Genomic DNA, 144179 nt, shown 5'->3' with positions numbered 1-144179 from the left:
CAATTTTCAACCACTTTAAATTTTCTCTTCGCTAAACACTATCTGTATATCTGTATTTTCAAAATAATATTAGTTGTCAAATACCGTATTAGCTTGTACTTTATTATGCAATTGGGCCCTGGTGTATGTTTTTAGTGCAGTAAGTTTGACTTACCTATAGTTAATAACTAGCGTCTCCCCCGAGGCCCTGGCTCGCTTGGACGTCAGCGCTGCCAGCAGGGTCTCCTGCTTGACGCGCAGTAGCGAGGATATCAGCGACACCACTTCGGGGTTCCGTACCCCCACAGCCTCGTCGTGGTGATAGGATTTGCGCTGTGGCTGGAACTCCACGTTACCTGCAAATAGGAACAAAATATAATACACTTATAATAACAAAGAATTTCTATGTCTAATTACATACAACACATAGTGAACTATGAATATAACACTTTGTATAACGTTGAAAACGTATATATCCAAGATTTAGAACATACAATAATGACCGATAATAATAATACTAGATCTTTTCAGTTGAGGTCACAGTTCTAACCTACCCAACCTACTTTTCTGGCAGCAGTTTGTTTCTGTTAGGGTCGCTGTTCTAAGCTAACTTAACCTAATTTACTGGCAGGAAAAAGAGAGATACTCCATAAAATTTTATCGGAGTCAGTCATCATGCTTATTATATGACATGATATTTTTCTAGTGATGTCTAAAATAAAAGGAATAGAGTCTATTTTTGCTAAACATGAGTTAAAAGTTGACACATTTCTAGTTTGTTTTCAGTTACTTTAGAGCAAATTTAACGGTAGTACTATATGCTAAATCTTATAAGACAGTAACGTTGCATGTCATTCCAACTGTGAACTATATTATTCAGCTAGTTCATTGCCAACTTCGCTAATTACCTGTTTACTAATTTTTTCATATGATTAAATTCATACTTATTTACCTACAAATGCTTGTGCACATCTAGATCAAGGAAATGCGCGGGTTCAATAAACCGATTTATTTTTAACTAGCTTTTGCCCGCGGCTTCGCCCGCGTGGAATTCGTTAATCGCGCGCTGTTCCCTCGGGAACTGTGCATTTTTCCGGGATAAAAGTAGCCTATGCCACTCTCTGGCCTATAAACTATCTCTATGCCAAAAATCACGTCGATTCGTCGCTCGATTTAGACGTGAGAGACGGACAAACATACAGACAAACAAACACACACACACACACACACACATACTTTCGCATATATAATATTAGTATGGATTCCAATACTTTGACCCGATTGTAGATATCAATATCACGAAATATGTACCAGCTGACAGATGTAATTAAATCCCTCGAAACAAACGCTTATCGATACGGCTATCTAGCCTTATCACAAGATAATTATGTAGTGTAGAGATAAAGACTAAATTTGGCTAACAATGCCTCAATCCCAAATTAAGTAGTTACAAATCCACTCAGTTCTGTAATCCATTGATTTCTGGACTGCACAGAAGGCATTTGTTTAATTCTCCTTCTTGTTTATTATTTATTTGGTACCTTAACGATTAAATATTTTTTCACAAACATCCAAGGAAATGTCGTCCTTATCTTCGTGACCATAGAACGTCAAGTACGTCTTTGTATAGCACTTATTGAAGATTCATTCTAATTTGAAATTAGAGGGAGTAATGGAATTTCATACAACATTGCCGGCCATGGCCAGCAAAGAGATTGTCTTTTGTTTCAGTGTGTTTTTATTGCTTTTAACGAGTATCTATGGCATACAGCCAATTAAAAAAAAACATAGTTCGCGTATGTGTACTTGTACTTGTGTACTTTTTAATTTCTTATTTGACTAGATTATTTGATTAGATTAAACTCAATATAATAAACAAAGATTAACATTTATTGTTAATAATGTATTAAAATAACCAATTACTAAGGTATATAAAATCATCACAAGATTTGGTGGCTAAAACATTAACCCGAACAGCTTACAAAAATAGTTTTAGGGGCTGTTGCACCATCCATTGATTAGTGTTAACTGACGGTTAAATGTGATGCCGTCAGTTCATCATCAAGTGACATGGTATTATTTCCTTGGATTTATTTGAGAAAAGCACTATACGAGCCTCGTCCGCGAACAGGGATTGTCGGCCTCGTATCTCTAGATCTCTATAACTACTCGACCGGCAATCCCCTATTTCGCGGTCTCTGCAGTAATGTACTATTATTTTTTTACTTACCTAATAATAGCACCGCCGATAGTACCGCAAATAATCTCCTTTGCTTGTCCATAGTGAAGCCAACCATTTCCATGGACTGCTTGAGTCTCGAGAACTCATATTGTTCGTCGACTCCGGGCACCTCGCTGCAGCCCGTCCGCGACAGATAGTTGTACTTGTCCACGCTCAACAGATGCAACTGTTCCTTCTCTTGCTCGGATGCACCGGCCAACAGGTAATAAAACACATGATAGTTCCTTTCGTTTCGCCCTTGGCTGCAGATCCTTGACTTCTCCAAAAGGTATTTCTGTACGACAGCACCATGGACCATGCCGTTTTCTTTATAGTTCACCTGTATGAATTTGCCGAAACGACTGGAGTTGTTGTTATGCGCGGTTTTGGCGTTACCAAACGCTTCGAGCACGGGTCCCGCACTGAGGATGGTCTGCTCGACGCCGCTGCCATGGGAGCCCTTCTGGCTCAGGGCAGTTAGATGATGCAGCAGGAAGTTCGTGCTCTCTGTCTTCCCGGAGCCGCTCTCTCCGCTGATCACGATGCACTGGTTGGTGCGCTCGCGGAGCATGCAGTGGTAAGCCGCGTCCGCGACGGCGAATATGTGCGGCGGAAGACTCGAACCTATCCTCTTATTCTGATACAATTTCACGTACTTTGGATTGTAAATAGGATAGAATTTGAACGGATTGAGAGCTATTAGTATAGAACCGACGTATGTGTATATATAGCCGGCAGCGAACCTCGCTCTCAAGTTGTCGAGGAGCGTCTGTTCGTTGAGCTCTGGCAGCTGGCACAGGTCAGGGTATTCGCGGTCTTTCGGCTGGTACAGAAACCTCTGGAAGTAGTCTTTTATCAGTTGAGGGTCCACTGAGAAGTTCTCCATCCATGGCTCGTCTGGAATTTTTTCCCGCAAGTAAAACCTAAAAATAAACAAATCACATGTAAAGCAATTGCATGATACGCAAGTGTGAGAGACAAGCTTACAAATATCGATTTACTTCTGAGTCATATGAGCGGGATGAAATCTAAACATTAGGGTATTTTTGCGATGTATTTTTAGAGTTGATGTTAGTGGCTGACTTTCGGTTTGACAGGCAGGAAGGAATTGCGTTATCGAGCCGCGGCCGCCGGCAGGATGCGTGAATCACCCCGAGCGGGACATTATCCTCAATCACTGTTCAACTTCTTCGTTGAAAAACATTTAAAGCCAAATGCACTACTTTTAAATACAATGGCACTTGACAATTAATACGGACCATTAAGATGTCGCGTTCCCCTACCGTACTATCACTTTCGTCCGCACATGGAGAGATATTAATTACTATAATTAACAAGATGAGTGTGAATCATACCTAGACATTGTTGAGATCGTTCGCGTATAAATAGTATCGCGGCGTAAGTGGTCAATCATACGTATTGTCAACAGAACTGTGCAGTTGATGCAAAAATATATAACCAAGGTCTCGCATAAGCTGCAAGTGCGTAGAGCTGTAGCACTACGATTAATTACATTCCATTAATGTTTGTTAGAACTGTAATTATTATAAAACGCTACTAAATACTGACTACTGTAGGTAGGGGGAAAATATTGCACACGCTGAGAACTGTGTGCTAACTTCAGGACAATGTCCAACATAATAAATACTAGTAGTAAATAACTACTATTTCCCCAATTCACAGTTACATATTTGGACATGACATTTTATTAGTATTAGACTGTTGAGTGTAGACGAAAATGTTTCGGTGTGTTTCGGTTTGTTTTTCTATCGGATCATGGTGAAATCTAAAAAATATTTTTATAATGAAAAAGACTAAAAACACCGAGTATACCCATAAAAAGTTACGGTAAAGCTGTAAATGCCTAGTATAGCGCGAAGATACAACATTTGACAATATTAAATCAAGTTTTTCATATGACTGAGTCACTGTTTATGGCATATCGCAATTACCTTTCAAGTATCATTATATATTGTAAGAAATATCAAGGTTACCAATTATCAAGTAGAGGTAAGCTACTTGCATTATTTACCCTTTCCAAGTTATGTTAAAAATTAAAGAATAGTTCAAAACATCATATTAAATTAACTCCAAACGTTAACAACCTAAACATCCTTAACATTAAATTAAAAATTTGCTACTTCCTTATCCTTTCTTAGTATTTGTATTGTAATAACATTAACTCCAGTAGAAAAACTCATACCTACTAAACACAAAATAAATTTGTTACTTATCAGATATTTATTATATGTTCAAAACTTAACTATCATGGTGAAAGTAGACATTCATCGATTTACGTTTAAATAAAATTCAAAAGTCAATAAGTCAGTGCCCTAATATGCCACAGGGAAAACATACATAAGTGTCATCTCCCTTCCAACAAAAAAATAATACAAACCGTTTTTTCAGTGCTTTGATAACCTATGCAGCCAGCAAAGGGCTTTCTTCACACATCAGGATTTGTTTAGAGAAAAAAGAAAATATGTATTCTATTGAATGAAGTTACAATAACATAGCACATTACCTACTATACTATTACTTATTATGTATTTAAGTATATATCTATATAATTATATTTATCCGTTGCTTAGTACCCATAACACAAGCTTTGCTAAGCTTACTTTGGGACTAGGTCAATTGGTGTGAATTGTCCCGTGATATTTATTTTATTACCTGTAGTACTGTCCAGAGGTGTTGTTAGGCCACAGCAGCATGACTGCGACCGGCGACTCGTTAGCGCCCAACCGCCGCTCTTTGCACTCGCCGCTGACCATGTCTCCCACCACCTAAATAATTTAATGGTAATCATCACAGTAATCCTAGCTACCCAGTGGTGTGCATTGGGTCAATTCCAGGGTATGCAGTGCTAACCTAACTGGGTTTAGGAACATATTCATTTATTTTCATAACACACAAGAAACTGTGTTTAAAACCGTTCTGAGCCTTATCTTTTTATATGCAATGTTAGTATCTCTTCAAGTGCCAGCCTTGCTAATCAACATGTTTAGCATAACAGATGACACCCACAATCCATTTGTCGCAGAGTTATTGTTTAAGGTCATCTTGTTGACTTATATTCCAACCCACAGGTGTAAATCAGAGGAATGCATCTCAGAATTTAATGTGAGTCAGTTAAATACTACTTTACTATGCACAGCTGTATGACCAACACTACAGACATGTTCATTAGATATGACTAAGAGAAAAAAAAATCGTTTGTCATTAATTTCCTGTCACTCCTTAATAACATGTTATCTGCCAATAGTTAAAACTATTTGTTTTTGCATGGAGAGTATATTTTTTTTTATAAACAACAAAAAAATCTAGAACAGAATAGAATGGTAAATTATTTTATTAGTTTTTGAAAGATAGATCAATTTATAAAACTACTAGCTTTTGCCCGCGGCTTCGCCCGCGTGGAATTCGGTTATCGCGCGCTGTTCCCTTGGGAACTGTGCATTTTTCTGGGATAAAAAGCAACCTATGTCACTCTCTGGCCCATAAACTATCTCCATGCCAAAAATCACGTCAATCCGACGCTCCGTTTCAACGTGAAAGACGGACAAAGATACAAAAATACAAACACACACACTTTCGCATTTATAATATTAGAATGGATAAAAAAGCCTTTTAGCATCCTAAAAGCATTTAAGTATAATAAGATGAATATATTGTTAAACATACCTCTGCCAGCTCATAAGGTCCTCCTGAACCATTGTTGAGGTTTAGTTTGTCAGCTATGCAACAAACTATTTCATCGGAGCTGGTTTGTTTGGACGCTTCCACTGATAATGCTTCATATTGTGCTGAGAGTGCACCCACAAACACCTAAACAATAGTGTTACATTATTAACATTAAAAATATATTAAATTATTAAAACAGTCAAAACCAATTACAGCAGCAGCACTAGTTATAAATAGAGATAGGCCGAATATTCGGTATTCAGCATATTCGGCAGGTTTACCAAATATTTGTATTCGGCTGAATCACTGAATGTTCGGCAATGTGGTACTCGAACTTTTTACTGCATTGAGCCATGTATGAGGTGAGCATTAAATGTGTTATTTTTATGAGGTACAGTGAGTATTTGTTTTAGTTGGCATGGTAGCTTCATGTCCAATAACAGCAGATAATAACATAACCCTCCTTCGGGCAGTCGGGTAAAAAAGGTGGTTATTAATTAGAAACAAAAATTAAGTAGTATGTAGCTGTTTTGAGATTAAGCTAAAGTGATCTTTATTATGAAATAATAAGTTAATATAATCAATTGATCTTTATTGTGAGAAATTAAGCAAGTTTTTTTGTTTCAATCAAGAGTTGCATGATTAAATTGCAACATTAAACAAAAAATAATCATATTTTTTGTTTCTTCTTAGGCATCAATTATACCGAATAATTGGTTCGGTAAAAGTTTTACCAAACATTTGGCCGAACACTCATACTTGGTGCAACCCATGTTCGACCCATCTCTAGTTATAACAACATATTGGATGTAACAATCAAGAAAAAACTCCCACCATGATTTTTATATATTATTACCAATACCAAAATAATGCTGATTATAATGAATGATCAACTGTGTGTTTAACAATCAAATATTCCCTTTAATGTCCTTATTAATAGTTTTGAGTGTATTTCAAAAGCTCTAAGTGTTGTGCACACTTGTGAGTACCATTTTTATTAAACAGTAGGTTGTCAAGCAACACTTCTTGCACATATTAGTGAGCAGTTACAGTAACTGAGTTACTGATATGAAAATTAGGTAAGTCGTTCTTCTAAGCTTGCCAATTCTATGCATTCCTAAATATCACAGGAGGGGTCCTCCTAAGTTTTTACATTTATGTAAAGACTAGCGACCTGCGACTATCTGCGAAGAATTTCTTTATCACTATCCTCTGGGAATCAGTTCAGTGGTTTAAGTGTGAACAAGTAACAGACCCAGTTACTTTCTTTAGTAAGATTGTTGATATACAAATACAATAACATTTCAGATGTTTCATTCAACTATCCAGCTGCAGCAGTTGGTAATTATTTTATGAAAATTAACTTTGTAAGCAATCAGGGCCCAATTGCATTACAAATTACAAGCAAATAGTATTAGTGAATTTCAATACAAAATCGCTAATACTATTGGCTTGTAATTTGTTCTGTAATTGAGCCCCGATTTTAACCCGTCGAGCGATTTGGGGGTGCAAAAAGCGCCTAGCGAAATTTGTCCGGAACGGCGATGGACACACTCACTGAGTGCACTAGCGCATTTTCGGACAGCTTTCGTTAGGCAGACATGTGTGTGCCTAAATCGTTCGACGGGTTAAATATTGTTTCATTAAACATTATGTCAGCCAGGGTCGCATTTAAGGCAAGGCATCCGAGTCTGGGCTATGGCCCCCAAAATAGAGGTTAGAAAATAAACAAATTTTGACCGTTCAGCAACTTTTTTTTCTCAGTCTTCGCTCCTTAGACACTTCAACCCCTTCGTTGCCCCAAGGCCTCCAGACCCTGTCCAGGCCTGATCCCAGCTGTGGACTAGAACCTTCAATCAAGCTATTCTGCTTTTCCTTGTATATTGATAGAGGAAATAGCAAGGATTGTATTTCAAAAAAGCCTTTCCAATTGGAACTTGTTCACATATTTTTGGGTAATGTGTCTGACTCTACGTACTGTATTATTGAATAAGACCATAACTTTGTAACTAGCTGTCGCCTGCAAGCATGTTTTTTTAGTTATTCAAGCTAACCTCAGAGCTTAAATAATATTAATTATTTTTGCATTATTATTATTATGATGGTACTCAGAAGTTTAACAGCTAAGCTTGACATAATCATAATTCATGAATTATTGAATACCACTATAATTTTATCTACAATTAAAAGATTAAAATATGCTTTATTGTATTTTATCACTAATAGATCAGGTGTTAAAGATAAAATTAAGTTTCAGGCCAACATATAACTTATTGAAATAGCTTTGAGCCAAGGCAGCAGAATAATGTATAATTGTAACCAGTACTTTCGTTTTATGAAGCATGTAGGTATCAAAAGTTTATCTGTGCTTTTTAAGCATCCTGTACTTGGTAGCCTTGAAAATGTCATGTCACTGACCTGCACAATGTATCTGTGATTTTCTGTATGAGCCATCCTGTGGCATCCTTCTACTCCTCGCGGCTTGAATGTAGAGGCAAATCCATAATCCTCATTTTGCACTGCCACTGTACACTTGTTGATCACATACAAACATGTGAATGGTCATTGCAGAGTACTGTGCAACTGTTACTAATTATTATAAACCACTTCACTATGCAGTTGCAAAACACGGGCCAATTGTAGAGGAATCTGAAAGTGTTTGAGTTTTGTTCAAAGAATATCGCCGAAAACCGAGCTCGTTGCACCTGACCCGCCGAGAGCTGAACTCAACCGTGACAGGTCCACACAATGTCATATCCCGACACCCAGCGGAAACTTTCGGTACCAGCTCTTCTTCTTTATTATCCTAGTGTCTTTCTACACGTAGTATGCTCAAATCCTTGGAACACAAAGAAGAGAAATCTAGGATTTGGGTCACATGCTGATAATTAGTCTTTCGGATTACTCTTGTGTATAATCCTCAGTTCAGTTCGCTGTCCTGTTCAGACTGCCGATTTATCAACTGGTAAGCTCAAGCGATTGCTAATAAAAAAATCCATTACAGATAAAAATAACACAATATAAAACTGCAGCGAAATCGGTGTCTCCAACAACCTGTTATTTGTCAAATACGACTTTAGTTAACACACCACGTAATCGCACCAGTTGTACTGCAATTTTCGTAGCAATAAAAATGCTTTTCACTTCTGTAAAAGCTTGAGATGACATTTAATATTAAAACTTCAAGTTGGAGTAATTGTTTTCTTAGAGAAATCTAAACTACAGAACCACCATTTTTATTTTTGTCTGGTAGAATTGAATCGTGTATTTATCCGGATTGTCTGAATGTTCATTTACAACGTATGAGAGTTGATGCATTACACTGCCATTCTCCATTTGGTAGCATTATACCACAGATATTTATAGAACTCGGCATAGACCACGTAACAGTTAGAAACATTTATTTATTTTCTAGTTGTGCGTTTATCTGTGGATTATATTTATGCTTATATTGGTGCACATGGTGTTACATTATTTATTTGAGTTTTAAGTTTAAATAATTTACTAGCATAGTCCATTGCATATGCGTACATCTAGGCTTATTATTATTCTCTAGCAGAAGTCAAATTATTGAAGCTCTACTATATGTTACAAATCAACTATGTATATTATATTTATATTAAAACTTTTAACAGTGTGAGAGATGCTTAATATTTTTTGACGGTTTGTAAGGACAATATGACAGACTATATAACGACAAAGGGTATTATTACCTATAGAGAAATATAACGATGTCGTTCTGTTGTCGTTTTGGAACTTTTACACTAGACATGTATTTTTTTTGCATCCTCCAGTTCGTCTGCGCATTTTTCACCACATTTCACATCTGGACTCTGACCCTCCGCTTCCCGGCAAATAATAAAGATCTGAGCCACATTCTAGTTGACCAGTTGAAGGGGTAGAGTTGGCCACGACGAGTAGAAGTGAATTATTTTATTACACACACCTAGAAAAATAACTGATTGCACAAAAGAAGAATGAATGAAATTGAGTAAATGTCAAAATCCTGCTGTCATTACACGACTGTTCTGCAGGGCTACTACGAAATTCGAAACTCGAAGTTCGTATCGTACGGTCCCTCTCGCTCTCGTATTAAATAGTATAAGTGTCAGAGGGACCGCACGACACGAACTTCGAGTTTCGTGGTAGTCCTGCTGGTGTGCGTGTCTTCAACTCTGGTGGCACTACCTATGTCTGTTCTAGGTAACTACGAGTACCTACTTACAAACGTTGATATTTATGCTGAGATTAGAATAGAGCGTGGAATTCGGATATCGCGCGCTCTTCCCTCGGGAACTGTGCATTTTTGCGGGATAAAAAGTAGCCTATGTCACTCTCTAGTGCAAAATCACGTCGATCCGTCGCTCCGTTTCGACGTGAAAGACGGTCGCATTTATTCAGCAGTACGCGTCTCAAAACTATCATCGCATCAAATTTTATCACGATGGGTTCAGTACTTTAAGCGTGAAAGCGTAGTGTAACAAATAAACAAACAAACATGAATAACTAATCGTTCCCCGCGACTTTGTCTGCGCACCAGCGGGAACTCATTGGCGTATCTAGGGTTATTTTCCAGGGGGGGCTTGGCGTGAATTTTTGTGTGAAGATATCAGTATTTTAGAATTTCGAATCGTAGTCCAACATCCTGGGGTGCAATGTGGGCACTAGACCATACTGGGGTGGGCACGGACCACCCGCCCCCCCTCTATATACGCTTATGTGGGAGCTAACAAATTTTCCGGGATAAAAATTATCCTATATCTTATCAGGGTCTTGAGCTATCTTCTTACCAAATTTCATCATGATCGGCTGAGTTCCTACATTATTTATTTATTTACATAGATACTCTAAGCGTAATAAATAACTATAGTAGGTAGAACCCACTTAATACGATAATGTTTAATACGATTTCCCGGTTAAGACGCTTTTTTTTTTGTAGGTCCCCTCAAAATCGTCTAAAGCGGGTTCTACTGTATTCCTTATTCTGTGGTAATGTAATAGTGTAAGGAACAAACAAAGTACCTACTGGGTTTAAGCAATCACCGCCGCCCATGGACACCCGCAACACGAGGAGTATTACAGGTGCGTTGCTGGACATTTGGAATAACACTTGCGCTACTTTTTATCCCGATATTCCCACGGGATTGGGATAAAATCTTTAAATCTTAACCGCCGTTTAGTCATATAATTTAGCACGGTTGTCTTTAGTGCAACGTCAATGAATAAATACTACGATATAAATTTGGGAGTTCCCACAGGCATTTCATTCAACTGCTACTTACGCCTGCGATGCCGCGGGTAGCACTAGTAGTAAAATAAAAGAGAAGAACTATATGAGCGTGAGAATATGTTGTGTTTTGTCACTTGTGAATGAAGCGGAAGGGACGTTAGTAGATAATGTTGGTAATTGATTGATTGCGGCAAGTTTCTTCGCCGCCCGTCGTCGGGTCACCGAGAAGATATTGCTTGACTTTATTGCCTTTAAATCCAGATCAAAACAACTTTTCAATGTTCTTATCGTTTATGTTACAGACAAAACTTAGTAAAATACTTAGTAGCTACTTATACTAAATAAACTTTATTGAGCAACTCTATGACTTTGAGGATTCAGGTGCATTGCCCTTTGATAGAGGTAATTATTGTACATGGCACCTTTATGTTATCTTATTAGTCTTATTATATAAATAATGATATTTTGGAAATTATCTATCAATGCTCCGGCGCACGCACGCTGCTCTATCTTTGTACGTGAGGAATTATCTTGTTCATTTCGGCATTAAGTATATATTAATCAGACACATCTATAGCTACTTAATTAACAGTTAACTTTGTATAAGTACTATATGACCTTGATTTCGACACCTGCAACCAAAAAATTAAATAGTACAAAATAAATTAAATATTTTTAACACGCAGTGCAATGTAGTTTGGCAACTTTCATAGTTTATTTTAACTGCATCTCGACTTCTATGCAGTGTAATTACGAAAAATCGATGGAATTTAAATAGGTATAGCGTTTCCGAACAATTTTGTACATTTTTTGTACAACGATCTCGTAGCGCCAAAATTTGAGAGGAAAATAATTATAGTACATTGTGTCTTAAGGGCGGTAAATAAGGAATTACGAACGAGAGTCTATTAGAAGCCCGAAGTCGAAGACTGAGGGCTTTAATGAGTCGATGTTCGTAATTCTAGTACCGCCCGTGCGACATACAATGTTTTTCATCACATTTGCAAGTAAAATTTTATATTTGTAAAAGAAAAAATATAATTGTTCCAAATATTGGCGATACCTTAGGCTGTGCTCTTGGCAACGTCGCCCTCTACCTCTCTCGGCATGCGCCGCAACGTGCGTGTGGATGTGGTCCATGTAGTCCTGCATCAGCGCGCGCAGCGCCATCAGTACGGGCACTGACTCATGCGACCGACCTTGGGCTTCATGACAAGAAAATGTGTACGCGCAATGACTCATTTACCGACCACGGGTTTCATGACAAGCACATTAAGGTCGAGGGTTTTATTTGGGGGGTTGCAACCAAGGTAGCCTGCATGTTACGACACTGTTTACGAGCAAGTGTGATGAAAAATATATAATGGCCAATCACTGTAAAATGCTGCTCAGTGCCATCGTTTCGCGCCCGCGCGAAATATTTTAAAGGTCCATATCCTAGGAGATTCTTTAGATCACACGAGTCTTCTCGCCCGGTACCCGTAGGATGCGGGTCTTCTGGCGGTGGTGGCGGCAGCGGCAGCGGCGGCGGCGGCGGCGGCGCGGCGCGCGTGCACGCGGCCGTGCTTGGTGAGGTGGTCGGAGCGAGCGAAGCGCTTGCTGCACTCGGCGCAGCGGTAGGGCTTGTCCCCCGAGTGGCTGCGTCGGTGGCGTGCCAGCTCGTCGGAGCGCGCGAACCGCCACGCACAGCCGCCCCACGTGCAGCGGTAGGGCTTCTCCCCGCTGTGCCGGCGCAGGTGAGCGCGCACGTGCGACGCCTTCGCGTACACCTTGCCGCACTCCTCCACCGGACACCGGAACACTCCTAGCGCGGCACAAAATTGAGGCTCGCCCCACGATTGGACCTTCTCAGCCTTCGTTTCCACCTTTTCGTCTGATGGGCTTTTCGGCTGCAGCGCTTCGTAGCTCGGGTCTATCGATTCCAAATCGATACCGAGAACTGAGAGCTTCCCCAGAGCCGCGTCGTCGCTGCTGTCCATAGTTTCACTTCCCGAGTGAGGCGCGTCATTGGAACGGTCGCTGCTCAAGGCAGCTTCCGTAAGAAACTCATCGAAATCGAAAGTATTGTCCAGATCAGCGAAATCGAATAGTACTGGCGATCGAGATTGACTCGTATCGTCCGCGTACCTCTCGCTGCCACTGCTGACGAACGCATCACAATTAATGTCCAGATCACTAAACTGCCAGTCTTCGACATCTAGGTTGAGGTTGGTGGGCAGCTCGAAATTAATAAGACTCTCCGCCGGCGAGTACTCGAACAGCAGTTCATCACTGAGGAGGGCATCCTCGCAGAGGGAACCGCTGCCTTCGAGGAACATGGTGATCCTGAAGATAAAATATAAACAATATACTTAACAGGTTTGTGATGACTTAAAGTTTAGAAAATAAGGTATTTACTTACGCTTGCATGCGTGGGTTCCAGCTGTGTTTTAAAGTATCTTCTCGACTGGGTTGTGAGGAGAGCGACACGAGCGGCAGACAGCCGGCTGTGGAGCGGCCGAGAACGGAGTGAGCGCGGCGGACGCGATAACGGCGATCGGCGATTATCGGCCGGCGGATCCGCATGTCCGCAGCGCCCGCTAGTCCATACAGATTAGGCAGTAGGTATCACTCCACTAGACGCAGCGTGGTGGTACATCGTTAATTATTTGTTTGTAAACAGTAATCAAATCATAGTCGTTTCTCACCAATGCTTACGTAGAAGTTTAATTTCAGTAAGTATATTACGAGTAAGTTTGATGAGCGAAAACACTTGCCGCTTTTGTCTCTGCTACAGATAAAATCATAAATAATAATACTAAGTAGCTTATTTATTAGACTTTTATAGGAATTCTGTTTCTTTTGTCTACTTTTGGCAAGTATAGTCTAGCAAGAAGTTCTTGAACCACCTTACGGTTCAATGTGAGTTGTACTTGTACGGCTATTAAACGTACCTACATTGATGGCAATTAATTTTTTCTTAGAAAGTTAACAAAGTCTGAATTTTAGTTTATTAATTAAATTAATGTGGTAATTTTGCAGGTGGTAGGACCTTGTGCAAGGTCCGCCCGGATTGCTACCACCATCTTGCTCGCTAATCCTGCCATGAAGCAGCAGTGCTTGCACTGTTGTGTTTCGGCGTGGAGAGTAAGACAGCCGGTGAAATTACTGGCACTTGAGGTATCCCATCTTAGGCCTCTAGGTTGGCAGCGCATCTGCTATCCTCCTGGTGTTGCAGGTGTCTATGGGCGGTGGTGATCTCTTACCATCAGGAGACCCACTTGCTCGTTAGCCATCCATAGGAATAATTAAAAAAATAATGTTACTGTTTCTCGTGTACAATAAAGAGTGTTTTGTATTGTATTGTATTGTCATGGTTAAGTTACGAAATACGTATTTCGTACGCACGTACGTTACTTTAACCTCCCTTAAATAAAAGCTTGGCTGCCGGTAACACACTGTATATTCAGAAAATATCTATACAACTTTATGCCACTAAACATAAGGTCTATGTACTTATAAGTACATATTTTGACGCTATGGCTGTATAGATATTTATGCCTTTGACTGTACAAGTCAATATGGCAAACATAACACACTTAGGTATTGTTTTTATTCTAACGTACCTAATTACCTAGAAACTGTTTTAAAAAATGGTCAACTTAAAATAGTAGGTGCTGTTTGGATATACATTACAATATTTATTGGTAAAATTTGAATGAAACTCTAATCTAAGTCGATGTTTATTTATAGGTTTACACAAAGATGTTTTTTTTTTATGATAAAGCATCGAAGTACTTTATACCCTTACGTATTTGTAAACAATCCATTGCAGAGCAGACTTATGAGTATAATTGAAATTGTAAAATTCCATGCAATTTACTCGGTACAAGTGACATTATTTAGAGATAACAAATAGAAAAATATCAATTATGAGAGCGTTTTAATAAACAACATGGCGGATCATTCACTTTTCTCAATGTGTTGTTATCAATGTATTGTTTTGTTGACTGACCTATGTGACAGTTCCTTTACCTCGTCAACTAGCTTAACATTGTATCTACGTATATACTAAGTACCCCCTCGTATGCAGGAACTTAAAAAATACCTGCTACGTTCAAGTACTTATAATTTGTTTTCATACGCACAAATTTGGCTAATATAAAAAGATAACTTGGCGCGGATTCGCGTCTAAGCACACCAGTAACAGAGGTCAAAATATTTGGTTATATTAGTCTGTTTAAGCCTAGTGAGTTTCACAGTAGTTCTTTCGTCCATAATAATACAAGCACGCTTGGATTTTGAGTTTTTAGTGCCCAACACTATAGACAGGTTATGACTCTATCGCGGTGTCTCGTGATAGCTGTAAGTAGTTAAGTATAACAATCTTTTAATTTTGTATTGAGTTTTATTCAAAGTTATTTTTGCAAAAGTCCACTAAGGATATCCGCTTCCATTGGCATTGCACGAGGTTCGCGGAGATAACATTCTTTCCGACGTTCCATCGCTGCGTAAAACCCGGGCACAGAATAATGCAGTATTTAATCTACACACAACACTTATATTTTTTAAAAACACAACAACAACACTTTTATATGCATTCGTACAACATATACCTAACTACCGCTGTCCGTCGCTATAATTTAATCTACACACAAGTCGCTGATATGCAGTCGTGCAACATATAATTAAGGGGTCTATATCGACGGGTCGAAAATTAATAGTGATAAATGTAATGTTTGTCATAATGTAATTTTTGACATAGCACCTCTTTTTTTTCTCTGAAACCATTTATGTTTCAAAATTGTTTAAACAAACCTAGCCTAACCTATAGAGTTCTACAGGTGACCATTTAAAAATTTGTGAAAAATATACGGTTTCAACAGTAATTATGACAATAATGTTATTATAACAATAATTATGACAATCATTACATTATGACTTATAAAATAATGGCAGTCGAAATGATCTCATAATTACGTCTGTCCGTCGTTCGTCCGTCGCAATAGGACGTCCCACGATTTTCATTTATGTAGTGCCATTCGAAAGTGGTGAAAAATTTTAACTATGAATTTCAAATACAAATAGAGTAGGTAGCAGAAAGTTACAGCTATAAATGATCTTTAAAACCAGTTGAAAAAATATTCGAGCTGTAGTTTTTCGGAAGTAACTAACCTACACAGTGTTTTACCACTTTCGAATGGCATTTTTGCAGGCGTATTTTTGAAGGCGGGCGCGCATGGCTAAGAGCTTATCGGTGCGCTGCAGACAAGTTGCGATTACATATTGTTTTATACTGTGACCAAAACGGAGCGGCTGCCTGAAGCGTGATTCACTGCATATGTGACGTCACAGGCAGAATTAATATTACTTAGAATAGCGGAGAACGGGAAAGCCAATACGTAAAAGTGTTGTCTTGTGACGTAAAAGTGGGAGCTTGAATTAAACGTTAATGTTTTAATTACCTATTGATTGCTAGATTACCCTGAATCTAAGTGTTTATATCATAAGTTTTTTGTACTGCTTTATGGTGTGCAATAAAGAATATTTGTATTGTATTGTATTGTAGATTAACCATTAAAAAGAATAATATTACCGTTTCTCCAGAATAATAGGTACAGCATCGATTATCGATTTACGTTATTTACTTAAAACGTCGAATTACATTTTATAACGATTAATAAGTATTAAGAATACGGGTTTGTCAAAAGTTTTCATGCAATAAAAATTCGGGTAAAAGTAATTCGGTCAAAAATTAGGTTGTAAATAGACATCATAATATTTACTACGACCTTAGTTTGCAATTTAAAGTGAGTCCATTGCTATAAAAACGCAAAGGATAATATGTAAAATCGAAGAAGCTGAATCCCAGGGTGCGACCATTTCATAATCATTCCGCTGTGACTTCTTTGGCAGATATGGAATGTCAATATGACCTACGACTAAGTGGCCTAAAAGTTCCACCCTGGTTCGCCATTCAGTGTATTTTACTGTAAGTATGTACCTACGTAAAAAGTTTCCATAACCTCCACCTCTGATACTGATAGTTAGGTACAAGTATGATTCATAATGAAATAGTAGATTGTACATCGAGAGCATAAAACGAGCCATTTTACCCGAGACGTTCATATAGCCAGCCGAGCCGGTAAGTACGGCGGCGAGGCTGGATAGACACGTCGAGGGGAAAATGGGTTTAACGCTCGAGTTTTACACTCTGCTTTTCACTTCGATTGAGAGGAAATGAAATAGCAACAGTGGAAGCAATTCTTCACTTACTAGGTACCTTTTCTTTTTCATGTATTTGTTATATAAATATACATGTTTAATTTTATTGGTTTATATTTTGATTGATTTGATTGGTTTTTAGTTTTATATAAAAAAAATATAGAAACTTTTTTTTGCTTGTGGTTGTTGACAGCGGATTACCTTGGTCTTAGACGAAGATTTTACTTTATGCACTAGAGCATAAAAAGTCATTTTATGTCGCCTAGATCCAGCATCAACACGAACTTTACGAGCATGACGAGTGAAAAAATAAATAAATCAATAAGGGGCTGTTTCATCATCCATTGATTAGTGTTAACTGGCGGTTAGGTGTGATGCCATCTCTATTTGTTTTGTTCGAATAGACGGTGACGCCATCACATTTAACCGTCGGTTAACGCTAATCAATGGATGGTGAAACAGCCCCTAAATCAATTTTTATCAACAATGTAATGGAATGAGATTACTCTTGCGTCAATCGGCACTGCGCGGGCAGTTGTTGTTTTATGTCCATGTGGTATGTATCATTTCTATGAACTTGTTTTTATTTTTTATGATAAAACTAGCTTTTGCCCGTGGCTTGGTCCGCTTGGAATTTCGGTTGTCGCGCGCTGTTCCCTGGGGAACTGTGCATTTTTCCGGGATAAAAAGTAGCCTATATATCACTCTCTGGCCCATAAACTATCCGTCGCTCCGTTTCGACGTGAAAGACGGACAAACATACAAACACACACACTTTATATTATTAAGTATGGATATCAAAATAGAGTAAATTGTATAGATTAAAAGAACACGTTTACGCGCTAGCTATAAATAACGTCACATTATCTAACCCAAGAACAAAATAGGATCGTCAGGGTGTAGCTGAAGGGTGGATCTTTATCCTAGGTGCACTCTACCTGCATGGGTACGCTTCACTGAAGAACTGCACTGCTAAAGTGGCCGATTTTTTTTTTAGTTGACAGATTGTCTTGGTAATTTAAATGGGAAAATTGTGGTAATATGTGCTTTTTATTTATTATTTTATATACTTTCATTTAACTTGTCGAATTTGTTTGTTTATTAGTTTGTACCTAAGAGTAATTTGAAAATTTGCAAGTCATTTTTCGACCTCTTACTTACTGCAATTGCAGTATGTATCTGATTTAGCTGAAATTTCCCATACTTATGTATGTAAATCCAGTGACAATTTAATAGTCTAGTAGTGAAATTGTCATGGTCGAGACAGGATCGTCTCCGCAGGAGGGAACTCTTCATTAGTTAACTGGCACAGCTAGGACGGGGGGGGATAAGGATAGCTCAAGCGCCTCCCCCAAAAGCGTCTGAGTTCTTCTATGTAAGCTTTTAAGTTAACTTTGCTCAAAGACCCGGCTATACGTAGCGACAATTGGCGCAAAACAACCCTCAGTGCGGTCAAGCCTCAATCCTCAATCTCCCAATTCGCCGCTGTGATAACATAACGAAATGAAATGAAATAAGTACTTAGTTTATTCTGATAGAAAAAGAGTCATTTCATATGCAGCAGCACATCTCTGGTGGAAAAACAACACACGAAAGCGGGTTACTCACGTAAAAATCCGTAATCGGCGCGCGCGCAATCGCGGCGGCGCCGGTGGCTGGCACCGCCGGCATCTGCCGCGTATCGCGACGGATTTATTGCCGTTTCAATGTCCACGCGAATTGTGTTACACTGCCAGATTGCTTTAAATTTGAGACTGTATTTTGAAATATAACTATTTCTAAAAGCTTTTATTTAACTTGCAATGCCTGTAAGTGTGTAAGTAGAATGTACCTAAGTGTGTATACATATCTGCGTTGTCTTCAAAAAATCTAAAAATAAGATTGACTTATGGAATGTGGTACTTAATTTATTTATTGTATTCATCTAACAAAAGCTCTTACAGTTAACACAAAGCCAATGATAGGGCACGAGTAGGTATATGGCATATATACCTATATTAATAGTTTTTTTTTAAATACTGTACCTATTCTTGGCAGACGAAGTTGCGGGCAAAAACTGATAAGATATAAATAGAATAGTTAGGTAGGTACGATCTCGATTACTTGGAATCGGGCCTTAATGTGTTTACGCGCAACAGTTAATCAGTCTAAAAACCCAAATAATGAGTGATTTTTCTTTACATTTATATATTTTGTTCAAATAAATTTTATATCTTTTCACAAATCTATATACTTACATAAATTAATTCCTATTTCTCTTGGTCCCACGATAACTTGAGAACAACTTACCGATTAGTTACATCGATCTATCTAAAAAGTTTTCTAATACTTTGTGAAGGTGGTAGGACCTTGTGCAAGGTCCGCCCGGATTGCTACCACCATCTTGCTCGCTAATCCTGCCGTGAAGCAGCAGTGCTTGCACTGTTGTGTTTCGGCGTGGAGAGTAAGACAGCCGGTGAAATTACTGGCACTTGAGGTATCCCATCTTAGGCCTCTAGGTTGGCAACGCATCTGCAATACCCCTGGTGTTGCAGATGTTTATGGGCGGTGGTGATCTCTTACCATCAGGAGACCCACTTGCTCGTTTGCCATCCAGTCAAATAAAAAAAAACTTTTCTAATGTAAATTACAACCACTAGAATATACATATTATGAAGCGCAGGTTTTTTTATGCAGCGTTAATGAAATTCTAATTTTTGGGAATACCCATGGACATTTTTGCGAAATACCGGAATTAAAAGCTGTTTGATATTTTCGTCGTGTTTGTTTACTTCAGCGTAGACAAAACAATACCTACGTCATAATCATTCTTTAGTAGATACCAGACCAATCATTTTGTGCATTAATTAAACTAAATAAACGTCCCAAATAAGGACCTGTTGTAGACGCGACTGATTGACTTTTAATTAATTGTAAGACCTAAATTGAAAATACAAACTGAAATATAGATGCACAGAAAAAACACCAGTGACCATCAGTGGTGTAGAGGTATAGCACGCGGTACGGATTACCGAGGACCTGGGTTCGATTCCCAGTGATGGTCTTATTTTTCTGTTTTTTCTGTGCATCTATATTTCAGTTTGTATTTTCAATTTAGGTTTTACGGGATGACCGTAAAAGTAAAAATTTGGAATTGAAATAAAAAATACAAAAAGATTCCAAAAAACCAATCTTAATTTAATTGTAAGACCTGAAATAAATAAAATACCTAAATATTAATTAATGTATTTTTTCATTCATTCAAGTATGGATTTTTTCTAATTAATTTTTGATAGACCTTGGCTAATTAAGGTCCGGCTACCTGCTATGTGTAACTTATTGATAATTTTCTTATATGAGGTATCTACCTGTAAAAACATCGATAGCTAATCGATACTTTTAAACGAGCAATTATTTTATATTTATAAATATATTTTGGGGATCTCGAAAACGGCTCCAACGATTTCGATGAAATTTGGTATGTATGTACTTAGGGGTTTTCGGGGATGAAAAATCGATTTAACTTGGTCTTATCTCTGGGAAAACGATTGTTACCGAGTTTTAGCCCGAGCAAAGCTCGGTCGCCCAGGTACTAACATTAATATGTGATGCCTGCGTAGGAAGGAAGTTTGCTGTGATATCTATTAAGTACGAGATACTTACCTACGTGAGTTGTGTAAAGTGTCCGTTTATGATATCGAAATAATACCTTTTAACTAATTGTCTTTAATGAAAACAAATTAATTTATTTTTTTATTTTTTTCCGTCTGTTTGTTTGTTCCGGGTGATTTCTGTTAAGTTTGAACCGATTTTAACGGGACTCACATTGGCTGGTAGGGTTGCTGATGTTAACAGGAGCAACATAGAAAAAAAAACCGACCAAGATTGTGTCGGACACGCCCAGGATAGGGTTCCGTAGCCATTACGAAAAATCAAGCTATTTTTCTAAGGATTTCGTATTGTGTACGGAATCTTCCAAGTTTAGGTATGTTTCATACCTTAGGCTGCTATTTACTCTTAAACTACTAATAATTAAGTCTCAAGCAATCTTAGCCGCTATAATGTTCCTAGTAAATTTGATATGTTTACTACCATTCTGTTTTTTTCAAATTTTTCCAGTCTCAATTTTTAATGAAAATTTGCACTTTAAAGTTAAATATTTCGCAAACAGATCACTAAATAGAAAATCATCTTAGCAATCCCCCAATGGTTTTAAAAGACCTATCCAACGATAAACCCCACATTATAGGGGTAAGTCGAGAAAAAAAATCACCCCTACTTTACTTTTATGGGAGGTAAGTACCATAAAAAATATGTTTATTTTTTTATTTTATCACTGTTGGCGCGATTCATATATATTATGCCAAATGACAGCTTTCTAGTACTAACGGTCTCTGAGTTTGCCCGCGGACGGACGGACAGACAGACGAAAAGACATGGCGAAACTATAAGAGTTCCTAGTTGGCTACGGAACCCTAAAAACAAAACCAGGCAGTCAAGATTTTGTTTTTAATTTATTTTTATTTCATAAATTTATGATGATCCTGTTATAAATAGTTTTAAAGTGTTAATATTTGTTATCATTTGGTACCATCCGCCAAATATAATGTTGTCTACCACCTTAAAGATGATAATCGTTTGCATTTCATAAAACAATATGCCAACAGACGTGTCGGTCAACTTGAAAGTTCGACTTTAGCGACATATTCATTTGATAGGAACTTGTTTAAAAATTGGTAGACCACTTTGGCTGATGGTACCTTTCATTTCTTACTATACAGAGAATATTTTTTTTTAATACCTCGTCATATTTTTTTTTGCAAACGCTGTTTTGGATATACCTTTAAGATTACGTCACTACGACCTACTACGACAGTTACTACAACGAATCTAATGAGACCTCGTCTTCAAATTCTAGGCTACAGGGGGTGCCAAATAAAAAGACATACCTACGCACGAAAAACATATCCTCCTTTAGGCAGTCGGGTAAAAAGATGAGCTTCAGTAAATAAAGTTGTCGCATATTTCATCACAAATCCTGATAAAACAATCATTAGTAACACATGGTGGTCACGTGTACAGAAAACCCGTGATAACGCCTAGTGTGGTTTAGCGTCAAATTACATACCAAAAAACCTATGAAATTCTACTAGTATTTATAAATGAGAATGTTTGTGAGTCTGCTTGTTTGTTACCTCACGTCTCAATGAGAAATTTGGTTTACAGTTAGTTTAAGTCCCGGGAAAGGACATTGGATAGTATGTTGTCCGGAAAATTGCATAGTTTCCGCGCCATGGCGATAAACGAATTCTAACGCGGATGGAGTCGCGGGCAACAGCTGGTAATGTATAATAATAGTTTTTTCACTTCTCATGCTCGTAAAGTTCGTGTTTATGCTGTATCTAGGCGACATAAAATGACTTTTTATGCTCTAGTGCATAAAATAAAATCTAAGTCTAATACCAACTCAAGACCAAGGTAATCAGGTGTCAACAGCCACAAACAAAAAAGTTTCTATATACTCGTATTTTTTAAATATTTTTTAATTTATATAAAACTAAAAATCAATTAAATCAATCATAATAAATCAGTAAAATTAAAAGACTGGAATTATTATAATAATGCATAAAAAATAAAAGGTACATAGAAAGTGAATCATTGTTTCCACTGTTGCTATTTCATTTCCTCGCCATCGAAGTGAAAAGCAGAGTGTTAAACTCGAGCATTAAACCCATTTCCCCCCCGACGTGTCTATCCACCCTCGCCGTACCGGCTCGGGTGGCTATATGAACGCCTCGGGTAAAATGGCTCGTTTTATGCTCTTGTTGTACAATCTACTATTGCCTTGCCCGCGACTTCATCTGGGGAGAACTAAATTTTTTGGTGAATCTTCTTACTTCTTTATAAAGATGTCAAGCTATACAAAATAATATAGGTTGCAGCTGTGGGCTGTGGGGCCCAATTTTTACAATTCGATGTTCTTTTAAAATGTTTTCTTTCTCAATATAATTGTATATAAGTAAATGTCTCTGTTTCTTTCTTTCTTTTCATTTCGTATCACGTGGAAATTTCTAAATAAGTCGATAAAAAGCTTGCAGCTGTTGTTTAATAGGTACCTAATATTTAATAATGCCAAATTTCAGTTATATAATACGTGATACAGATCATAGGGTTCACTTTGAAGTCACTTTGTTAAGCTGTGCATTGTGTTAAACAATGTTTACAAAGTATATATAATATGGCTACAAAGGTAGCCATTATTAAAAGCTTGAAGGAGGTGATACGTATGAATATGAATGCGATATAATTACGATTAGGTATTTCATGACCGAGGAAATTAATATTTTATTATTATTTCGTAATATTGAAAGATGGGTACCTACATTAAAAAAATCTCTGTCGTTTCCGGAGTATAATGGCGAAACGATTTGGGGCTTGCATTTTATACGTGTTCTCATGCCTTCCTGTATGTAAAATTTTATACCTTGAGCATGTAGTAGGACCTTGTGCAAGGTCCGCCCGGATTGCTACCACCATCTTGCTCGCTAATCCTGCCGTGAAGCAGCAGTGCTTGCACTGTTGTGTTTCGGCGTGGAGAGTAAGACAGCCGGTGAAATTACTGGCACTTGAGGTATCCCATCTTGGGCCTCTAGGTTGGCAACGCATCTGCAATCCCCTTGGTGCAGTTGCAGGTGTCTATGGGCAGTGGTGATCTCTTACCATCAGGGCCCCATTTCACGAAGCTAAAAGTTACAATTTACAAGCGGTAATCTCTTTTCACCGCATACTGTTAAACAAAGACTACCGCTTGTAAGTTGTAACTTGTAGCTTCGTGAAATAGGACACAGGAGACCCACTTGCTCGTTTGCCTTCAAGTCGAATTAAAAAAAATTGATAAGTACTGTATATGTGCATTTCTATCTACCGTTGTACCCTGAGTATATCTCTCCGATGCTAGATCGTGCTGTAAAAACAGGGTCTTCAGATGTGTCCCCAAAATATTGTATGGATGTGTCCGTTTTGTTACGAATTTTTCTTAATAATTTTCGTTAACAATTTTGGGGACACATTTTGTAGACAAAGTCATAGTGACATCCACGGAGTGACATCACATTGCTTGACAAGGGAATTTATTATGATACCTATACTTCTATACTTACTGTGAGAACGTTCTACGATGGGTAGGACTCAAAGGTTTACTAATGTTTCAGCGAAAAACGTTTGGCAACCTGATTCATTTCGCAACTTTTCATTTCCCAACTGTTTAATATTTGTTCAGGATTTTTATAAAACTAACCTAACCTAACCTAAAGGGTTCTATACGATGGCCCTGAAATTAATCCTGAAATATTTACAGTTTTAGAGTTGCGAAATGAAAAGTTTATTGAATCAGGCGTTACTTTGCGGCTTTGCGGAAATGAAAAGTTGAGAAAAGGCTGTACCCGGGACTCAAATGGTTTGACTAAAGGTTCGACTGTACGTCTATGGGGTATTGTGTAGAAAATATCGAAATCTACGCAGACGAAGTCGCAGGCGAAAGGTAGTGGGTAATAAATGTTATGCCAAGTCCAGCGATCGACGCAGTATGAAGTAATAAAGAAAACAAAAAACTAATTTGCGCATATTTTTTCTTTAATACGAGCATTTTACAACAATATTGAAACGAAATCATCATTTTGAGATCTGCTGCCAACATACACTACGGGCGCTCAACAAATAAACATAAACCGCGCACACTAATCTATATAAACAAGTCGCATAAGTACATACAGGCTTCCCAATATAATCTATACATTACACTAAAGCTATATCACCACTTGCCACTCTACGCTCAGAGAACGTCACTCACAGGCACGTCACTTGATCTAGTTTGTTCGCTCGCTCCAACGTCTGTCACTAATAGATTACTTCGTAGACCGTTGCCTTCTTGTCTCCGGAGCCCGTCACGATGTATTTGTCGTCCGACGAAATGTCACAGCTTAGTACTGATGATGATTCTTTTGACTGTGGACAAAGAACGGGTTTAAAATATTGAAAGAAAGAAAAGAGAGATAGAAAGAAAATGTTTATATTGTACAGTCGCCGTCAGCGATTTCGGAGCTGCCAAGGTGATCAAAAATATCGAAACATGAACTCTAAAGCAGTGTTTCCACCAGTAATGTGCGAGGATGTGTTGCGAGGAATGTGTTTTTCATTAACCAATAGAAACGCTTCATTTACCTCGCCTCGCTCCGCTCAGCTGTTTCCACCAGAGATGTGCTGTGCGATGATGTGTAAATGAAGCGTTTTTATTGCTTAATGTAAAAACACATCCTCCCACATTATTGGTGGAAACGCAGCTTATTACCTTAATAATAGAGTCCATATGCCGATATTTTTGACTACCTTGGCGGTCCCGCAATATCTGATGGTTACTGTACATAACACATCAATCACACCAATAATATTTATGGTATGTACCTACTAATTAAATAAGAGCCTACCCCTGATTCATAAGTAAAAAAATTGTTAAGAAAAACTGATTAAGTGAGTTTAATTTGCGCACCAAAGGTTCCGATCACCTATAAAAAATGAAACGGATCAGTTCTAGGTATCTCTTTATAAATTACAGCTTTACTAACTGACAAATTTATAAAAATCTCATCTTAAAATATTTGCAGTACCTATACATATGTATTTACGTCTATTATCATTCCGAGATTGAGATTTATATGTTTAACGGTGTTAGAGAAAGAACGAAAATAATACGTGTCTTGTGTTGGGATCCCCTTATTTTTACCCGACTGCCCGAAGGAGGGTATATTTTTCTAGCGTATGTATGTATGTATGTGGGTATGTAGGTATGTCCATTTTTTTGGTCCTCGCTGCAGCCTAAACGGCTGGACGGATTTTTGACATATGAAGTATTATTAGATTCTTCATAAATGTCGGAGTGACATAGGCTATAATATAATATTTCAATATGGCGTCTGCGAACAAAAATTTGGCGGAGCAACAAAAAAATATTTTGTATTGTAACAATATGGGTATCAAATGAAAGCTAATAATTAGTCCATTTTATATTATGAGATGATATGATATTTGAGAGTATCTCCGCGGAACCTGAGCAAGGCATATGAGTGTTAGGCTACGAACTATGCGGCTAACCGCGCGATTTTTGCGTGCCGTCCTTCTTCAAATTATCGCTTGAGAAAGGAACGGCGCTCAAATCACACGGTTAGCCTTAATCGTGTGTTCTGGGTGACACTATTTACCAGCACGGATAATACCGACCCGATATTTCGTGTACACGCCCATACAAAATAGTGTCAAACTGACAAGAGTTTCTATGGGCGTGTCACAAAATATCATGTCGGTATTGTACGTCCGGTAAATAGTGTCACCTGCTTGCAGTAAGACCTGGCACATACCTGGAATATGCTAGCACCGTAGGGCGTGCGCCACGCATTAAGCAGATTGTCCTTCCCTGTGGACACGAACCACTTCCCGCAGGACGCGAACCGCAGCGACAGCACGCACGACTCGTGCAGGTGCAGCTGGTACTTGTCCGGCTTCACCGCGTGGAGAACCTCCACGTTGCTGTTCTCCATGCCCACAGCGAGCCACTCTCCTGGAGAATAATGCGCATTTGTTATTTAACAGTTTTCGCACTTCACATTGTACTTATATTGGATATCCATATCATCCTATAGGATGCATAAATAGTAGATACAACAAGAGCATAAAACGATCCATTTTACCCAAGACGTTCATATAGCCACCCGAGCCGGTATGGAGAGGGTGGATAGACACGCCGAGGGGAAAATGGGTTTAATGCTCGAGTTTTACACTCTGCTTTTCACTTCGATGGCGAGGAAACGAAATAGTAGCAGTGGAAACAATTGTTCACTTACTATGTACATTTTATTTTTCATGAATTACTATTTAATTATATCTTTTTCGTTTTATTGGTTTATTTTGATTGATTTTTAATTTTATAGAAATTAAAAATTATGAAAAAAAATATATAAACTTCTTTGTTTGAGGCTGTTGACACCTAATTACCTTGGTTTAGACGAAGATTTTATTTTATGCACTAGTGCATAAAAAGCCATTTTATGTCGCCTAGATCCAGCATAAACACGAACATTACGAGCATGAGAAGTGAAAATGTTTTTTATGCTTCAGTGTATAAAGTAAAATCTTCGTCTAAGATCAACACACTTTAACAGCAACGAACTTTAAAAATTATAATAACTATAAAGTTTTTATTATATTTGTCTACCAAGTTTTTTTATTTTTCCAAGTGGGTCTCCTGATGGTAAGATATCACTACCGCGCATAAACATCTGCAACACCATGGGTATTGCAGATGCGTTGCCAACATAGCTAGAGGCCAAAGTATCTGTGATTTATATTTAAAAAAATATAAAACTAGACAATTCTTAAGGTAATAAGTTATAATAGAAATAGTAATGCAAAAAAAATATTTGCAATCTAAGTGTAAAGCAGAGACTATATCTCATCTCATAATAGTTTTTTATGTGCCATATTTACAGTCACTAGCATTAATATCTGCCACAGTGGAGCGTGCACAAATATTTGACACGTCCTTCCGGCCCTAGAAATAGAGTCGTATCAGATATTTTTTTATGCGCGCTTGTTGTATCAGATATTGGTGTTGGTGACTGTACCTACATAATCCTCTTGTTATATTGTCGGTTTGACTCATTATCAGATTTTGACTGTCAGATTATCATACATAGGTACTAAGATTATAAGACATGTTTTTAATTCTTAAGTTACCTGTAGGGCAGTATCCAAGGGAAAAGATCTGAGAGCTGAAGTCATGTTGCTGTAATTGTCTGCCTTCTCTCAGGTCCCATGATCTGTAACACAAAGTCAAGTTCAATCAACACAAATACTAACTATAACTAACATTAGCTAACCTCTGTCCTTGTCTCTTCTGAACATTAACGAAGTCTTAATTGAACTCTTTGAACTCAATTTCAATGTTGTGTAGCCATGACAGGAAGTATAATTTACTTACTATTGTTTTTGCAGCAGTATAATGCCACAGGCTCATTCAATTGATTAAAGACGATGTTAGTCTCTACTTTTTTTTGAAGCTACAGGCACGCGGATGAATGCCACTGTCACAACCATAGGGATCCGCTTAGACTAAAACCCTTTTTTTCAGACGTGACTGAAAGATGGAGCAATCTCGAATACGATGCACAACGTCGCTCCAAATAAAAAATTGTGCAACGAGCTCATTGTGCAGGTAGGTGTGCCTAATAAACGAGTCAAAGCTTTGAGCAAAATCCTTCCGGATCGCTGCCACCATCTTACTTGCTAATGCTTCCGCCAAACAGCATTGCTTCCGCTGCTGTGTTCCAGCGAAAGTAAGGTAGCCCGAGGTATTGTGAACACATGGAGTATTTTATCTGAGTCGCAGCTGGCAACGCATTCTGCCACTCTTTGGTGATGCCATCACCCGATAAGGGCTCACTTGCCATCAAGGACTTCGTCACATGCCACCGTATTTCACAGAAAAAAAACATGTGTTCCTACACATGGATAGGATTAGAATACAATGTATACATACCGCACAGTGTTATCGAGTCCTCCCGTCCAGAGCTTAGTGCCGTCAGCTGATATGTCGATGCAAGAGGCGCCATCAGTATGTCCCTGGAACTGTCGGACCAGAGTCTGATTGTGGAGGTCCCACACCGCGATATTGCCGTCTGAGCAACAGCTGAAGCACACCTGGAATAAAAAAGTTACACAATCAGTCTAACAAAATCTGAAAGAAGGAAGGAAGATTGGAAACCAGTAGGTTCAATCAAGGTAGTTCATAGGTTTTATTCTAGGATAACCTCAGTGATGACAAATATGGAAACGACTCTAAGACTTGGGTACCTAACTAACGCATCTCTCTCGCAGCTTTGTGGTCGGTATTTTTTGGTCCATTATCCACAGGGGTTATTATCTAACTAAAATTTTCACCCTTCTCCACTAGTTAATCTCATTTCATCACATTTTAAGTTTCCTACAGCCATTGCCATTAGTTTGTGGTTAAGCAGCTATAATTTTTCCCAAATCGGTTTAGTTTTTGTTTAAATAAGAACGGTCTTTAATTGAAGATTTAAGCGCTAATTAATATAGCTGAGTACGACTAAGCTATTAAGTCGAAGCGGTTCTCCAACCACAAACCTTCGCGACCTCACCGCACGAAGATTAAAACAGGCAATTTCCTAGCATTAAGGCATTAACGATCTCGGTTCGCAATTATTTTCATTGAAGTGCCTAGGTACGTGTAAACGTATCGGCACTTAGTATGTGATATGAATATGAGTGTCCGATTAATTAAACGTTAATTAAAATTAAATGTTATAACCGTTAAGTTGGTAGGAATTTTAATTACAATCAGTCATTTTAAATTATGGCCCCAATTCTGGAGTCAGAAAGCCATAATTGGATGTTTCCTTTATATACCGTGTTCACTGTAATAACAGGACTTGAAGACGCATGTTTTAATGATTTCGATGATTTGGTCGATTTGGTAAGGCAGTGTCTAAAGTATAATAATACTTTACTTATGAATGCAATAAACTGCACATCCATACGCTGTTTACCATGCGTAGCAATTTTCTAATCCGGTTATACGGATGCAGACCGCTTCTAACCGAAGCAACTGGAGGTCTATGGGGGAGGCCTATGTCGTGTAGTGGACGTCCTACGGGCCCTACGGCTGATATGATGATGATTAATATAATGACTTCATCGTTAACTTACATCATAAGTTGCAACCTTCAAATGTTTTCCATTTACTTCGTTTTTGTTGCCTACACCTTCAACTTGATGTTTTGAAAGCTGATCATTAAACGTACCTTCGAATCGGGGCTGATGGCTAGAGCATAGCAGGCAGGCGCAGAGGAGGTGAGTTCAGCCTTGATGCGCGGCGTGGGCGACGCCAAATCCCAGATGGAGAGGTTCGACGCCTCACCTCCCACAATCAGCGTGCGGCCGTCCGGGAGGAGTTTCACCGATCTAATATAGTTGTCTCTTTGCTGGAAAAGACAAGTTACTTTGAAAAATTATGACGAAATATGAAAAAAAACATGTGCTTGTGTTGTACTTATGCTCTATACGCTCACTCATGCTAATTTTATAGTACTTCCTTTCAACAGTGCAGAGCAACTGTTTCGGATAGCTCAAGACAGTGTTAAACAGTGTCAGACAGAGTTAAATTTTCAGAGCTAACGGCCAACCTACAGTTATACTGTGGTACTTTAGAAAGAAAAGAAATCTTTCTTTAAATTGAAGAGATTCGATGTAGCGTAACTAAAGTTCCACTTTTAAGCAATTTGTTAAAATATTTTCCAATTTAAAAACCCAAAACCCTTCAAACCGCGACAGTTACCCACTCACCAAGCAGTCGAGCTGGCTGACGGGCGCTTTGCTGGGTTGGCTGATGTCCCAGACCTTCACGCAGCCTTTGCCCCCCGTGTACACGTATTTAGTGGGCGAGGACACGGTGACCGCGCAGACCACCTCGCCGTGCGCGAGCGCCGACACCTGGCGCGCGTGCCGCGGGATCCCCGGGCCCATCAGGGCGTCGGGGGGAAAAGGGACCGGCTGCATCTGGCCCTCCGCTGACACGTGGAATGAGTAGGCTCTGGAAGTGGGAAAATCGTACGTTACTGCCTGCATCAATCATCATTTGATGGAAATATAACCATATTACCGATCCAACCAGTTTTATGTTGCTTACAAGTGGACTGTATAGTTACTAAGGCGAAGTTGGATTTTAAAGTCTTTTAGATATTCTACTATACATATTTTCACATAATTTCGTTAGCTAGTAAGCAGAAGACATCAGAGAGACAAAATATAGTTGTCAAAGAGCACTCACGGCTTGCCGCCAGGTATAGGCGCCAGCGCCGCCGGGCCGATCGGCGGACGTAGGGGCTCGTAGGCCAAAGCGGCGCGGGCAGAGTACCCCGCCAAGCCGTAAGCGTCGTGAGCGCCGTTCCCCAGGTACGGGTACTGAAGCGCCGGCGGCTTCACCGCGGCCTTCAGCGGAGCGCCTGCCGCGCCCGCGCCGCTCGCGCCCGACGTCGGCGTCACCGGCTTAGAGATCGGCGTGCTCGGCTTCTCATCGAGCTTTTTTGCTGACGGCGTTGATGCGTTACTCGACGTACCCGACCTAAAATAGAAAATAAAGAAATCGAAGCGAAAACCAGGACAGAACTACTCAAGTTACAATGAAACTCTAGAAAGTGTGCTAACACCACGTTTGACATAAAAGAAGTTGGCATCGAGATTATCATCGGTTTATCCATCAAAGCGTGTCTGATCTCATTACAGTTATTAGGAGTAACACTAAACATCAGTCGTGTCAGTAATTGATTTAGTGTGAAGAGGGATTAACGTTTGGCTGGTCGACTTGTAAGTACATACGCTGACCCTATTAGAGGCATGTATTGGCACAGTACGGCTTCTTTTAAAAGGATAAAGCTATTATAACGTATTTGTGCTCTACATAAAGCTTAGGCAGAGAAAATGCCGTGAGGTGTAAACTCTAATCTAATGAAACGTTGTAATTATTAACACATACTCAACTCCCCTCCCCTTCCCCCTCCTCGCGCTCCCCCATTAGCCCACTTAGGCCGGCAACGCACCCGCAGTCCTAATAATGCTGTAGGTGTCCATGGGCGGCGGTGATCACTTACCATGAGGTGACCCTCATGCTCGTTTGCCAGCTATTTGACACAAAAAAACATTCGCTTAGAAGATAAAATCATACCTGGGGCTATGTGGCGGGTGCTCCTTTTTTGGTTGTAGTTTGTCCAAGCCGTTTTCTCGCGGAGACGGCGCTCCATTGTGTGGTGAAGTTGGTTCTTCACTTGCGTCGTCGACCACTAGATCCTAGAAATCGTATAATTGATAACCGTTAGCAAAGTTGTCTATAAGAAATTCACGAAAGGCTAAGAGGATGTAGAAGCTTTCACACTTACGTGGCCCATGTCTTTTTCTTCCTTCTTCATTTTCTTGTGGTCAGGTTCAGCTGGACTTCGCGTCCTGTATTTTTCCCTTTCACCGGGTGATATAGAATTCCTCTGTAACAATGAAACAAAACCGTTGTAGAAAATTGTTTTCATTTCAAACAATACGATTGGGTAAACATAATCAAACCGTTTACGGTCGGGCTTACGTAAAGCAATCAATCGATCATTGTTCGCAAATAAATCGGTGTGCAGCGAGGCGAGCGCTAGTCAATATCAATATCAAAACAAGCTGAGGCAGAACAAACTGACCGCATGATTAGCTCTGGGAGTGGTCATTGCCCCCCGCCGCCCCGCCGGTGGGGACAGCGGCCGCAACATTTGGATGAGTGCGCAAATACGGCCTAATGAAATAATCATATACGTGACGAGCGACCCGCTCTGTCTGATCCCGCATGTTGACGTAGCCATATCACGTATAATATTCGCTGGCAGATATCGGAACGTATTCGGATTATCAATATTCGGTCGAGTGCGCGCAGCGTGTTGTGTTAGACAGATGCTATTTCAAGTGTACGCAACCGTGAGTGCGGTCATTCGAGCGAAAAGGCTTACGCTTCCCGACCGTGCGTGTTCGATATGATCACGCTGAGCGCACACACTGCAGGATTCCATAAGGCCCGAGGGAGATGATATCCTCGCCCGAGCTCGGCACGGCGTGCACGGTAGCTATAAATTTAATTTGGCGTGGCAGCTACTATCTAACACACTCACGTTCGTCTTTGTCACACGGCCGGCGTGGCCGTACTCTAATTACTTATGTCGCAACTGGTCATGAATGAGAAACGGGCCGGGTAATCTTCGGCCCTCGGGGAGCGCGGCGCGCCTGGAGGGTGTAACGGGGCCTAATTTTACGAGGCACTAAGTTAGAGGCGAGTGGCAAGCGGCTGTTAATTTGCTCGCCACGCCGACCTGTCGCCGCCCGCTGTGACTTACTGCCGCTCGCATCGCGCCCAGACAATAACACTTTATGTCGGATTCACATCTATTTATCGTCGGCTGAGATAGTTAACATCACAATACACTGACTCTGTTTAATGTTCTGTTGTAACTGTTCAACGTTACTTTCGACTCATTTATTCCCACTCACGAACAGCTTTGTCAGTAAAATGTCGGATGATAGGTGGTACTATTACAGCGCGTATTCGAGCCATAAAGTTGACAGCGGTAGTGCATTATTATATTATTGCTTACAACATTATTAAACTTTGTTGAAGCGAAAACGTATTATTATGCACGGTAAAGGAGCAATCATCGCAATCCTACCCCACTCACTTGCAATGTAAAATATACTATAAAGAAAATATCTCCCCTAGCTAGTATCACTAAAATAAATAAGGTTCGTAGGAGCTCAACCGCACTTAAAGACTAGAGAAACAATAAAATGAGACGAGGAGGCCGTTATATAGGTATTAGTATGTAAGATAAATAACGTGGCTTATGGCGGGCCTGTTATTGGATATTTTGATAGTAGTCGAAATGTAACCAATAAACTTTTATCATTGGCACAAGTCGCGCGGAAGGGGACATAAAACTGCGTTCACACAAGAGGCGGTGTGAGGCGGCCGGCGGGGCAGGACGTGTGTTCGAGCCTTAATTTTACGATCACCCGATCTCCACAGCATTCGATATCGAATTTCAAGTAGGGCTATTTCGAGAACCACAGTGCCGCCGTAATGTGACGTGTCGGATTCGATTGGACGGATTTTATGTCGCCCGTACGAGGAATTCGCTTGAAGGTACGCGTTTGTGGTTAACAGTGGATTAAAAATCCATTGAATTAAGCGGTGTTGAGGCTATGGCGACTATTCGCTTTATATTAAAATAGTTTGTTTACCATTCTAGATTTTTAATGATAGGCAGGCAGCTGAATCATATTTATGAGTATTTTGCAATACGAGTACAGATAAGCCGCTGATCATTAAACGAAATATGCCCAACACACGCATTGTAAATTCATGTCCTTAAAATAGAAAGCTAACAATGTATTGAATAGTCATTTACCCAACCTTTTTCCATTTTCAACAGAAAAGCGGACAGAGCTAATCTTTACTTTATCCGATTACGCGGGTCGACCTCAAGAAAAAGGCAATTGAGTCGGGGACGAGGGTCGCGGGGGCTCCGGCGCTGCGAGCTACAAGCCGCGCGCGACTTATCGGCGGGGGCGGGGGCGGGGCCGGGGGCCGGGGGCGACGTAACGTATAAAGTGGCAACACACAGGCGCGCTGTTAACGCCGCCCGGGCTTATTGTCTGCGGTCACGCGACGAGCCGTTTAGCCGCGCCGCGCCGCCGCCCGGTTAACCGGAAGGGGGGCGGTTAACCGGACGCTCGGGGGCGGAAGCGGGGGAAATAGATAAATAGACCGTCCGCCGCTCGGAAATGTACGGATTGAGTTCGGACTATATTTCAGGCATAATAGTTTTGAAAAGTTACGTGATTTACACGCGACGTTTTCGGCTTTTATCGAAACTACGGCTCTACCAGCTTTATACGACTCCGTTTTATGATACTGTCATCGAAAAGTTTTATTGCGCACCATTTACTTTTAAAGTCCCATTACGTTGTCAATTTACAACTTTGTTCAGCTTGTTGTGCTCGTGACCCTGACGAGGTTCTTGGTGTAATAAAGTTTGGTAAACACGGAAACGGGCTATCGCATTGCTAAAACGACATTGGTGCCCCATGACGATTTTCATTTTGCGAAATTACGACCGACAAGACCTGACTGAATTAAAAACTTAATTGTACAAACGTTCATTCTCTAAAAGAAAACAACCTCTAGGTAAAGTCGTTAATAAATGTCATCCATAGCCCCATCGGAAATGGCTCACAAAAACGTTAGACTCGCACCAAAAAATTAATCGGCCGCGAGCGCGTAAACCGCGGGCCGCTGTGCGACTTTAAAATTAACTTTTACCGGTTCATTCGTATACATAAATAATGGAGGAATTTCTGAATACACATTAAACTCCTATAAAGAATACATTAGCATAAATTTATGGTAGCGACTCGGCGTTTCGAGCGCGTTTTTACGTGACTCGTAAAGTTTATAGTCGCGAGTGGAGGATTGCGTTTACTGCGCGCGCTATCGGTTTATGGCCGACCCCAAATAACCAAATTGCCCGGCGCTCGTTGTCGGGTACCATGCCCGCTCCCGCTTCCGCTCCATTCTCCGCTACCGCTCCGCTCTCCAGCAGTCTGCTCGAGTGAAGTGCCCGGCCATTACGCCGCCACTCTGCGTTACGAGCGCTCTCCGAGGGAACTCCGACTCCGCCATATTCCGCACCACTCACAAATGCAGCTTGGAAACTTGCCCGACAGAACCGATGTTCATTACTGCTTTATTTGCTACCGGTAACTGATTCTTTAAATCTTCTAGTTAGAAAGAAATTTTAATCTTGGTTTTAAAATATTTTATACCTACTTACGTACATTAAAAATAATAATCAGTTAACAAGCAGACGTTGAAGTAAGGCAGATGTATCACACAAAGCAAATTCCGGGAGCGTCGTCGATAAGCAATCTCACCACCCTCGCTCCTCGCTCCATTACAGGAGTAATTAGCACAATTAACAGGAGAAGGCGCGGGGGGCGGCGCGATCGCTTTCACGCACGCAAACAAATGTCACGTGGCACGGCGCCTTAATTAAAACGATAATTGAGTTGACTTGCGAAACTCGTCCGCCATTTCGACATTCCGAGAGAAATTTCACGGAAACTCCCCCCAGGAACTACGAAGCCCTTAAGTGTCGACGACTTTAATTTTGTGTTAGCGTCTACTTTGCGGTCTCGAGGCAAAATTTTAATACGGTGTACACGGCCTCGCTTTGTAAAATTACTTAAATAAATTACCCAGAATCGAGTTTCGTCGCCGCGTCGAGTTGAGAGGTAGCTCGTTTGGAAAATTGGCACCGGTGAAAAACATACAGAGCCGTTTGCCTATCCACTTAGCATTCTGTAGGTACATAGCGTTACTTAATTCTGATATCACTACAAGTAAATAAATGACTACTTAAACTCTTAGAAAATTCACGTCAATATAAATGTTTAACAAATCATGCCCTGACGAATACCTATGGCTTTATTATGGTAATAAAATGTATCGGTAGAATGCGAGTCGTGTTGACAAATGCTCCGGCTCCTTTAATTGTGATCCCTTCGCTTAAATCAGAGAGGGCTCGGGCCCTCCTCGCCCTCACGGATTCCTCGCCGGCAATATGTGCGTCGACACTCCGTCGTCGCGGCTTAATACCGGGGATAAACAATTCGTTCCGTCGCCATATAAGTGATTCCGTTCGGCGACGTAATAGCTAAATTAATTTGCAGGTAAGGTCGCTTGTTGTTCAACCTCTTAAATTATGGCTTTGCATCGGGGACGTGTTACAGACAAGCGAAACGTTCGACGCTTTCGAAAGGGCGTAATGAACTCGTTTCGGAATGTCTACTCGATGCAAATTAATCTGAATTGAATATCTACCTCCCACGCGCGCTCAGATTGGAACACAAGAGTGTTAAAAAGATATGCAAATTTATTTATGAGCCGATCGATACGACTTTTTATGTATGTATTTTAATTTGTTTGTTATCTTGGTTTACGTTTTCGTCGTCCCTAGGTCGTGGCTGTCCCTGGGGCCGGCGCGCGGTCAGCGACGCGCGTCGCCGCGCGTGCGGAGGGTCGCGGCGCGCTTATTTAAATGAGAGCTCCCTCGCCACCCGTCAATAAAACATTAAACACGTAACAAGTTTATGCGCAGCGACAACCCTAGCGGATTCCGCCACTTCGTTAATCCGGGGCGGGGGCAGCCCTAAATTAGGGTCGAGACAAGCCGTAATCCCCCGCTCGGCGCGACGGGGGATTTATATTGTTATTGCTCCGCGTCCGGAATTATACGAGGGTTGAGGGACTAATGAAAGGGGAAATTTAATTCCTAATGATTCTCGTCTTAGCCCGTAACGAGGAAAACTCGAAAAAGGGCTGCGACCCGCTCTCTTTTTTTATGAATAATCGTTTTAAGTGAACCGGAGATTATTCGATTCGATCCCGGTTGTTTGTCGAGTGGTATTTGGAGTGTTTGTTTTTATTGGCCGATCACGAAGACGTTGGCGTGTTTGTAGAGTCGAAAGTTACCTAACCATCAAATTGGATTACAAATTTATTCATGAAACATTTTCGATGCCCGTACACGGCGGTGAGCAGGCGAAGCATATGTAAATGCGTGATAAGCACGGAGGCATCGACGTGCACGGCATGGCGGAGAGGCTGCGGCGGCGACGCGGCGCGCGGCCGCCGACACGACACGACACGACACGACAACCGCAGCGCCCATGCAGCCTCGCTCCACCGCCGGCGCTACGTACTACACGATAACCGCATCCACTGCAGCGCCCTATAATTATCTAAGCATAAACTTAGATATACCGTATACGAAGTAAGTATAAACGCGACAACAGAGTAAAAGATCACCGGAGCGCGGAGCGAGAACTGCAACGGGGCGGGAGACGCGTCCACCGCCCTTCCGCTCATTACGGCGCAACTAATTGAGATAAATTATGAAGACGTGCACCGAGCCGCGAGCTATCGCCCGCCTAACCTGCTAATTACATGCAGCGATTTCAATTACCAGCTCCGGACGTTGCGATTCGTTTTTGTTTTTACTTTATTTAAGTTCACGGCGGTTATAAAATCAATAAAAAAGGTTCGTTTCCTTTTACAGCGCCACAATAATGCGATTAAAAGTCAGCGGTTAGCGTATCGTAAAAGTGTAATGAAGTGAATGCAATAAGTGCTGATGGTGGGTAAGTGGAGGGCAGACAGGAGCCATTATGCATGCGGGGCGCGGCCACACACGTCGGCGGCCGGCCAGGGTTTGCAAAACAATCAATGGCTTCTATGAAACGAATTGAACGGAGAAAGTGTACATTGAAACGTACCTAGCTACTTCTCAACTGATATGAGATGAGCAACTTAAATGACTCACAGCCATTATCCGGGCACTTATTTCAATACAAATTAGGTAGGTACAATACAATGTGTGGCCCAGAACCGGGAATAATATCAAAAACAGAGGCTCTACAGATCACTGGTAATTGAATCATCATGGTCCCACTTAATGAAAATCAAAACTTAACTTTTGTTTTAAAAAAATTAATCGTAAATTCAATGTACGCCATCCTAGAACCCAACACTGACGCCGCCTGTCACGCTACAAATATCAAACATTTTGCTTTACATTGCTTCTTCGAATAAACTTTAAAGTGGAATAAAAATTAAAAAATAATAATAATAAATCTTTATTTCGCATAAGTAAGAATTAGGTACAGACATGTTCATGCTAAGATGAAAAAAGAAAAAGAATAAATTAAAAGTAAAATACTAATGCAAAAAAGGAGTCCACTCAGCACTTGTCGGGTCACTAAAGGTGGCTCGACGCTGATATTACGTGGATCCAGGTTGGCAAAAACGAATTATTTTTAAAAGTCGCTGAAGTAATGTTGTTGAGTTTGACGAGTACGATCTACGTTTTAATTATTTGCCCCTGTTATAGGCCACACACATACTACAACACTACACTTAAAATGTCAAGCAAAAAAAGGATTCGTTTCCACTTAAAAGTCTTAAAGCAGCATATTGCTATTGGCAGCCCTGCGGCCGCGACCGCAACAGAGCATGTGGCCGCGCTGGCTGTGACAACACCTTGCTTTATACTCTTGTACGAGTACAAGTCTATACAGCTAACATGTTGCATGGGTAGCACGAGCAAGAAGCTTTGTGTCTAGGGCGGTGTATTGATATGACTAATAAGTTTGGATTACAACTGCGAACTCAGTAACGAGTAAGTTTAGATACGAGTACAAAGCGCTATCTTATGAATAGTGTTATCGAGGATTCATTCTTCGCCAAATACAGACTCTACCCTACATAATAATTTGTAAGTAAGTAGGTACCTACCTATTATTTTACTAGTAACACTGTGAGCTGAATAAACCACGTGAGTTTTCAGAAATGGTTAAAATATTACGATATTTTTACGTTCTCAGCCGATATGGCTTCGCCATTTTGAAATTGTTCTAAAAACCGAATTGATTGAATTGTCGAAGCTGCTCACAAAATTTCACGACAATTGGTTCATAAAATGCGACTTGTAGAGGCGAACAGCCGGAAAGACACGCGAATGCATCTTTGCCGAAGCTGAAATGGAGCTTAGATGCTTAGCTCGGTCGTTCGGTCAATAAAAAGGCACAATTTAGTTATGTCCTGACGAAATTACGTGACTCCCATTACGTGTTATTAAATGAAAGCCTCATACATTTATAAATAACATAAAACTTTCTCACTAGGTACTTTGGTTTTTTCATTAAACTCTCGACAAAGCCAAAACATAGAGCTCAAATTTTTAATCAAGCCCTTTAACATTCATCAGTTATTAAAAACGTTTGCAGTTAAGCACCGGATCGGAATATTCGGAATGCACAGAATGAGGAACGGTGAGCATTTTGCGAATTTAAATTTTCGTTTTGTTTATGGAACCAGCACCTATAAAATATTGCACTTTCGATACGATCGGCGAATCCAATACGTATTGAATATTTCATTTGAAATATTGAATCTGTGGGAGTGGAAGTGCAGGGACCTAACGACACGGTACGTCTGTTCGGAGACTCCTGAATAGAACGCAAAACAATGACCCTTTGAGATGCAATGCAATTGTAGCAACTGCACCGTGCACTTAGCTCTAAGAATTGTGGCGCAGTAGAGCGGCACGGTAGAGACGCAACGTAGAAACAAATGAATAAATCTGTCAAACTGACTGGTGGATACTGACAGTCAACGATTAGACAGAGTTATTCGTGTTGCATCGCATACAATAGAGTTCCCTCGTACTACTAAAGATCGATTGGCCTAATGTGCACGAGTGGGTGTTAAATAACGTTATATCAATTACACGTCGTTCCCCAGATATTGGAATTTCCGACAATCTGTAAATTGTACGAGCGTGTGTGGGAATAAATAAAATATCAATCATTCTCTCGTCTCGGTCTCATATCGAATATTGTTTATGAAAGAATGAAGGAATGCTTAAGGTACGCATTGAGAAGGAATAGGTTTGAGATATTGAATATTCCATTCCCTCACGTACAGTGCAGCGAGTCAGCGACAGGCTGAGGTATTGTTATAAGAGGGGGTGTAGGGGAGGCGGTTGCGATTCGATCAAGCTTGCATAAATCGATGCGATACGCCCGCGACGAACACAGCCGCTCGCGAGCTTACCGGCACCGCACGATCTACCTTCGTGGAGCTCACTTCTTAACTCGATATAATAATAACGTTATTAACAAACTGCTTTCGTTCAGATCATTTGTAATTGATTTTTTTAGTTATACAGTGTGTTAACGGCAGCCAGGCTTTTTTAAGGGAGGTTAAAGTAACGTATATTTATAATTAAATAACCAAAAATTCAGACTTTGTTAACTTTCTAATAAAATTATAATTGCCAACAATGTACAACAAAGTAAATTAACAAGTAAGAATTAAAGTATCTGTCGGCTGTCATTTAAGCTTACTTGTCAATTTACTTCGCTGTACATTGCTGGCAATTTTTTTTTAGAAAGTTGACAAAGTCTGAATTTTAGTTTATTAATTAAATTAATGTCATGGTTAAGTTAAAGAAATACATTACTTTAACCTCCCTTAAAAAAAGCTGGTAACACACTGTATTCTGCGGTGCTCTTCTGTTTCTCATTATTAATTATAATTAACTTACTCCATCGTAAAAGCTCGTTTAAAATTGAACGTACAAAGCTTAAATAAGCGTAAAATTCCTTAATAGACCTGTTACCAACTAATTAAGGCATTTATTGCCAGGGAAAGTGTTACCGCGTCATGATTTACTCTCCGCTGCATGGTAATTATAAACTTAAGCAAGACGTAAATCCGTGACTATACAGGGATACGGAGATAGATAATCTGTCGGGATGCACCGACGTAATAATCTGTTATTCTGTATCAAGACTGAGGAGTAAGAAGATTAGCGCTGTTCGGCTCGAGCATTAGATGTCTCCGCCCCGCGCCGAGGCGATCACCTCGCTGAGCATAATCCAAATGTATCTGCAACGCTGCTAAATAGATTAATGCGAGCACACAGAACGTACGCGAACTTAGGTTAAACCCGTTCAACCAATATGCTCGTTATGAGATGTCAACGACTTGAAACGTTCGGCGGTAGTTCCGTTTCAATAGTATTTGTATTTTATCGCTAATAGCTAGCTATGTACTCTTAGACCATCAATATCGCTAAACAAACAGCCATATATGTAGGTATGTATGACTCCTTATTGTACATCAAACACATGAAATTAACAAATAAAAAGAGAAACATATTATGTACAAAGTCGAACTTCTCCCTTAAAAGGTTCATTGATTTAGTTCGGTAATTCAGATTTTTACTTCACACTTTTGTGACTAGCTCTGTCGCATACTTACAAGTAGGTATTTCCAAATTAAATTGTGCTATATTTATTAATTAGAACAAGGAAATAAACCGTTAAAAAGGTAACGCAAACAATCTGATGCTCTCACGCGCTCACGCACAAAAAAACGATGTTCTTTTATAATATTAGTAAACGTAAATAGGGAAGTTATCTGCCTCTTTTATCTCACACTTAATTAAGTTTTATAGCTCGCCGGGTGTTGAGAGAGTTTAGTGTTGTTTGGCTGCTCTGCTATTTGTGTGCGGTATTGGTGGCAAAGCTGCCGGCCTTATGCCCTCGGATGCATATGCCACATCGATATCTACGCGAGGCATGCCAAGCTTTATCAGATGGTTTCACTCAATACAAACCGGTACCACAACGAACGTTTATTGCTTTGAATGCTACATTTGATTAATAAGATAAGATAAAAGCAATCTGAAACGCAATGTGAATACAAAAGATCGTCTCGTAAAACAAATGGTAATAAACATCAACGAAAAAAATAAACTCCGATGGTATAAAATACTACGTAAACATTTTAGTAGGTAGGTTCCGATATCAAATGTAAGGAAAAGGCAAAAGAGTAAACTCTGAACTGCCGCGGAGACGACTACCGCGCAATCTGTTTCACTTTACGGCGTCTTAATAATTACAAGTGGCCATTTCTTCCAATTAAGAAAAGTCTGGGGCGATAAATTGCGAGGGTTGTGTCGCGCTGTTCTACCGCGCGTAAACATGACGCGCTAGGGTTGTCACTGGCTACAAATGCGCCTTCTCTGAATTCTGCTTTAATGTTTTAATGAAGGGCGCCGGTCCATATCGCAGCACGGACGTCACATTTACACGCACCGCTGACGCTTTAATTAAAGAAGCGCACCTTCAAACACGCACCGACTGAGGCATGTCGAAGAACAAACGCAAATTTATTCGGACCGGGATTTTTTCATCATCTATTAAATAAAGAAGTCGAGGAGAATGCTAAACAAGGTTGAGCGGCCCTCGCCCTGTGAGTTTTCCACTCGAAGCGGCGCTGGGTGGGGTGGGTGGCACGGGTGTCGCGAGTGGCTTAGATAAGGTGAGGAGGATGAAGAGGCGAGATGCGCGGCGTAATGAACCGGCTCCGAGCAGTTTTTGTGTGGTTCGGGCGTCCAAATTGAATATTAGGCGCGATTTGAGAGCGAATGAACGGGCGGCGGAAATAAATCCGCGGTTATTATGCTACCCAAATGAGATTGTGGAAGGTTCGCCCTGTTAGGCTGGAGGCCGCTGCTCAATTTCACGTCGGTGTAAATTGCCAGACGTAACCATCCTAACCTTGATTATATTGGGAGATTTTAAGGAGTTTCCGCAAGGAGGTATAGCGAGTGAAATTATACGGTTAAATTTAACAAAATTACTTTGGGTCCTGTCATAGCCTACTCAATTACCTAAGTAATTGAAATTAGTACTTGATACAATTGAAGAGTACCTAAGTAAGTAAATTGAGTAGAGCAGAATAAATGTTCACGATTTAACTTGAAATCTTTTAACATTGTTCTAAAAGCTGGCATATTGCAGCGAAGTGTTGTTTTTAAAGAATACAACCGTTTTCAATACAATGTTGCTGCATAAACTGCAAATTTACGTATGGAGAAATCAAACACGGAGCGAGCGGTGTTTGCCAATAAACAGAAGCCGGCTGCAACAGTGTGTCAGCGGCGTGATTCCAGTAAAAACATTCGCCGGCCGAAGGGCGCGGCAGGAGTGTAACCTGACGCCCCCTCGCCGCAGCCAAGACGCGCTCGGTTTATGTAAACTTTATTACGGAGTGCAGTTCCCCCGCCCGGCCCCAGCCACCCTCACTTCAAATTGTAAGGCGCGTCCGTGCATTACTCAGCTCGCCGCCGTTTGCACAGATCGCCGGCTCCGTGCGCTGCGACACCGATCCGGGTCACACCGGGTAACTGCCGCTCTCAACTTCTAAAGTCCACTTTTCCGACTAGCTTACTAAACTTGCTGAGACTTACTATACTAACTAAATCTTCGTATCGTGTATTTTTTTTACAGTTTCATTGTATTCGCGAATGAACGCGGTCGTGGTTAATGGGTCGGCAGTGAAAAATTGTACCGACAGAATGCATTAAGGTTACGAGTTGTTTGTATTTTCACTGAAAACGGAATAGAATTGAAATCGGAACGTCAAAACGAAAGATTTGTGGGACGTTCCGACAGAAGTAGGTTAGGTGAACAAAGACAATGTTATAAAGTAGAGGCACGGATCGATTCGCATGCATTTCGTTTGGAGTTGCGAGTGGTGGCAGCGGTGGTACATCTGTGCGGTGTGCCGCGTTCAACCGAGCACAACAACAGGGGGGGGGGTCCACCCCCACCGTGCCGTGGTAACACGATACCCGACATTCACAACACCTCGCTACGCCACCAAAGCGCGCCAGGACACTTCTATTTGACTCCAACAAACTGTCAAAAGTACCTAAATCTGTTCGAAACATGAAATTCGCTTTGTTTGAGAGATATTAAGTAACAGGATCATTATTAATTGTGATGATTGCACCCACGGTTTAAATTTTTACGAGTTTGTGTTTGTGCGAACCCTAGAGCAGGGTGTGGCGTGTACTTGCACTGCACCACCTACTTATTTCAGTCAGAACCGTGTTATGAAATCAGCGTGTTCGAGCGAAACACTCCACGTTCGCATTCCCAAATGGAAAAAGCGGGAACGCCTGTTGGAAATTTTTCAAAGCAAACTTTTGACGTCGAAATATTTTACAACCCCGGCTAAATTGGTAAAATAAAAAGGTTTGTACTCACATGCCTCTCCTCTGCTGAGCTGATACCTGTAAACAGATAGAATTCCGGTTAAAAATGGGCAGAAAAAAAGACGAGTCATGTCATGGCAAGTATTTCCTCCGGAAGGGTATTTATAAAGTGTTGGAGAGGTGAAATTGAAACGTATTATAAAGCGGATACTTTCCGGGTAGGTATAATCTCGGCGATCCGCGTAGCCGGGTATAAATTGAGGCGGGTCGCAGGTCCGGGTGTAAAGTGCTCTATGAATATTGCAGAGGCTGTCGTCGCGTCACGCATCCCCCAGTAGGGTTGCCACCCACGAAACTCATACTATTAATGCGGTGAACTTTCTAATAGCAATTATTATAATGACACTCATAAAGCTGTTCCTACTGCTAAATTAAAAGGGAATGGAGCTGGTTTGAAACCAGTGGTTTCATGTCTAGTAAATAATATATGATATGACAATGTTGTTTCCCACTTGGATATTGTTTTTATACTCAATAATGTAAGAACTATTTGGATATAAATAGGTAAAGTAAAGTTTAACCCCCTTATTCATAAAACTTAACAAGCCTATGTTAACTAACAAATGCTTTGTCCCTTTCTAACGAATACAAATGTCGAAGTGACAGATAAGGACAAACGAATTTTAGCGGCATTTTAACTAAAATAGGTTTAATTGTCGTTTATGAATAAGGGGGTAAGTCTCGTTACTTTTTGTTGTTTTAAGTATATCACTTAGTTATTTACGAAGTTTCGATAGAAGTTGTCGCAAAATACTCTCGAAGTTGTAGAATGTGCGGTAATGGAGGCCGGTCCCGCCTCACGAACTTGTCAGATGCCTACGGAGCCCTCGGAAGAAAGTTAACCACGATGTAGGGGCACGCTAATATAATTACCAAACCTTTTCCAACCAATACGGTTAGGCCAGATAATGCAATATTATGATCTCGAGAGCTCTAAAGGTACTTCAAAGACGAATGTATTAAAGGTAGCCGTTTCGCATCTTCTTTTGAGATAAAATACGACTTATAATACTATTATAGAATTGTGTTTCTAAGTAACTGCGAGATCTGAACTAACACATTTTGTATTCTTGTAAATCTAAACTGTAGCACTTAACTTCGTTCTCTAATCTCTTCAAAAGCAATAGCCGAGTTAATGTACAAACCAACTTAGAGCGCCCTCGCCAACCTAACCTAATAATTATTTTATTCCTAACTTTACAGTGGGCGCAATAGAACGTACACAGGTTCGTGGGGAATACTAATGCGGCTCGCGCGGAGTCAGGTCACGTGTGGTGCATTGTACCCGGGCACTTCGTCTGCATCGCGACTTGCTTCTCGAATTAGCTCTCGACGAGTACCTATCAATCAACGTGGTGTGTATACATACGAATAAATGTCTATAAAAACGAAAAAGTATAGGTAGGTTCAATTAAAACTGTTCACCTTAATTATGACGGAAATACAAAATTAACTTCATTGACGGTATTACGGTTGAGTTGAAATTTAAAACTACAAAAAATATATTAGAAAGTAAGTATATATTTTTCAGACACTGTTGTATTAAACAACAAAGGTACCTTAGGGACCATGTGTGTCAGGAAATTCAAAAAACCAAATCACTAGTTAGATAGCTTTCTTTTCTTACTCATTAACAATAACTACTAATTTTCAGTGCTGTCTTATTATTCGATGAACGCACTTGTTTTGTTAACTGGACCAGCAACGAGGTCTTTTGCATCGCTGCGGCAATTATATGAAACAACGGAGCACTATGTACGTGCACGTCAAAGGCATTTAATACATCGCCTCAGTTTGTGAGCGAAGCAATTGCCAGCGCAATCCCATTACCATGCACCATACACGTACATTTGTACTGTACTGCAACATAAGGAGTATTAGTGCATGCATCGCTACAATTAATTTAAATGCAATAGCCTCAATTATTGGCCACGGTATCACGAGCTGTGGCAGTTAGCGTCCCGTCTGTCCGTACGTTAGATAATGAATGCGTGCCGCGCACAGACAATTATTATAATACAACTAATCGTGCGTTAATGACTCGTTAATGTTAGATTTTGTAGTTTACAATTGGTTCCATAATAAGGTAAAAATTATAGGTCGTCGGGTATCTTGCTGTCAAATATTTCACAGTAATAAAGCTTTTAGTATTTAGTTAAGAGCGACGACGGCAGCAAGTTAGATACTTATTTATTTTAATCCATGTAATTTAGTGAGCATTAAAACGCGGCGGCTGAGTCGGTTCGCGACCGCATACACTCAAGTCACCCGCAAAATTACGTTACTAATTGACTAAAACACGCGACGCTCACACCAGCAAGGAATAATTAATTGAGCGCGGGTAGGGGGCGGAGGGGGGCACCTGCGCGGTAACTCTTACATCAGTACACCGATAATGGCACAAATTAGCCGGGGAAGTGGCAGGCGGGGGCGCGCGGGGCGGGGGGCGCTAAGCCGGAACATCCCGGAGCGCAGATTACCGCTTGCTTTTGTAATTAACCGGAGCGACGGGCGGCTTCCAAATCCATTTCTGTGTTACATTTTCATTTGCGGCGCGCTCGCCCCGCGTGCCTGGATTATTCGCGCTACAGTAAAACCGCACCTCTGCTCCGCTCCCCATTGTTTGTATGAATAATATTACAACGGAAACTATAGCGACTGCTGCACGCCTAAAGCTTACCGTTGCCATTATTACGGTCGGATCGAAACATGTTTCAAAGCTTCACGACCTCTATTGACTTATTCTATACAAACATTGACAAGTAGCTTCAATTCGGAGAAGTGACTCTTTCATACTCTCAAAGCAATATCGGGCGAGCCATATAGCCGTCAGCGATCCGAAAACACGCAAACAGTGAGTTGAAAAAGCCTCTCGAAGCCGGTAAATATTGAAACAGTAGTGGGATTGGAGACGGCAGCCGCGGCGGGCGCTAATAGTCCCGAGCCCCGCGGCAAACACCGGCCGCGCAAACACCGCGCCTCGCTAACTATACTACAATACGATAATATTATAAGTACATGATCTTTTGACTCGATTGGTGATAATGCAAGTATAATTCGCATTTAGATCAACGGGGTTATTGTGATTTTAAGATGGCAATCCGATAGCCTAAGACACATTTTATTCATCACCAATATCAGTCGAAAGACATCCATTGCTGAACATAGCCCTCCCCTAATGAGTTTCAATAGTAATGAGTTTTTCTCAAAGGAAATTAATTAAATTAGTGCCTGAACTAAATTAAATATAACAGAAAAGCATCTAACAACTAAACCTAAATTGGAAAAAAATACATAAGGCTCCCGCGGCATATAGTAGCAAAGATGCTGGAAGTATTTCCGTGCTGTATAGCAATGCTGGTCCTTTTAAAGATTAGGTCCATATTTCACACTTATCTACAGAGACGTCGCGCCCTTAGTTTTATAACGGGAGATTTTAGTACATATGTTAGTAGATAAAGGGTTAGTAGCATCCAGGAGATGCTACGTAGCTGAATCATAACACTCACAACGAAACTGCATATTATATCCAATACAATGTGAGCCCATAGTCTGGTAAGAAAAAAAAGAAGAAGAAGAGAGTAGAAGTGCTCTAAGGAACTAGTGGATATAAGCAAAGGATTGTTGATCATCTGATGACGTTGCAAAGTTTATGTTTAGAATTGTGTTCTCGTTTATGATTTGAAAATGAAATCTTAAAGAATCGAAACGTGTCAGCATTTAGCTTTGAGTGTTTGTTTAATTTACATGTGTTGATTCAAGTGGAAGTGGGGGAGACAGTGCACACGGTGGCTATCGCATTATGGTAAGAGTAAGTTCAAAGTTGGTAGTTCATCAAGCTTACCATTCCCTTTGTCGTCAGGGCGATGCAGGTCCGGAGGCTTGGCCAGCACGGAGAGGGGGTGGTGGGGCACGCCGAGCCCCAGCAGGCCGGCGGGGGGTAGCGCACCCTGCCCCAGCAGCGGCAGCGGCGGCGCCCCGTGCGTGGGAAGGTGCGCTGCGTGCATCTGCTGAAGCAGCCGCGGGAGGTCTGGTCGTTGTTGCTGCGATAGGATACTTAGGTTAGTTGGTGGATTCAGGCGTTACTTTGCGGAGGTCCATAGGCGTGCAATGGGTCGATTTCAAGGTATGTTGGCCGTTGTTGCTGCGAAACGACGAATCTAAGGTTAGTTGGTGGATTCAGGCGTTACTTTGCGGAACAGGCGTGCATTGGATCAATTTCAAGCTAGGCTTATAATATTATGTTACAGAATATAAAACAATAATGATACAACGTGCTAAATGACAAAATTCAGGGTATTGAGCCATGCAATTGTGTCCGATTCAAATATAGGTATGCCATATATACGATTAAATAAATTTCAGGGTAGGTAGCGCTAGTTTGCACAGCAGAACGTGGCCCCACATCTCCCACAGCAGACGCTGCCTACCGTAGAATAGACCCAATGCACGCCTAGGTCTATATAATGACCAACCCTTTTAATTTGCTTTTCACCTACCGAGCAAGGAAAGAGCAAGGTTAAAAGGTTGCAGGTGATTAAAACTTATGTTATAGTTAAAGTCGCGTACCATAATATAATTTTAAGGGTAGGTATAAAGGTATAATACAATTTTAAGGGTACCTACTAAAATCAAGAAATACAAATTCTATTATTGTTATTTTTGTGTCCGGTAAGATGCAACAAAAAGAGTATAAAATAATTAAATAAGGGCGCAAATGTCTATTGTGTCGTCATAAATAAGGCACTTTTTTCTCTTACTTACTTACTTTCTTTCTCATTTGTTTTCTACTCTACATTATATTTTCGGACTCTATCTAGTACGAACGTACATTGTATTAGATTAGTTTTGAATGCAGCGGCTATTGGTACAATTGGACATTTAACTTTTTTTTTACTAGTATGAGCAGTCACAGATATTAGAAATCTGTTTAAAGAGTATGTAGTAGGTTAGGTAAGTTACTATTACATATAACATTAAAAGGAACTGACAGCAAACTAGGTACATCAAATAAAAATAAATACTTCTTCAGAGGCGGTAGTTGCCGGTTAAGTAGTTCATATTTTTAAATAAGTAATTTAACGTTAACGCTGCATTTAAATTCACGGAAAGAAGGCATTGAATTAAGTAATTTCGTTTGACCCCGGGCGCGGGTGCCAAATTTCGTAGCTAGATATAACATAATGATAGAGCTCTGGCGGCAAATTCATTCCGTAGATCATCTTCCTGAAACCAAATTTATGCATGAGTTTCACTCACAAATTAGCTCTGTGATTAAAGTAAAAATGCATTCTAGTTAGAGGTGCCGACAGTCAAAGTGAATTGATGTGTCACCGCAGAGCGTCGTGCATTTTTAAACGGAGCCGGGCCAAATTAAAAGTCCTCCATGGGCCCCCTGCGAGCCGCGATATTTTAAATTTTAAATGAGAGCTCCGCCGGCGGCGGCGACTGAGCGAAATTGATTACTCCTTCTCCATTATTCCCCTTTTTCCACTTTTCCCGTTTTCCCGCGCTTCCCGTTCCTATCTTGTCTCGTTTAACGTTATTATTATACACTGCGAGCGGTCGGCCGCCCTCTGTTCGCCCGCGCTCGCGTCCGCGCCCGCGCCCGCGTCCGCCGGCCCAACGCGCTCTCCCTCGCTCGACTCGCCAAGCTTTTTCTGGTCGGACGAGCACGTTCTTTTTTAGCGGCCGAAAATTAATTGGATTTTCGCCGAGGGTGGAACATATTTTTTATTGGCCGCTCACGGCTGTGATTTATTGTGTGTCAAAAGGTGGCGAGCGCCACTTAGCTGGAGTGCTTTCCTACAAAAGGGGATTTTTTAATTCGTATTATGTTTTTGATTCACGTTTGGGTCCCCGGGGACTTAGGAAATTAACGTTTTAATCCATTTTAAATACTAACTTCTACTTGATACACGACAAGCGTTCGCTATCAATAAAATGGTTAGCAATGTTCTTTGCTATTTACTGAATCGGTACTCGTATATCGTATCGGAAGTCGGATTAGAGTGGTACTTTAAACCTCAACAGCACTAGGTATAAAATAATAGGTATGTCAACAGCACTTTTAATTGAAACAGGTCACCCATCCAACAAAAGCGCATAATCTCTAATAAAATTCTCAGGTCAGGCATTCACCTAGCTCTATTAGACGTCCGCTGCATCCTAATCAGGCGTGGGCCGCGGTACTGGGTAGGAATTATACAAACAAAGCCGGTAATTACCGCTCGTGACGATCCTGTCGGCACCCGACACTGTCAGTAGCCAGCAATAGACTGGGTAAATTACCCTTCCCATTATGTTTTAGTTAAAATGACTACATACGAGTATTACAGAATACCTAATGTTGATGAACCCTTTTAGTTAATAGAATGACATTAGTCACACGTCAAAGAAACGTAACATAACTAAAGGCCATACGTCGTGCAAGATACCTATCTATAGATACGTGCGCTACTTAAAATAACATACCGATACCCCGTCTAGCTGTAATGATTTAATTCGACATAATTCGTAAATGTTACCTAGCTGTCTTACTACGCGAGCCTTCGTTAACCTTTGTTTTTAATCTAAGGTAGCCGCTTATTTCTATAGATATTTTATAAATATCGCATAACAAAGGGCATTCGGCAAAACATTTCATCGCCGGAGGAGTAGGTATGCCATCATATAATGCCTGAGGGCATTGTTCGTAATGAAACTTCGACGTAATATTAATTGAAATCTGAATGTGTATGTTTAGTACCATAATGTTTATATTATGTTTTGGGGCAAAGACTTGTTGACTAGAAGCGGTTTATTTATATGGTGGTGGGTGGCAGTAGTGCCTCCTTGATTGTTTGTTTGTCATGAATGACAGCGGATTTGTAACTCGCATTATTTTCGCCGCATACTAAGGCGTGATTAATTAATTTGATTAATAACGACGATAGAGCTCGAAGATTAAAACTTGTTCCTCTTAACGACGTTTGCTTATCTTTAACGAACTGTGCTGTTTGTCACTTTATATTACGAACAGAAGTTAGATGAGATTTTTAGCCGCCAAGAGGTGGATTGTGATCATTATATGCTAGATTTCAATCAATGCTTAGTTAGCAAATCTATGCAATTATATCCAAGCATGTGACAGTGAAACCGTAAATTCATAGAATGGCAAAAGGTCACACAAGTCAATAAATTAATAAACAATATGAAGCCTATCAAAACCCACTGCGTCTCTTGAACGAATCAATATGCTATTCAGACGTGAGCGAATATAATGAAAATTCACAAGATCTCTAAGACGTTTTAAATGTGGGTGGGAGGAATGTAGGCCTCGCAGGAATTTGAATTGAACATAAAGTAGAATTTGTGATGAGAAAAATGTTGGGTTGAGCCGCGGTGCGAGCTTCACACCGCATTAGCTGGCTGTGTCTCCTCGGGATTACTCTCCATTTATAAATGGATACCGCCGCGAAAAGCACAGATTTTTGCTTGAAAAATATCTGCCTCGAAAATAACGATGCTTTTAACCTACACAAAAGTGTTATTTTTTAAGCTTTTGCCTATTTTTTGTCTGTCGCTGTGCCTATCAATCTGTTACAAAATAGCAAATACACCGTGTTATAAAAGGAAGGGTCATTTCAGAACTTAGTTGGTTTGAATAATTTCTATTGGTTGGTACATACGTCTTTGTATCTAGAGCATCCTGTTGGATGGATGGACTAATTTGAAGACTTTTTATTAATCATATTAATTATTTTAAGGGTGTATAGGTAAGTACCTACCTCCTAATGATCTTTAAAAACATCGATGGTAAAAGGTTTTATGTTACGACACACGCAATGCAACAATGTTCATCGTTATATTATATTAAATACAAGCTACTTTTTTCAACCTCGTTATTTGTTTACGTCAAACGAGTGCTCAGATGTTAAAATACACGATAACTCCGAAAATAAACGCTAACGAACACATGTTACAAATTAAAAACATGATGTCACGCAATACGTTTCCAACATATCAATAATTGTAAAAGCGACTCATCAGACAATAATGCTTATTGCATTTTTATTGCTTTAACAATTAGTGAGCTAAGTAACGTAAGTGGCCCGGTAATCTGTTTCTATATCATTAATCTACAATTAGTTACGTTTTAATAGAAGCTATCGGGAGACGAGGAAAGTTTCCATTCTAACGCGCTCAAATAATTAAGAGCAGTTAGTTTGTGGTTAGAGCACATTAAAGTGCTATTATCAGCGATTGCTTGGGGCTCGGTCTGCCGGAGACGGATTAAGATATTGCCTAACTGCTTTAAAATAATTGATTGATTGCCTGTATATTTTGCCAATTGACGTCCGGAGTTGTTGGCAATTAAAATATATCGTGGAGATCTGATGGGCTAGACGGTTGTAATTGACTGTTGCAACTCTAGTACCTAGGTGACGCGCGCAATACGCTACATCTGTTGCCGTTATGAGTTATGATGCAATAGCAAATAACAGTAAAATGTATATATTCTTATTTACTTTCACCGATATGACCCATAAATATGAGCTTTTTGGCAGAAGTTCGCATAAAAATCAGACCGTTTTTTTTAAGTTTAAAAAGACAGGCAAACATACAAGGGTCTAATCAAAAGCGGAGGTCTACTTGTGACAATGTGATCGAGGCAATTTCTTATTTTTTTTTTTAATTCTTATAAGGTATAAAGTCGTGATTAAATCTCGGGTGATATTAATTATGAGAGAGAATCTCAAAAGCTTAAAACATAAACATAATACAAACTCAAAACACCATTCTTACCTTATTTTATATCAGTCACTATTTATTTTAAGTCTACTGCGTAATGTATAAAGATTGGTCTTATTCCTATCTACAGATACAACCACTCACTTGAATAAATATAAAATATTCGCAGAGGAATCCTACCCTGTATAAATAATAAAAAACAGGCTATCGCCTAAGAATTAAGGATGACAACATTGATATCGGCGTAACTCAGGTCCGTCCCCATTGTATCGGAGTCGATAACTATCGATATTGGGCCTTAAATCGCTCGCCCGTGAACACAGGGCATAAAACGACGACATAAGCTACAAAGAGGGTAGTTTATTGAGACGGGGTGGCGTGGGGAGGGGGTGCAGCTAACGCACCATTAGACAGGAAACCCCGAGGTGGATCACGCGACGCTATGCCACGCCAACACACATGTTACACTTTCAACATAATTGCTTTTATCACTTACAGTTAAATACAAATAGTGCCTTAAAACGTGAAGGTTCATAGACCGGAAGTAGGAAGTCAACAAGCCAAGTGAGTTTAATGATCAAATTAATCATGTTTGCTTTGCCTGTGTTGATCAAAAACCAATATTTATTTAACTAGTACCTAGGTAATCGATGACAACAGTTTAGTTTTCCTATTCTTATGTCTTATACTAATAGGGTTTGTTCATATTTGTAGAACATTTTACAATAATCATAAGCCATTTTCCTCCGAAACAGAATGAATAAATTCTTGGCCAAAAGAAAAACTCGTGAGCCGGATGAGTCGTAAAACTGATTTCATAATTTCATTGGAAGCGACGACAGGCCGGTCCCTAACTCACTCGCGTTGAAAAACAAGCAGCCGCCTAAGCGACGGGGAAAAAGTTAATGCGGCTCTGCGGAGCTCGGCAGACGACGCACAAGAAATACTGAGAACCTAGTACACGATCCCATGCAATATTTATCACCCGCCCGCGAACGTGCCTCGGAAAAAATGACAAATTCATGTTTCCCCTCTCGCCGCCGCCCCCGCCCCTCGCCCCGATTTATTCCCGTCGTAATTTTTATCAGAGGGCGCGAGAACCGACGTAAACTAGACAGAAATGTTTTCACGACTCGCTTGTTTATAGAGCCATCGACGGGGAAACAGATACGCTCTATTTACACGAGCACTCGTGTTTGCTTACCTATCTCTCCAGATAATGTTGCATAAACGAGACACATAATACACTTGTTTATTCCATGCAATTACTTGTCATAGATATGGATTTTCAATTACAAATAAACGTATCGCCGATCGTGATTAGGTTATTAGTCATAAAGAGCTTTGATACCGGATTCTAGTGGCGTATCTGTGACACGGAGCCGCACGTCGCCGTATCGATCCGCAGAAGTTACGTGAATATTGTTTCAATGTGAACATTTGTGTCATGTATAGGTGAACATGAGAGGGTGCGAGAATCTGGAAGCTATTACCTCCGAGGTCGGGAGCCACCCCTCAAACGCCGGCGACGCGGAATAAAATCAGAACGAGAAATGATGTGCCCGCCGATAACGGAGCGCCGACGGCGCGACCTCTGCTCCGCTGTCTACCCGCACTTATTGTCGCCGTATTCACGCACTCACCTCCGCATTATACCGCGCGTTGTCGCTACCTTACCCCACTCCTAACTCGAGAGCCGCTTTATTTGTTACCCGTTCAACAGAAAATCATCTCTGAAAGACGCTATTACATAAATTAATAACTGTACCTGCAAAATTCATACGAAAAGAATCCTAAATAATTTTAATGAAATACGATTAAAGTCAACGGTAACAAATATAAAAGCACCTAAAGGGAAACAAGAGGATCGTAAACAAAAGCTTTAACAAAAGCAAGACGTTTAAATTTGGAAACGGAGCACTCTGCAAGACGGTAAGTGATTTTAATAGGCAGGCAAACAGAGTCCCCAATTTGAAGAGTATTCCCTCTTCACAAATCGGCGCGCGGTGGAATCGTCGCAAATCAGACGGGGCGGCGGGCGGCCACTCTCCGGGGAGAGCCCCTTTGATCCCTAGCTGACCCAAAAATAAAAAAGGTTCGTAATAAAAAAGGACCGACATACGGAAGGTGGCGCAGCTTTTTTATTTAAATTAGAGTATTTTATAGGGGGGAGACGATATTGCGTTTTGCCGGTATCTTGAAAGCTGTTCAGTAAATCTATAGGTAAATCCTCGAAGTCGGGGGCGTTGAACCTACTGCAAATACTTGGGGGGTCCAAGGCGAGTATATTTTTTCATATTTAAGGTATTTTTAAATGGTAGACGCGGCACAAAAGGCTCTTTTAAATCGAATGTTTCATATCGTTGACTCGTAAAAAGAATTACCTATGGAATTATTTGAGTTATTTGTGATACGGTTTAACATTATTTTGGCCCGTAACTCTGTGAATCAAATGTGCGAATACGTGTAAATAATTCATATAATTGTTGATAAAAGGCCAAAATGTTGCGAGCTACAATGTTACGCAAATCTTTGGCTAATTTAATCTTAAACGCGGTCTATTATGATTTTAAATAGCGCCAAGCAAATTAATGAGTCTGAAGGTTTTGTTTTAGGTTCGTTAAAAAATAACAGGAGATAGATGAGTGGATATAGGTGGTAACATGTCGTATGTGTGCGATCGAGTTGGCTCGGCGCCAGCGGCGGTCTCTCGGCCACAGACGGCGGAGCGTCGAGTGACTTCCACCACTTTATTTTCGCCCTCATTATCTTTAAAGTGATTTATTTCAGTCGTCGTATCTACAAAACTAATAGATAGGTATCTATTTACATTAACACATGCCAAGCGTTAACACATCGCGAGAATAGGTCGCACTAACGACTTGGCACCCGAGCGCGAATGCGCGCGAGCTGGAGTATAATAGATCGGCGATGAAGTCCTCACGATACGCATCCTCTAAAAAGTACAATTAGAGCATCGTGAAATTAGTTAGGACGACAATTTAAAGACAGGTTCTAATTCGCGCCTGGAAAGGTGTGGTTAGCATCTCGTATGTTAATGCTAACAGCGCAGTCATTAGGCAGATATACACGTCCTACCTCGCCCACGCATGTGACAAATGGCTGCTTCACATGTGTAAAGCCGTAAAACATGGCTCGGCATGCACTAATAATTATTCAACGGGGTCATCGCGTCAAGACAAATTAATAGAATAAATTATTATTTTCTTTATAAATTGGTTGGCGTGGTAGTTTGTAGTCATTTTATCAACTCCCGCCTCTGGCTCGTAGCCAACTCGTCTTAGATCGTTTAATTAACGAGCGTCGAACTTTCGACCTGTTGAAAGCGGCGCTTTTGTAACATCAACTTTACGTTGGTGTCGCGGTACCTTTAGCTACCTGTGCTGAAGCATTTATAGCTTTGGCAATGCATGCTCCATTCATTTGGTCTCCTAAGTCGTGTTACTTTTAATAATTAGTAGGTGTATGAGTATGTCATTAGCTGTGTTAGGACAGGCTTGTACGCCACAGCTCATGCGTGCAATCGGTCGCATAACTAAGCAACGAATGGACTGTTTGGACAGATGCCACATACAGCGCAGCGGCCGGCAGCGTCGCTAAACATTCCACACTCGCGTTTACAACCGACCTACTGCTGTGCAAACAAGACACGTGTAGATTTAATCGGTTTCGCATGAAATGCTGTGGGTACCGGTGAATTTGTTGCGGTAACGATGTTAAGCGTAATATAACGTTTTAGGCTCAGCTCAGGGCGTTGATTATACAGTCCATTGCTCACTGCTATTTTTTGCTTTACAAGAATGGCCGGTTGCTTAGTTATACTTCCGTCGATTAAGTTTTCATTGTTTCGTGATCGTTGTTAGATTATATAGAGGTGGAACTATCGATACGTTTGCCAGTTTCAAATGCCAGTATTGAGAGCTGTTTTAACAAGGGCTAACAGTTTCGTTGCCTGGGTCAAAACAGTGTTACTTACCCCAATGATGGCATTGAGTTCTGTCATAGTGACCTGTTTCGCCCGCTCCACCGCTGTGGCCACCTGCTGCTGGTGTTCTTGCGACAGGAACGGTAGAATTTGTGCTATTATCGCATTCAGCCTTTTTGCTATCTCCGTCTGAAAAGTAAATAATTAAAGTTAGTTTAAATGTATGTTCATGATCACCAACCGTAAAGTATTGATGGCAAATGTATCCATGTCCATAGCCTGATTGGCCATTGTTAAGTCGCATCAAATACCGATCGAACAAGCTTCCATGATATTTTTATGATACGACGAATCGTTATTGGGTATTAATTCCGAAATGTTTCCAAGCCAACAATACTATAATACGAAGATCACGCAGTCGAATTTGGAGCCATAAAATAGCTCCGATAACATGAATAAAAACATGACGTCTAAACGGTCCCACCGATTGATTGAGAGCAATTTAAATTCAGTGATCTATTTCTTGGTATAATAACGACATTAACATTCAATAAAAGCTGTCATCGGCTAAATTACTAACCGCTAACTGGACATGTTTTACATACAAATTGTCACACGAAAATGTTTCCACATTCCAAAACGTTATTTAATTGAATTGTTTATTTATGTTATTCCTGCTGCGTCGCTGTTATTATGAATGCGAGTCATTTCTTAAAAGGGTTTTAAACTAAATTAGAATAATTATGGTGATTCTAGTTCGTAACAAAAGCCAGCTCTATATTTGTAGAGAAGAGGCCGTACTTACAACTATGTCGTAACATCTCACCGGTGTCTCGCTCGCTTCATTTTATTCTATGTAAATATGGTATTAAAAGACACAAATTCTAGCATCATCAATGTCGGATTTGTTAAACAGTTAATCGGATAGTAGAATAACAAATACAATTAACACGATAAACAATATGTACGTGGTGGAAATGATAAATAGCGTTTTTGCCGGCCACGTATTGAATGGCTCTGTCCGTTGGGTATTTTACGTTTAAATACACAATAATTTTATTCACAGATCCGCGGTGCATCGAGCACGAATTAACATAATGAGGCTACGGAGTATGATGCGTTTAATATGACCCTTGTAAACACGAAGTCGTCAGCGCGTTTAACATGATGCCGTTTCATATTTTATAACTTTGTTCGAATTACCCGCCATTGTTTCTGATATTAAATTGTTATTGAATACTCGATGTCAGTGTTGTAAAGTATTTATATCATCGGTTTTGCCCATTTTGTAATCCCATACCATAATCGGATTAAGTGTCGCAACCCGGATTAGCAGACGGGTAGATAGGCGTAAATCTTATAATCATTGAGATTATTAATCGTACAAAATATAGGTAGGTAGGTATATTCAATAATCGATATCAACCATGTTTTTATGAAAAATACTTACAACACCCCTGTAAATATTGAAATTTACCCAAACATCTGTTAAATTAAAGATTTCTGAATTATTTTCAAATATTTTGTATATTCAAGAATAAGTACTACCAAATCAACAAGTAACTATAAGAAGATAAATCTGTCAAAACCAAATAAATATTCCATTTTTGGTAGATTAAAATCATGACCAAAATCTTTATCTTTTAGTAAATTTTTGCCACATTCAAACACCAAATCGTAATTTCTATGTCCGTTTCGTAGCACCGAATAGTCCGTACCAGTCGACTGCCGAAGTGTGGTGCAGCAAAGGGCATCGCACGGTGTCGCTGGCGTCGCAGCCGCAAATTGCACTTCAATTCCGCTCCGCTAAATAGCCGGACCGTTTGTAGCTGCGTCTGTGTCACTTGTTCCTCGTAGCACTTGCAGCTTGTGATATAGCTAATGCTTTCAGATGTTTGGATGGATAGCTGGCATAGACATTGGTTTAATGTGGACTACCGTGAGAGTATTTTTAACCCGCGACGCAAAAAGAGAGGTGTTATAAGTTAGACCACTATGTGTGTGTGTGTCTGTCTGCGGCACCATAGCTCTTAAACAGGTGGATCAATTTGAATGCGGTTTTTTTATTTGAAATAAGGGTTTCTAGCGGTGGTTATTGGACATGTTTCATCAAAATCGGTACAGCCGTTTTTGAGATATTGAACTTTGAAGTGACAAAATCGGGGGTTTTCCAACTTTTTGTTGGTTAGGTATTAGCTTGTAAATTTACTTAAATAACCGTGATTCTTAAGGCGACTTTACCATTATTGCCTGATATTAAGTGACAAATTTTGAGGCCTGCAAACGGCTATATTTAGTCATCTAGCTCTTTGAACTTGTTAGAGTACGAGAAAGTGAATTTTCAGGCACTGCGGATCCTATTCATATTGTTTTTTTCTTCTCCTAATGTTCAGTGAATTGAAATTAGTTCATAAGTTTGAAACACGCAGAGTTCCACCATTTATATTAAGTTTATATAAGATATCAGCTCAAAACAAACAATATAAATTTAAGAGTTTTAACAATTCCTATTATAGGTATGTTGGTACTTGTATTACGTACTATTATGCAGATGTTGTATACGGTATACTGAACAATTGTGACTGTGAGTCGCCGCCGCCTGCAAGGCAGCCACAAATGGCGTCGTACAAAGCGCAGCAAGACTCGTTTGCAAATATCTGCAGTTTCGAATGCTGTCGAATAGCTCCGACTCGGTGCTATTGTGCTACACATATGCTACAACTAGTTTTAGCTATGTCTTTGCAGTTGTTCTAGGAAAGGCTATGGTTTGATTGAAATCAGAGAGTTTGCACATTGTTATTAAGTTATTATTTCCATCATCATCATCATATCAGCCTTAGGACGTCCACTGTTGGACATAGGCCTTACTAGGCTTGTTATTATTTTGATTTAGCTAAAATTTCGTCGTCGGCATTAAAAGAAAACCTTGATGTTACGGGGACTTGGAAACACATGTCGCACCTGCAGATGATTTCGAGACACCGATATTTGTAAATTCGCAGGTAAAGGTAACTTTGTATATAAATTTATCTGTAACTTTTATTGCTTTAACTTTATTCAACATAGTGGCAGTTTAAATAATGAGAAAAGAGTCTTAGACGTTCGTAGGACCGCTAGTTCGTCATATAAAGTTAATTTCTACCGGTAGTAAAAATAAAGACACTAACATGGAGGACTATTTATTTATTTAATGACAGTTTATAACCGGTATGCAATTGGATCTGCATTTTACCTTCTGGAATAGCATCTAAACTTATAATTATTTATTATTGAAGCAATAACTGAATAAATTAAATGCCTGTTTCATTTATGTTAAATATTAATTAATTGTTTCGATATAGCTAACGGAATGAAGTCGATACGGAATGAAATACATACATTAGGTAAATGTTTTTTCATGTCGGAGTTAATTATTGTATAATTTATAAGCTACTTAATTTAATTATAAATTAATATAATATATCATATTATATAGCATAAATCAATTCGAATACACATTGCATCGTGTTCTTGCTTCTCAATTGGAGCGTTGTCAGCACAACAATCAACGACTGCCTGATCTCACTAATTGAAATTGATGAGGACAGAAAAAATATGATCACAGGTTAAACTGTCCAGTATTTCCGTATTTAACCAGTGATTGTGACTACCCCAGTATCTACACCTACAAGACAGTAATGTGATTGACTGACAAAAAACACACAGCCTACACTACTAGAACTTGTCAAGCGTCATACCTTAATGTGCGGTTGAGGAGGTAGGTGCATTAGAAGAGACTTTTCAAAATTCTCACCGGATTCAACTAGTAAATTTTTATTCTTCGACTGGAAACGCGATAGCTAAAACGATCATGTTATTTTTAACATAATCATTAGTTTAAATACAAAGGTTGCTCGGCAAGCGACACGGGTACGGCACCGCAGCTCTCGCCCGAATTACCGCAAATTACATTTTCATTCTCGATGACTACGGCAAAGCCTGCACTGACATCGTGTACTGCCTTAATGGGACCTAGGCTTTCCCTCCGAGCGTGAGAAACTGACTTAGCTGGTATAAACGCATAATTCCTTTTCCGTACCGTCTTGGGTTGATATAACGGAGATTGAAAGTAAAGGAGTTTTAGTCGCTTTTGTTTGTAAGGCAAATCGATGTATTGATGGCGATTATTGCAAGATTACGCGATTTACTACTTATAGACAGATGTTTTAAGCTCTGTGCAGTTGTTATGCTTTTGTTTGTTTAGGTTTTTCGTAATCATGTAAAATACTTTCTAAATTATTTACTAGGTATAACTAATTAATATCATAAATAATTCAGAAAAACTTCAGTACTATACGAGCAGTAATAATTATCTTGCAGTCAAGTTACTACATATTTGAAATACATAATTCAAAAGAAAGAATATTATTCTTCTTGAAAACTTAAACATTTCAAAGTAGAATTTATGCTAAGTTGGTCGACCTAATAAATATGCAAAGTGAAATTTATTATAGCCATAATGGCTCGAGTTGGATCATCCGTGATGCGTAGATAATGTGATTGAGAGCACATTTCACGGCTTTGTAGGCGGCTGCGACCGAAACGAGTGTATAATCGCGTAGAGTTCCCATTACATCAGTCGGCACCTACGCGACATTTCAATAAAAACAGAGACCGTACTTCAAATTCCAAATTAAAACATTCTTATACCTTAAGTCGAAAAATCTCGTCCCATTTGTACCGCTACCTTCATAATTATAGGTAGCTAGACCGGCAGCCACGGGCGGCGGAATAAAAGCGGGCGTACAAAAGAGCCGCAAAAATACGTACTTTTGCGAGCTCTCCACAAAAGATATAGTACGGTTTGTCATTAAGGAGTTCATCCCCGCGCGAGAAATAAAAGAGGAACGTTGGGTTTGGGGGCGGGGGTGGTGCGGGGGTGCACTAATGGCTCCGACACTCATCCGCTAATGCCGCGGGTGACTCCTCTTTTTGCACGATTTTCACGTGGTTTAGTCGGTTGAGCTTTTAATCTGGAACTGCATCTTGCCTGCGGTGACGCTCCATTTGTCCCCGCACTACCCTCTATTTCAAGCTCCATATCTAAATTAATCGGAGTCGCTGGCTGCAGAAGCTTTTATGATTAAAACGGAACTCATTTAGGAAATTAAAATGCGCCGGGTACAGTTTACGTACAGCAAGTGTCGTTGTTATCTCGCTACTAAACACTACATAAAGTTATGTGTTGCACTTGTTAGGTACTTATCAAATGACAGATATTAGAAGTGCTCGTCGCTTTTATCTTACAAGTGTAATGCAACGCATGCGGCGACCGCGGCTGACCTAAATGGGGCGCGGCGCGGCGCGGGCGCCACGTGGTGCAATTTATTGTCTTCCCTCCCAGAACGAATGCTCACGCTTTCGCACATGCCGCGGCAATAAGCGGGCGTAAACGCTCAAGCGTCGGGAAATAAATTGTTGGATTGTTTTATGCTTTTACGTAAGGGGCAACGTGACGCCCACGGGTCGGTTGCCGGGAAAGAGACGGGCGGCGAACTCGCGAACTCTTCCGTCCCGACCACTTCACCCGGATAAGTTTTACCGCGATTGTTTTACGAAATTAAACCGGACGCCGCACCCCAGTAAATTGTGGTCTCGTCCTTCATTACGCTCCCAGCTCCGTTTCATAAATTATTTTATGCACGTTATCTTCTCGTAGCGCTCCCGCCAAGTTTCTACACTTTATTAAACAAACCGTTGTAGCCGATCGTAAAGGCCACTATTGTATTATAAGCGAACGATGCGGTCGCTCTTATGGCGCGGCAATAAATAATTCCTCCAGCGAAATAGCAGTCGAGTCGATAAATGGACTATTATTGCAGCAGACAGAGGCCAACATTATCATCGATTCGTATCGCATTCGCCGAGCAATAATTGTTTAAACATAGCCTGTCGCGGTACATTAGTGGCGGAATGGCGGGCATATGGCGGCCATCAATAATGTAAAGCAGATGCCTATTACTACTCGCTGTCCTCGCTCCTCGTTGGATAGCTTTCTAATTGCACCTTATAATATTAATAACGGTTTAGATACTTAGATCATAATACATACCTACTTAACTTACTTAAAAGCTGTTTAAATATTTATTTACGTCCATGGTAAAGTAGTAGAATAAATCCACTACCACGGATAGACAAATAATGTATGAGAAAACACATCAATTTATCACTAGCAAAGTGCTACTGGTAGACAGCATTATAAATTACTTAAAATAATTGGTGTTCGAACGCCTCGATACTTTAAGAACCGGATCGGGCCCAGCGATCGACCGTCGATATTCATTAAAGCAAAGTGTGTAATTATGTAGGACAAGTTTATTCAAAGCAGTCTAGCGAGCGGGTGTAGTAGTGCGGGCATCATTATCTCGGCATCGATATCGAGACCGCGCGATGTCGTCCGTAATCAGGTTGTAATTGCGATCGCGACCGGGGAGCGCACGAGAGAGCCGCCGCTGTCAATCATTACCACACAGTTTCTAGCTATAATAAATTCAATGTGTAAGAGAATGTCATACACCGGCACCCATGTACCTGTTTAGCTTTCAGTCTGTTAACGATTAGGTATGCAAAGAAATAACAACAATACGCATTAAATTATCTACGTAATAGTCGTAATCATAAATTCAAGGCTATAAAATGTCAATAATTGATGAAAGAGGTATAAAGTTTCTATATCGTGTTTCATGCCGCAATTACCGACTTACAACTACTTATCTAGTTTTTTGCGAATATCAAGTAAGTCGTTAAAATGTTGATTGCCTTTTAACACGAACTACTACGCTCTAGTAACTACTGATGACAAATCAGTATTCAAGGATTAAGCTGCGCTTTGTATTTAAAGTAACGAAAATAGTAGCTTGTCACGCGAGCGATCGATTCCATTGAATTGGTTTATGCTATTGTCATTTCATTGTTTCATCAATATGTTGATGTGTTTCTTGCGTGCTTTGAGCAATAAATATGCAGATGGCGCGGGAGGCTGCAGCGAAGAAGTGAAGGCACACACGGGCAGCGGAGCGGCGCGCGGTGCTCGCATGTTGACTCGAATGTTTCTCGCCAAACAAAGAGCCAGCTTCCTAGCTACCCTTGTTTGTTTAGGACCCGCCAAACGTTTATTGCCCATTGTGTATCTTGCTTTTCGCTAAAGCGTAAAGCCTTTTTGACTCGGCACTTTTTACAAGTGCGCTTATACCGGTGTTGATTACTCGATTTTCTAAAAACAAAGCGGTCAGATGTTTGTTCAAGGAAGACGGCGATTTTGCATGAGCAAACGAAATTGTTTTTTAACGGCGCAGACGATCAGCAAACAAATGAATAGGTTGGCCGTAGTCTCGGAGTCGCGGCGCGGTGGGCCAAACCGCACGACGCTTGCGTGAGCATAATAAAGCAACACAAACAAGTTTCTCGATGCACGTGAATTGACCAATTTGTAGACTCTAGACAGTTTCACAAGCGGTTTCTATGCTCAAACCAATCAGCGGCTACAAGAGATTTTTTGCCGGCATTAACGAGCCGCTCGTAATGACTCGCGTTTCCGGCGCTGCGGGCTCCGATCGATTAACACGTGTATTTGTGTACGAACAAGAATACAATAGCGCGCGATAACTACGCTTCATAACTACAAGTTTATTTGTACAGTTATAACGGCAATTAACGCTCCGGATCAAATAAACAAATTCAAACAACTCTGCTCATCACTCTAACTGAGTTCATCGATGTTAATGAAAAGAGTAAAAGTTACTTGTTCAAATCCGGCTCTAGATAACCTGGTGCCACCAATGACCTGATATATTTAAAATCAACAGCGCAATGTGTAACATTAAACTGAAAACTTTTATTTATTGGTGTCTTTTATTTAAAATTGCAGGATGTCAATATGCATGCTGAACTTCCGAAAAATGTTTTTAAAATTCGGCGCTCACGAACATCGAATTAGTGCCGGGTGGACGCGCATCGATTATATTTTTAGTTTCGCAACGACGACTCCGACACGCCATAGTTATTACCGCGCCAGATATCAGACGCTTATTTCGGCCAATAATTCTGCGATAATTTTGAACGAAAATAACAAACTCGCTACAGCTTTTATCTTGTAGCAGTCCACGTGGACTCGTGACGAAGTAATACATAACTTATTTTACGACAGTAAACTAACTATATTATTATAAAGTAAGTAGTTGAACTAAACTGAGTATTTACCTATCAGATAACTTGTACATTATGAATTTATGAAACTTGCAAAAGATTCAAGAGGCAGAAGTGACTAAAGACGGGTAGATAAATGTATACATTTCAGATCATAATGCGTTACCTACTCACATACAACAGGTGTTTTGCATTGTCGAACATAGTGATACCAGCGTCAGTTTAATCAGGATGGACCGTTCCATTATTGTCAGTATCCGCAACTCACCTTCCGCGTTGGTAATTCATCAATGTTACTGTACTAAGCTCCTTAAGTTAGATTTGTTTGTTGATCCCATTGTCAGACTTCAAGAGTAGATATCGTATTATCGTGTTTCATGTCCTGGATAATATTGATTACCTGATTATGATAAATCCAGGCACTAAGTTTTTGGTAGATATCTGTGAGCTGCTATCGGTATTATTTTTGTACGATCGGTAAACCTGTTACAGATAGAGGGTTGCACAAGGTTATAAATATTGGGTTTTTTGTTTGATACGCACTTAACAAAACAGTGTACAATCTATTGTGTTATGAATAATGGCCTTCATCCACTCAACAGTTTGATATACGAGTACTTAGGTACCTAATAAAACACAGTAGATATATTTTTCATATGACACATACAAGTTTTTATTAGTACAGTCTACTAAAAAGATAATGTATCGACTTTTCCTGTTATTATTGCAGTGCAAGTTAGGTGGTAAAAACCACCAATGGTGGTTTTATAGTCCGTTGCATGGAGTTCCTACTAAAGTATTGACATAGTAAGTAGTAAAAGTTTGTGTATCTACAAAAAAACTATAATTTTCTTTGCAATCGCAACTGGACGACTCGACCTTTCCGAAGCTATCTTCAAAAGTGTCCTCGTCACTAGATAAATTACGGAGGTGGATAAGGGTGGGCTACCAGCGCCGTTAAATATGTACTCAGGTGCTGTGGCTGTACGTTCGAACGAAACTGCAATGTCTACGTCCACATAGAAGCTGGTTGTTTACGGAGAACGTTTGCACTGTTTCTGTTTGCTATCTCGTTGTGCTACGGGAACGGCAAATTCTTGCTCCGCCGTGCAGATAACGAATGCGGATTGACGACAGAACAAAATATTGATGTTATGCCATTGCATACAGAGTAAAACAAGATGGATCAATATCTTTCTTTCGTTATATAATAGTTGATGGAGACAACAGAGATAGAGAGAGAAAGAGACAATTAAGAGAGAATAGCAATAAAATAATACCCTATAAAAATCGAGCCGCACATGTTAATAAGTTTTTTTTTGACAAGTAGCTTCAACCAATTATATCACAGGGAAAAAATTTAACGGAAGTTCCAATTAGAAACTTTTGACATAGTATTTAAAAATAATAATAATTTAATTATGTCAAAAATAAAAGAATAATAAAATCAGAAATTTAAATTAGGTATAATCTATTTATAGATACATACTTTGTTTTGCGATTTTGCAACGAATTTAAAATAATGCTTCTATGAATCAATCAGGAATTTCACAATGCAACAAATGCACCCATAAAGCGGAATAACTAGTTATCTGTAGCTTTATTGTGGCTGGTTTGTAGTCAGAGGGGCAGAGCTGTGTTTGCGCAGCCTGTTGGCACACCAATGCTTATTGTGAGGCGAGCCGCGTGTCTGTACGTTAATTTACTACTATAAGCTTTTATATGTAGCTGTATGTTTACGAATACCGCTATCGAAAGTTATACTCAGTTGCACAAAATTTAGCCCACTCTACATACAAAATTACCTATTACTGCATACATTTGACGGCCAGTGTTTTTGCCGCTCAGTATATTTGACTTACCCAACCTTTGATGTGCTTTGGTACTAAATCAGTGCAAAATTTAAGGCTATCTTTAAGATTCAGTTTTTATATTTTTATCTTTATCCGCGTTATTGATATTATTTGAGACAACGGAGGCTGGAATTAAACTTTTTTTTACACTCCATGTTCGACAGGTTAAGTGGTATAGAATTCAAGCTATTTTTTTATCTATTAGGCTGAGATCCAACAAACACCTTTCCGACTGTTAATATCATATACATTTTAATGAATTTGTGTCTCTTTCTCTAACTACCTAGCCTATATACGTCCCAATATTGTCTGAGGTCTTCTCAGATGATGATGATAGGAATTTCTTGGTTCATTCGATCGTTTCATCGCAAATGTTCATACTCTTTACATGACAAGATGAAGTCAAACCTCATAATACATATTTTACTTATCACGAATAAAACCCAATACATTCGTAAATATCAACAGCATTTTACTCACACGTTTCGAACCGTTTTAAGTACAACAATTAAATAAATTCAGATTCAAAGTCGGGGCTTATTTATCCCGGGTCCGACCGCGACCGCAGTGGCGAACCGCACCCGCTGCGGTCTCGCTCTCCCGTCGGCCGCTCCAATATTAGACTTTCGGGTGTATCTCTTTAAATGGAACTAAGCTTTATTTCTACAGTCATGCTCTGAGGAGGAATTGTATTTATCATTGAAATAAAAATTTTTCGACGGCTCGTTTAATCAAATGATAAGGATTTTTTATTTATTAATCAATAAAAAACACAGCATTAGGTACAGTAAAAAACCAATGCGCTGTAAAATTTAGATATGTATGTACCTATACAAAAAAAGGCATAGGTACAAAAAATAAAATAGTCCGCCTTTGTACTTAACACTTTTTTTTGTAATTTTTTGTTTTCCTGTTTGTACAATAAAGAGTATAAACAAACAAACAAAAGTAATTTTTGGATACGATAAGAGACGAACAAGACAACAAATTAAAAACAGTGACTGATCCAAAATAATCACTTAGGTGTATATGAAAAGTAATAATATTATTAAAATATGTAATTAGTTTAAACTTTATGATTACTTTATGAAGCAGCGAAATTAAAGACTAATCAAAACCGAGTACCTAACTACGTCAATTTAAAACGTCGGTAGGTATATGACTCAAAAAAACTCGCTAGAAAGCTCTACTAAAACTAAATTACACTGAAAACTTACATAGGCCGTCATAACTTGGCCAAAGAAATTAATTCAGTGGTCAAAGTGCAAACAAAGGCGGTGTTATAATTAGGCCTGTGAACAACGCAGAGGGCGTAAGTACGTTAAATTCCGACATAGTTACAGCCGAGCGATTCATTTACGCGATGAATTAGTCATTAGCAGGCGCGTGGCTCCGACCCTCGGCCTGACCAACTACCTAACACTGTCCCTCTCACCCGTGTACGAACAACCAAAGGGCAAGCGCGACAGGATGATAATCTCCTGAGTTATAGCCGGTTTTATTTCAACAGTGGTGCAGGCCGTGTTTGTAGGAATAATGACATTTGGCGCCACACGCGAACGCCTTGTAACTGTGTTTGTTATTTAATACATAGTGTATAGTTATATCAGACGTAAACACGAATATTGTTGGTCTGAAATGAGAAGCAAATTTATTAGTGGAGTTGAATTTAACATAAACTCCAAACCACGATTCCGGGATCAAGGTTTCGATCTCTAACCGCGCAGTTCACTGTTATCGACTTTCAAATAAGTATTTTATTTTTGTTTTGACGTACATTTTTATGTAAATACGTAAGTATTCTAAGGTCATTATTATTTGGCAAAGAATTACAAACAATTTAAAACTAAATTGAAGACAAGTTTGTAATTGTATTGCAATAACACAGGACAGAAAATTAAATAAGAGCCACTTTAACTTTGAAAAGCAAGTTTCAAAAGATATTTAAATTTAAAGTTGACGTAATTGCGACAATTAGTAACTTATTTATTTAAAGCCTTGAAAAATTAAATTTTACTAAATGTACACAAGCCTCTCTTGTCATGGTTCGCTGTGTATAGGATAAAAGTACAATCATAAACACCAGGCAAATTATTATTTGTTTACAAAAAGATATCTTCTACAGCACAAAATCTTGACGGGTGTACCTACATACATATAATTTTGATAGATAGATGCGTTATCACTGTATAGGTTGAGTATAAATTCGGTAGTGGCCCCACGTCGCGAGCTTCCGGCGTCGATTGCTATCGCACAGGAAGCACGTGGAGATACCAACACTAAGAAAACGCTCTTCGCGGAAACCGGCGACAACTGCCAAGCAAACACACGCCAAAAAATGCCGAAAAAGGGCAGGGTTCTTTTATAAAATCTTGTGTTAAGCGTGATTAATGAATTGCGTTATGTTGGAGACCAGGTACTTAATTGATGTAGAGAGATATTTGAGCGACTTTTTATTTTTATTTAAATGAGCGTTTCTGTGACAGCTGGCGCTAGTATCGTGATGTTTGACAACTTTGACATTTGTGTCACGTTTGAACCAATCGCAAGCAAGACTCTAACGTCAAACGGACCTCTCGATACTAATGCCATCTAGCGATATTTCGCAGTATATTTTACGACATTGTCCGCTCGCCAAGTACCTATCTTCGACGGGAACCCAGCCTTGAAAAGGACGTATCCAGTGGATTTAACTTTTTGCTGTTAACTTTTTAATTGGAATTATTGATAAAATAATTATTGTACATAGCTATGTGTAATCTCTTGTACAAGATCGTATTTAGTGGCGTATTAGCATTTATCTTCTTCTCTGCAAAAAAAAAATCATATGGCAGGAGCAGAATCCTAGTATTACATACTTAAAATAACGGACTAATATGAATAATACTGAAAAGACTACTCTTAATTGAATGAAGTGAAAAGACGACACACATGATGTACTTTAGTGATAATTAAACTAATCTCTATTAGCTGGCGGTATCCATTTAGTGGTACAGTCCAGCCAAGAGCGGCAAAGCTCAGCTCCATTAGCACTTATCAATGTTAATTGCGTGATCGGAGACGCCCACTCCATTGCGAGCATCGATTGCGCTGCGAATGCATGCTGCAGCTAATGCACACATGTCACGGATGCAATTATTGTACTAGTTATAAACATTTCCTGCGGCCGTTCGCTACACGCATCAAACCCAAGTATTCATTACCAATTACCACTTAAGTGCACAACTTATCAAGTGTTCTGCGGTCTAGTTTAACATTTAACCACGTTAGAGAAAGTTGAGACTAAGTACATAGTTAAGCCGTGGTGGCCGAGTGGTTTGACCTATGGCCTCTCAAGAAGAGGATCGTGGGTTCAAACCCCGGCTCGCACCTCTGAGTTTTTCAAAATTCATGTGCGGAATTACATTTGAAATTTACCACGAGCTTTACGGTGAAGGAAAACATCGTGAGGAAACCTGCACAAACCTGCGAAGAAATTCAATGGTGTGTGTGAAGTTCCCAATCCGCACTGGGCCCGCGTGGGAACTACTGCCCAAGCCCTCTCATTCTGAGGGGAGGCCTGTGCCCTGCAGTGGGACGTATATAGGCTGGGATGATGATGACATAGTTCAGGATGAAGATTTACGACACACAAATTAATTTAAACGTTTCCGATTGCCATTTGATTTAATGATTACTCGTTACTGCCAAATCAGTTGTAATGGATGTCTTACTAATATTTAAAGAGAATTTAATTAATCAATTATAGTTTAATCATACGAATGATCAATAAAAAATCAATTACGTATTGAGGCGAGCGCTCGCTTTTTATTGCCGCGTTCTCAGAATCACGCTCCATTTAAATATATCCGCCACAATGGAATACCGAAGTCGGCAACATTTTCATTAGCAATTCAACTCATACAACAATCCTTGTTACTCATAAAATGCAAGTTTAATTCCGCAATATTTTGAGCAACTGTCAGTTACGAGGGTGTCACCCTTCTCTAGCCGGCAGGGTCGCCACCCCCGTGTTTGTACTAACCCCTTCGCCCTGTTTGCATTGTTTCATTCTATTTGTATAGACTGCGCCGTCCCACCGCCGTACAACTGTTACCGTTTCCATGATATGTAAACGAGATTTAATGATACAATCCGTGCGAACCTTCTGCGTTTAATTTACTGGCGATCGGAGAACAAATGAAGTGCCGATGCCTTATCTTAATCTTTATTTTAACCCTTTGGAAACTTACGCGCTTTGACACTCGATAGTGAAATAACATAATTGTAATTTAATGCTGGCATCGGATAAATTATGAAGTACCTATCTTAGTGGATAAAAAATAGGTAGGTACGAAATAAATCAAAGGTACATATCCTTCGAGTTGTTTTTGTGTCTTGTTGTTGTGTGAATGACCTGACCTGAGACAAGTCGTGAGGATCGTGCTATTTTATGTTATAAAAACACAAACACCATTATTATGTAGCAAACAAAATTCGCAAATTTTATTAGTATGCATGTAAATGAAACGGCGCTTCTTAAAATTCCTACACCGCGCTAGCTGCAGTTTTACGGACTATTACAGTGAATGAAAAATGAGTGAGTCATAGGCGTGCGGAGTACGAGTCGAATAGAAATCGTCTGTTTTAAATGAAAAGTCAAGGAGCGAACAAGGCGTACATTATTCATGAGGGCCGTTTCACGCCCGGCCACCACCGCCTGCCAAGTACGTACAGACTGGCATCAACAAACTGTTTCGAAATCAATATCCGTGTCTCAATCAGTGCAATTAAGGCGGCCCGTGGAGCAGGGGCCGTATTCAATGTAATTAGTTTCGCGCCGTCGCCGGCGGCGAGGGGCGGTAAATAAACGACTAGAATGACGTTAAACGTGCAGAGAGCAAACTACGGGAGCCGCGCCTGCCCCTAATACACAGAATGTCCCTAAATCACGTCTCAATCGTCACGTTTCCGTTAAAATTAAAACAAGATTATGTCCAAATAAAAACCAATGAGAAGATTGTTATCGACGGCTTTAACAAAGAAGAGCCCGAAAGCGAGATAATCAACGTGTATTAGAGATAGCGCACTTTGCGTCGGAGTGAGGTACATGATTGTGTTATTACGACGATTCATTGCGTGATTTGGGCTAGCAATAAAGCTATATTTACCAGTCACGAGTGCTCACGACCACGTTACACGGGAACGCCGTGCACGAACAGCGTTTGTGTAATTTATTCATTCTTTACTGATAAATGTCACGTCGCAAATAACAAATACTAATAGCCATTCGAGAGCACGCTGTATGAGTGAATTTAATAAAGCCACTGGGGCGAAAACGCCCTATTTTTTCACATGGCGCACATCGCTTCCCCTGGCATTATAGGGGCTGAATTTGAAAACACAATTAGACTTAATACAGAGGTGATTGTTGGCGAGCGAGGGTCGCTGGCGAGGGGTTACAGTAAATCCTTTAATTTGGCTCCCCGATCAAATAATAAAGCGGAGGGGCAGCGAGCAGCGAGCGAGCGATATCGCGTTTAGTGGTTTTATTGCAAGCGCCATCTGCCGCGCGAGGCACCCTGTAGATGGAGAGATAATTTCGCTTTTAAAGCGGGGGGGCGACCGAGCGTTCATTGTAAGTTGTTGCGTTCATTTAAACAATTCACAACGCTGTATCAGCCTGTAGATGCAGGAGATAGCGCGCCCATTATGCGGGCCCTTGACGAGTGTCTGCGCCCTGGTGTGGTGCAAGTACTCAACACCGTGGTTATTATACCATTTGACAAGCCACGCCGTGCTACTGCACTCTATCCGCCATCGCCATTGTTCAATTATTTTCTATTAGATAAAAAAAAATCATTAACGTAATGCGTATAAGTAAAGTTTTTACAGGTGTAGGTAGGCTAGTTACCTATGTAGACGTATGTAGGTGACCTGTATGAGACATTGAAACGTTGATAATCATCATATAAAACGGATTAGGTATCACTGATCAAACTTTATTTATTACTATCTAAGCTTATGAGTAATTAGCAGTTGACAAAGCGATTAAATAGGATCGACAAAGCGTGTAACCAAATAAATTCGTATCGTTAAGATAAGGAATGTTCGGAATTAAGATTTTATCGGGTATTAATGCAATTTGAAAATAATGTTTTTATTATCAATAGAGATAAAGGCGAAAAATCGGGTGCGTAGGTATCCATGCTTGTTGACGATAATAGAGTGACAGAAAAACAAACAGGATTAAAGAGGTCGTGGGCGCGGGCGCAGCGGGCGCGTGCGCTTCGTTACGCGGGCCGCACGTGCACTCTTTGTCCGCGGTCCATCCCCTAATGCCACTCCGCCCGCACATGAATAATTTGCAAGGGCGAGGGACCGCTCGTATGGAATCGGAATAACCAGTAAATTATTGAATTATACCGAACCTGACTCCGCGCCGACGGGAGGGAAGATTTATGTTGTTTTTTATGAGCGCTCCCGAACTTATTCTGAAGCGATTTAATATTTCACCGTTTAAGTAGGCAAGATCACATTCGCGTACGTGAGCTGAAATTTGAGGTTATTTTAACTCGGTCCGTTCGTCCCGGAATCAGAATTAGGCACATTCGAGTAACTTTCATGAGCTCGAGGCGAACACAATTGAGTCGGCTCTCAGGATGGTATTTATAAAGTTTATGTTGCTGATATTGTAGCGTAACGAGCGAGTGCCGGTGAGGGGTGGCGGATGTGCGCCGGAGCAATCGCGCACGGGTGGTGGCGCGTATTTTATCGACAAAGCACAACCCTGAGTCCCCTTAACACCTTATAGTCATTGCACTATTGACTGAGTATTTTATCAGCTTGATACTCCATAAGCCTTATCGATTTATTAACAATGCTGATAATAATAAAAAATATAGCACTTATCATGTCATAAGGGTTTGGCTACGATAATCGTTTCCATATAATAATAGGCAAGAAGCCTTATCAAACTTGTTTAAAGAAGTGTCAAACTGGAATAATAATAGTACTGGAGCATTGAACATTTCCTTCTAAATATAAACACAGAAACTGTTGCAATAATCAACACCGTGAAAGTCAGCCGGCATGAATAATTTGTCGAAGTCCACAGAACAATAACTCTCCGTGTCGATACAGCTACACAAAGACGAAACAATCAATTCACGGCGTAAGTAGGTGCGATTCGGCACGGTCGCTGTACGGTCTAGCCCCGCGACTAACAAAAGAAAATCTAAGCAATTAGTCGTCGTCAGAAAGAGCGGAAAACGCGCGTTAGCTGCGGTCACGCCGCGTCACGGAGCGCGGGAACGCGTGCACGCACGCCACTCTGCACTCTAACACCTCCGCGCAGTACCCGCGCCTCCGCACAGCGTTACTCCACGAGGAACATCTGACCGACCTTGAATCGAAAACCCACCAGCTCAGCCATTTACTTCAAACTTTATTGAGAGCTTAATCCGGCACCGTCACGCAATAGCAAACACAAAGCCGAACAAAAAAATGAAAACATTACTTGTTGTGCCATTACGTTCGCTATAAAAGCTTAACAAAGTCGGAGGGGTACGGTTCTTTCTAATTCTCGCTCGACTGAGCGTGTTAAGTGCTAATGTAATAATCCATTACAATGAAGCGCGGCAGTGAACGCTAAATAGCGCATTCGAGCGTTGAGCTGGTGAGGCCATCTGTCCGGGCGCCAACAGTGCGCCCGTCGCCTTCACCCCGACCCTACGACCCTCACTCCCCGACGACAGCGTCGCATACCAACCAACACAGGTCCAACTTCAAACGACTGATACGATCTCGTAATCATATTTAATTGAGCTCCGGCATGACCAAGCAATTCTGATTAGATTAAATAACTAACATATAAATCGGCTATCACCTTACCTGTAAAATCAATAATTGAAAATAAACCAAAAGCACGACGTAACTAACGTGTGAAACGAACGTGATTGTTTCTTATTTGACGTCGAATCTACGTAAATTGGTTTTGGTTCCGTTTCGAGGACGTGTTAAAGTACGGCTATTATTAAAAAGCGGGGTCGAAGCGTGGCGGCCGGCCGAGCGTAAAATCAACAGATTACTGCGGAACCCCCGCGGGTCGCCCCTCGCCGTAAGGAACCCCTGCCGCATATAATATCCAGTCGTTGCGATAGCTATTGTGGCTGCGGTTAGGGTTGTCGACTACAAATATGCAGGATTATTTGTAGTTTGCGCGGCCTTTCGAGTGCAGTTAAGCGGCATAACATGCGCAGACTTGGTAGAAATACAATCATTCAAATTAAACAAATTGCCATAGGTGCCTATTTGAAAAGCGATGGCTATAGAAAAAGATTGGAGCCATACCTACAGTAGAAAATATGAAAGAACACTGATTTGCCTGCTTTGAGGCTTTGAGCGAATATTTAATTCACTATAAATTGAATTGTTTTTCTCTTTTTAAAAACTTTCAATGTCATAATTAATGTTTTCCTTTCCATCTTAATTAAGTAAAAAGTCGCTGTAAATAATTTGATGTGAATCCTATTCAACTGAATAATAGATAGTTTTTAAGAGACATTTAACGTATATCTATTTTTATTATTTTAGCAGCCCTTAACCCACGTCCCTCCTTGTGAATTCTGGCAAGCGCCTCGTAACTCACAGATATATTGTCTCCACTTTAGTCGCGCACATTAGGGGAGCCGCTCTCTCCCCGCAATACTCCATAATAAAATATTGAAATAAACGGCGTCACAACACAAACGCCTAACTGCCAGCTGAGATTGTTGACAAATTATTATTTTTACGTGACATAGTTAAAAGTTCAGGTATCGTCTACAGGCCGTCGTAAAAATTAAATGGAACGAGAAATTCAGTGGAAATGTTTGTTAATTTAAAAACCGAAACGTCAACCTGCGAGCGACCACCCTCTACCAGCGGGGGCGCGCTGTCAAACAACATTTACCCAGCAAACAAGCCCCGCGCTATACTATAACACACTTTTTTACTTTTAAAAAGTTGTTCCCTCGCTTGTATTTTGTGTTTTCTATTCAAGTTATATTTATGTTGGAATAACGCTTGGAACGTAGAAACATTATCGTTACCGTTATTCGAGATTTAGGTATAAATTCATAATTCACTTACCTGTTTGTGCATTTCCACATTGAGGCCGTAAGACATTTCATAGTACTGAAACACAAAAACACGGATTAACAGATTCGATTACAAGTGTTAAAATTGTTAAACGTCCGAACTGTGATACGGAAAGCATTTGGCACAAATAAGCTTCCTCAAATTATAGAAGGCGAGTGACTAAACATCCGCAACGGCTCAGTTTGGACGGCCGCCAGAAGTGTTTCCGACACATAAAAATACTGAGAAAAATTTCCTCCCAAGCGTATTAAAATAAATTGCGAGCGATTTGGCAACACTTAATCGTGATTCATTTCTGAATGGAACGCGCATTTGAGGATTATGGAATGCCAAATACTTTTGTATATACCGATCACACAATTCGCAGACCCATTAGTTATGGTTGAATTTCTTTGTAGTAAAATTGCTAGCGAAAGTATAAAAGGTTTCACGAGGGAAAATGCTCGTGACTATTCACGTGGTACTTATACAGAGTGAGGATGATATTAATCTCCAAATAAATTATGATAGGGCGTAAATGGACTCTCAGCCAAGGGAGCAATATTGATAGCATGCGGGCGGAGGGGACAATCTATTTCACATTGAATGACAAAACAATAATGTGTCTCGATAAACATCTTGTTTCTCCAAATACCCGACTATTTAAGTGGGATGATTTAGACGACTGTATAAAAAGAAACGAAAGAAACATAACTGTCAACTCACCATGACATAATGCCTCTGAATTTCAATTTTTTCACTAGCCAGCTTTTCGCATTCTAATTTTAAACTGGAACAAAATAGAATTATTTTAAAATATTATATACACGAAGAATTTTATTTTCACCGGAAAACAACTTGGCTAATAAATAATTGTTTTTGAATAAATATTACATACACTGTTAGCAAGAGCGCTTGTTATTTTAACAACAAGCACTTGATCAGTGAGTATCTACTTAATAATTAAGATAACAGATGAAGTATGTACTTAACTAACTTTATTTTATTATAGTAATATAAATAGATACAGATTATACCTAGCCTGTTTTTTTTATAAACTTCACAAACACTAAAACAAGAGGCTATAGCAAATTGTAGTCGGGCCATCAAGTTTTGCTTTTAGGTTTAGTTTACACCTTTATGCTCGTTCAAAGCATTTCGACAGATTGAATCATGATCAGGTTGATTTTGTTACTTTTTTAAATTGTTACAAAAAAGAGCTTAGATATTTTTTGTATGACAATAGAACATAAAAACTGATAGTTAACAAAGGGTGTTCTGCAAGCAGGTAGGGATGGCGCCCGAAGACAGGCGGCTTCCCAGATCTTTTTTTCATGTTGTCGTTGGTGCGCATTATTAGGGGTTCCATAAATATTAATTTACTACAAGTAGGAATGATAAGATTTGAGTAATAATTTTCAACAATGAATTAAATTGTTTAGAGCGCCCATCTATTGAAACTTTAAATAAGGATAAGTTTAACTTCGTACATTTTAAACATTCATAAGTCAAGCCAGAGTGCTTAATTATAATAATTAACGTCATTTAGGTCTATCAGCAGATGCTTCGCTAAACGAACAAAGAATTACTTTAATAATCTTGTCAGTTTTTTGCGCGACACTTTAATGGCTTCACTCGGCGAATGGAATTTAATAATGTAGCTTTTTGAGTCTGCCTTTCTTTGATCACGCGTGAATGAAGCGTGAAAAGATATGTGCTTTTGATCGCTAGGGGGCGTTTAAATGCATGTTCATACTAACTTGTGGTATTGCGCCTGGAGGAAGTTGAACTCCTCTTTTATCCTGTCACAGGATTCTCCCACTGTGAACTTGATGGGCTGCCCCGGCTGCGGGGGACCCTGGGAACAAAATACAAGTCTTATAACATTTATGATATAAAGATATAATATGCGTACACATCATCATCTATGATCGTCAGAAACGCGCGATTAGCACGCACGCAACGCTCAAGAGTCAACGCGTAAGTAGGCGCAACAAAAACAACTCATCAATCTCGGTCTCGACACAAAACATTCCTATCACGAAACAAAAATTACACGCATCCCAAATTATCGTAATACAAATTATCCTTTAATGACCATAATTCGGTGTGAGCCTCGCTTTAATGAAAAAAAAACACCGCTCGCCTCTTAACACAAATAAAGTAACGCGAACACGCGAGCACGTAATAAAGTAAAAACAAAATAAAAAAACTAGCTCCATAATAAGAAGCACGAAAATAAAAATAAAGCGAGGGACACAACAACACACGGTCGCCGGGAGGCCGGGCGGGCGGCAAAAAATAAATAACCGCTCGGAGCCGACGCTACGAACAAACGGACTTTAAAAATAATAAAAGGAGCGTAAATAAAAGCGTAAAAGGAACTGGCGCAGCGTGTAGACGTTGTAAATGGAGCTGCGGACAATCGGGCTCGGGAAAAATGTGGCCGGGAATTCAGTGAATGTAGCTTGCGGTGGAGATAGCGCGCGGCCGCAGGTAACGCGGCAAAAACCAGCCTGCCGCGCTGACCGTTCAGTTAATGCCGTGACATTTATAATTCTCATCAATATTTCATGACCGGAGACAGTGACGGCACACACTCGTTTACTGTTATCAGCGGCACTTAGTGTAGTTCGTAATGACGTTTTTTACTGAAGTTACTCGTTTTCAATCTCACCAGCAATCAATAAAAATAAACAAGAGCCATTTGTTTTCATTACGCCTTGCACGGCAATTATATTCCGTTTCACTTGTGCGAATGCAATTATTTATCCGTGTACACATCTCACGATCGAGGAATAAAAGCAAATCGACAGCTACATTACGAACATGGCATTATTGAAGGCAAAAGGAAAAGTTCAGGCTCGGTAGCGATGCGAGACGCTCGATGGCAAGCGTTTATATTTATATCATCGAACGACGCCGCCACGACACTGGCCCGACGACTTGTCGGAGGCAATGTGAACCCGCCCTAAGAGACTCAAGTGTGTATATAAGTCTAAGGTCGAGTGCACACTCGATTATAATTAGCGATTCACTTAACACGTGGGTTGATCACGAAGGCTAGTATAATTCCAACACGTTTACCTCACCAGATTAACAAATTGATTACGGGGCTCGAACGTGTACTGGATGTTTAAATTAATTAGAAGTTTCATGATACCCTGTGGCTGTGTACTTATCTGTAATTACAATGTTTTTTTAACATGTAGGTTGTTAATACGTCGGGAAGGATACTGTAGGGTTGGTACCAGCCCTGTTGTTTTGCTCGAAGCCAATAGTTATGGTGGTCTGGATTCAATTACTTGCTCGCGCGACCGCGAGCGCGACCCACTGTTTTCGCTTTCCACCGACACGTTGTATGAACGTGTATGCTGTTTTATTGGCGTGATTAAAACTGAAAACATCACGCACTAGGTAAATTAATGCGGGCCAAATTAATTGCTATTCGGTTATTAAACTCAACTGTGGTTTAATAATTATGTATATCCTCACCGCAGAGTTCGTAAATCGTTCTGTGTGTTGACATTTTGGCGGTAACGAATAATTTTACAATTCGTAATGTTCAGTGAGCTTCTACGGCCCCACATTATGTCTGTCATGTACACATAAAGTAATAGCTGTAAGTAATATCATTCTCAAGCTTCAAATCGATCACAAAAGGAATGAAAATAATCGACGGCAATAATAGACTGAATAAACGTTCCCCCTCGTCTTGAGAAAAAAAGATTCCCATGAATTATCACCGAAAAGGTCAAATTAAAATACAATGAACAGTTTTTGAGTGGCAGTATTGTGTAGGGGCCGGATGAAAGGCCCGCATGCAGGCCGCTCACAAAAACAAAACTAAACAGAACGCGTTTAAACGGATATAAAAAGAAAAACGTGTTCTTACTTCAAATTATTGAATACGTCTGCCCACGTCTACCTGCAGACTCGCTTCTTTTATTGGGATCGGAAATCGGAGCTTTTTTTTAAACGCTTTGCCCGCGGGGCAGCCCTCGCGTGCACAAAACAAGATTATTCAATTACTAGCCATTACGGAGAATTAGTTGCTCAAAAACTACTTACAAGAGGATATCTATTTGGTAGTATTCTTTACGTTTAGTCAGTATTTTGCAGAGTTAAAATAACAAGCTTTTGTTGTTTTGATTGTAAAAGGTTAGCTGTGGTGGCTAAGTAAATAAAAACAAGGTTGTATTTTTTAGCATTCTATCTGTGAATAAGTAAATAATGTGTATCGATGTCAACGATTTATTAGCAGCATTAGTCCGCCGCGGCCAACGCCCAAGTTCAGCGACTCTGTCAACATCTAAACACCATTCGCACTTACAAATCAAACAAGAATACACAAATATTTGAACTCCTCACTAGTGTACACAGCCGCTCCACGCCAGAAAGCTCTAACTCACGACATACCAAACCAAAGTAGACCCTATCCTTGTACGTTGAAAGTTCACAAAGCTTACCCGGATTAATTCAACGGCTTTTTGTGACGAGAAATAAAAAATCTCTAGTAAACTAATATGGTAGCGCTGGGATCACCAAACTGATTTTATTTTCTAAGAAACTTCACCGCGACCGGTTGATGTATGGGGCGATTGATATCGACCTTTCTGTGAATTGGTGTCTAAACAGTGTTCGAGTAATGTGTATTCAATTGTTTTTTTCGGTATTTGTAGAAAGTGTCAACTACAGTTTACTTGAGGTAAAGCTAGAGTCGATGGTAGTCAAAAAACTATCAATAAGAGAATTAGAAGAAAGAAGAACTCTGATGTCGCCATTTTTCGTGTCTCCACGTGGTGCAAGGTGGAGAAGCAAGGTTAAAATGTGTTTTATCTTTTCATAAGTTTTAGTAAGGTTTATAAGGTTTAGTGGGGAGGCCTGTGCCCTGCAGTGGGACGTATATAGGCTGGGATGATGATAATGATGATGATGATGAAGTTTTAGTAAATCACGGTATAGTCGAACCATTTGATTCCTGACCCACCTTAGAACGTTCTCACAGTAGGTGTCATATAAGTTCCCTTGTTAAGCAATATGATGTCAATATTACTTTTTCTGCGAAAAGGACTGGGACACGATTTAGTTGGTTTGAGTGTACTACATGCCAGCGCATTGTACCTTATTATTTTAGAACCGCACTGTTACAACCAAGTTACAACCCATTTTTCGTGCAACTGACACATTATTACTTGCTGACTTAGCTGAGGCTGAGCTGGAAAAATAAATAAATGGCTCTTATTTGGCGCCTCGTGCTTTTACCTCGCGTGCCATTTCTATTTATCTTATTATAAGGTCTGTGGTCTACGAAACTCGAAACTCGAAGTTCGTGTCGCGCGGTCCCTCTCGCTCCCGTATTAAATAGTATAAGTGTCAGAGGGACCGCACGACACGAACTTCGAGTTTCGTAGTAGCCCTGCAGTTCCGCAGCCGCGGCATCTCGAGGATGACGAAGCTCTGTTTGCCTACTCCAAATGCCATGTTTGTGCAAACCGATAACACTATCTCGCTACGAATGTCAGGAATTATTTTGGACGAACATTGACTCAAGCGTAGACCGAGGCACTTCACTTATCAGCCTTGATAACCCCTTTCAACAAGCCAACGATGTTCATAATAATCATGTATTCAAACACGATTGTTAATGACACAGTTTCTTTTATTTCTAGAATTAAACGTGAATGTTTGCTGAGCGCGTGATATGTTTGAAGAAACGCGGGTGCGTATGAGACGCAATCCAATTTGTATGTAGGTATGTAGCGGTAATACAGTCAAATATTGACGCAGTAGGACACGACACGGATTTCGAGAAAACAGACGAATAGGCTCTTTGACAAACAGCTCGGCTCACACACATGACTACAAATGACGCGGCAAATAAGAGGGCCATGTATAAAATACTAATTCAAGCACTGGAACATCCGTACACTTCCAACTATCATTTTATGCCGTATTTGATTTGTATAACTTATGTTGATCTAGTCTTAATGTGTACGGCCTAGGCTGTTAAGCCCACAAATCACAAGATCCATTTACACTTGAGTTTGCTAAAACAAGCACATACCTTGATAAGTTAAGCGCTATCGCTCTTGTCATACTTTAGGTATCACTCGTCATTGTGTGAACAACAAGAAAATATTTTTTTTTTTACATAAACGTAACTGTTTACTGTATATAGAACACATGAAATTAAGTTTAACAGGAAGTGATACATACGTACAAAGGCGAACTTATGCATTAAAGGGATATCTTTCAGTAAACCTTTGAGCAAAAAAAAATTAATACATTAACCTCGCATAATTAAGATTTACTTGTAATTTAGATAGGTACGCGTTCATGAATGGAATACATTATTATACTAACATACCGTACCTATTCTAAGGTACCCACTCAAAGTTAGTTTATTCATACCCCAATGGTTAGGGTTGTCGATAACCGCCCGTGTGTAGTCAATCTAAGTTAACCTAACTGTTATAAGGCTGGCTACCCATTGGCTCGTAGAATCGTGAGCCAAATAAGGCCGGCTATTCACGGGCGCGTGAGAACAGCGACCTATAATAGCTCGCTCATTACGCGCTCGTAATTGAGCTCGCGTGATCAGCGGACAAATTGCCGGGCAAACAAACAGGTGACAAAACGTCAATAAATAACACTCATTTGCGAGTTAACTATGCTTGTGCAGTTTAAAATTGCTTTTTATATAATTTATTGTTTTTGAAATTATTACATCAATACAGATTGATTATGTACGTACTTATTAATAATTATTAAGATTAATGTGTGCGTTAGTATTGGGATAAGTTTCTTTTTTGTTTGTATGTTAAGTTTGGATCAATAAATTGTTTAACTTGAATAAAATAAACTAGTTTCATTTTTCGTGATCACGTAGGAACTATGTTACTTTCCGAAATAACAAAACAGACAGACAGTCGGAATTAGTAAGGAAGGATTAGAATAGGTAGGATTTCAACGAGTTAACTCATTAATGTACAAAAAAAACGATTTAAATACAATTAAAAATTAATAAAAAATATTCACTCACCCATAATAAGTATTTGTAAAATATTTTATCTTCAATTTTTTTTAATACCTACTAGTATAATTTAAACCCTTTACTCTAAGTTATGTTTGTTCGATAGTTAGTTGTGAAGGTCGCCTTTTGCTTACTTTTGGAAAATCTTTATGTACCTGTGTTTTCTATATCTACTGCTACTATGTGTTCAATGAAGTTATTGTATTATATATATTGTATTGTTGCCAATACATTTTTTTATTAATTCGACTACATTTAAACAGTTCCAACAGTTACATGGGTGGAACACAAATTGATTTAATTTGCGGTTTGCATGGGGACATATTGTGTGTCATACCTACTGATGCGGTTGCGGTCGGCATTAATAGCCCGTAACCCAAGGGCAGACGGTCCGACTTGCGCTGGCATTTTATGACGTTTGCGGTCGCGCATATGAATTAACCGAACAGAATTGATGGGGGTTTAAAAATAAAGATTGTGTAAGAATAAATTGTTATTGAGGGCTGTGATTTATTATGATTGTCAATGTTTTACTTACTTTAATTAAAAATTACTACCGGTAGTAAAGAAATAATATATATAAGTATGTATACTGATACCGAATAAAATATACTTACTCATCAGAAAAAAAAAACATTTTTTTAAATCATACTCGTGCATGAATAAATACTGTTTTATTAAAAAAAAATCCAATCACACCTAGTTACTCTCAAAACTGACAATAATTTTCAGCTTAAAACAATGCCTTTTTATTTTCTTATGTAAAATAGGTTTATGACCTACCTATGATGAAAAATTCATTATGCAAGGATACCTACGTGTCAACTTGAAACATTTCACCTATAAACTTCTACGTCTGAGTAGGTATACATACATACATAATAACTAACGTAAGTACGTATCCGTTGCAAGCAATTTCACGGGTAATTGAGTGTCTGACAAGCACTGATCAGAAAGCGGGCTCTTAACTACCTGGTTCACAATGGAGCTCACCTTTTGTCTGTCACCTAACTTTAACTGCTTAGAATTTTCTAGGCAAAAGACATTTCAAGAGGCATAAGTTCATAGTTAATAGATTTTAACGCGTTGAAGTCTTTTATAATGGAAACCGGCAATGTCAAACAAAGGCCATTGTTTAATTAAATATAAAATACCTAGGTATTTCTGACTTTTTATAAACGAAAATTACTCAAATATTTCTTTGTTATCGACCAGGACATTTATTAGTAGACTACGGCTACCAATGTTTTTTCTTGTGTTTCTCCAAATATAAGTGTTCTATGTTGTCATAGCATTAAAAATATCTACTTTCTGCATTCCTCTCCGTTTTAGGTAAATAGGTACAGTCAGCAATGAAAATATACATAGGTTTGAAGCATTAAAGTGTCAAAAATATGTATATCTACAGGACTTTATTGCCTGAACATAAGGTCTTGTATACATATTTTTTGCACTTTGGCTGTATTCATATCATTGTTGCTGACTGTACTACGGTCTGTCTGTCTCTCAGTCTGAACTCTCGAACTGTACAGGCAGGCACTTGAAATTTTTACATAGTTTATAATAATATTACCTACCTACCGTGGCTACTGTAACAATAATAATAGTACATTACTGCAGAGGCCGGGAAAGAAAGGCTTGCAGGCCGAGTATGTATAGATAGGTATACGAGGCTGGCATCTTCTTTCACGCCGAGGCTTGTATAGTGCTTTTCTCAAACATGCACTAAAATAAATAAAACTCCTAGAAATCAATGTTTTATTTGTAAGACAACTAAAATGGTACCAGACTCAAATTATAACTACCATCTATATAAGTGTTTATTTCTTTCTAACATGAATTTTTAAAACATTAACATTTTTGATGTATTTTTTCGAAACTTAATAATGGCAACGGGTAGATGGTGACTTTAATGATAAATAATAAAAATAAAGTGAATAAATACAAGAAAACTTTTTTTACGGTAAGGTGATACGAAATTGGCGCTTAAGTCCGACCCGACTCACACTTGGTTGTTTTTTTTTCTTTTTCCAACTGTTTGGATGGTATTTAGATTTTTTGTTAAAATTAAGTTTCTTTGCATGCCTCCCGCTGACAGCTACAATACTTCGCCGCAGGGGTTACTTTTATTGTCATGCTTGACGTACCTACTGCTTAATTTTACGACTGTCTGTTTGTACGCCTTTGTCCGCTATAAAGACAAATTTTATATCTATCACAGGGGAAGATAGTAATGACGATTATAAAAAATATCATTTTTTCAGTTTCATGTATTTTATGTGAAAAGGAAGACCAGAGGAATTTTATAGATTTGTCCGTGAATCGGACCTTTATTTCAAATTTTAATTAAACAGCCATAATTTAAAATTATATACAAGCTTTTAAGTATTTTAAGAGAGAGCATAGCATACCTATAATATAATACAACTAGCAACAAAGATTAAGTATGAATATACAACTAAACTATTCAAAAATATTTACACATGTGATTGGCTCAGCAGAAACAAAATTAAACATAAAACACATATATATACATATTTTTAAGGGAAATAATATTAATCTTAAATAGGAAGACTGCAGGCCCTGGTTAAAATCTTATCTAGATAAAGCAAGTGCACACTATCTTTTCGCACATAGCAACATGCAAAATTTCACTATTTTGCGAATCATAATAATATGTCCATTATAAATTAAGTGTAGGAAATAAACAGCGCATTAAATTAGCACTTTCACCGCTCTCTTCTAGTTGCGAACTCGCGAAATGACAATGGCGGATGATCTCAGGGTATACCTACACCGTTTACAAGGGGAGCATGGGCCGGATTAGCACAGATTAAAAAAATACCTTATTCTGCTGTCTACAGCAAGTTCAATGTCAAGAAAAAAAAGAGAAATTTTGTATCTGTTTAACTTTTGTTGGTAACCCGTGTTTCTTACCTAGCAAATGATGCCTGGAATTGTGCCTGTCTGTGACTCAATTCTGATCGATATTTTTATTTTAATATAAGTACAGTTTTATTACCTACCTTTAAATGTAACTAACAATGTAAAACGATCTTGATATTCGATTTTAGCCAATTGATTTGATATGATGCAGAGGTCTGAATACCTACGTGACATTTGACATCGACACAGCAAATTTTAAATATATTTATTTAAAAAAAAATGTGTAATGTCAAATAAATAACAGGCTGGTAGTGTGATATTTAATAAGAAATTAGCGGAATTGTCATTTTAGACAACATACTTTATTAATATTAAAAACATTACTAACGAACTGAACTGAAGCCAGTTCGTTTAGTCAAAAAGTTTTCAATGAACACACACAATGCGACAATTTATTAAAATGTTTTATTTATATGTATGCGCAAAGATAAGTAATCCGAATTCCGTCGGCAACTAGCTTGCGATTGTACTTGTATTGTATGTACCTGATATTTTTAACGACTTACAGCATTTTCATTCAGTTTTCTGACCACGCTATAATATTGTGTAGGACAATGGTCCCTAACCATCCGCAAGTTGAAATGAGGGCCGCGAAAGATTTTTAACTTTTAATGAACGCGCGGCGCACCGGACCGGCCTAGTGTAAAAGCGGACGATATAGTTTCTTTTTAACTCTGTGGTCCCTGTTAAGAATAAGGTCCCAGATCATAAAAGGTTATGAGCCACTGTGCCAGGACGACAGATGCGAAGATTTATAAAAGAAAGCCTCACCGGATGCCTCGCGGCCGCCACGGCCGCGGCGGCGGCGGCGGCGTTCATCGCGCCCGCACTAGGATACATGCCGCGTCAGACACACGTGGTCATCATCCAACCACACAGCAAACACAACACACACTAGCCACAACAACAACACTAGAGCTGGCGCCAAATCCCGGTCAGTCACACGCGGACGCACGAACCAACGACACAACTTCCGCGCACGAGCGATGCGAGCGAACTGCCGCGCCGGCCCCCCTCCCTTCCTTCCCACCCACCGCCTCGCATACCGCTGCCATACATATTTTCTCCACTCGAATTTTTCGTCGACTATCTTCATGTTTGAGAAATACTTTGGCGAATCGGAGATATATACGCTCTAATAGATACGTATTATTCGGGGATTCTCTGAAGGGGAGGTTGGGGTGGTTATCTGTGACTCGACGTTATTTTGGCAAAGTAGATGCAACGTTTTAAATGCCCAGGAGGGAGCTCGGGGTAATCCGGCTCCTCTACGAAATTGATATGTCTATTACAGTTGCCGGCCTCTAATCGGCTAGTTGCTCCGTAAATAGGCGCGGAACAGGGATTAACTAATCACGGATCAAATCGTAATTATACGCTGGATTATGGGTCCCAGTCGGATGTGGGACTTAAGAGATGTGTTTATTTCATTTTAACTTTATAACTACACATTAGCTAATTTGAACCTGACTTCATTTGGAAAAGTCTAAAACGTCACTGTGTTAACTAAATAACAAAAAATTCAAGAAGTTTGAGTAGGTAAAGTAAAGTATGATGTAGGTATGCCGAATTTTAGTAGGTAGTTTATGACCCTCCTCTCCCCCTATCAGCAAAAGTAAGTAATAATATAGATAAATATATATTTTTTTCATTTGTCCTGGATTATTTGTTGTTTTTCATGAGAAACATCCCAGTTTTCTAGTTTAGAAAAATAAGAGATTTTTAGGCTAAGTATAAAGTATTTTTATGTACCTACATTTAATTTTTACATTGCTGACGTAATCATCGTCCAGAACCCCCGTCCCCCATATCAAAAATAAGCTAAGCAACAATCCCCACCCAGGTTTGGTGCTTACGTAATATCTACTTGATTGACCCCCAAAGTAAATACGCTTGTTCTTTTCAAGGAAATTTGCTTTAACAATCATCGGGCCTAATTAAAAAAAAAGCTGAAGTGTAATGTTGACACGCCATATAAATTCTGTTTGACGCCGCGGTCAGGTAGCCTGCGCCTGCGCCGTGTGTGGCGCGCCTTATTTTACTGCTGGGAATAATAAAAACAAACTAATTTTCAGACATCAGTCGGTAATTTATACCAATTACCGTTTAAATTTTTTAACAGCTGTATTAAGTTTCTGTTCAAAATTTCATTATTGGCATAGGTATATATTTATTTGATGAATTTAAGTTTTGTTGACTGTACTTACATTAACATCTAAATTACATTATTTGTACCAAATTTCAAGGCAATCGGCCGGTGATTCAAACTGAACTTGGAAGCTTTGACCCAACAAAAACAATAACAAACAGGGCAAGTTTCCAGATTTCAAAATTACTTTGTTCCCTTCATCTCTCCTAGACTTGGCTTGGCTGCTTATGAGATTTCACTAAGTACTTTTTATAGGCAGATCATCTCAATCGAAACTTGGTACGTTTTTACAGCATGTTTTATTTATTTATTTAAGGAATAAAATGTATCTTATATGTATGTACATATATAAGTACTTAATTCAATTTTAACTAAAATAGTATTCCTTGTAAATTATTCAATAATAAGATTGAACTGAAGATTAAGCAGGTGAATAAATTGAGCTAAGATTCCCTAAACCAAATTCTAGTTTAGCGCTAGAGCTAAAAATTCATAAATAAACATTACCTTTACTTACGCAGGAAGGTATGTTAAATAAGATACAAACTAATCAAGTGTAAATGAATGCGTATACTTAAGTAGGGTCAAGTACGCTAAGGTCAAACTTATTTAAATTAAGGTAAACAATATACGAAACAAAAGGCACCTATATTTAGTGAAATAAATACCTACTTACATTACTGAATTGTGAAATAATCTCAACAATTAATATGACACCCTATTTTGGAATAGGTATAGTTTAATTAAAAATTACTTTTAGTCGATATTAAAATTGTGTGAATTGGTGATTACTATAATTACCGACTTAATTGATAAGTAAATAAAAAATATTTAAAACTTATAAACGAATTTAGTTGATGACATTTATCGTTTATTTATTTATCTTATTCATTAAGATGTTGAGAGTCATTAATAGTAGCCTTCCTGTACCTACCTATGTCCTAATATTAGTACAAATATTAGGCGGCTGTAAATAGGTATATCAATAACTTGCTAAATGTTAATCTAAAATACTTGTACGTATTTATTAGCTTATCTGTGTAGACACAAACTAATACAAGGACATATGTATGTACCTACTTACATTAAAACCACAACTCGAACATTTGAAACACACTCGTCCTCATGTAGTCATTTGAGAACAATTTATTCCGCTAAAACAACCATTATTTCCTGTGAATTTCGCAAATTCACGGCAAGTAGGTACTCGCGGCAAGACGATTACTGTACTTGCCGATAACCATCTCTTAATTAGTATAACACACATACGCCCCGTGCGACCGCAACTTACTGAGAAATTTGAAGTCCACTGCTGCCTTACTTTACAGCGCTCATTACTCTAAGTGAGTTCGAGGGGTAATCTAGAAGGTGCTTGTGTACAGAGTGGCTGTGAATGGGTCCGTTGGCCGCATTAGCCGGTACAATGATGTGTCAATCATTGAATAGGCCGGGTAAGTGGGATATTTACGCTCATCGTCGGTTGTGCGCCGATGACGTGGTCGCATATTGCGTAATAAACAGTTTTATTATCGGACCACTCCACTTTTGAGTGCAGTTGATATTTAATTATCAAGGTGGGACTGTAAACTCGGCTATTAAATGCTTGGAGTGGAGATGGTGCGGATTTTTACAGCCGTTTTATGATAACATTCCGTAAGAGGAAGCTTAGACAAGTTGGGGCTGACGAGTTGTTTATAGTTTAATATTCTTCGTGTCTTTTGCGTGCATTAGGTATCTACTCACAGATTAAAAAAATATGTTTTGACCTTTTTTTAGTACGAACTTTGGTCTCTCTTTAGCGCATTTATACCTAAGTAGTACAATACAATACAATGACTCTTATTGTACCTACACCAGAAATAGTAAGCGAAACTTAAAACATGCGCACAGAGAGAAAATCGCAAGGTAAGCAATAGGCGGCCTGATCGCTTAGTGATCTCTACCAGGCAACCTTTTTTACAGAAAGAAGTAAGGACTAGTTTACAGCAGGTGGTGCATCAACAGTAGAACAGAAAAATAAACGCAACAAAAATAGATCTACACATACATACTTATATCGTACATACTCTACTCTACTCTAGTACATATAGGTAAAATAATTATAATTGGTTAATTAATAGGTTTCTTCAATAAATAGTCAGTAATTAGGTGTGGTTCCAACTTGAAACGTGTTAAAATTATCCTCATAGTGTATCAAAAACACGTACATAATTATACATTACGCAGTTATTCATGGAAGAAGCTTAGTTGATAATAATCATACTCGTGGATGGCCTGGATTTTTGTGTAAAGATATCAGTATTATAAAATTTCGAATCAGTAGCCCAACATCCTGGGGTGGGCACGGCCCACCCGGCCCCCCTCTATATACGCCTATGCATAATAATTAATCTAAGGGCCTAGTAAGTACAAGTCTACTAGTAGGTTGGCATGTGTATTACCGATAAGTGCTTAATGGCTGTATGTATATGCTTATACAGCGTGTAGCGATAAGGAGACCACGTGGTATGGTTTTTATTGCGCGGCTTAGACGAGAACAATATACCTCAGTTTTCCCTTACATTTTAATGTGTTTGCGTATTCGCAAGTCGCGGGACCAAACCTGACCATCTCTACTAAGGTATTTCTGTATTACCTATATACCTAAGGAAATGAAATACTTCGACACGATAGTAGAGAGTAGAGAGTAGTGTAGAGTGTAGAGTGGGACCTACCTAAAATAGTATCTACAAATTCAACAAGTTATCCACATTATCGATCGGTCCAACAAATTCAACATAAATTAGTCTACAAACAAAAATGCCATAACTTGAAGTTGCCACTTCAGACCTGCGGAATTATAATAACTTGTTTATTGTGATGGGCAAAAGATATAGCGCGTCTCTACATCGCTACTAAACTACCCACACAGCAGTGATTAATCACAAACCGCCATTACTCGCGTACAACCGGCCCATTGAGGCAACAGTTAATAATTCACACGCTTGCAATTGTAAATAAACTTTTATCTAAAGCCCGGATCGCATTCAATTTCAACTGGGCCCATTAAATATTAATTCTTGAGCAAAAAAATGTAAAAGGTCCGCGGGAATAGAATGAGCGAGCGGGCCTTCTGAGAAGAGTGGCCATTCGGAGTCGCTTTTTGCGACACAATGGGCCGGTTATACAACTAATTGTTCGCGCCGTTTAATTATGCAGCTTGTTTTGTTTGTTAACTTTGTTTGGGCACTCGGCGTCGCGCTGCGCTTGTTTCATTTACCTACAATATGAAATAGTTTGTTCCGGTTTAATTAATCGCAGGTTCAACAGTTAACAAAGTTCAAATCCGAATCTGAACTGATGTGCAATGCGATGCCACGTCAGTTTCGAAGAGTTACGGCACGGCATCGCCCGCTCGGCAGTTTCGTACCCAATTACCGTGATTTGTAATGTAGTTAACACACATAAAATGAAAGTACATTAAAATTTAATTATATATAATGATGATAAAATTAGGAGCTATCGCGGACTACATAGATGTCGGAGCGAGATAGAGGCGTTTATACAGTTTATTGCTGTTTAAATAAGAAAGGGAAACCGGTCGATTAAGCTTGGTTAATTAATTAGTGTTCTTATCTCTGGTGGAAGCGGCGAACATAGCGCAGTGGGCTCGTAAAGCCGGGGTATCGCGCGCGATGTTGCGCGATGTCGCGCGATATCGCTGATTGTTATTTATTCGTTATCGCGATCGCCCGCCGCCTCGCACGGGGATCTGTTTCACGTCGTAATACAAGGAGAGGTGAATTAGTGGTGGCGGCAATTATGTCTTAAATTTAGTATTAGCAGTTTGTATAAGTAGTCAACAGCTTCAGGGTGTTTACAGAATTGTTGAATAATGCTAAATCCATTTTACCCTTATAGTTACTTAGCTGTTGTGTGACAAATAGATAAATCGTATTTAAAAATTCTCGAAATATTTTTCATTCATATTACAAGCCAGCGAAGATTTGTAAAATAATGATTAAACACATTCGTTAATAAGGGTTTCCATTAAAGGACCTACCTACCACGGACGTTATTTGAATGTTCATTTCTTGTTAATTCCTGGTAAGGTTACATAAGTGTGGTTACGTTCCTGTGAATAGAGCTTAGGTATATAAAACACTGAACAAAGTAGCAAAGCTCAGTAACCCCTATTTTTAAACAAAACCACAGTCAAAACCCTGCCGCATCCACCGCCTTAGCCCCTCCGCCTGCGGTCACAACATGTGGGCTTCGTCGAGCAAAACGGTCGCGTTCTGAATAAGAATTAAAAAGTAAAAATCCAAACAAAAACAAAAAGGGGACGGGCGAGGGTGTTTTTTGTCGCGACTCGTTACTTCGCGCCGGTGTCGAGTAAATTACGAGATCGCTGCCTACTTGAGCATGCTACGATAGAATAGTGAATGTCAGAAGCGATAAACTCCTGCATATGCAAAGAAATAAGTATACCTAAGTAGTTGAAGATTGATGATAGTATTAACAGAAATGCAAGGTACTGACAATTCTAGAAAAGGATAAGTGTAAAGGGAAGGGAAGGGAAGGGTGGATGGTGGGTCGCAGGACCGATGAACGGTGGAGCAGACGAGTCCTCGAATGGAGACCACGGACGGGAAAACGTAGTGTGGGGCGTCCTGAGGCACGGTGGACGGATGGCCTTAAGAGGATCGCTGGCGGCGGATGGATGCGAGCGGCTGAAGACAGAGTGTTGTGGCGCGTCATTGAAAAGGCCTATGTCCAGCAGTGGACTGCTGTAGGCTGATGATGATAATGATGATGATGAACCGATGAAGTGAGGGTCGCACTCGTGCACCGAGAGTTCATTACAAAATTAAAATCAAGCAAAATATTAAGTTAGTATTTCTAATTCTTAGTGTTTCCATGAAAACGGTACCTGTTCATAGATTTTAAAATACATATATCTGTCTGTATGTTTGTTAACTCTTTACGTTACAACAATCGTTTAATACTTTTTAATGGAATCGATAATGAATTGAGAAATAAAATAAGTTGGCAGGTAGCCAGGTATGTATCATCAGCCAAATAAGTGGTCTATAAATTTTTTAACAAATTCCTATCAACTGAATATGTCGCTAAAGTTGAACTTTCAAAGTGACAGACACGTCTATTGGCATTATTGTTTTATGACATGCAAACGATTATCAACTATAGGGTGGTAGACCACATATTTGGCTGATGGTTCTATCAAGTGAAATAGCGGAATTCCCGCGAAATACCAATAAATATATTGACGATGTCGAGGGTAACAACAAACAATACATTACAGTTGTAGGGATGTACATATATGATATGATCGCTTTACCGATTATTTCTTTAATTCTTTCACTGAAGAGCACACAGTACTTATAAAAGTATATATTTCGTACGTAAATTCCAAAAATCTCACGAGGTGTGACGCGTTCGAACCACCACATAGGTAAAACCACTAGGTTGCCACGGCTTATAAGTAGGTACACGGCTTGTATTACTTATCTGTTATCAATCTATATACAATATACATTAATCTATCTACATTAAAATATTGCGATAGCATTAAGTGGCTGTGAATACTTAAGTCATCAGAGTCTCGCTTCTAGTAGTTGTTATTCTTGTGCGTGTCGCGCGATGCGATGTGACTCTATCGTTCTGGATAGGACATATGCTAGAAAAGTGGTCGATAAAAATCGAGAATTGTGGCGGTTACGTGACTCGAATGAGATTCTTTTCTCATCATCCAGGGCGTCTGTCGATTCTTCGCATTCAGAGCGTCTATTCTAAGCTATCAGAGTGATATCGTAACAATTGCGGAAGAATGATTTTCCATAGGCACCATACCACTGCTCCCAAACAAACACTCATAATAATATCGCTTCTACTAATGAAAAGTAGTTAGTTCATTCATCTATCTATACCTATTTTGAAATTTGTGAATCTGCCTTGAGGCATTGCAAACACTTTCGCGTTGTTGTGATATTGCTTTGATTGTTTCAATTAGAAACAATTAAAGCGATACAAGTCTGATACGTTATACTTAGTGGAATTAGACGGTTTACTCAAAGTGACACGTCTGAGCGTAAAATGTAACGAAAGTGACCATGGAATGAAAGAAAAATGAAGCATTTAGGTACTTTTGAGAAGGTTAATTTTAGTGAACCGTTGTAATATAACTATCCTTTGAGGTACTATCGATTCGTTAGCGGAATAGCAAAAATATACTTTGATATAGATACAGTCAAGTGCAAAAATATGGATCTATTCGAACCACTAATACCTATGTTCCCACGGCCTTATTGCGTCGGAGTCTATGGTACATATTTTTAAAGGATTAGACAAGCCCATATTGCTCAGCAGTGGGACACAATAGGCTGATAATAATAATAATAGACAAGTCCATATTTTTGCACTCGACTGTACAAAATTAACGCGAAAATGGCCTGGAAAGTTATACGGCACCTGACCCGTTTCAATTGCTGTCGAGTGTACCTACGGCGAAGGCGTTAGTTTACAAAAGGCTCGCCGTATTTCATAAGCAGCGGCCATCTGGCAAAGTTGTCAACATTTTCTTTGTTAAAGTTAACAATTACGAGATAATTATCAACATTTTCTTTGTTAGAGTTACGTGACGAACTTGGCCACACTTGTGAATTGTGATGTTTATAAATCAGTAAACCCACTAAAACGTGGAAGATAATTCGAGAAAGTCTATATTCAACATAGAGGATAGAACAAGCACTATTATGAAAGTCGATAAATCGGTGCCGAAAATCCTCTGTTGACAAGAAAGTATACAGTAAGAAAGTTGATAATTAGATGTATTTTTTGCAAAAGCAATGTTTTATCTACTTATGTTGTTTATTTTATTAAGTGAATTAAATTATAACTGCATTTACGTATTTATTTTACCTTTCGAATGTGGAATTTAAAAAATTATACGTTTGAGTCTCCTTTTTGTTAAATAATATCAATTACGCTGATTAAAAAAAAGACAAAAATGTAGTCTTAAATTTTGCAGATCAGTGCCAAAGCATATGAAATGTACCGTATTCATTTTGTCTATATTATAGGCAAGACCAGGTATATCTATACCGACAGACTTTTCCCAACAGTGATTAATTACAGCTATGATAGGTACATAATACACAATAATTTCCTACTAAATATCTGTGCAACATATCTTGTCTCTGCACATCGACCTCCTAAACCTGAGCGAACACAAAACGACGCGCTTTACCTAATGCTTCTAATTAATTATGCAAAATACTTTGTTTAAGCTAAAAGCTGCTTTGTGTATGTCCATTCATATGTTTATTGGCGTTACCATTGGCATTTAAAACAGTTGTTGACTTTATTGACAAACAGATTAGGTCTTTAATTAAAAATACGATCAAGGCGCACGTTAACCCAAATATCAAACTAATTTTTTAGTCATTACGCATAAACAATCAAAACCTCAAAATACTCTACAGTTTGTGTGAATCAGGCTTAAAAATATATACTAAAAGAATACTAAAAGAATTACTCATGCAGTTTTAGTTCATCGATATGGACCTCCGCGAAGTAAGTAACGTCTGCGATTCAATAATTATGTACTTATTTAAAAATATGTTTAACAAATTCGCTTCAAAGTAATTTGTTAGCGGTATACTTAAATTTTAGACTTTATCTATCTATGTCTGTCTTTAGGTAAGTACTACTAGCGTTCTAAGAGAGATAAACTTTTTTTCTTTGTTTACGCACGTAAAGGATACCATCATAACTGCCGAACCGATTATAAAAATTCTTTCACTGATAATTGATAAAGTACCTATAAAGCAAAACTATTCCTGATTAACAAAGGGTTCTTTTCATCCAGAGATAGTGTAAAGTTCCCGTTGAACTCGTACGACGTTACGTTACTTCAAATTTTCTCATTGGTGCTAATAGAGCTGTCAAATTTCAAGTCTTTACAACAACTGTATGTTCCTGTAGGTTTTTATTCCCCGGCAATTTGTACGAAAATACATATTTAATGACTACAGCTATCATGTGATTTCGTTGACTTCACTCACTCACTTGTTCGTTTCACTTTTGCGAGGACACACAAAATCGTGTATATTCATTTTTGTATTTCTTTTTTGTTTTATTTGTTTTTGTTTTATTTTATTTGTTTTTGCTGTTATAGTTACGGGTGCACTTTTTATGCTGTTTCTGACGACTTGGCTTACGGATTTATTTATGTTAATAAAAAAATAATCGGTCACGTTTTATGTATATTTAATCGACTTTTCCAATCATTAGTCATTGTCTATTATCACCTGTGACGTCACGTTTGTTTACATGATAAGACACGGAAGGATGAATAGACTTTAGAGATTATCTCAAAGGGGCGAGAAACAGAAATAGAAAACATCGATCATTAACATTAACACGAGGACCATGTGAAATTATAATTTAAACACTTGGCAAATTAACAAACTTGTAATTCGTTGGCAAAACACGTTTCTTTGATGTTATTAGCTAATAACATCGATGTAGATTCCAGAATAACTACCTACATCTAGCTAGAATAAAAAAAACTCTTACTGGCTCTCTGAGGCGCATTTTTTTATTGAAAAGCGCATTTTTATAGAATTGAATTACATACGGGTTAATGAGTCGCCTGATGGTAAGAGGGTCATAGTTAGGCACCTGCAACACAGTGTGTCAGTAATTATACCGGCAGTTCTCCACGCCGAAACTCAGCAAGTAGGTAGATACTGCTGCTTGGCAACAGGATTAGCGAGTAAAATGATGGTAGCTGGACGGAGTTTGCAGAAGGCCACCTGCAAGACTTAGGTGCTATAGTCTCGTAAAAACGACTCTACCAGAATGTACCTACACTTTCTGTCCAATTACAATCTCGTCTCGTTATGGTTCTTGCCGGATTCTTCTCAACATAGGTTTTTCCGAACTGGTGGTAGATTTTTTTGACGTTCGTAAGTGCTTGTTATCTAGTTTAAATTAAATGATGATTTGACTTAAATTGAATGATTTGATTTTAAGCGCACGCTTTGCATGTTCCCAATTAGAGGATTTTCCCAAAATGTAAGTGCAGTTTACTATACGTGCAGTTGTCCAATAAGTGCATTTTCCAAAAACGCACACTTACAAAATATTGGTATGTACCTACATGTTTATGATACGGCCGTTTATGACACACTACTACTAGCAAGTAATCGAAATGATAGAGTCATAACAACACTGGGCACAACAACACCTCACACATATTGATCACAAAGAAGTTTATAGGATCCTGATTTGAGGTTCTAGACGCTCTGGGCTTAACAACGTCTTAGCGTCCCCAACTTACCATTTACGGAAGAGCCCAAAAAGAAGCGGAAGAGCCTGGCAGAATGCAAGCTTAATCGATGCACTTCCTTCAGCCTTTAGGCTTTAATGTAATTAGCTGTGGCAGACCCTTGAGGAGTAGTGGAGGTACTTAGTGTATGTTGCTTCTAAGCATACCTAATGATGAGAGTGGTTAAACATACTCATTGCAGCGCATTAGACCAATGTCCACTGGCATGCTAGTACTATAAACACTTCAACTAAAACAGTGTTGAAAAGCCGTGGCAAACCTTTAATCTTTCAAGTAGAGAAGCTTTTCCGACACGGAAAACTTCGTGTATAAACTTGCACTTACTTGTGAATGCGAAGCAGTTCAATGAAGCGTTAGGACTACAATCCAAACCCTTTGGCAAAGGCCGGTACCCGCAGTTGGACGTATATACGTATATACCGGAGACGATAAACTACCAAACAAAACAGTTAATTTTATTTCAGATCTTCGGTGCAATTAACCGACGTAACTGAAGTTGGCAAGCGCAGTGTAGAACGGCCACAAACGAGATGGACGGACGACCTGGTTAAAGCAGCGGGTTCACGGTGGATGCAAACTGCTTCCCACTGAAGCAACTGGAGGTCTGCTTATGGGGCCTTTGGGTGAGACTTATTTATATCCAATAGCGGATGATAAACTGAAGCTTGAGAACCTTAAATACAACACTGGCATGATCGTGTCAAATTTGTTCACAAATAACTGAAAAGGAGTACAAGATTGAATGACTCAATGATATACCAAACGATAGCAATTTATACCACTGCGCAATTAGAGATTCGCGAACCGTGGGTTCATTGACGGTCAACATTGTCTTGGCAAAAACAACCGAAGCGGAAACTGCGTCACTACAAAGATTTACACATTTAGAAAGGGATGCACACTCTATAAGTGTAGGACACAAAAAGAGAAAGAAAGAAGGTAATTATTTATTCTGTTTCCCAAAAGACACATATGACATAAATGTAACTAATACAAAAAGTACCTACACAGTTAGGTTACCTACACACAAATAAAACAAAAATTACAAACAGAAAAAAACGAACAAACAGAAAATTTTAAGGGGTTTTATAATTGTCGGTGACGGTACGGAATCGCAGTGAAGCATCGTATGACACCGTTTTTTTGCATGCTTTCTACACCACTGCTTAAAATACGGAAACGGTGCGGAATCGCAGTGACGTGCCGTAAACGGACTGGACTTTACCGCATGCTCTCTACCAAAAGTCGTGACGTTTAGGTACGGCACGTCACTGCGATTCGGCACCGTCTGCGTATTTTAAGCAGCGGGTGTGGCGGCTCCTTCAAATGGATAGACCAATATCGATGCGGTATTTTTACATGAAAGCGAGTTTCGTTACAGCAGTTCTTAGGTATGTTTGATAAAAATCGAATCAGCCGTTTTTGAAACATTGAACTCTGAAATGACAATGATTCTCAACTATTCTATCTTTAACAGGTTACAATACAAATACAATACAATGAGAAAGAGCCGTGGTGGCCAAGTGGTTTGACCTATGGCCTCTCAAGCAAAAAATCGTGGGTTCAAACCCCGGCTCGCACCTCTGAGTTTTTTGAAATTCATGTACGAAATTACATTTGAAATTTACCACGAGCTTAACGGTGAAAGAACACACTGTGAGAAAACCTGCACAACCTGCGAAGCAATTCAATGGTGTGTGCGCGAAGTTCCCAATCCGCACTGGGCCCGCATGGGAACTACGGCCCAAGCCCTCTCATTCTGAGAGGAGGCCTGTGCCCAGCAGTGGGACGTATATAGGCTGGGATGATGATGACAATACAATACAATAACTCTTTATTGAACACCAACACATAGGTAACCAGTAAGTACAGAAAACATTTAAGGTAGGGAGATTTTTTAAGGTAAGCAATAGGCGGCCTTATCGCTTCAGAGAGAGAGACAGGTTAGTTTAAGTTCTGTCTTTAATGATCATTTAAGTGTTTGCGATAGTACTAAACACACAAACGTCATCGTCTTAGTCATCCATCGGTATTTTAATAAGGTCTGTTCTACGTCTAATGATCGTTACGCAAGTGAATGACCCCGCGGTATCGCCCGTCCTGTGCTACGGCTACGGCGTAGCACTCGTAGAACTCATAGACTAAACTAATTTGATAATATAAAAAACCGGCCAAGAGCGTGTCGGACACGCCCAGAAAGGGTTCCGAGGCCATTACGAAAACAACAAGTAATAGTTTTTTAAGGATTTCGGAATGGAATCTCCCAAGTTTAGTTAGGTATAATTTATACCTTAGGCTGCTATTTACTCTTAAACTACTAATTTCTCAAGCAATTATAGCCGTTATAATTTTTCTTGTTAATTTGATATACTTACTTACTTACTACCATCCTGTTTTATCCACCAACAGTTTTGATTTTAGAGGAGACGCTCGATTTTAATGAGTTTGCACTTTAAAGTTGAATATTTCGCAAACAGATCATTGAATCGAAAAATCGTCGTGGCAACCCCCCAATGGTTAAAGGTAAAAAGTCCTATCCAACTATACCCCACATTATAGGGTTGGTCGAGAAAAAAAAAACACCCCCACTTTACGTCTATGGGAGGTAGACGTAGCCTAATTTTTTTTTATTTTACCACTTTGTCGGCGTGACTGATATGTAAGTATTTACAAATTACAGCTTTCTAGTCCTAACGGTCTCTGAGCTTGCAGCGGACAGACAGACAGACAGACATGGCGAAACTATATTATTATAAGGGTTCCTAGTTGACTACGGAAGTTGCCATTGTGAACATTTGTTTTCTAAGAACAAGGTAGGCTTTGTACATAAAAAAATAAGAAGGTAAAAGGTACGACGTAATTTAGCAAAGTAAGTACGTATTATATGTACATACGTTACTTACTAAAAACCTAAAATTTTGATCGAGACAGGTAAGACGAAATGATTTTTTTATATTCATAGTAAAAATAGGTACCTACCTGGGTAAGTATAATTGTTCTACACCTATCACATGAACTCATGACTCACTGAATGAGTGACGCAGATCTGATACCTAGCGGTTATTTATTTTATTAGGTACTTAAGCCTTGTTTTTTTAACCTAGGTATACTTATACGTCTGTTAGGATACATTTTTACAAATATTTTACTGTATTTTTAGTACATAAAAGTCAATTATTTTCACAATATGTAGTATTAGTTTAGTAGGTACTCCCTTAAATTGTAGCATTTCTGCATGGAAGCATTGTAGCGAGACGCTACATTTTTACGAGCAACTTAAACTTACGTAGTTTTAAACCACTCCGGTAAAGTGTATAATCAATTTTGTTGTTAGCAGGTCCATTTTTGTGATGCTAATGTTGTTGGTTTACGCATTACAATTTAAATATGGCTAATTAATTCACTTTAAGGGCTAGAACTAGCCGCTAGATGAAGTAGAGTTGTGAATTTACCTGCGTTTAGGCATTTTAGGATTAGATAGTAGATAGAGATCCTTCTACCCACTTTTGAAATAAAGGTTCCATATGTTACCTACAGATCTGGGTAACAATAGATATGGAGGTAAATATCTATAGGTACTATTTACCACCTACTTGTTTGATAACACAAAGAATATGACTCTACCTAAGTAATTTAAACTTTAAAGCTACTAAAATTTAAATAAGAGAGTATCCACGTGCACGTGCAGTAGGTATTGTTTAGTTGACTATGCCCGCCTAACTGTATCTATCTAATAATGATAATATAATTTAATATGTATATTAGTCTATGGTACAAGTATTAGTAACATAAAAAAGCGATGCCTAAAAGTAACTCGTCATGTCGTGACGTGACGCTCGAAGCACATGTCGGCCGGAGTGTTAAATACCGCAGATTGATTCGTCAAAGACCCTCAATTAAAGTTATTAAAGAACATTCTAACATGCCCCGCTCACAGGTACATCTGACGTCAATACAACGTCCGCATTGTTAAATAAGCGTTGATAAGATTAAGAGCGTTATTTAGAATTCGACGTAAGATTATTTTATTGGTGTTTGGCGGAGTTGCGAGCGGAAGCGGCCGCGACCCGCGACCCGCGACCCGCGACTCGCCATTAGCGCCGCGCATTCAATAATAATGAACGAGCCGCACCGAAATATCCCCTGTTTACACCCACTCGCCGCGCCCGCTCCGCCGACGACCGACCGCATTTTATTTTTTTCGCTGTCGCCCATTTCGCCGTCATAGCTATTTCCACTCGAGGCATTATACGCGCTTGCATGTGTGCGCGGTCCACGTGGACCGCTTCGACGTCGGTGAACAGAATCCGGCGAATCCTCGCACGCTATTGGCCCAGAACGCGAGATCGCTTATTAAGGGCGGAGTTACACGCGTTCCCGTGCTGCAATTGGATGGAACGCAGCGCGAAAACTCAACTATTGGTCTGTTTGATTTTTATAAGCGCGGCGGTCCACGTGGACTCGTTTATCTATTCAGACGCCGGCGGCGCGGTCGCGGGGGGAGGCCGGGGGGTATACGGGCAATCAGTAAAGGCGGGAGGAATACGGCCATATTTATAAGAGCTGCGGGGATGCAATCACGAAGCGGCGCGGGCTGGGGCCGGGGGGGAGGCGGCGGCCATTTTGAGGGCAGCTCTTTTTATTCGTTTTTCGCGCAGGGTGCGTCGTCGGCGGGAGCGCCGTGCGCTAATTGCGGGGGTAATGAGGGCTCGACTCTGCTCGCTCACTCTATTAAACTCGCTCGCTATCGACTGCCTTATTGATTCGTCCTGAGGACGCGGCTCGGTGTCGAGTCGACGGTGTAAAACTGTAAACAAAGGCGTCGCCGCGAGCGCCGATTCAATTAGACTCATTACGGCGCCGCGACACGCTGACCCGATGTATCGTGCGATGCCGTAATACGCGCCCGTTCGGAAACGTTCGCTCATCGCCGTTTAAATAAAGTTCGCTTTATCATTCTCATTACCATTTTTCTACTTGTTCGGAGTTGACCACTAAATATTGGGTGCGTTCGAATCTCGCTAGAATGTTTCTTTTCTACCTACCTATTTTTCATCGTTTTTAAAGCGTCGAGTGTTATTTATGGCCTTATCTAGAATTAGGTCACTTAAGCCACAAAAGGTTAGAGGAAAACAAAAGTGATTAACCTATAGCTACCTACCTGTTATGTGCCTACCTATGGGACGGCGGCACGGTCGGAATGAGGCTATTACGAGGGTGTATGTTGGAGATTACTCCTAAGGATGTACGCGTTAAGTCAGTGAGCGTAAACTGTCACTGACACCAGGGAGTTAAATAGTTAAAAAGTACCTACCTATAACCCGTGTATTTTTCTACAGTCTAACCCATGTAAATATTTTTTTTAGGAAACACTTTTTTCACACACCCCTATTAAAAACCATTCAGTACGAAGAGTCGAGGGATCATTCTGTTGTTGGCTGTCCATTATTTATAAAATGGTTGGGCCCGGATTATGTCGAAACTACAACAAATGATAGAATATGGTAGTTTTTTTCACACATATCCAAAATATCCTAATTACCTAAGCTGACGTTTAAAATGATTCATTTACACACATAAGTAGGTACAACAGAACATTTATTTACACATATACCTAAAAAAATAACATTGCGTATATGGCGATATCGTACACATAGTGATAGTACAACAGAACATTTATTTACACATATACCTGCAAAAAATAACAAATGCGTATAGGTACTTACGTCAGTATGAAAGCGAAGAAAAAAAAAAAATTATTCTAAGCCTAAAATTCTACACATTTACAAATATCACCCAGATCGCTACAATTGGGCAGGGTGCCCATAAGGCTGGCTGCGTTTCCTCGAACTAAGTATGTATACCTAAGTAGGTATGTAAGTACCTACCTCTACCAACTTTAGATACTTAGTTTCATTTTATGTTAGTCCGAAATCCTAAAACCCAGTCTCCATTTAAATCATATCTAAACACAAAGAAAGCTACGAAAAGCATATATAACCAGACCTTAAACTCACAGCAATTAATAATTAAACCTACGCCTAATTAATTTCCAGACTGGTCTAATAAGATAGAGATAAGCGATGTCTACGCAACACGACATGGGTGAACTGTTAAACTATCCGAGGGCCGAGGTGTGGGAACACGGGATAAGCTGGCTAATGCCTAGTACACGTAGTTTTAGACCTACTGAACCACCCGCGCTGCAAGATGGTCCCTTAAATACCTACGTACATACCCTTAAATACCTACATACATATGTTTTGGTAGATACATGTATGGTCATCACCTGCCTGGGTTTATCGGAACTTTTATGACATGAGGTGGAAAACGAAGAAGTGGTTCAATTGATGGAAACCAACACACATAGGTACTAGCTGGAAAAATAAATACGATATAAAATAAATACGATGATAAGTGAGTACAAACCTCCCATTCATCTGTTGAATGTTCCGTATTAATTAATACATCCCTGTATTTTTTTTGTATTTTTTTACTTTCATTTTGTATCGTAATTTTTATGTATTTTGTTTGTCATAATTTATTTTATTTTCTTTAGAAAAACTCACTTTCTGCCAAGTTTCTTGCGGCGCATTTGCTCTTGGCAATGATGGTATTTCTGAAAACGCTTGTACAGTTTCAGAAAGTGATATTTGCGGCCTACTTGCAGAATAAAACGATATATTTTTTTATATGTTGTGGGCAGTATAAAGACTTTATCTAACTAGACTACGACCCATCTAGCTAGCAATATTATAGTATTTTTTACATCTAGATTAAAGTTATTCATGGGCACGTGGACAGATATAGGTGCGTTGCCGCACTGCACTATTAAGTACACTTTTATCAGCATTTGGACGTTTACTAAAATTAATAACAGCAAGCCATGTTTAAGTAATTAGACTAATTAAATCAACATATCCCTCCGTCCCCAAAAACGGCGACGTCGAGCCCTGCTATTAAAATAATTATCAGATAACTGCTGGCTAGTGCGTTAAATATTAACAACCTTGCGTAGTTACTTAAAAACAGGTAATGTCAGAGAGCAAAGAGTATAGGTATCTACTTAAACTGCGATTTTTAAAAACAAAATTGTAAATTTATGAACCCTGTGGATATATATACTTAATAACATACCTATTTACATACTTGCAGTTCATTGGTCGTATCGGTGGTATTGGTAACGTTTTAAATAGGTATTTTAGTATGCTGATGGCTGGATGGCCAGGATGAGATGAAAAGTCATGTCGTTGTAAGTAGTTACCTAAGTATTATGATTTAGGTACTTCTGAAGTACTCTCGGCCTCGCACCTCTGAGTGAATAGATGAATAAATTATGATTATTATGAATAAATCTGTAAATTCTACGAAGCAAATTACCTAATGAGATGTTGGAAGTTTCTAGATCCGCACTGGGCCCAAAAATTAGAAGCGAGTAACACACATAAACATAAACATTTATTGGATACACTGTCTTTACTATTAAGGTCAACACAGTGGACAGATGCTTTAATAGACAGTGACAAATGTTGCCACATTATAAATGTATATTATTGGCCTGCATCTCGTCGCTACGGAACTTAGTCGTCTGGTTTACAAAGTTGCCACAGTTGACACCTAAGATCACATGTGTACGTGCCAGTATGGATGCACCTCGCATAAACGTTTTTTACAGCCGGTTTCCTTAATCGGTAGCGGATTTGCAATATGTCGATTTCCTCCACACTAGAAGCTGATTTGCACTTTTATGTGACATTCTCACATCATTAAACGAACCCAGCCAGTCTAGTCTAGGCTATATAGGTCTGCGCTTTCGAATACTTAATACCTTTTATGATGCTATATAGACTGTAGTAAAGCTTAGTTAAGTAGGTACCGGTCGTATCTTTAAATATATATTTAGGTTATTGTTTTTCACAATATAATACATGTAAAAATTTTCACTCAAAGAACTATAAAATATTCAAAGGGTACGGAGCGACAGACCTTATGGGTACTCACATATGCAATAAAATATTAAAATATCTTGTCATATTTGTCTCAATATTAATATGGCCATATTCAGCCACAACAACATAAGAAACTTGTCTATTGTAGTTAAATCTTTAACTATTGTAGAAAATAAGTATCTAAGTGTTCTTTGGCAAGACTATTTGTAGACGAGATTCTAAAATTATAGAAGATAGTCCTCGCGCTGGACTATGAATTATACGAGACTGAACAAGTGACTATCAATAATATGGCATAATGGTGGGTAATGTTGCACTGTTGTGCAAACGCACGTCAAGCCATGTAAATTATGGAGAGCAGAAGTGTCCTATGAAACAATGAGTGTTTGACTAACAGCAGATCTTGCAAATATAAAGTACTATATAGTAACTTGAGATATGGATGCTTGCTTATCTTTATTGGCGACATTACACTGTTTTTACGTTCATGGCTTTTAAAAGGCAGCAACAAAAGACAAGCAACTCGCATCGCTTTATTTCTGAATAAAATCGATGAAACTTATCGTAACTTAATTAACGAATAGAGAACTTTAGAGCCAGATTTATTTAGATTCAATATCTATGTCACCATAAGGTGCACATAATCAGGTCGAATTGTCGCAGCACGTCTAAGTTGCAGTTGGTTGCAGGCATCCACATTAATCGCCCTAAACTTTCATAAGTTTACTACACGTTAAACCTAACCTTACATCATTTAAGTGCCTAAGAGACAGTTGCCACCTGAAATATAGGATCATAAAGGCAGGTAGTGGGTCGGTAAAAATGTAACCACCCCCCTGAGCACCATATGTTGGCTTTATGCTGGGTTCACACCGGGCCACAACGGGTCGCGGAGTTACGCAACTGATGCCATCTCTGGTGAATAAAACGGTTGGTAGGTACCTTTTCCATGTCACCGTATCTATATCTAATCCCAGTATTTATCCAACCATCCATTTGTAATTCATTTCATAGACAGAAATTGTAATCTAACTTTGGTAAGTACTTATTTGAAAGTTGATTTTCGTCGTTAAATTAGAATGAGATTTTTCATATAAATTAGTGTTAGCAAGACAAGATAGGCTTTAAACCGACTCAGCAAAATATCTTTACTAAATGAAAAAAAAAATAAGCGACAGAGACTAACCTATTTTAAATATCTACTCGGTACTAAACTTGTTCTCGTATTTAATAAACGCTTGTTAAGTTTACGTCAACTGAACATACCTAAATTAAATTGTAAATTTGCTTTTTGCGTGTAGAGTAAATACAGTCACACCATGGGAATGTTAAGCGACTTGCGATTGTTCATAATTTAGCTGGGTACCTAATACTAATATATATATTACAATATTTCTGATGTATTTACTAGGTTATGTACATAACTAATAAACCCGCTGACAGGTGGCTCAACAGTCCCGTGTTCTGTGGCTGTATAAAAAGATTGCCTTTGTGAGCCATAGAATAGACAAAACATTACAGTTTAACATTTTAACAGGTAACTATGTAACTTTTAATTAATAACGAAGCGAGTTAATGAGGAATCAATGCGGAGACACTTAATCAACTATTTGCGAACTAATATACTATTTGAGTTACAGTTATCGTCTTTAATTGGCATAAAAAACTTAAGAACGGCCTTTCTTGCTTGCAATAGTGACGTGGCAGTATAAACAAGACGACGTTTCAAATTTAAAAAAAAATACGTAGGTATGTTCCATATCAGTTCTGCAGACTACTAGATGTAATAAGGGCCCTACTCAAGTTACAGGATGAACATATTCGACCGTTTTGACCGCTTGGTTTAAAGATTTAAACATACTTAATTACCATCGCACGATTATTAGTGAAAACGATAGAAATAAATAAATGCTTACCAAGTTTAGTTTTTTTATATTAAATAAAACAATACTATACACATTAGAAATTAGATACAAAAACAAGCAAACTGACATATATGGTAAAACAAAAACTATAAAAATAGACAATAAAAAAGAGTACAGAAACATAGTTAAAAAAAGAGGTCTGTCACCAAAAACTAGCACAACAGAAAGACTAGGACGTCGCAAGAAGTTTGATCACGCCTTCACGCCAGATTTAGCATCGATATTGTCTTAAGTTTTCATAAAAATTTAACCCTGTGTATCAGCTCTTTTAATAATACGTGCCAAAACGGTAATGATATTTACTCTATATACCTATTACTGATCCGGTCGTAATCGACTTGCGTGTGGACGCAGCCTTAGGGCCACTATGACAAATTCCCGCCCGCTTCTGCGGCGCGCCAGGAATTTTTAAGGGTTTTAATTTAAATTTCAAAATATTTTTCTTCAACCCTTGCTCCGTATCAAGTTAAATCGGTACGAGATCGCCGCCGGCCCGGTTTAGTGTTACATGCCTTTTAAAGGGTATTCAAGGTTTGTGTTTTAGTATTCTTGGGGTTGTAAAGTTACGGATTATTTAGTTAAGTACAAAAAGTTAATAATGTCTAAGTTTATTTCAATTTAAGATACGTTCGTCAGATATATCCATCAAGGATCCCGGACCTCAAGTATGGAAAATGTGGTTTCAGTTAAATATCCTGAGATTTTGATATTATATAGATTTCAAAGTTCTGCACAAAAGTGTCTAAAAAACTAAACTAAACTCTGAAAGGGAAACAGAGGTACCCTTAGAGACTTTTGATCAGGACTTTGAAATCTATAACATATCAAAATCTCAGGATATTTAACTGAAACCACATTTTCCATAAGTACTTATTACAAGCTTTTCTTTAGCTACTTAGCCCTGTTTGTTTATTTATATTTATTTATTTCTGTCGTATGGAAGCTAAATTTGACCTGTGGTTGGATTGATTTTGGCATAAGTACCTACCTACTAATGATAATTTGGTGAAAATACAATAATCTGGCAGTGACATCCTGGTGGTCCGGCCAGGATCGTTTCCGCAGGAGGAAACTCCTCAACGGTTAATGGCATCGACTTGTGGTACGGAAATGTAATTAAGACGACAATGCAAGTACCGTCAGCAAAAAGTACTACAGCCAGCAAAAAAGCTTGTATTAAAAACGATTTTTTTAACAAAGGCTTATTTTGTTTTTTCTGAATTAAGTTATGCTTTAATTTTACTTGTAGGTTATATATTAATTGTTTACAATAACATCTCTTTTAGGCAGCTTAGTTTCTTCAATCTTTTTTGCATTATTAATGAATCAATTAAAAAAATTATGGCTATTGGAACGTAATTTGAATCTAATCTGATGATAAGTTATACGGATATTTAAATTTTAATTAATCAATTAACATTATTGCACTCATTCCGCCGATTCCTAACTGGACTTTTACCTACTCTAATCTGACAACTACTACTTTTATATATTTCAGAGTTAAATGTAAAAAGAAAATGTATAACATTTACTGGCAAATGAGAATGGGGCTCTTTCTATTGAAGCATGTCTAAAATAGTTTTGAATTTTTAATGATTTGACAGAATTTGTCTTTTTTCTTCAAAAAGGAATAGCCTGTATCAGATAACGAACTTATAAGTATAGAAATTGCCACCAAACTACATTTGCATACCAAAATTCAAATCGATAGCATTAACCGTTGAAGAGTTCCGTCCAGTGGAGACGATCCTGGCCGGACTACCAGGATGTTACTATCAGATTATTGTCAGAATATTGTCACGCAATTAACGCAATTTACCTACATAAGTAAGTATTTCAAATTTCAAGTTAATCTGACTTCTGGAAGATCGTCAAATTTAACTTGCGAGATTTGATTACAGATTGCAGACAGACAGACAACGGGACAGGTAAAACAAAATAAAGGTTATAAACGTACCTACAGATGGTGGGAAGTGATTTGATTCTATATATGTTACGAAACAGGTAAAAAAATGCCGTCTATCCCACTAGTCCCATAACGCTTCTATTGCTAGCTGTGGCAATTACAACGTGGCAGTTTGCCTTCTCGCTTTGTCCAGCAGTGCGTGACTTATAGGTATGCTATGCAGGCATAACAGACGCATGCCATTAGTTACGCCCTTTCTTTTTTATATATTGTAAAAAAACGGGGGGCTTGGGATTTGCACATGAAGAATTTTGTTCCGCTCTTAGTATTGCCATAAGGAGCGTAAGGTAGGTCAAAGTAACTTCATCGCGTACCAAGGTGATATCGTATTGGCATTCTATACATCTGCAATCATAGCGAAATTGAGTATGAAAAGGTCCCACGATGGTAACTTTTTATTTCATTCTTATCTTCTAGCTGTAGATATTTTACTAAAGTGTCTCATTCTTTGTTTGGCTTATTCAGCATAGCGTGACACACTATAGGGCAATTAACAACAGAATACAGTGTCACAAAGCACCCGGTGCATCCACAACTTATTTGTTTCTCTTGGAAACAATTGCAATGTCGCTAGTCGTATCACGTCGTATCTCTAAGAGAAGGCAAAATAAATATATGTAAAGTATGTACTAGTATTTGAAAGCTCGTGTTTTTTTTCAGCAGTGTCTATTGCAGAGGTTTTCAACCGGTGCGCCGCGGCACGCGTGTGCCGCGAATATTTTCAGGTGTGCCGCGATCGCCGCGAAGTGTATGCGATTCGTACAAAAGGTGTCAACGAGACCCTATTAAACGGCCTCCCCCGCTGTGCCTTTTTTTATACATATTATGGGTATACTGTACGGAACCTTTTAGGTACTTTACGCGCCAGTCCGACTCGCACTTGGCTATTTTTTTACAGGTGTGCCGTGAAACCAAAAGGTTGAAAACGCCGCCTGGTCTATTGTATTCGTATACTTATAGTTCATATAAGTAGTTCAATACTAATTCCATGAGAATTTTTCTTAGCATGCGGACTACAATTTATTTACTTAATCTTATTTCGTACTATTTCTAGCCGTGGTGGCCTAGTGGTTTGACCTATCGCGTCTCAAGCAGAGGGTCGTGGGTTCGAACCCCGGCTCGCACCTCTGAGTTTTTCGAAATTCATGTGCGGAATTACATTTGAAATTTACCACGAGCTTTGCGGTGAAGGAAAACATCGTGAGGAAACCTGCACAAACCTGCGAAGCGATTCAATGGTGCGTGCGAAGTTCCCAATTCGCACTGGGCCCGCGTGGAAACTATGGCCCAAGCCCTCTTGTTCTGAGAGGAGGCCTGTGCCCATCAGTGGGACGTATATAGGCTGGGTTGATTATGATGACTATTTCTAGTAATTTCAAACTAAAAGTTACCTACATTAAAATTACAATAGGTACACACTACACCCCAGCTTCAGGGGTGAAGCAAAACAAATTATTTAATTTCATTAAACGATTGTTAAGCATAATGCTAACTTAACATTCGTTTGACTTTATCTGGCACTGACATTTGCCTTTTCGTCGACATAGATAAAACACATTAAGTATTATGCTATACACTTAAAAGGTTTGTTACTGTTACGTATTAGATTAGCGAGGGAATAAACAGTAAGGTACGAAACGTTCGCCCACCCATACGTTAGGTATTAGGTTAGGTATTAGTATTAGGTACCATCAGCCAAATAAGTGGTCTATCAATTTTTAAACAAGTTCCTATGAAACGAATATGTCCCTAAAGTCGAACTTTCAAGTTGACAGACACGTCTATTGGCATTATTGTTTTATGACATGCAAACGATTATCAACTTTAGGGTGGTAGACCACATATTTGGCTGATGGTACCTACATTTAATTTTGTTTATAAAACGAATATTAAAACTACCTAACCTAACCTAACCAACAAAGAGTTGTAAAACCCCGACTTTGACACTTCAAAGTTCAATATCTCAAAAACGGCTGAACCGATTTTAATGAAACTTATCTAAGAAGCATCGCTAGAAAACCTGCTTTTGAATAAAAAAAACACATTCAAATCGGTCCACCCGTTTAAGAGGTACGGTGCCACAGACAGACAGACAGACAGATACACATAGCGGTCAAACTTATAACACCCCTCTTTTTGCGTCGGGGGTTAATTAAAATGATGCCTCACACTCCCCTGACATGAACGTTTTCATGGAGTATATACAAGTAGTTCAAGAGCGAGGGAACTTCTGGGTCAATACAAAGCGATTTAGCCGAAATTTCAATCTCACAGTACTGAGTGGCTGACTCATCCTTTAATCTCAATGTACCGAGATATATCGAACGCACCATGGTTCCTCAAAACAACAGAGCTTTACGAAATCCTCGATATGCTAGCGGTACCTACCTAAAGGAAGAAATTATGGCGATAATCATTAAGGGCAGACTACAAAATCATCCAAACCTTTTGCGAAGCAACTTAAAATACCAGAAATACTCGTCGTAAAAAGAGACGAGACGTCTTTGATCAGGATGACTAGAATATAAACTGACCTGACCTCACAAATATCCACTGTACAGAACAGGGAGTGTCTGGGAGTCGCTCCCTACTCATAACCAACTATTATGTAGGTATGACATTAAAATTTGCTTATAGCCCTGAGGGCTGATCGCATGCTTTTATTAATAATAAAAATCCATAACCTTTAAAACTTTTCACCTGAGCAATCAGCTTAAATATTTACCCTTCTATGTACCTACCTAGTTGCATCAGGACATATCAGATTTGAACATTCTGAAAAAAAAACTTTTCAAAATTAAATTTGAAACTCCAGCAGTGTCTCAGAGGATGTACCCGGGTACCTACCTACTGTTTATTTACCAGGTTTGTTCAGCAGTGCGTGACATGACTAATGCAGGCCTAATAGCGGTGCATAATGGGCCGGTTAACAAGAGAGGACCAACTGTGTCAACCCGTGCTTTGTGCTCCTCCGTTGCGGGGTTACTAGACTACGAGGAATCTTGTAGCTTTGGAAAAATATGTTACCTTGATACTCTGTTTCTGACTCTTATCTTATTTTTTAACAAATTTCAAAAAAGAAGGTTGTCAATTCGGTTGATTTTTTCAATTATATTTTTTGTTTGTGACCTCAGAACTTCGTCATTTAGGAACCGATTTAATTTTTTTTTTTAGTTGGACTGAGAATAATTCAAGTTAGGTCCCATTGTCATCAAGTCATTGTCGATGAGTGAATTTTAGGGAAATCGAGGGAAGTCTTTAAATATTGTAAGGACGCCTTATGGTAATTTGGGTAAGTAGGTACCGCCTATACTCGTACTACAGGAGTGGACCAATACTCGTCTTCTTTTTAACTAAGTATATACCTACTCATATCTATCTGTTGGGCGTCTATTAGTACTCCTGGCTTCATGTTGTGGCACCGACTTCAAACTGACAGTAAATTATTTGCATATGAGAGTTTTGTTTAGTGGGCACCTAATGAAAAAAAACTTATTTAATTTTTTCTTTTCCTTTGAAATAAGTCTAGTCTTGCAACACTAGTGTCGGTGCCCAATCGGCACCGTAATGAACTACTATTAAGGTTTATTCTCTTCGATATTTGCCGATACAACAATGTGTTAACTATTGGTACAAAACGTTGTACATATTATTGCCAAATTCGACAATGTTTTATCTTTAATTCTGATTTTATATATAAATTCATACGTAATATTGTAGATCGAATAGATATTTATCTATAATTCATTTATTTTAATTTACCTATTATAAACTAATTATCTTAATAAAGTCAATTAAATACACGTGAAATAATACAAAGAAAAAAATCAACTTAAACCTATACGTACAAACTAAGGCTTTATCTATTACCTTCTGAAAATGTAGTTTGTAAAAGCACTTGGTACTTATAATAAGAAATTCACAAAAATTTCGTAAATAAAAATAATGTATAATAGAATTCGAGACACAATAAAAAAAAATATCCAATAATAACAATATCTAAGTAATGGATTGTAAAAATATGGAAATAAAACATATTACTTACTTATCAAATAAATAGTGAAATGTCGAGTTTCAAAAACGGATGGAAATACAAGAGTTTATTAGAGTTTCTTAATTAACATTTGAAGAGAAAATGTAGATATACCTAACCATGCACATGACCATGCATTTTGAAATTTCAAAACATTATTGTCAGCATCATCAGCCATTCATAGTTTCCACCACTGAGCAAAAGCTTATTTTCAAAACGATAGAGCCGAACGATTTTTTCCTACCACACTTTACCTTTATAATTGTAATCCCAACGACGGACGGCAATCTCCTAAATGTCATTAAAGTCCCAAAATAGGACACCTCCTTGACTTTAATTGAAATTCGTTAATTTAGTTAAGCTGTTTACAGTTAAATTTAAAATAGGCACCAACCGACGTGGAAGGGTTTATTCAAAACCGTTCATTGAAGTAATCTACACAATGTTAATTTTTAATCTGCCAGAAGCCTTCTAACTTTACCGGTGTATTAAAATTCTACAGTAACTATCTCTTTGTAAGTTTTTTAAAGTAGGTAGCTGTTATCAGCTCATTTATTAATAAGTACGTATTTAATGTTTTGGTATATTTCGACTCTGCACTGCAGCTCTAAGCTATTTACTATGCATGATATCTTTGTTAGTAAATTATAGTATGTATATGTATTGTATGTAAGTTTCACTCCTTATTGTACCAGTTATACCTGCCTAAAATTAACAGATAACAAGAGAAAGAAACTACACAGAGACGAAATTATTCCTTAAAGTTCTCTTCCAATTATCCCATACAATTTGTATATTTTAATATTATTTTTTGTTAGCTTTCAAAAGTATTGTTGCATAACATTTTCTTTGGAAAAAAATAATTTCTGTCAAGTTTCCGCAGCGTATTGTTCTTGGTAATATAGTAAGAGATACATAAGCATAGAACATTTTCAGCTCTACATCTGCCCATCCATTTCTAAATGCTGACTGTACTTCATCCTCTTTCGTACTTTAATAGCAGCGATGCCTCAACCATAGATTTAAACGCATTGCGAACAATTAATCATTGTTAAATCTAACAGAGATTTAAATCGAAGAGTAAAGTAGCGTTCTAGTCCATAACAATCCCCGTTAATTTCTATTGAGTGTATTTACCGAGTATCAATAGCGCGGGAACCGGGAACAATAGGTCGCCCCGCTCACAGTCAAGTGTAACAATCCAACTCGCTCGATGCCGGTGCTGTAGTAGTGTTTTGGACAAAGGAAGTAAGGCTGTGGTGGCGAAGATGGACGGAGCGAGTGCGTAGTGGGGATTTTTGGAGTCAGCACTCGAAAATGGCATTCGAAAGTGGTATACTTAAATCTGCTGCCATTTATTATAATTACGTGGACGGTGTGCTTACGTTCAGATATTGCGGACGTACGTTCACAGCAAAGATAGACTACATATGGAAGCCATCTTAGAGCGCATGAGCGCCAAACAAATAACTAGGAGTAGAAGCGGTCGCCAAGGCCGAAATCGGTCGGATCATCATCATCATAAGATCTGTATATTGCTGCGAAATCCACAGCTAAAATTATTATTTCTGCTAAGTAGGTAGTTGATAAAATTAATTAACCAAAACTATTTGTTCTACTGTAGGTAGGCACTTATTGTCGTCGACACGATAGCCTCGGGACCAATCGGGTGGAATAAAACTCGCAGTTCGGGTAGTGGACTGTATTTCCTTCGTATTTCGGTCGCAGATAGAAAATTCCGGTATCGATAGCCAAGGTCGTGGGTGAGCAAGACAGAGTCCAGTTGGAAAGCCAAGTCCCAGATTCGAGAGAGGGTTAAATTCGTACAATTATATTTTTCTTATGCATTAAGTTTGTTTGGTTTTAATTTTGCAAATAAAATTTGATATTTAATAATATAAGTAGAAGATACTAATATCTTATTATTATTTTCATTGAGTTGGGTATTATTTTCCTCTTTTTTGTCTGACACCGAGACAGGACATTTTCATGAATTGCTATTAAGGAAATCGATTTAAAATGTGTGCTGGCTTCCTTGCTTTCAAGGCTCAACACAACAACAAGGACATAATTGCTGTTATTTATGTTACAATAAAATATTTCAAGTCACACACACACATTTTTAATCGTGAATAGGTAAAGATAAAGCTCCCAACACTTAAGATTAAGACTCACATTCACATAAGCGGAGCGACATCTAACCCCGCTCCCCGGCTAACCCCAGCCCACAGCCTTACTTACCGGCTCGGAGCGATATGAAATTTCATTAACGAGGGTCCGCACTCCGCAAGACGGCGCGTGAACCCACGAATAATTCACACGCGAGCTGCGAATAGCGGACTAGGGCTGGCTCATCCAGGGATGTCTACCACCAACCTATCCAATTACATAGGTTTCGAAGGTTTTATTCATCCCATCCTATACACATCCCACTACTGGGCACAGGCCTCTTCTCAGAATGAGAGCGCTTGGGCCCTAGTTCCCACGCGGGCCCAGTGCAGATTGGGAACTTCACACGCACCATTAAACTACTTAGCATGTTCTGCAGGTTTCCTTACGATGTTTTGCTTCACCGTAATGCTCTTGGTATATACACTTTAAATTTTATTACGCTTATTCGATTATTAAAAAAAATGATTTATGAATGAAATTCTTGAAAAGTAGAAAGTAACCAAGCATTTAAAACGATCATCAAACAGAAAAAAACAATTAATTTATGTTGTTAACTCGCTTATGTAATGTACGTGTACATACATATCTTTAGACTTTTATTAACTACCATCTCAATGTAGATATCTACCAAATCTATTGCAAGCGTAAACTCATACAAATAACACCTAAAAAAAGAAAACTAAGCATGTAAGTTTATCCACATCCTGTTTCAAACCTACTTTATATTCATACATGAATCAAAACACAGACATGTGACATACTCGCAAAAAATAGAGAAATCCCCCCTGAAAAACAACGCCAAAAACCAGGCAACCCTATCTTCTCTCACGTTGGCCGCAAACTGAGTTATTTATCGCCCCCCTCCCGCGGACAGGAAATACCCGCACGTATTTTTACTGCCGGTTGCAAGGCGAGAGGCGACATCTCTCGGGAGGTGGCGCAGTTGACTGACGTGGCCGTTTATGCAAACTGACTTCATTTGTTTTGGGGACTAACGCAGCTGTCACGCTGTAGGAATTAGATGGGGGTTATTGTTACTGGTGGAGTAATTATTTGAAAAGGAACGTTGTGTTATGTGAATGTTAGAACATGTAATGGCGTAAAAATTTTGACCAATTGTAATATTACTTATTCTGTGCATCTACTGAACTCAACTTTATGGTGTGGGTTTCCATGGGCGGCGGTGATTGCTTTCCATCAGGTGACCCGCCTGCTCGTTTTCCCCTATCGTTTAAAAAAAACTAGCAAGCCCATTTAAAGATAAATTAATTTTGGTAGAGATCCCTTAAAAGGATAAGTTCGCCTTTGTACATATATCTCATTGTTTGTCAATGAGGGCTATCGTTTTTTGTCTCACCAGATTGCGCACTGTTGCGTGAGGTTTTTAAGTATGACTTACAAAATCTGTTATTACGGGCGTGACAACAAAGTTTAGATTAAAATCATATTTAATACACCTTAAAACCGTACCATAAACATTTGATTTGACATTTCGGAGACCTCACGCTAGACTAGCGCCTCTAGCGGCGAATTCATACGTGATACTCATTGACAAACTTTGACATACTTGTATAAAGGCCGAGTTACCTTTGAGTACCTAGATGAGAGGAGTAACCGTTAGGGTCCGACAAAGAGTGAGTTTAAGAGTCAAAAATAGTGTAAGCTACTATACAGTCTTTTAAACAATACATAAAGTACAATATAAAAAGTTGCCTTATTATTTATATAAATTAGTCGTATTAGTAGTTGTTTTCAGTGTATTATTTTATTATACAGCGTGTATTGATATAGTCACAAACTTTAAGGGTAGATAGTGAAGGCCCTAAATAAACACACTTTATTATTTTTAGTTTAGTAAAAAATTGCGACTTAAGTATTACTTTTCTCATAAAACAAAGTAGCACGCAATGTATCAGTACGTGATACTACTTTATTTCTTACCGGACTGCCCGAAGGAGGGTTATGTTTTTCGAGCGTATGTATGTATGTAAGTATGTATGTGGGTATGTATGTCCATTTCTTTGGTCCTCGCTGCAGCCTAAACGGCTGGACGCATTGTAACATATGAGGTATCATTGGATTCGTCATAACTGTCGGAGTGACATATGGTATATAATATGTCAATATGACGTCTGTGAAAAAAAATATGGCAAAGGAATAAAAACAAATATTTTGTATTGTAACAATATGGGAATCAAATGAAAGCTAATAATTAGCCCATTCTAAATATATACGGGTTATAATACTTTTAATCTGCTATTTTCACAGAAATATCAAACAGTATAAAATAAAAAACATTAAATTTAAAAAATCAAAAAACCCGACTGCCTTAAAAACTAAAAGGAAGAAAATAAGTCTAGTGGTCTAGAACTCTGTCAAGAAGCTCATTTAAGGTTCAACAGTCGGGACCCATTCAAATCGTAACCAGCTCAAAAAATCTTGGTTCCCGACTGTTGACTCCTTAAATGAGCTTCTTGACAGAGTTCTAGACCACTAGACTTATTTTCTTCCTTTTAGTTTTTAAGGCAGTCGAGTTTTTTGATTTTTTAAATTTAATGTTTTATCCGCAACGTCTCACTTGTGACAGCTGTCACAGATCGCTCCTCTCTCGTATCAAATATACGCATTACATTGCTGCCCGAAATAAAAACAAAAATTAATTAAGCTCTAGTAGTTCATTCTAAATTAACAATTTGTTTTAATATCGGTTTATAGCACTTAAATCTACGTCTGGTCTGGTTACAGTTTGTGGCTATATCAACAATTCACCCTGTATTACTTTTCTAAAGTACTATACGAGGAAGGAAGTCTTGCAGGACCCCGCTGCCCGTGTAACCCGATAAGCAACACTGACTCATTGTTTTCGCAGCGACCGTATTTGCGGTGTGTTGTTTGTTAGTCAATTAGTGGTCATACACACCGGAAAGCGATTTTTATATAACCTATATGTACATATTGCCTGTTGACTCGTTGAAGTAATACACAATGAGGTAAAAGTTCATACCTAATTAATGAGAAACCGCAGGCAAATTCCATAAAAGCTGAAGCTTTGAGGACGTTGGGATCCGTATGATGCAGACAACTCTAATTATATAATCATTCAAAGTCAAAGTCAACATATCTTTATTCAATTTAGGCTTTAGGCTATAACAAGCACTTATGAATGTCAAAAAAAAACTACCACCGGTTCGGAAAAACCTCTGTTGAGAAGAATCCGGCAAGAAACTCAACGAGGTATATATTTTTTAAACAGATTTACAATATTATTAAATGATATCTATACATCACAAGTATTTAACACAACTTTATTTTTAACACAGTAGGTTCGCTATTTGAAGGGATCGCTAATGCGGATCGGAATTATTTCCAAATATCCCTGTCCATGATATAATCATTAACTTTATAATACGCCTTAGATATTACTGACTGTCTTCTTGACAATGACCTGAATCCTGATCTGAATTTTGTATCCGTTTCATTTGTAATATTTTTTGGAATTTTTATTATAATAACTTAAAGCTCCTTCTTAGTCGCTTATCTAGGTATATTAATAATGATCGTTTATAGACGAGCGAGCATTACTTAGCTTTGACGAGTTCCATTGTTCATCTACGGTCTTCTTCATCAGGTCCAGTTTACCAAATGATATTTTCTGAATGTAAATGCTTAACTTAATGCTAAAAATGCCAAAATCGCCATAGGTGTGCCTATAAAATTTGAGGTTTGCCCTCGATTTCCCTAGGATCCCATCATCAGATCTTGACTTGGTGACAATGGGACCACCTCAGAAGAGTGCCCTTTCGAATAAAAAAATAATTTTGAAAATCGGTCCACAATTGACTGAGTAGGTAATCGGCGAACATACATAAAAAATACAAACATTGGAACATACGAGTAAAACCTCCTCCTTTTTTGAAGTCGGTTAAAAACGTATGCAATTTCCCAGAAACGACTTTTTGGTTTTAGCCAGTCTGTAAGATGGAACTTTAAGCTTCCCTGTGTTTCTAGTAGCCTTTGGCTTATCGACGTTAGTGGGAAAATCACATACGTTCTTCCCTACATATATGATTATTTCAAAAACAAAAGCGACGGCAGGGTTAGGATACCTGTTTCCTTAAAAAAAGATCTTAAAGATTCACGCGTCTACAAATTATTAATTGGTCTAATTGCTCTCTTTTGCAAGATAAACATTGACTCAATGTCTGCAGCAGATCCCCATAAAATAAGGCCGTACGAAATAATGCTATTAAAGTATTTAAGCAAAATACACCAACCGTGCTGTCGCCACATCAGCTAGCTGCCGTATTTTCCAAACTGCAAAAGCAGCAGAGCTCAATCTACCCGCGATTGCTGTGACGTGAGGTCCCCACTGTAGTTTAGAATCGAGCGTTATTCCTAAAAAATACTGTTGATTTTACAAATTCAATAGTTTGACCATTTAACTTTATATTAGAAACTGAATTCGAGTTAGATGAATTTATCAACGAGAATTTAATACATTTGGTTTTCTTAGGATTTAGTAACAAATTATTGGCAGCAAACCATGCGGATATTATGGACAGGGTTTCATTGGGTTCAATGAAGTCGGTGTCTTTTCTACTAAGCTTGAACAGTAAAGACGTGTCGTCAGCAAACGTAACTATACCCGACTTGTGGCTTACCATATAAGTTAGGTCATTTACATAAATAAGATACAGGAATGGGGCAAGAATGGATCCTTGAGGCACTCCCATTTCGACCACAGATCCCGCCGATACCGTTTCGTTAATCGCTACCTTTTGCTTTCTTTGTGTGAGGTAAGATTTAATGAGTTCTAAAGCGAGGCGACGAATGCCATAAAAATTTAACTTACAAATTAAAGTATCATGATCCACACAATCAAAAGCTTTCGAAAGGTCGCAAAATACACCTATAGCGTCATGTGATTCCTTACAAGCTTGCAATATGAATTTAACTAAACTATTCGTTTTAGTTATGCATTTATTTAATTTATTTCATCATTGCACTTTGTACATGTCAACTAAGGTCTAAGTATACAACCCTGTTTAAGGGCATAGCAATATTAGCAATATGTATTTGTATTGAAATATATTGCACTTATCCAAACTTAACTGAAAACAATGAATAGGTTACAAATTAATAAAATTCATGCATAGAAATAATAATAACAGTTACACGATGAAACAAAATGTCAGCAAAATAAATGTTAATTTAAAAACAGATTAAACAGTATAATTTTATTATTTGAATGTCATTAAAAAGCATATTCATGAATTTGATTAATCCGAACAAAAATATATAATAAATGAAATTGAAGTAAAAAGTTTTAATCAGAAAAAATAGAATACAAGCATGTCAGTTGAAAATTAAAAGACAATAATAACGTTACTAAAATAATATATTTCTAGTTGGGGAGGGGGGGGGGGTATCAGGTATATATGTTTATTAGAAATAAATAAATAAATAATAAATAAATAAATATATATAGTATGCATGCGCGTAAGTTTCATTCCAGGGTTGTGTCGTGGTTGTGTCAGACATAAACTCTTCGTGGAATAGGTAGTAAGATTTTTTAATAAAAAGTGATTTAAGCCTACATACCTATTTAAATTACTAAGGGGCTGTTTACCATCCATTGATTAGCGTTAACCGACGGTTAAATGTGATGCCGTCTCCGTCTATTCGAACAAAACAAATAGAGACACACCTAACCGCCAGTTAACACTAATCAATGGATGGTGAAACTGCCCCTAAATCTAATAGCACGAGATAAACTAGATGCGCCTGAACAACCTACCTCTAACCCTTAAATAAGTGGGATTTAAGGAAGTTCGTATTATTATAATTCGAACCCCGTCATTGCCTCCTAAAAGTTGAACAATTAAAAATACACTAATAAAGATATTCTTAAATCATGTGCTAATCAGTTATGGAATACCAATAAATGGTATTTTAAATTAAAAAAATCCGTAGTCCCCGTGGTCCCCGGGTCAAGTGTGGGGGGTTGCTAATTCCGCGCGTGACCGCGCCCCCAACCCCCGCCTTAACCCCGTACACATGCACACCGATTCGGCAGGTTGTGAAAGAGAAAATAAATTACATTGTGCATTAAGGGGCGTAAGAAGGGGATTACTAACGAGAGTCTATTAGAAGCCCGACGCCGGAGGCGGAGGGCTTTTAATGCCCCGAGTTTGTAATCCCTTTAAGGCCCGTGATACACGTAATGATTTTCATCACATTGACGAGAAAGTGTGATGAAAAACATTTTGTCCTGATATCGAAGAAGCATATAAGCACCTATCTAATATACCTATCATGAATTACCAAGTAGATACTAGATACGTAAGTACTTTGACTTTTTCCGAGACAAAAGCATTAATTTCCAGAAGAACAGCGAACAGCGAATGGGTTTTAACAAAATTATACGCTTGAAAAATTAATGTATCATCATCACATCATCATCCAATATACGTCATACATGTATTAATGTAAATAATTGTTAATATTATACACATATGTTTTGCAGTAGTGCACGATTAGTAGCGGAGAAACAGGGTAAAAATATTATAATTCATAAAAAAACGATAAATGAAAAAAATGTTACCTATCTTCTTACTGTTACATATAATGTAGGTAGGTAAGTATGTACCTAAGTCCTAACTTATATGTTATTTTACATATTCACAGACGAGGTTTCCGTTTTCCTCCTATCTTTTTTTTTTTTTTTTATTCGACTGGATGGCAAACGAGCAAGTGGGTCTCCTGATGGTAAGAGATCACCACCGCCCATAAACATCTGCAACACCAGGGTATTGCAGACGCGTTGCCAACCTAGAGGCCTAAGATGGGATACCTCATAAATGGGATATCTTATAAAGAACGTCTTGAGAGCTGTTTTTTAAATAAAAATATAATTCCATGATTGGTTTTTTGTATTTTTTATTTCAATTCCAAATTGTTGTCCAGAGGTGGTGTAGCGGTATAGCACACGGCACGGCACGGAATGCTGACGACCTGGGTTCGATTCCCAGCGCTGGTCTTATTTTTCTGGTTTTTCTGTGCATCTATATTTCAGTTTGTATTTTCGATATAATTCCATGTCCAATCGCAGTAGCCACATTGCGAATAGTCCGCCGGTCCCGGCGGATTTGCGTTCATACGTAAAAATAAAAAGGGCGATTTGCCCGCGCGCGATTAGCGCCCGGAATTAAAAGTATTCATCCCCTTTGGTATGATATGAATAACACCGGGCATAATTCATGAATATCTTTTTTTTTATTCGACTGGATGACAAACGAGCAAGTGGGTCTCCTGATGGTAAGAGATTACCACCGCCCATAGACACCTGCAACACCAGGGGGATTGCAGATGCGTTGCCAACCTAGAGCCAACTAGCAGTAGCTCTAAGAGATCATTTTCGTTAGCCAACCCGGAAAAGGCTTCACGGTGGACGCAGGCTGCTTCTAGCCGAAGCAACTGGAGGTCTACGGGGGAGGCCTATATCCAACAGTGGACGTCCTACGGCCGATATGATGACGATGAATCTGGACAGAGAAAAGAGTGAGTTAGGTACCTAGTCCTCGGATGTAGCTAGTGTCAAGTGAAAAAACTTTGCCATATTTGTCATCACTGACGTCAGTTGTGCAGTGCTGTGTCAATGCTAACTAGAAGACAAAAGCTTTATTTGTCGCTCCCAAAGAGCAGTTGTTGACTCGCAGATCTACATATTATTTAGTTGCCGAAATGCCCCCGTCAAAGCATCTATTAACTATGTATTTACCTACTAAAAGCTTTATCTAAGGAACTCTTTCGTCCCCAGGTGGGCTAAAGCTCCCTAGTTAAAGTTGAGTTAAGGTAAAAAAGTTTTATTTCTATTTTTTTTTATTACTTTTTAATAGACTGACTAGCCTTTAACGAATTGCGGTACCTAGCGATATCCACCTCTATGTCCGTTGATGGTAGGTAATGTAGAGACAAAGGTACATCATAGGTGTTGTACAAGTTAAAGCAAATGTACGAAACGAAATTAAAATTGGAGGATGCAGTTAGCCCTACTCTATGATGACAAAGTTTTATAACAAGCAGTTATTTTTACTGACAGTAATAACAGTAAACCGAAGCGGGCGTAGTAGGACAAGACCGTGCGTGCACCCAATGTCAAAGATAATGACGAATAGTTAGGCTGAATACCGAATATTTGGCTATTTTATTCTATCCGTATTAAAATGTTTTTCATAGCTCTATAAGCTACTTAGCTATCCAGAGAATTTGAAACCGGAGCTACTTGCTAGTAATATAACTACCCAAAAGTAAATAGGAGTCACGGTGAGTTTCATTGATCAACGAAAATACTAATAATAAGGTAACAAACGTACGAGTGCTCGTCGCTGTCCCAGTTGTTGGCATCGTTAATCTTATGTCATTTAGCAATAGAGGTGACAGCAGGGTGTCGTCTATTGGGCAGCGTGTCGAGCACTCGGACGTTTACCTTAATTCTTTATAACATTCTTCGTCTAAAAATGGTTTTATTAATACAACATAACACAATACGAATACTTTTCTTTCAATTAAGTGTGTTCAGATGAAAACACAAACGTATATTTGATTTCATTTTATCAATGAAACTGAAGCGGCAGCTTAAAGGCCGGTAACGCACTTGTGACTCTTCTGGCGTTTCAGGTGTCCATGGGCGACGGTAATCGGTTACCATCAGGCGATCCGCCTGCTCGTTTGCCCCCTATACCATAAAAAAAAAAAGTGGCTCTGTTTTTCTTTTGACCGTAGGTATACCTACAATTAGTTCAGCTTTAAGCACATAATAGGTTTACCAAATTGGAGAAAAAATTATATGTTGCTATGTTATTAAGAAGTTAATAAGATTCAATCCTTTCCCAGTTAATAGGTTAGCCGAAAGGTCAATTATTCGGCTAAATTTCAGCCGAAACGCGTGGCTGAAAGCTGAATTATTCTGCTCTGATCCCATCCCTACGAGCCCTCGCCGCAAATAAAGTTGTCCATAAATCAATTTTAAGTAAAGTGCGAAACAAGCGAGACTGTTTGTACGTATTTTTGTAGCTGTTCTTGAGAAGTTGAAACAAATGGTTTTTATTTTTATAAATGCACAAGTTTCTGTTGTTAATGTTGTTTTTAAATGGAACGCTACGAAATGTTAGGGTAGTGCGGAAAAGGAATATAAAACACTGTTAGAATCGTTTAAAAAAAATACGAAGTTCTAATAAAGCTTTATCTACACTTATGCCAATATTTATTTTCTACCTACCTACTGGATACATAAAACTTTATTGAACGTAAAATAATTAAGTAGAGATTAGCAAAACAAATTGAATAGGCACACAGCGCGCCGTCCCCACAGTGGACAAACAAAGCGGTATAAGTACGCGCTCTTTCCCCTCCTGATTAATGATTCAAGCTACGAGCGCTACGGACTGCTACGGGCTACGACTAACTGCTACGAAAGTGTCTGTAGCAAGAAAGATCCAAATTTTTAAATCCAACGAGGTCACAGGCTTCAAGTGTTTTTCTTAACCTGATGTAAAAACATCTACCTGCATATGAGCGAGGCAGACAATAACTCCCCCTCTCTCCCCCCGCCCCCCGGCAGGCGTCAAAGGGAGCACGTCTAATATTTCCGGGTCTGCTGTCGACAAAAGATCCCCTTTCATTGAATCAAGGATATAATCCATAAAAGAGCCTTTAAAGAGTAGATTTGTTTCGCTGAACCATTTGGTTGGAGGATTCCAACAATCTTTTGATTCACGATTCGTTAATATATTTCCATCGTGTATTTCAATTTGTTTTTATAAAAACGGCGGTGAGACTGTGATTAAAAGCCAGTCTCGCGGGCACTAATTTGACTCGATTGATTTATTAAAAAAAGAGGTCACTGCATTCGTGTTAATGGCGAAAGAAAGCTTTTAAACGTCTTAAAATAACATGTATTCGATTTTATTACCTCGGTATTGGTAAACTAACGACGTGTTATTATCGGTCAACGGCGATAGGCGGTATCGTTAAACATCTGTCGGCGGCTACCGGTTGCGATGTTCCGAATAATCGTGAGTCGCCTCTGAATTTACTTCGCTATTTACCCTAACGGGGGAATGTATAATATATTACCCGCGAGATGGCGAGATTAAGCATGTTGACTTGATATTCGAGGAATGACAGCTGCATTCAGAAATGCAAGATTAACATTATTTAGGGGTGGCTCGTTTCGGTGTTTGTTATTGCGACGCGGCGCTGACTCGCCCTTTGTTCAGTTTGTCAAACCCTAACAGAATGAGCGGTAATAAAAAGCGACATATTGCGGGAGGAAAATATTGTGCGGATCGAGTGCAGCGGCTGCACTCGGAGCGCTCGGGTTCAGCACAACAGTTGACTCGGAACAGTTGCACACACGCGCGCTGCGGGGAAGGGGGAGGGGGTGGGTGACGATGCAGTTTGCACCGCGGCCTCCTCCAACCTTCACCAACTTGCGCCCGTGTTCTTGGGAATCGTTTTAAATTCAAGAACCGCAAACCTCTCCACGAACAACACTACACCCTAACTCCGCGCACCAAGAACCAGAATCATGACGGTAAGTTTTTATAAGTCTTTTCGAAAATGGAACACGTCGCCACCGCAACCAAAGGTTTAAAACTCTATGCGCGTGTCACAAAGTTCAGAATCGTATAAATAATGTAAAAATGGTAGCAAACCTTGGTGTGAGTGCGGAGGTGAGAAATACATTAGCGGTGCCGTTTTCTATTGGTCGCCGCTCCCGTGTTGATATTAAGCAGTCCACGTGGACTGCTCCGTGTTTTGCCGTCTCGTTTTTTTACGGCGGGCGGTTCAATATCCATCTCGTTCTAATCTACAACGAAACGTGGAATGTCATGTCCGGAGTTGTTCAGAAAGTCGTGAGCGTGCATCGTGCTTCAAACTTCGCGCTCTGCCGGGAAGGGCGTAAGCGAGCGTAAACGGCTTACACAAATTCGGTTCCAATCTCCAGTAATACGATTCAATATTGAATGGTACGCCTGACGCTTGCGATGGAGCGTGAAACTTCGAATATTGATAAGCATTTTTAAGTCAATTAAGGTTGTAAGCTAAAAGCGGTTGTTGCTACATTTAAATTATCGGCCGGCATTCAAATAACGCAATTTTTTTCGTGTCGGCACGATTTTATTTATAGTTACTTATATGTTATGGTGGGCATAATAATGCGGCGTGGGCGATACCATACAACGCGTATCGAATATTCATTCACTTAGTCACGGGGATCGGTTTAGTAGTAGGTAGGTAGTATACATTTTATAAACTTTTATTGAATGCCGCGCGCGATAGGTGTCGTTCCTACTTTAGATAGGGGATTATTCTAATTCATATCTATCTACTATCGTTCGGTTATACTTAGTCATCCGTTAAACAAGTTACTTAAATATATTTTAATTAATTAAATATGTAACCAAGGACCGCGGCGCGCCGCGCCTGCGCAGCCGGCATAGTGTTAAAATATTCAAAATAGTGAATGAGAGTTCTACACTTTCTGCCAACAAACTGCTACGCAGTTTGGCAGAGGTATAGTTATAAGTATTTCTGTACTTCTTTTGTTTTTTTATTTGAGTAAATAAATAATTTTAAAAAAATAAACTGCCAGATGAAAATGTAAATAGGTAGGTATATTATAATGTGCCCTAATGAGATTAAGTACACCATTCCATAGGCCTGAAAGTTTGAATGTTACTAATTTTTATTTACTTACGTACCTACTATACAAACGATTCAGAGGAGTGTAGGAAGGTAGGTACGAGTGCGTATTAGCATGTAGGTATTAGCAAAGACCATAATTAATTAGGTATATAATTATATAGAATTAGAATCATCAATGTATACCTACTTACTTACACATAGTTGTAAAATGTTACTTTTCATTGAAGTTTGTATGATTGATCTGTTTATAAATTATTCGTTTGATTGAATGACACCATAGAAAGCGAAACGTTTGCAGTTTCGCGCGTCTACTTCTAATTTTTAAATGGTGCAGTTATAGTATCCTAGCGACATCTATTGAGACAGATGATAATTTTTGTCTTGCCATGCTCTCTAGCGAGAGATCTGAAACTAAACTTTCCAGTAGCATGCTATAATAGTTTTAACACGTAATTCATAGATGGCAGCGTAAGGAAAGTGTATTGTCATTTTATTTGTTTTTTTTCCTATGTTTAATTATAAAATAAAGAGTTTGAAATTCATATTAGTGATGAATTTACTTTTATTGATTCGAAGGCAAGTTACTACCAAGTTACGCCAAAAACAAGCATAATCAGGTTCTATAAGGGTTCTATACTATGAAGTGCAAAGAACTTCGTATCTTGCCGTCTCGCTGACGCTGATATTATTTAATACGAGTGTGAGAGAGACGCTCTGATACGAACTTTGGTTTTCTAATTTTGTAGTAGCCCCGCTGTCATGTCAATTTGACATACGTCTCAGAGTATTATAAAATCACTACACTACGTTTGGTGGTCCAAGTTGTACTAAAAATTGGTGAAGTATTTTTTTTTCTAAACATATTACATTGTAAAAATTAATTCTACGAATAGTACGAATTAGTAAACGTGTAATTCGGACCAGGGTTTTAAATGATTCTGTCTGTACGGCTGTCTGTCCGTGGAAACGCGAACGATACAATTTGTTGCTGTCGTGTCTGAATAACAAATATTTACAGATTTTACCAATTAAAGTTATATTGTGAACATATGTTTGAATATTTTGAAATATTGCTTTGTGTCTGAATATTTTGTTGGTACAATGGCGCCGCGTATAATTCTATTATTCAGCGGCAAACGAAAGTCCGGGAAGGACTACTTAACTGATCAGTTGCAGAAATTGTAAGACCGAGCTTTAATTTTTATATGTACAAAAGATCTATAATGCGTATGTTTTACGACCACAATCACTCATTTTTGTCTTTTTTCAGACTTGGAGATAGATGCGAAATCATAAAGATATCTCAACCAATAAAAAGCCACTGGGCTAAGGAAAAAAATTTGAATTTGAACGAGATGCTCAGCGACAGTGAATATAAAGAGCAATACAGATTGGACATGATAACATGGAGTGACGAGATGAGAGACCAAGATTATGGTTGCTTTTGCAGAGAAGCCTGCCAGAATGGTATCACCAAATCTTTGCTTTTATGTTTTAATTCCTGAATGAATAACTTAAAATATTTATGTAGATTCTATCAGTGCATTGTTCCCATGCCAAATAATAGTTTTCAATGGAAAGCTATTAATATAATTATTATCTTCTGGCAATTATGGTTGAATGATTTTAAGTGATGAAATCAACAATTTTATTGCTCTGTGAATATGAATATCGATACAAATAACCAAGTATGATTGATTTGTAACAAAAAAAAACACTGTAGTGAACCTTCAAGATAAATTTCTTGGGAAAATAGTGTTGTGATTTTGTCTTGCTTTTTACACCACAGAACTGAGCTGGAGTGTAGAGTTCATAGTTGGAAATATATACCCAGTGCTCCTGCCCACTTCTAACTTCATCATCTTGTGAGCCATAGGACGTCCACTGTTGGACATAGGCCTCCCCATCTTACTTCTTGCTTCTATACAAATGCCATAATGATATTAATCGCTATTGACCCGGATAACTCACAACTTAAATTGAGTTTAGCTCAACATGTTACGGGCTAATCCATAACCCTTCTTCTTAGGAGCAACATGACTCGGCAACTGCTGTGACCCGTGCACAAATGTGCATGCGCTAAACTCAATATAAGATGTAAGGTTTCTGGGTCAATATCTTTTAATTTGAGTGAGTCTTAGCAAAAATGTTCCAAAGCATTGTCATGTTGTTATTTAATTTGACTTTTGATGTTATTGAAATAGTAAGTTCCAAAATAAAATAAAAAATGTTGAGGTTTGGAACGTTTTTGCTAAAATATGTCCGCTTCATGTTCAAAATTGCAATTACGATATTCAATAAATGCAAATATTTGCTAAAGAGTTGATATTCAGTGAATGTGAATATTATTTGTAAACCATAAGCAGTCAGTTTATCAGTAAAAGCATGCATTTATCAATTTCAGCTGCCGACAGACCAATCTGGATTGTCAGTGACATCAGACGCAAAACAGACATACAGTGGTTCACAGACACATACCCAGACCTAATTAGGACTATACGCATAACGGCTGATGAGGAAACAAGAAAAAAAAGAGGTTATAGTTTTAAAGAAGGAGTGGACAATGTTGTGTCTGAGTGCGACTTGGATGACTATACCCTGTGGGATCTTGTTGTAGAAAATGGAAAGGGAAGGCAGCAGTTGGAGGAACAATTAGGCAGTATATTGGGTTTGCTCTCACATTTATGATTCGGATCTTAATATATTTTTAGTAAAGGATAGGTTACGAGGAGGGGTTTGTAACCGTTTGTAGCACAATACCCGTTATAATGACATATTGGATATAACAACCAAGAAATAGATTCCCAACACAGTCTTATATACCAAAATAACACTGGTTATAATGAGCACTGGTGTTTAACAACCAAATATTGTTAACCCTTCAATGTCATTGTAAATGGTTTGACTGCATTACGTAAGCTGAGTGTTTTGTTACGTTTTAATTTAAACAAGATAGGGATAGTCCCTCAAGTTTTTAGAAAATGTTTGAAATTTAATTTTCACAAACTTGAACAGGAAAAGATTCTCAAATTCATACACATGTTCAGCGTGTTCAGCTGTAGTTTAGTACTGTCATCTAATTTAATAGTGTTTTGTTGGCAAACAAAACAACAACAACAAACATGTTAAGCCATAGTATACTCGTATAAATTTACTTGTATATTGTTTGCTGAACTGTGTGACTGACTTCTAATATGTTGAGTGACAAATTCTGCAAGAGATCAATACAGATAACTAATAAAAAACTGGCCAAGTGCAAGTCGGACTCGCGCACCGAGGGTTCCGTATAAATATTTTTATTCTATGATGTAACTAAAAATTTACGCTTTTCGCAATTTCTCCTTTATCTGTGATAAGACTTATTTCTAGATTCTGAGTTCATGGGAAGTACCCTGTAGGTTTTGATTCCCTTGCGAGTTTCGAAAATTTGCGGAAATTTGCGGCATAAACGGCTGTATCTTTTGATTGCGTTGGCTTGACTTTTGATTTTTTCACAGCTCCAAGGGACAGTAGACCTGAGTAGGTATTTGATATAAATTTCAGCTGGACACCTCCACGCGTTCTTGAGAAAAAGTGTCTTGACAGACGGACGGACGGATGGACAAAAAAGTGATCCTATAAGGTTCCGTTTTTTCCTTTCGAGGTACGGAACCCTAGAAAGCATAGAAATGTCACATGAGCTAAAACGGCATAATTTTTCCCGCTCTATCTGTAAAAAGTGCCAATCAGTTTAATTGCTCAAATAATTAATGAAATGACCAGGTTATGCTTAAAAAATGGATTATGTTTCAGTGACAAGTGTCCTAATAGGATTTTTTTTTATTGTTTGATATCTTGTTGTATGTGGTTAATTTAATTTTTTGAAATTTACTGTGAATTGGCATCAACTGTAATGATGTAAATTTTCATTGAAAAATAATTTTGTAAAATGTTGGAAGCAAATACAAGTGATAACATTTCTATCTCTTATTAGTTTTCTGGATTAATATTATGTTACGAATTAATTATACTGATAAAAAAATGTTCACAGCATTCCTCAACTATGAAAGTAGGTTTTTTTGTTAACTTGAGTGTAGTTTAAATTTATGACCATTAGAGATGGGTAAATCCGGATCTGAAGATTCAAAAGAGTCAGGTCCTTAAGTGAATCCTAATCCCTTGTCGACTGCTTTCAAATCTAATCGACTCTGAGGACTTACTAACTCCAACCAACCTATAATTAATCGAGCGACTCGCGATCGGCGATTCAGCATTCACTCACTTTCGTTCAATCACGTCGGATTGGATCGGATATGTGCCGTCCCGCTCACGCTAATAGCATGTACAAAGAGAGGAAGAGGGATAGCATGATACCAATTTCAGAGTCGCTGCCCGGACCCGGTTTGCCAGTAGTAAATCCGAAGTGACTCACAGTCACAAATTCAAAGGAGTCATTAGGACGAATCGGTACTTCAGTATAGTCGAGTTCATAAACTGTGAGCAAAAATTTGATCAAAAATATCTGAACACGCTTCTACGCCGTTAACAATAGAGTCGTGTTTAGATATTTTTAATCAAATGATTGCTCACAAGTTTATGAACTCGAATGTACCTCGGTACCGAACCGAGCCGGAGCGGCCATAGACAAACTAATAATCGCTCGAAAGAACCGGCGTCAATAAAGGAGTCGGAGTCGATATGCGGACAATGCAAAGTCGGCACTGATACCGGAGCTGGATTTAGTGAATCAGATCCCTTCTCGGAGTCTAGATTAACCATGACTAATGACCATACAATTTATGATGAGTGGAGGATACAAACTCGTGTTACTATTACCTGTGCTATTACAAAAGAGACTATTAATAGGTATGTCAGTAGAGATGAGTGGAAGAAAGAAGGGGAGGCTTTTGCCCAGCAGTTGGACACACGGTTAACCAAATATTCCAATCACCATGTGTATTGTGGTGTGTGGTCTGGTCGCAGAATTGCAATGAGGGCTATCGTTTTTTGTCTCACTAGATGGCGCACTGTTGCGTGAGGTTTTTAAGTATGGCTTTCAAAGTCTGTTTTTACGGGCGTGAAAACAAAGTTTACATTAAAATCATATTTAATACACCTTAAAACCGTGCCATAAAAATATCGAGCATGCCACAGTGTTGCATAGTCCCTGTTTTGTTCGGAAAAAAGGGAGGACAAAGGTTTCCGAAAGACAAAACTGTCTCAAAACACAGATATTCATTGCCCCGGAACGCATATTTGCTATAATTAATTTCAGATATTGCAAAATATTCACAAATTTATTCTAATTATAAATAAACCCGCGTAGCTCACCCAAAAACTATGAGATTTGACATTTCGGAGACCTCACGCTACACTAGCGCCTCTAGTGGCGAATTCATACGCGATAGCCCTCATTACGAGCAAACGTCAAACGGACCTCACGATACTAACGCCATCTAGCGATAATTCGCCTCCGTGAAAACCCTCATTGACCAGTAAGTATGCTCTTCATGTCTGTAAATGTCTTCTGTAATTTTATACGCTACCAGTGTCAATAGCAATTATATTATTGTTTTCTAATTTTATAATTGTTAAAAGTGGCTCCGAAGCGGTAACAGGCGAATATTTGTGGGAATACAGGCGTGATATTTGTGTTTCTAATTTTTGATTACAAACATGAAATTTCCTTAAAATATGGAAATAATTGCCACTGCTTAATTTATTGTACAGATTAATTTATATTATTCGCATAACTGATAAGATAATACAACACACAGCAATGTATTTATTTCATTTACTTACATTATGTAATCTAATTTGAAATACCTATGTATTATTTGTTAGTGTTTTTTTACATTAGTGAATAAAAGTAGACTAGTTATTTAATGATATTGTATTATACAAGTTATAATTTCTTTTAGACTAATAAACCTTATTTATGATTTATACAATATTTTATTATAACCGCCTTAAAAAAATAGCGTTTGTCGACAATGTAAAGTTCCGGTCGTGCTTAATTGTCGCTGTATGACAAGTCGTTATCTATGATAAATTGATAATGATATATCATAAGTTTAATTACCACAGCGACTGTAGGGTGATATTTGGGCCAATCAATTTTTTTACCCACCACTAAATTTGTCCGCGACATTTTTCAATCAATTGTAAATTTTTGTAAGTAAACATGTTTTTTCTGTAATTTAATAGATGGTGTATATGAATACATGCCTCCTACGTAAGTTCAACCTATTAAACCGTGAAATATCTTGTTGGATGTACGATTTTTTGGTAACGCCAGAGACAATTTTGGTTGGTGTGGGTAAAATAGTTAATTGGCCCATTTATCCAGTGTATGTGAGTGAGTATTGTATGTAGGTATTCAACGATAACAAAGACTGCATAAGGTTGCGTGTCAACCAGAGATTTTCGAGTATGCGTTGCGAGGAGTGCTTGTGATGCATGAACCAATAGAAACGTTTAATTATTAAGATAGGCCCCACCGAGCTGTTTCCACTAGAGATGCGCTGAGCGAGGATAGGCAAATGAAGCGTTTCCATTGGTTCATGAGAAACACATTCTCTGGTGGAAACGCAGCCAAATCGTAAAGCAAACATTTTGAAAATCGAATTTTGTATCGTACCGTCCCTTTCATTCTCGTATTAGTATAATATAGCGTCAGCGGAATGGCAAGATACGAATTTCGAATTTTGCGCATCGTAGGGTCTCGCGTTGAATGAAAGGTTGTCTAGCGACATCTAGTTGAAATCAAATGTACTTGTGAGCCATATTGTTTCAATTCGAGCAAGCCGTTTTCAGTTTAGTTAGCTATCTTTTTTGGGGTCTAAGACTTTGTTACCGTTTTGTGGACACCTGGCGGTCTCCTGCACTACCTACCTTGAATAGCTAGGTGTTGTTCAGCTTAACTTTTGTGTGAACTGCCGATAGATGGCATTAGTAAGAACTTTGAAGCTTTCGGAATAGCAGGTTTATGTAACATACACATGCTACACTTTCTCCTTTATTTTATGTAAAGGGAAGATGTACTAATACCATTTTTCATGGGAATAACAGAGATGCAACGAATAAAGCACGTAAGGTGTGCAAAGTGGAGGGTCGTCGCAACGGTTGCAATGTGCCTCTCGCTTACTCAAAAAGCTGTGATAGCAAGGTCCAGAGTTGGCGAATCTTTATTATTTAGTGAAACTTATAATAATAACAACTTATGGCTATTACGACGGGCCATCAAAAATTCTTGACTGTATGCATTACATTATTATTACCTAGGTTGTTAATATTATAATTTTCACTGAGTAATAAAGGTTCGCCAACTCTGGACCTTGCTATCACAGCTTTTTTAATAAGCGAGAAGCACGTTAATTCTATATCTGCCACAGCGGAACGTGCTAAAATATCTGACACATCCTGCCGGCCCTAGAAATAGTTGTACCTCTCAGACATTTTATGCACGCCTTGTTTGTGTTAGATATTGGTGCTGGTGACTGTACAATACATATAACATAGCAACGGAAATTTTGACACAAAAGCTTGACAAAAGAGGATCATAACATGCATAACAATAAAAAAGATCTCTTCCAGCTCCCAACAAAGACGCCACAGCCACGAAGAGTTATACCTAAATGTACTTACGTACCTGAAGTAGGAAGGTACTTAGTTTTGGTCTGGTTTATAGGTAGACAGCAGTAGCATGGGCCAATCCAGGGGGGGTCATGTAGGACCCTGGGCTATGGGTATAATAAGACAACATAAGATATTTTTCTAAACTCATTATTTATTTTGTAATCCTGCGATAAAAGAGGAAATTTGAGTTAGCTATGAACTTATGACTAGAATTTGACCATATCACCCCCCCTGACTATAGAAATTGGCCATGTGGCCCCACCCTGGCTATAGAATTTGACCATGTGAGCCTCTCAGATTATAAAGCTGAATCTGCCCTTGAATAGTAGAAAACAGGTTAAATATTATTTTTCATTTTGAATTACGTAAATATCTACCATCAGCCAAATAAGTGGTCTATACATTTTTGAACAAGTTCCTATCAAATGAATATGTCGCTAAAGTCGAACTTTCAAGTTGACAGACACGTCTATTGGCATTTATTGTTTTATGACATCATAAATCATAATAATATCATTATATCACGGGACAATTGACCTAGTCCCAAAGTAAGCTTAGCAAAGCTTGTGTTATGGGTACTAAGCAACGGATAAATATAATACGCTATTTGACTATTTTGTATATGTTTTATAAATTAAAAATTCACAATGCCTGCTATCGAACAGAGAAACAATTTTTAAGCTACCTTTACAAATAACAAAGTTATAAAATGGTTTGAAATTCAAGATTAGATAGAGCCATACTTGCTGCTGCATACAGACAGGAAATAGAAAGAGACAGGAATACAGATTTTTCAAAAATCACTATAAATCTAATTTTCAACCGATTTAATTTTCTCTTCGCTAACCACTATATGTATATCTATAATATTTTCAAAATAATATTAAGATTTGGCAAATTAAGGAGTTGTCAAATACCGTATTATATAGATAGATAGATACTTAAATACATATTAAAGACCCGAGAACAAACATTTGCATTTTTCATACAAATATCTGCCCCGACACGGGAATCGAACCCGGGACTTCAAGCTTCGTAGTCAGGTTCTCTAACCACTGGGCCATCTGGTCGTCTAACGAAAGCGATTATCAACTTTAGGGCGGTAGACCACATATTTGGCTCATGGTATACTTACCTAGTGCCATCCACGAAGACGCGAGATTTAATAAGAATCACGGCACGCGTCATCGTGAATGACTCTACCTATACATCTACTTATCTTCGATCAGTTAGGTAAGGCTAATCTAAATCATATGAAATGAGTCCATACGATCTTGAGTTGAATACCACATACTATTTAAAGACAAACGCCCAAAATGACAGATGGAGGCTTCGAACATACTGGTATCTAACGTTTCTCATACCGTTGCTTTTGATGTCACAAAATGAAAGGAAGCTAATCCAACGAGAGCTTTAGTTTTTTCTCTGCGTACAAAGATCATTTTATGTATTCTCAAAATAGTAAAATGTTGATCGATTTAGAAGTTACTTGTCGGAGGTCCATATTAATAAGTATCATGTTTTTACCTAGTTCCTCTACTACCAAATAGCAAATGCAAAGAAGCCAGATAAATAGATTGTATAGTTAACAGTAAAATATCCCACTAATGTTATACGTGCGAAAGTTTATGAATAACACTGTTTGTTTGTTTGTTATCTCGTCACGTCTAAACCGCTGAACCGATGTAGATGAATTCCGTATACCTATTTACAGATAGTTTAAGTCTCGGGAAAGGACACAGGATAGCTCCAGCGGGATAGCGATAATCGAATTCAACGCGGACGAAGTCGCGGGCAACAGGCTAGGACATTATAAAATAACTGTACCTAGTAATAAGTTTGTTTGAGCATAGGTTTCTAAAGCAACGGAACTCGGCAGACGTATTGTCTCGGTGGCTACTCCGAGTCTGGCGTGCGTTCGATCGCCACGAGCATCGCAATGAGGTCACGTCCTGCGACCTTCAGCGTCGCCGGCACCGCTTCCGAGCTAGCTGGATCCCAGGAAAACGAAGACAAAGTTTCAGCCCATTAATTAGGTTAGCAGTTAGTATGCTTTCCGAACGTGCTGTAAATAGGAAATGTACCTTTATTCATCAACAAAATCAATTGCCGAAAGTAAGATCATAGCTTCAAAACGGCTGACTACTTTGTCGTATTTGTAAAAGAAAGATAATTAAAAAAATTAAGTACCTATGTACCTACCTATCTACCTATGCCCGCGCGAGCAGCTAGAATTGAATGTTGAATCAAATTAAGCATTTGTATCAACCTACCGTTTAAATTAAGTATGACAATACGATATCATTTCTTAGAAAGAAAATGACGTCGACGCGTGGGTGGGTGGCATTAACGACAGCGAATTTGAATGTTAAAGTGGCGTATTAGTCATTAAATGAGGTCGCCAAATATTGTGAGGAACCGTGTCATCGCGGCCAGGTAGGAGCGGGCGGCCGGCGCTGCAGCGTCTGATTAGCCTATCTGGTTAATGACACGGTCCTGTTTGATTCAATGGAGTGGCGGGCTGCGTCGCTGCGGCGGGCGCGCTCGCGGGCGGCGCCGCGGCTGCGCGCGCCTTCCGCCCCGCGTTCGATTTTCCGTCCGGGCGACGGTGGCGGCGCGTTGCATAACTGTGTGGCACTCCGCGCGCGACCCCGCACCGAGCGCCCGCGAGCGCGCCGCGCAACCACGCGCACACTCGCGCTCTTTACGTAACGCGCGACCACCGCGCGCGGCCACCCTCGGAGTGATACCCTCGCCAAGTGTCCTCGGCGCCGCCTGTGTGTCGGAGCGGAGCGGCTAGCTGGTAGGTGCAGGGCGTCGCAGTGCGCGCGCTCTTTGTGCGGGCGCGTGGCGGCGGCGGCATCGCGTGCTGAATAATTGACGCGGAGGCTGTCCGGCGCTATCGACCCCCTCGCGTGACGGCCGCTATTAGCGCGGCAAGGACACCGCGCCGCCTGCGCCACTCCGCCGCCGCCGCGACACCCGACACTGTTGTGCTATGCTGACGATCCCCACGCACCTTACTCCCGCTTATGCATTTGCTATACAGCTTGTCTACTGGTGTAAGTAACGTAATACCCGCCCGCACCGGCAGGGCCGACTCTACCGCAGCGTTGACGCCGTCGCGTCTGTGAGCCCTGACACAAAGTGGAACTGGTCCAATCAGCGGCAGTATCTATTCAGATTCAGTTCCCATCTGACAGGATGACAGCTTGACAGCTGTCTGTTAAGGATCGATCGGAAGAAACGGAAGGACTGTCGTATCCTTGAGTAGAAACATAGGTATAAACATTAGGTGGAGCCCGCTAGAATAACGAATCGAACGTCGTATTTGTTCACAAATCATTGTTATCAACAGTGGTACAAGTTACGCCATGTCACCCGTTAGGAAAGTGAAATTGAAATAGTTACGTAAAGATACTTTTTCCCGCATCAACGGAAATCACGGTTACATAAGTTCGACAAAGTTCCAGGGAATAAAGGATGAGGGAACCGACGCTACGAAGTGTATACAAGACACTTTCGCTCACTCATCTGAGATTACCTTCCTGTGGTTTTATTCCGAAATTGATCAAATAGAACTAGTTTTAGAAACTTCCTACTTAATATTTCTTAAAAGTTAAATTTGCGATCTGCCCAAGTGATTACTTAGAGCGGCAGCTACGCTATGCTATGCTACGCGCGCATGGCGTATACGCGCGAATCGTTCGTAGCGCTCCACGCGCTGCGCTACAACACAACATTGCTGAAATTGTAAAACTACAAATACCTATTATTTAATGCTAACATATTCTGTACGGATAATTCACTAAGCGTTCTAGCTGCGACAGCAGTACCTATAAGAATGGCTTATAAGAATGGTAGGTAGGGATGTCACGTAATAGAGTAATACTTCCTCGCTCACTTGCCGTTTTAAATTTTCCGGCAAAGCTAATTAATATCGATATAATTTTCTATTTATCTTGGGTACATTCACAAAATTAGTTTTGTCCAATATAAACTATGCAAATGAAAAAATATTTCAGTACAATATTTGAAAAAAAAAACCGACCAAGTGTTAACTAGTTAGACTCGCACACTGAGAGTTCTATACAAATTTAAAAGTCACATTAAATGAGTTTTACTTATTTGTACTTCAAGATATTTTTATGAGTAGAAGTTTTTTTTTTAATTTCCTGCTGTATAAATCTCGCGGGTGGGCAACTTAGTTCCAATTGATGTATAAAGGTACGTTAAAGACATATTTATTAGGTACACATAGAGATTAGATGAAGGCTTACATTACAAATCGCTGACATAATAAATTTCTCAAAGATTAAAATCTATGGATCACAAAAGTTCTTTGTTTTCATATTAGCAATGTAGAGAATATATTAGTGGTGTGGCTCTATAACGATTAGATTCCCATCTGGGCTGCCTGCTGCCTGTTACTTAAGTTATACTAGATAACTGTTTACCTGACGTCAGTGATGATAAGTAGGTATAATAAAACAATACAATGACTCTTTATTCAATAAGAGTTCTTACTAACAATTATTATATGAATCATTAAGTTACTCGAATTAAATGAATTATTATTATTATTTAAAAAGCAAGCAGTATAAAAACTACATATACACAGAATTTTTCCAAGGTAAGCAATAGGCGGCCTTATCGCTTCAGAACGATCTCCACCTCCTAACGCCCAGAGTCCTTTCTAAAGGACTTATTGAAATGACATAAAGTTTGATGTTTATAAATCAAATATCGACATTAACTTTCGAACTGTAAAAAATGAAGGCTTTAGATCCGTTTTTTGCCACGTCCGTTAAGATCTTTGTCACACTGTATATCATAGGTGGTGTAGGTACCTATACAGGTATGATCATTAACTGCAACCGTTCAATCCGAAGACATAAGTATCTATATCTAACTTACGCTTCTCTCACTCGCCTTTTCCTTTAAGGAGTAGAGAGAAGAGAGAAGTAATACTTGAAGGAAGATGTTTTGTTGTTCAGTTTGCCTAACAATGGTAACTTTTGTTAGGAAAGCCATAATGCCACTGGCACATTTAATAGTGATGTTCTTCGAAACGCTTTTGAAATGCATATTTACTAACAAAATAATCAGATATTGCAGCGAGTCTGAACAATGAGATTAGATTAAACAAAATACTCATAATACTAATTATTCAGTAAACTCTTCCATAGTTTTCATTTCTAGTTGCCAGCAATCATAGTTGTCACTTATCGATTATTATGGTCAGCACGAAGAACCGTTTAAAATACGATCTAGATACAATAGGCACATGGATGCATGACTTGCTTAAAAGTTAAAACTGAACTTTTTAAAGTACCTATTGACACCTACAGATGATTCAATCATCTGGTTAAGATGCCAAGACTTATTAAACCTATTACCTATTAGAATTATTAATTACATTTAAACCTAACCAATATTAGGTAGCTACGTGAGGATCGCCCAAAATATTCGTCTAACGTCACTGTTGAAAAGAATTAAATCCAAATTATCCGTAACCGTAACACAAATGTCTACTTAATGACGCAGTGAAATAATGCGGTAGAGTTATCCCTTAATTATTTTTTCACCTCAGCACTCGCTGAAGCTCGTGATTCAATTATAGAATCCTTCGCTTACTCGGGATTCAAAATCAACACTCGCAACAAAAAACAACTTTGCTCTCTTGTTGCACAAATAACTATTATCTTAGATATGGAATTTTTATCAACATTCTCTATTCTTAAAGATTTGTCTAGACAGTAAAGGTAAGGAAATTCCTCGGAATCTAGAAAATGTTTCAAAGCCGGGGTCAAAAATACCAAAAACGTAAGCATAGGCCCTTAAATGAATACTGTTTTTCCATGTAACTTTTATGCCTTAGACCTAGACGCTGACCTAAAACCTCGTGCTTTGCTCATGAATTCTTTCTCTCGATTGATGCGAAGAATGTCATTCATTAGGACTCATCGATTCCCATTGAACGGTAATGGACTTATCGCGGTAGAACATTCCGTCCAACTCGATGATTATTAATGAATAATGACGTTATTGGAATAAACTGTAATATAACTATGTAACTGGATGTATTCTAATTGTGCAGTTTTCTTAGGTTTTGAAAGGCACTTGGGGTAAAATATTGAAAGAGTAGCGTGTGAGAACCCAAACAGTCCGATTTTGATGACAGATAAATAAATAAATAAAATAATTATCAAAAGTTACACATGTATACGAAACTATTACATATTACTTAGTTTATGAGTATAATATAAATAGGAAAAAAAGACTCAGCGAGTCTGCTGGTTTTCAGAAGAAAGGAGAAAGATGGCTTCATAATTTCCTACCTTTTGCTACCAAGGTTGCGCTTGCTCAAACTTTACTCAACCCTATATTCGACAATGCTGACATTTATTATCCCGATCTTTTAGAAGAGCAGCTTAATAAACTTGAACGAATTCAAAATCTATGCATTTGGTTTACATTTGGTCTACGTAAGTTCGATCATGTCTCTAACTTTCGATCACAGCTCAAATGGCTGCCAATCCGCCTTCGCCGTAACTCTCACATTCTCCATTTTCTTTACGGCATTCTCTTTAACCCTGCAAGTTGCAACTCCTCGCTACCTCAAAGATCGATTTAGCTACGTAACTTTCTATTCGTTGCTCTCAGAACTTTCACCTTACCGTGCCTCTTTCTAACTCCAAATTCTATGTCTATTTTTATACCTACTGTCCAGGCTATTCGGTTGTGGAACTCCTTACCGATTGACTTATGTATGACATGTGTATGACGCGCAAAATCTCTGTCACTCTTTAAATCTATCTGTCATCTTGCAATAATTAGCTTTATCATAGTTTATTTATTTATTTATTTATTTATATGTGGCTATTTATCCCATTGCCTATATTTATTTTAGACGTGTACAGTCAAGGGCAAAGATATCGACACGGCCAAAGTTGCAAAAATATGTATACACGGTCTTAATGTTAAGTGCATGAAGTCGTGTATACATATTTTTGTAACTTTGGCCGTGTCGATATCTTTGCCCTTGACTGTACCTATTATATTATGTACGATGTACGTATGTGTAGTTGTAATTTTGTTGCGTTTTAATTTTCTGATCCAGTGTTGATGCACCACCTGCAGTGAACTAGTCCTTCCTTCTTTCTGTTAAAAGGTTGCCTGGACCTGGAAGAGGTCTGGAGGTGTCCCCGCAAAAGCTACCAATTAAATTAACCCCTTATAAATGGGGCCTTTATCGGAGCATACTACCACAGAATCAAAAGCAGCTATCGAATACATACCTGGCAAATAATATTTTTAAAGCTAGTCGTATTTTGTAAATCTGTTTAAAAAAAATATACCTCGTTGAGTTTCTTGCCGGATTCTTCTCAACGGAGCCAACAGAGGTTTTTCCGAACCGGTGGTAAGTAGATTTTTTTGACAATCATAAGCACTTATGAATGTCGAAATAATCTACCTGCTATAACTTGTAGCCTAAATTGAATAAAGATATTTTGACTTTGACTTTGACTTTTCAATAATTACAATGGAAATTGTGACGTATTATGAAAGCAATAAGGTTCAGTTTCGAACTCAATGCAAGTGGTCGCTAAATCGCCTCTGCCTTATTAAGGGTTAAGCAAAATTAAACATCTAACTAACCCTAAAAAGGTGAGTTATTTCGCAGTTGTATAGGTATTACAACTAAAGTTAATATAAAGTGCAGTTGTTCACAAAGCGAAACCATTTCTGGCAAAGCAAAAATGGCCTGTCGTTGAACATCAGACCCGTTATGGAAGTAATGACACTAATTACGGCTTAATCCCGAAAAATTAACCCTTCCATTAATTGAGGCATCTTTAATTATTGCGTAAGAGTGCTTATATTAGTCGGATGAGCAACGACCCGGGTTTAACGGCTATAACCGGATCAAGGTAGCAGCCGGTACCGTAATAGCCCCGCCATGATTATGTCACCAGTGTAATTTCACCGTAAAACCATGACCATGAATGAACATAATTAAAGTTTCTACATTTTCGATGTCCAGTTGTAATCCATGTACGACAAGAAAGTGACAAAGAGTTATGATAAGATCGTGGAGACCGCGTCTCGGTAACCGTATATGTATGTAGGACGCCCTCCGGCCAGGTGGAGTTATCTTATCTTATCTTATGTTTAGGGGTCCTTGCGGATACACTTCGACCCGTAGGGATCTTTTGTGTAATTACCCCTCCTTCGCACTTACTCTATTGCCTTTATCACCTCGTCCATAAATTGAACGATTTGACGTAGCGGTAGTGCCTTAAAGTCTCCTGGTGCGGGGTATCCGTCGCCAAAGAGTCTCATTCTTGATCTGGCGAGGGCGTCACATTCACACATAATGTGTTCCATTGTTTCGTCTTCCTCGCCACATATTCTTCAGGTGGAGTTACGATCTGCGAAATGCTGCTGGTAGAAGTGGATGCGTCTAGCCGAAGACAGGGCGCAATGACGCTCATTGGGGGAGGGCTATGGCCAGCAGTGGACTGCTACAGGCTGATGATGATGATGATGAAGATAAGATATATCTAAGAAAGTCTATGAATTGAAATCGCAAAAAAATTAAAATTATCTTTATAACAAAGAAGAAATTACACAAAAACATAGGTAACATTAAAAAAAATCAAATTGTTAATACAAACCTAAAATAAAAACTAGTTTCTAATAGGTATACCATAACTCCGGGAGTTCTTAAACATACTCGTATCTACATTTTGACCCACCCACAGTAATCTTATGTGTGAATACGCACAAAAGTAAATTAAAACACTGACTTTTATTACATATTTAAACTCTATTGCATTGATATCGCTGCCCATGCTAGAGAAAT

The 144179-nt window shown here is 38.9% G+C and overlaps 5 protein-coding genes and 1 long non-coding RNA gene across 7 annotated transcripts in view; 3 read left to right on the top strand and 3 right to left on the bottom strand.

The window, feature by feature from the left end:
* The window catches only part of LOC141439976 (unconventional myosin-IXb-like), a 33263-nt gene extending 24119 nt beyond the window's left edge, over window positions 1-9144 (bottom strand). Inside the window, exons 1-6 of the mRNA XM_074104437.1 lie at window positions 8974-9144; window positions 8303-8533; window positions 5885-6028; window positions 4874-4986; window positions 2210-3123; window positions 155-335 (exon numbers count right to left, since the gene is read on the bottom strand). Of these exons, the coding sequence (XP_073960538.1) occupies window positions 155-335; window positions 2210-3123; window positions 4874-4986; window positions 5885-6028; window positions 8303-8338 (1388 nt within the window). The 5' untranslated portion in view covers window positions 8339-8533; window positions 8974-9144. The remainder of the gene's footprint in view (window positions 1-154; window positions 336-2209; window positions 3124-4873; window positions 4987-5884; window positions 6029-8302; window positions 8534-8973) is intronic.
* Window positions 9145-11392: 2248 nt separating this feature from the next.
* LOC141439600 (uncharacterized) lies at window positions 11393-13639 on the bottom strand. The gene is made up of 2 exons (XM_074103890.1): window positions 13516-13639; window positions 11393-13439 (listed from the first exon to the last, which is right to left on the bottom strand). Exons 1-2 carry the CDS (start codon window positions 13521-13523, stop codon window positions 12569-12571), a joined length of 879 nt encoding a protein of 292 aa, XP_073959991.1. The 5' UTR covers window positions 13524-13639; the 3' UTR covers window positions 11393-12568.
* Window positions 13640-24908: 11269 nt separating this feature from the next.
* On the bottom strand, window positions 24909-87434 carry LOC141439550 (protein groucho-like). 2 transcript variants are annotated; one of them, XM_074103840.1, is made up of 16 exons: window positions 87204-87434; window positions 78211-78308; window positions 77177-77240; window positions 76463-76507; window positions 57366-57503; window positions 48480-48678; window positions 44628-44653; window positions 32300-32401; window positions 32089-32210; window positions 31195-31488; window positions 30711-30957; window positions 30170-30349; window positions 28885-29045; window positions 28083-28165; window positions 26708-26907; window positions 24909-25301 (listed from the first exon to the last, which is right to left on the bottom strand). In XM_074103840.1, exons 1-16 carry the CDS (start codon window positions 87270-87272, stop codon window positions 25194-25196), a joined length of 2136 nt encoding a protein of 711 aa, XP_073959941.1. In that variant the 5' UTR covers window positions 87273-87434; the 3' UTR covers window positions 24909-25193. The 2 variants fall into 2 exon arrangements, with proteins under 2 accessions (XP_073959941.1, XP_073959942.1); XM_074103841.1 differs by having other exon boundaries at window positions 57399-57503.
* On the top strand, window positions 79998-82542 carry LOC141439817 (uncharacterized). The gene is made up of 3 exons (XR_012452644.1): window positions 79998-80072; window positions 81133-81272; window positions 82123-82542. It is a non-coding gene; the product is annotated as an uncharacterized lncRNA (long non-coding RNA).
* A 41125-nt stretch (window positions 87435-128559) lies between the features above and the next one.
* Pmvk (Phosphomevalonate kinase) lies at window positions 128560-132666 on the top strand. Its single transcript, XM_074103967.1, has 3 exons — window positions 128560-128874; window positions 128964-129160; window positions 130098-132666. Exons 1-3 carry the CDS (start codon window positions 128795-128797, stop codon window positions 130379-130381), a joined length of 561 nt encoding a protein of 186 aa, XP_073960068.1. The 5' UTR covers window positions 128560-128794; the 3' UTR covers window positions 130382-132666.
* Window positions 132667-137930: 5264 nt separating this feature from the next.
* LOC141439587 (sodium channel protein para-like) overlaps window positions 137931-144179 on the top strand; it is an 88784-nt gene continuing 82535 nt past the window's right edge. The window contains 1 exon segment of the mRNA XM_074103880.1: window positions 137931-138113. The gene's annotated coding sequence lies outside the window, so the exon portion shown is untranslated.

The sequence above is a fragment of the Choristoneura fumiferana genome, chromosome 21 (genome assembly GCF_025370935.1).
Source record: "Choristoneura fumiferana chromosome 21, NRCan_CFum_1, whole genome shotgun sequence".
Lineage (NCBI taxonomy): Eukaryota > Metazoa > Arthropoda > Insecta > Lepidoptera > Tortricidae > Choristoneura > Choristoneura fumiferana.
Note: the sequence above shows the minus strand (reverse complement) of the source record. Positions and strands in the feature narration are given on the sequence as shown.

Bases quoted from the DNA above. Each gene is read 5' to 3' on its own strand.
- LOC141439550 (XM_074103840.1), bottom strand. From the start codon at position 87,272: ATGTATCCTAGTGCGGGCGCGATGAACGCCGCCGCCGCCGCCGCGGCC. The intron at 77,241-78,210 runs GTTAGTATGAAC...ATTTTGTTCCAG, and splicing joins CTCCAGGCGCAATACCACAA to TTTAAAATTAGAATGCGAAA. The intron at 32,402-44,627 runs GTGAGTACAAAC...TCATTGTTACAG, and splicing joins GCTCAGCAGAGGAGAGGCAT to AGGAATTCTATATCACCCGG.
- Pmvk (XM_074103967.1), top strand. From the start codon at position 128,795: ATGGCGCCGCGTATAATTCTATTATTCAGCGGCAAACGAAAGTCCGGG. The intron at 128,875-128,963 runs GTAAGACCGAGC...GTCTTTTTTCAG, and splicing joins ACTGATCAGTTGCAGAAATT to ACTTGGAGATAGATGCGAAA. The intron at 129,161-130,097 runs GTATCACCAAAT...TATCAATTTCAG, and splicing joins CAGAGAAGCCTGCCAGAATG to CTGCCGACAGACCAATCTGG.